This window comes from Notamacropus eugenii, chromosome X (assembly GCF_028372415.1).
Source record: "Notamacropus eugenii isolate mMacEug1 chromosome X, mMacEug1.pri_v2, whole genome shotgun sequence".
NCBI lineage: Eukaryota > Metazoa > Chordata > Mammalia > Diprotodontia > Macropodidae > Notamacropus > Notamacropus eugenii.
Window position 1 is genome coordinate 38,196,909 of NC_092879.1, and position 144,179 is coordinate 38,341,087.

Consider the following 144,179-nt stretch of genomic DNA (forward strand, 5'->3'; position numbering starts at 1 on the left):
ACAATCCATGTATCATCTCTCTTTTCCATAAAGACAGCATGAGACTTTAGTCAGTCAGCAAGCACTTAGCAAGCATTTACTACATGCCAAGCACTTTGCTGAAAGCTGAAGAGACAAAGAAAGGCAAAAACATAGTTACTACCCTCAAGAAGTTCACATTCTAATGAGGGAGACAACATGCAAATAACTACGTCCATAAAGGATATATACAGTGTAAAGGAAAAGTAATCTCAGAAGGAAGACATTGGGGGAGGGAGGAGAGAAGAGGGGACTGGTAGCTTCCTACAGAGCATGGGATTTGAGCTGAAGAATTCTAAAGGAAGTTTTTATTAAATTCTTTGCTAAAGTCAGCTATATCAACACATTTCTCTGATCTATAAGTTTAGTGACTGTCAAAAAAATACGTAATGTTAGCCTGGCATGATATTGGTGAGGCCATGACGATCCTTCATAATTATTACTTCTTTTCTTAGGGATGAGATTCAATTCACCATATGATGGATGGAATTAGTCACTTCCAGAAATCTTCAGTTTTAAAATATGATTTGTAGTGTACTACTGAAGAGATTAGGAGAAAAGGAAGTTTATATAGTTTGTTTTAGTCATGACACTCTGAGCTGCCACTGAGAGATTTAATTCCCATCCATTGTAGTAGGAAACTACCCTACACCAGTGAAGAAATCTAACTGAATGGATATCAGGCTGCTGTTTTGTACAGCATTTTTCTGTGTGTCTGTGTAGCTGTATCAGGCATGCCTTACAGTCAAGGTAATAAATGAATTTATAAAAAGTATGATATAATTGTAACTGAAATATGTTAGGAAGAGCTCCATGATTATCTGTATGCCCTTGAGAACAGGCACTTTATCTTCCTGGCTTTAATTTCCTTCTCTGTAAAAGGAGGAGGTAAATTAGATTTCAAAGTTCTTTACAGATCTAACAGAGCAGCTAGGGTGCTGCAGTAGATAGAGCACCTGCCCTAGAGTCAAGAGGACCCGAGTTCAAATTCTGCCTCAGACACATCCTAGCTGTATGATCCTGGGTAAGTCACTTAACCCTGTTTGCCTCAATTCCTTATTTGTAAAATGAGCTGGAGAAGGAATGGCAAACTACTATAGGATTCTGGCCATGAAAACTCCAAATGGGGTCATGGAGAGTTGGACATGACTGAAACTACTGGACACAGATCTAACGTTCTATGAGTCTGAACTCATAGAAGCCATTGAATCTTTTTGTAATCCATCCAAGAACAAAAATGAGCAAGAATGACCCACATATCCTAGAATATTGTCAGTAGCCCCCAAGGACATTTTATAGATACTGACATAATTTGTCTTCCGTGATGTCATCATGGAACATGGAACAGATGTTCAACCTCCCTAACTTGCCTTAAACAACTCATTATTTACCATTCATGAATTTATGACAACTGAGTTCTCCTATTATAAGTTTGTAACTTTCAAACTGGATGAAATTTTTGCATCCTGATATAGCCTCCTAATATATCAGCTATCTTCCCCAGCTTTATACAACCATGTAAACTTGATTAGAATGCCATCTACTTCATCCGAAACATTGACTAAAAGTATTCAAATCAGGGGCAGCTAGATGGCTCAATGGATACAGCACAAGGCCTGGAGTCAGGAAGATCTGAGTTCAAATCTGGCCTCAGATATTAGCTGTGTGACCCTGGGCAAGTCACTTAACCTGTTTGCCTTAATACTGGAGAAGGAAATGACAAACTACTCCAGTGTGTTTGCCAAGAAAACTCAATGGACAGTATGGTCCACGACACAACTAAATGACTGAACAAGGACAGATCTTTGGAGACATCTGTTCAGTTCATTCATTGCTCTTTGGGTCTGTTACTTAAGTAAATCTGAATCTACCTATCTGAAAGTCTGTGAAAATCCTGTAAGAAATCTAGGCATATTACTTCCATTCCCTTCATCTAGGTAATAATAAGCCTATTTAAAAAGAAATTGAGGTTAATCTGGAATGTAAACTCAATGTTACCTTTTCTTTCTTCCCCACTCAAATATGAATACTACCTAAAGGTCAGTCTTCAGTTATCTTATACACTTCAGTGATCACTTTTATGCATATAATTCACAAATCTCTTCAAAACCTTAGTTTCTCTCCTGAGTTCTATCCATGTATTTCCCTTTAATTACATATCTGTTGTTTCATTAAATCATAGTATCACATATTCAGGTGAAAGGGAACTCCAAAGGCCCCTATTTTACAGATAAGGAGATTGAGGCCCAGGGAGGTTAAGTGATTTGCTCAAGTTTATATAGATACTGTGAGAGGTAGAATTTGAACTCGGAGCCTCTGACTTCCCAGGACATTACTATTACTACTATCCAACAGCATCTCTTATGCATTAGTAATCAATAGGCTACTTGCTGCAGAAGTCTCTTTAGTCTTCACTTCAAAATTGAAACAATAATCCCAAACTTCTTGAAAATATCCAGTTTTTAATTGATTCATTTAGTCCTGAGGGAAAAGTATTTTTTATATTCTGATTCCAGGTAAGATGTCCAGAACTTGGTTTTGTTCCCTAAAACTCTTTCGAAATAATAACAATAAAATGTGTTGTGAATCTCCAAGGTAATTTAATACACTATTTATAATATTCTTTACAATTATTTACTGCTTAGGGAACCACTCAAGAACTTTTAACTTAAATCCCTTGGAGCATCAAGAGGTCCATGAACACAAATGGGAATGAATCTAGATGCCTCTACACCCTCATTCCCAACTCCCTATTCCTTTTCAATTTGCCTCTTATTCTAAGGTCACCAATTAGCCTTCTAATCACCAAATCTCATAGCTTTTTTTCAGTTTGTTTCTTCTTTGACCAAGGAATTTCTCAAGGCATTTCACAATGGTGAACCCCAGGCATTCTCTTCCCTCCAGCTTTTCATGATTCAAATGAAATAGTGTACATAAAGTGCTTTGCAAAAGCACTTGCACTTTGAAAGACAGATAAATTTCAGTTATTATGGCAACACACTCTTGGCTCCTTTGCTTCTGTGGGCTCTTCTTTCTACACCCTAATGAACAGAACACATTCAAAGCACTGCCCTCAGGTCACTTCCAACCTCTGGATTGGAATCTACTCCCTAAAATTTCAAAGACAACCAGTAGTCACCTCTAGGCAACTAATTCCCAATCTCCCAATCCAGTTCTAAATTCTCTTCAGAGTTGCTGAACTGCATTTCCAAATGCCTAAACTCCCTTTGGAAGTCAAAGGTAGACCTAAAAAGTAACATCCCAAACCAAACTCGTTATCTCTCCTCTAAAACCTGCCCTTCTAATTTCCTTATTTATACTCCCTATCATATGATTTAAACCACGACATGAGGACTCTCTCCTTTCATTCCACATGTAATGGGTTCTGCAATCCTAGTTCCAGCCTTTGTCACCTCACAAGGACTCCTTCAAGAGCCTTCTAATTAGCATTCCTGACTCAGGCCTCTTCCTTCTTTAACCCACCCTCTACACCCAGTTGTCAACATATTTTACCAAAATGCAGTTGACCATGCTGCTCCTTCCACTCAATAAAATTCACTGGTGCCCTGCTTCTTCTAGGATCAAATATAAACTCAGATTTGGCACTTAAAGCTTTTCACAACCTTTTACATCTCACACTCTCCTCACTGCAGTCATCCTGGCCTACTGGGTCTTTAACACAAAACATTATCTTTTGATAATATTTAATATAAATTTTAGACTTTAATAAGGTTCAAAGTCTGAATTAAGAAGAGCCTGAACCTAATAGTCCCCTTTGTTTAACTTAGAGGATGCCTTTTGATGTTAAGCAAATGGGACTTCCTCACCAGACCCTTCTTTTAGTATCCTAGTGATAAGAGAAAAACACAGATACCTTGGGTTGTAACTTCAGCTTTGTCAACTCTGTTAAGATAAACAACTTCAAAGGCGTGCTAGGGAAAGAAGATGCCCAGAGCTTGGGATCATAAAACCCAACTGATGCTACTTTGTTTTCAGTGTGTTTATCTAAGAGAACTCCTTTCTCACGGCAAAATGTATATAAGCCAGAAGATTTCTGTACTGGGTAGCCAGAACATTTCTGGCTCCATAATGCATTATGTTACCGTTTTCTTTAATAGGGAATTGATTAATTAATTAAATCATAAAATGTATGCATTTAGCCTGTTGCCTTTTTTTTTTAACCAAGTTTTCAGGTCAACAGTTATGGCGCCCAAACATGGATTGGAACTGAGGAAGTGAATGGACATTTCCTCATCTCGCCAACACCAGGACTCCGGCGCCAATAGGAACTATTTTTCCTAGAGTCCTGGACCTTGACGGGGTCGGGGTAAGTCCTTCCATTCCCAGCTTCCAAAGAACTCTCACTTTAAATTCCCTTCAAAGGAAACTCTGGGGATGTTACCGTTTTCTTTAATAGGGAATTGATTAAATTCCCTTTAAAGGAAACTCTGGGGACCGGAGACCAAGTCACGTTAAATCGCTGTGTTACTTAGGTCTCCTCTGGCGATCGATCTCAGGAAACTTAGTACAGGTATTGCTAGCACTAGTGTCAATCAACTAAAGATAGCCCTAAATTACGTTGGCCACCACAGGGCTCTTCTGGACCGGTCAAAGTTACTTTATCTTACAACCAAATTAAGAAAGGCCAACAAAACAACTAGCCAGCAGCGAGAACGTTTCATCTTGGGCTTGCTGACTTGGCTGAATGAGAACAAAAGACAGGTAGCCTCTTCCCTGTAGGGCTGGGAGCTGCTTCAGCACCTAGCCTATCCTGGCATAAATCCTTTCTTCTTCAAGGGCTCCTGTATGTCCTTCCCTTCACTCCCTCCGTCCTATTTCTCACCCGTTTCCTTCCTCCCCCTCCCCTTGAAGGCCTCTGATCTGGGGAAACTGACGGCACCTAGATGCAATCTTTCCCCCTGGCCTTCCCCTACCTTAGACCTGAGGAAGGCAGTCTCTGTTCAAGTCTCTGTTGCCTCCCTCCTCCCCATTCCCCCTCCCTGCTTTCCCGTAAGGGCTCTGGTCCTGAAGAGGACAGTTACAATCCACCTAAGAACTAAAGGCCTGAACCTATTTCCATGGGGCCTGTTACTTTAAGACAGTCAGAAACTTTGGACACCAAGACTCCCCACCCCTCCAAAGACCTCAGGGGTGCTCTGAGCAAAGGCTGCAGGATTCCCCTTTATTATCAGACCTTGGATTCTTGCAACCCCCTTTCCTCAGATGATAATAGCTAATTCATGATGGGGATTTCTAGCAAGTTTCTAATTGCCTTCTCTCTCTGGGTTGTTTTTTGTGAGCTATGTTTGTATTTGTCCCGTTGTCAGTTTGTCTGTTGGTGTATGTCCCTGTCTGTATCATGTGTGCTGTGAATGAGTGTGTTGTCTTGTAAGATTTAAATGCAAGCAGCTGGACTTCAGCGGCTGCAGCTAGGGAAATAAATAAACAAAACTTTGAGACTTTTCCTTGTCATTCTGGTCTGGCCAACCTGGAATTACAATGGAAAGTTAGATCATCTTAGGTAAAATCATTTTAGGAGATTTGTATGTTGTGAAATTAATCAGAAATATTTCGGGAACTGATCATTTGAAATTACTCCTAAGATTGTGAGTAGCCCACCTTTCTAGGTCCTAGACATTCCACCCACCCTGTCCCAGCACCTGCATATCGCCTTAGGGGCTCAGTAAATTCTGCTGCTTTGGGGGGGATTGGAAAATGTGAAAGAATCAGGCCTGTAGCGAGCATTCTCTACACTCTGCCTGCGAAAGTCACCACTGGGAAATCAGTTGCTCTGCTCTTGGTAAGCTTCACTTCTCTGTTCAGTTGCAAAAAGTATTTTATTTCCATTTGACCCATTTTCTGATTTGTAAAATAATTATGCTTGTTGTTATGGGATCAAAATGATGAAATCATTGTAAAATGCTTAACGTAATGACTGGTATATGTTACATACAACATTATTATCTCTCTCTAATGTAATTGTTAACTTTGAAGTGGTTTTAATTGCTAAAAGTAATAAGATCAATAATTTCTGGAAATGCAAATTATACCATCTGTAGTTATTGTTGTGTTAAAACTATTTCTAGGATTGTATTTCTGAATTTCTCTTAGATTGTGAAAATTGAGTGACCACTGTAATCTAGAAATAGCATTAGACAAAGCAATTTTTAATTTGAATTTTGCTGAAACTAAAAGATGTTGGGAAAATTGTGTAACACCAGTTATGTTACTTTATCAGTTCCTGCTAACTTTGTCTTATAATGTCTTGTAATTGTCATTTAGAAAATCAGGTATTTTCACCTTTATCTGTTAAAGAAAAAAAAAAGTTAAAGCTTAACAATTTGGCTATCTTCTATGAAGTTGTAGAATTGTTAACTAAGTTATTTGGGATTACTGTTTGAATGTTGAATTCTAACATTGTTAAGTGATTCCTGTGTATGGAAAGGAGGGAATGGAGTAAAAATTTTATTTAGATTCCCTCTGCCCATTCAGAACAGTCCCACAATGGAGTGAAAACTTTATTTAAATTCCTTCTATTCATTCAGAATAGTCCTCCCATTCCTGTGGGTAAGATCATCAGTCTTAGTAAAGGAATTTGGTTGGTTAATTCAGATTCTAAACAGTGAATGTTACTTGCACAGAAGTTGTAATAGATAGAGGGAATTTTTAATAATTGGCTTTTACATCAGGACAAGTTTTAAATTTGAGAAGGAAAGATGTTAAATGGAATCCCTTATGTGTGTGTGTCCTGGTAAATCTTTATTGTTTATTGTAACTCCAAGAGAGTGGAAATAACTGTTATCTGACTCTAAGTTGTGATTAGTGAAACTTGCTGTTTAAGGTAAAAGGCATTTGGGACCATAATTATTTTTGTTTTGAGTTTGAATTTGAGTATAGTTGTCTGCATTAAATCAGTATCTGAGACACATGCCACAAAGAAATATTTCTCACCTGACTAAACATCTAGGGAACAATTCTAGACTCAATCTAGGATGGGATCCCCCTGGCTCAGTTTCCCTATTCCTGAGTCTGGCTATGAAACAGATACTGCATGATTGGAGAAATTCACTCATATCTGAATTCAAACAGAGTAAAAGATGTTTTATCCTGTCATATTTGGTATGTCACACGTCCCTGCTTTTTCCTTCTATAGCAAATTTCTATGGTCAATAACAAGTGAGCAACAAAACATGTGAGCCTTTTGTGTAATCTTACTGGAAAATCTAATATTATTTTTATCTGAAATTAGAATATATGTAGGAATTTATGTAAACTACTTAAGACTCACCTTAAGATGTTCCCATTGTTTAAAAAGGATTTTAAAAGCAACAGTGTTTTTCTGTGAGTCAGTCTCTTATATCTAAGAATAATGCAATAATTAAGAATTCAGTTTGTTATAATACTTTGGAAATTCATATTACTTAAGAACATTTTTGTAACAACTCAGCTTTAATGATTTCCAGTTTTAAAGGTTTATTTTTGCTTAAGAATAAAAAGGAAAGAGATATCAAGCATTTTAAAAGTTTCCAACTAGTTTTCTTCATAAGAGTTTAGTGAACATTAGAATAAATTTTAAACTGTTTTTAAAGAAGAGAAATACTTTTAGAAGAAATGTTTTGAAAAATCATGTGTGATTCTTAGAAGGCCTACTAAAGCTTCAAAATGATATACTGTTAAATTAAGCTGTTTTGATCTGAATATGTAGTCATTCTATGACGTAAGTTAGAGTTAAAGTTTGCATTTGAATTTATTATGTAAAAGATTTAATTCCTGAAGTATCTCATTCTTCCAGAGTGAGTACAATTAGGGAAGAATAACAACTTGTGAAACAAAGACATAATTCCATCAGACTATAAATTTAGTCAGTAACCTCTTTGTTTTGTTTAACCTGGAATGAGATTCCAGTACAGTTATGCTAGTAAAAAGTAATAACTTATGAGCTATCTTGTCTTATGGTTAAAATGTAAAAGCAAGTGGAAGAACAGGATTGAGAGATTTGGGAAGACAAATTAAGTTCTGTTTGAAACTATGAAAGGTAGATAAGATTTGGGAATAAATATGGGTTATCCAACCCCTCTTGCTCCTAGATAGTTGTTCTGGATACTTTTGTGTCAGTTTCAGATGGTTTAAAGAGTGAGGAAGTATTTTATCTGAGGGATACCAGCCAATATTTATTTGCTATATAAGACTGGGACTGCAATTTACTATCATTTGAAGCTCTGATTACAGGAATACTTGTCTAAGTTATCATAAAGCCAACTGACATGTGCTGCAGGCTAATGGTGGATGCTTGGAAAGGTTTTGAAGACAACCTTGGACACAGCCTAGGTAGGATCTTCCTAACTTTATTTTCCAAATGTGCTATTTCCTTTCTGAGACAGGAAATCTCCCACCTGATTATTTCTAAGCCCTCCTTTCAGCACCTTGTAACCTCATGATTACATCAGATGACTTATTCCTGGAATCAACCAGAACTAAGGAGATCTTTTCCTTCTGTTAACATTGTCCCTCTTTTTCTTTTATAGCAAATCTTTATAATCAAGAAGTTCTGAAAGCACAATACTAAGTCTATTAAGTAATAAATGGAAATTGGAGCATCTCTGAGTTATTATAATGGGGTGCAGGAATGAATAGCTTACAACTTTAACCTATATTCCTGGCCAAATAAATAAATATAAAATAGAGATAACATCAAGGAAATGATTAGATCAGGTAATAAGACAAAGATGTAATGTGATAGATGTCTAATTAGAGTAGCAAATTTTGAGGAAAAAATATGCAAATGTATATCATTGACTTCTAAAATTTGTCATGCTTTGGATAATAAGATCTCAAATTTTGATTTCTGCATAAAATTTGTATAGGATAGTAGTAAAGTAAATGAAATTATATATTCTCCGTTAAAATATCTGTCCAATAATTTAACAGGCAGATGAGTTCATTATATAGTTGAACCCTCACATTTTAAAAGATTCTTATTCCAGGTAGAAGATTTAGGTAAAAACAGAAACAGCAAATAAGATAAACTGAAATTTTCTGAAATTTCAAAAATGGAGAACAAGTTTTAAGTAATTATACTAATTTATACTGTCAGAAGTATCTGGGAACTTCTAGATTTGAACCAGAAAGGCAGAATTTTCTTTTTGAACTATCCCAAGAAGAAAACCTATTGTCAAGGAAAAGATATCTAGGTATCAGATAACTACATGAGAAATCTGGGATTCAAAAAGTTTTGTTTAAATGAAAATTAAGAATTGGTTACTGGGATACAAGGAACTTAATGTTAGTTAACATTGGTAATTGTTTAGTTAGCACTGATTTGTATGGTTCATGTTTAAGCTTTCTTTTTTATCTTGATGACATGTAACTCTCCCTTTTTTTTTTCAAAACAAGCCTATTGTGAACCATCTAAGTTTAACTGTAACTGACAATGTAAAAATGCAATTTTGTGAACTGGGAAAAAAAAACCAAAAACTTCAATGTGTTGTTTGAGCCTAGCCCTGCGTGGCTGGGAAACTGAACTATTGCTAAGTGTCTTTAGCCATGTTAACTATGTTGTATTGTTTCATGTCAACTATCAAATCATATGTTTTCTGGGAGACTCTGTCAAGTTTTCTGTATAGACTCTTGGATCCATCTGCCACCTCCCTTGCTCCTGCTTCTGAGTGGATCATGCCCTCCAATTTTGAAGAGGCCTGAAGAAGATGCCATCAGACACAGCTTTCCCAAAATCTACATGAAGACTTAGTTTTTCATATCTTTGTTGGTCTACAGGCGAAGCCTTCGGCTTGCCTTTGACCAAAAGGAGGGAATGATAATATTTAATATAAATTTTAGACTTTAATAAGGTTCAAAGTTTGAATTAAGAAGAACCTGAACCTAATAGTCCCCTTTGTTTAACTTAGAGGATGCCTTTTGATGTTAAGCAAATGGGACTTCCTCACCAGACCCTTCTTTTAGTATCCTAGTGATAAGAGAAAAACACAGATACCTTGGGTTGTAACTTCAGCTTTGTCAACTCTGTTAAGATAAACAACTTCAAAGGCGTGCTAGGGAAAGAAGATGCCCAGAGCTTGGGATCATAAAACCCAACTGATGCTACTTTGTTTTCAGTGTGTTTATCTAAGAGAACTCCTTTCTCACGGCAAAATGTATATAAGCCAGAAGATTTCTGTACTGGGTAGCCAGAACATTTCTGGCTGCATAATGCATTATGTTACCGTTTTCTTTAATAGGGAATTGATTAATTAATTAAATCATAAAATGTATGCATTTAGCCTGTTGCCTTTTTTTTTTTAACCAAGTTTTCAGGTCAACACTTTCCATCTCTATGCCTCTGTACTAGCTTAGCAGTTGCTCCCCATCCTGTTACTTCTACCTCTTGAAATCCATGATGTTCTTCAAGATTCTGCTCAAGAATCATTCTCTTGGCCTACCTTGGCCACCCCAAGATTACCTTGTACAAGTTTTGTGTTGTGTATATACCTACGGATCTATGTATTAGCATTCTGTCTCCCTTCACAACTACAGAAAGCAAGCTTCTCAAGGGCAAGAACTATCTCACTTCAGATTTGGATCCTAGCACCTAACAAAACAGTAAGTGCTAATAAATGCTTGATTGATTCTACTTTCACAACTCTGTGACATCCCTCGCTTTATTTCCATTACCATTATCATCACCCTAGTTCTGACTGTCTCTTAGGAGGATCATTCCCCTCCACCTTTCCTAGTCCTTTAAATCTTTCCATTCTGATTTATCTTATATACCCCTGTCAGCCTAATTTTTCTAATGCATAGATCTTATGTCATTCCACTGTTCAATGGCTTTCTATTACTGAGTAAAGTTCAAATACCTTAGCCTGGAATTCAAGGCTCTCCACAATCTGACTCCAGTCTACCTTTTCTATTTTTTTTTCATATTACTCTTTGGCACATAATACCACACTAGAGTCAAAATGCACCAACGTTCCATAAACACTATATACTTTTTCATTTCCCTGCTTTTAGTACTGACTATCTCACTCAAATGCTACCTACTTGCTTCATGAAGTTTCTCCTAATCTCTCTCCCCCATCAGTCTGAGGTAATGGCATCACACTCCTCAAACTCTTATAGTACTATATACCTTTCCAGTAATTACTATATTCTATTTGCATTACAAAATTATAATGTATCCCTTATCTTCCCTACTAGATTCTAAACTCCTTAAAATGAGGAATCCAATCTTACAGCTCCCTCAGTGTAGAGCATAGGGTTTTGAACACAGCAGGTATTAAACAAATGCTTGAATTAAAATGTCTGGAAATGGACATTAACTGTAATTAGTTGGGGAGGGGAAAGAATTAAAGAGATAAGATGAGAGGAGCATAGTGTACCTATAATCCTTAGGAAAGGAACAAAAGAAGGTAGGGAAGAGGTGTTGAGGTCAAACAGCTCCCTGTCTTAGCTGCAGAATGGTCTGGCAATCGTCCAAAGTGAGCAGAGGAGTTAGACTGCAATTTGCAACTTGGGTTCAGCACATTCTTAGGTCACTTATTCAGAATATGGGGAGTGTCTATAAACCCCACAGTAGTGACACACACACACAACGCTGAACAATGAGATAAAAACAAATGAACTTGCCTAACATAGGGTAATTTTTACAAGTAGGAAAAATGTTGTAAAATGTGTGTGTTCATCCTTCCTTGCCAAAGAAGACCATGCCATCAGAGAAGTAATGACATGACTTGCACTAGACTGTGTTTTGAGTGAGGGACAGCTGTGCAGGTCACCAGCCTCACTTCTCCTCCAGAGCCATCTGAATCCAGTGACCATATATTCATCAGGTTTACTAGAGATGACCCAAGATGAGGCAAGTGGGGTTAAGTGACTTGCCCAAAGTCACACAGATAGTGAATGTCAAGTGTCTGAGGTGAGATTTGAACCCAGTTCCTCCTGACTCCTGCACTGGTGCTCTATCCACTGCACCACGTAGCTTCCCTGTTGTAAAATATTTAAGACAATGAACATATATAATCTTGTAATTCCATTATTTTCCATTTCAGTATGTTTTATGACAGAGTACTACAGGACAAATTCACACCTCAAAATTTTTTTCAATGGAGTGAGAAGTGGTTCCACTCTTACTTGAGCTCATCAGCTGTAGGTAACTGGTCAGTGAAGTTTATCTGTTTATTCAAATTATCTTACAACACTCTTCATACCTCTAAAAAAAACTCACAGTAATTATTTCATAGTGATTTGGTGTTCCTCCCAGTAAATTCACTTGAAACCTAAATAAGACCTCACTTCTAACAATTGTTTTCTATAAAAGTGTCAAAAAAGTGAAAAAGTATTTCTTTAATAAGCTTTTTTTCTCTGTCAACTGAACTATTCTAAATAAGAATTCTGATCATAAGAAATTACAAACAAAAAATAAAGCACATTCTAACCTTGGAACTGATAATGTTGAACATTATCACAGGAAATTGATACCCCATTATAGGAACCAGAAATTTCCAATGTAAACCCCCAAAAGATGTGGTATTATATGTTGTGTCATTATTCTGTCATTTAAACTAATCCTACATTGTTAGCCAATAAACACTAAAATGTTATCAAATACTATGTAGAGTTATATTTAGAAAGTTATAGAATTTTATTCTTAAGCATAGTCTGATTCACCTTTTTCAGAAACTACATTATAAATGAATGATTGTGCAAAGTCAACATAAAATCTGTCTTTCACCAGGAAAACCTTAAACAATTAATTTTCCAAATGGAGACAACTTCCTCCAGCTCTCCTCAAAGGATAAAGCAGAAAAGTTGATATAATTCTTGCTCCTCACCTATTATTTTACCAATATCTAAAAGTTTCTCCTTTTAAAACCTAGTGCATTCCCTTATATTATCTCCTCCCTCAACCTGGTCACCATCTTCTACCATACTCCACTGTTTGCCATCAACCTCGGTGACATTCATGTTGGTAATTTCTACTATTATCGTTTTACCTTATATTTACTTCATCTCTACTCCATTTTACCTAAACACAAGCAGACACACCATATCAGTAAGAGTGGCTCCACCTCCAAGATATCAAATACTGGAGATTGCCCAATGGGACCAAATCCTTACCATTCTTCCACCTCTCCCACTGTCTCACTTTTGTAGAATTTGCTCATCAACCTCAGTGTGACCTCCAGTCCTCTTTGGTCTCTGCTTAGTCTCTCAGTCCATTAGCTTGTTTCTGGTTTCATTCTTCTGCTTACACTCTTGCTAATATCCTAGAATTCCTCACCCTTTATAGCTGTGTATCCATAAATCTTGTTCCTAGATAAATTTCACTTTCCTATTCCAGGCTGGAGAAAAAAAAACAAACAAACAAGTCTCAAATTGTCTCTATCACCATTTGATGCTGGCTGCTAAAAAGAGCTCGAGGATAATCATTTTTGTTCCTCTTTAGTTAGGGCTCTGTATTACTCCCAAGGGGGGGTACTCTTTTACTCTTCCTCAAGCAAGCCCCTTTACATTACAAGTGACCACCTAATTAATAAGACAAACCATTAAACATTGAGTTTGCTTAAGTTCCTTCCTTTCCCCTTGAAAATAAAATGTTTTTGAAGGAAAGCTTGAACTCTAGTAATACAAATAAACAACTGTGAGATATTGTAACAGCTTGCAATCTAGTAACAGGGAGATAAGGCATACAAAAATGTCCTCATTCTTCCTCTTATTTCTATTCCCCCCTATCAAATCATAGATTATTCTCACTTTCTGATTGTGTATTTTCTAAACTTTCTTCTCTACTGGCTCCTTCTTTTGGCTACAAAATGTACTCAGGTCTCCTATACTTAAAAACAAAAAAATATAACCTCCTACCCGGTTACAAATATCCCTTTCCCTTAACAGACAAACTCCTTGAAAATAGTCTACACTAATTTTCCCTACATAACGCATGGCTCATTTACCCCTAATACTCTGGAAATCTGCTTCTGCCCTCAGGACTTTGCTGCTATTTTGTTAAAGTCACCAAATTCAAATAACTCAAACAGCAAATACAACAGCTTTGCATTTCCCCCCCCCCCCCTTTTACTCTCATGCTTTGACTACTATTAGTATTTTACTGCTGGTAAGGTATTCCTTCTTGTTCTTCTCTCCTCCCTTGACTTCTCTGCAATTTATCATTCTCCTCATCCTCTTCTTAACTCTATGGAAGAGTCTCTCTCTTTCTTTATTGGGTTTCTTTGGTCCTCCTATAGCTCTGTTGGTGATCCAAGGTTGTTCCCTGTACTTACTTTTTCCTCAGTCAGACTCATAATTTCAGAGGTTGTAGGGAGATCCTAGTAAAGAACTGTCACAAACAATGCAGATCAGTGATTGTTCTAAAACTTAGTCTTAGAAAGTCATCTGGGCAATTGATGTTAAGAGACTTGCCCAAGGTCAGGTTTTATCAGAGGTAGAATTTGAACACAGGTCCCCTAAGGTCAGCTTTCTATTCACTATGTTACACTGCCTGTCAAAATTAACCTTTCTCAAAATCAATTCATTTTGCTCCCAACCTCTTTCTAAATGCCCTATTTTTATTAATCTTCCAGTTGGGCTCTAAATCTCCCTCAGTGCTACCCTAACCTTCTCAAGCTTCTTAATCCAATCAGCTTAACTCAGGTGATTTTCTTATTGTTTTTCAGTTGTTTCAGGAGTGTCCAACTCTTCATATCCTCATTTGGGGTTTTCTTGGCAAAGATCCTGCAATGGTTTGCCATTTCTTTCTCCAGTTTATTTTATAGATGAGGAAACTGAGACAAACAGGGTTAAGTGACTTCCCCAGATTCACACAGCTAGTAAGTAAAATGTTTGAGGCCAGATTTGAATTCAGGAAGAGTCCCACTCTCCACTTCACCATTTAGTTATCTGGCCAATGCCTTTACAATTTATTTTTTATCCTTACTGCTACCACCCCAGTTCTGGTCCTAATTAACCTCTTTCCTAGATTGTTAGAATTGATCTATCTACTTTCTCTTCTTTTCAACCCACTCCACACCTGACCGGCAGATTGATCATCCTGAAGCATTTTGTTGAGTTGTTTTTCAGTTGTGTCTGACTTGTCATGATTCCTTTTGGAGTTTTCTTGGCATAGGTACTGGAGTGGTATGCCATTTCTTTCTTTAACTCATTTTATAGATGAGAAACAGAGGCAAAAAGGATTAAGTGACTTGGCTAGGATCATAGAGCTCGTGTCTGAGGCCAGATGAACTCATGAAGGGGAGTCTTCCTGACTGCGGGCCTGGCACTTTATCCACTATGTTACCTAGCTCCCACCTGAAGCTTAACTCTTGATTATATGATATCATACCTTCCTCAAAATAGTCACTAAAACTTATGATAATTCAGTGTTCATAAGATCTTTAAACCTGGTCTAGGGGTTCTTAATCCATTCCACCCCACCCCCACAGAGGGTCTGTGGATAGTAGATATGAGGGGGACTGTGAATTTGGATGGTGAAAAAAAAAACAACTTTATTTTCACTCACTTCTAACTGAAATTTAGCATTTCCTTCAATTATGTAAAACTAGAGAACAAATAAGACTTCCTCTCTTACCGTGTATTTTTCAACTCTGTGTTCTAGAATCCCAACTTTGGCATTTACAATCACCAGATTCAATTCAGAAGGTGTCTTAAAACAAAAGAAAAACAAAACAAAAAGAACAAAATTTCTCAGGTATCTGCATGCTTTCCTTATGCTGAAGCTTTTTAGCTGATGTTTTAAATTTGGCTGAAATCTTCAAAGTATATACACAGAAACTCAAAATTGGAACATGAGTGAATAGGGAAAAATTCTAAACAGGTAGATATTAAATATCAGCCAAGGGCTGGGCACTATGCTAAGCATTTTGTGAAAGATTTCTTTTTGTAGGAGAGGGGAGAATACAATTAGTGGTCAATCAATCCACAATATAACCAACTAAATTTTAAGAATATTTTAGTTTGGGAATTATTGTTCGGACGCTTCTCTCCCACCCACCCTCACCTCTCCCAGGTGCTGCCATTTGTTAGCAAGTGATCAAATGTGTTGGGAAAGGCCAATTTACAGTTAGAGAGCACATCTCAGAGTCAGGAAGATGTGGGATCAAGTCCTTCTATCAAGACCCTAAGCAAGTCATTTAACTTCTCAGGCCCCCAAGCAACTCTAAGACAGGGGCATAGGGGGTTTTTACTGTCATGTATCCCAGTGGCAGTTTGGTGAAGCTTGTGAGTCTTTTCTCAGAATAATATCTGAGGTGATAGACTATTGGAGATATAATTCCTGAGATAGTATTGTTTCTAGAAAGTGAACAGGTTGTAAACAAGCAAGGAAAACTACACACAAAAAATATATCTTTCTAGGGCATCCTGAGACAGATGGTACACTTTATTTTCCGCTGCTCAAGTCTGCTATTGTTGTCTTCAGGGGCCTTAAAGGAGAGATGGTTTCTCTAGACTAGGGGTGGGGAACACAAGACCTCCAGGGCCACATGTGGCCCTCTAAGTCCTCAGGTGAGGCCCTTGGATTGAATCCAAACTTCATATAACAAACCCTTTTATTAAGTCAGTCTAGACTCCTGACTCACCTAGGGGGCGTAGCTTATTCTGTATTCCCATAAATCACATTCTCATTGGTGAATGAGGCATTTCCCCTCCCGTTACAGTAATTCATGCATTTTTCTCATTCCTGTAATAATAGACCCTACACTCCCCAGGGGCAGGGACTATCTTACTCAAATTTAACTAACACAATGCATGATAAATAATAGGGACTCCCTATATACATACATATTTATGTATCCATGTGTATGTATCACTGTCTCCCAAAATGTGGATGACAGAGTAAAATAATAAAATAAAAGTAGTACGCCTAGTCACATGTTCATATGGCATTCTGAAATCAGGCTGTAGTTTACCCCTCTCCCCCCACTTCCGAAAGAAAAAAACAACGAAAAAAGGCAGGGGAAGAGAGGAAAACCGCCTCAGGCTAAGGATGTTCACTGTAGTAAACTGACCTGAGATCAATTAGAAAATATTTGTACTTTAGTAGATTGTACTTCCAGGGAAAACAGGTATTTCCGAACATTCACACAAAGTTGCTTTATCCTACCTCAGAATCACTTAAAAATGCTATAGTACAATACGTAACTGGCTGTTTATCTAATATTTTATCCTAAAATCATTGCTTATTTTCATACATTCATTTTTAAGCTGATTAATTACATTCCATTTTATCACTTTTAAACAGTGATTACATTCCATCTTATTGTACAGTTCTTGGCATACACTATTCTCCCCTACCAAACTGAAAACTTGAGGGAGATCACGCTGTGTGCATCTTCATATGCCTCTCCTTGCTCCTTCACACTATTTCTTGCAAGAGTAGGTACCCAATCAGTTTGTGACATGCGTGCTCAACTGTTAGCAAACCCTCAATAGAGTTTGACAAGTCAAAGACTGCAGAGGCGCTCTCCACAGGTTAAAAAGGTTTCTAAACCGCTACAGCCATTCTCCTCGTGATGCATCAACAAAATTCAGAAATGTCCAATGGGAATCTGGGCCTGCCTGCTGACTGTATAAAACTAATACAGGTTTTCCCAAGATCCCACGGGAGTCATTCATTTAGAGATGGCATCCTAAAAACAATGCCATCAAGAGAATTAAATTCCACAATTATCTCCTTTATAGTTGGAATTCAACTCGGTGGTCCCTCCCCTGCAGTCTCCCATCTGCTTTACTTGAATTTTACCCATGTGACGATGCCCAGAAAAATAAAGCCTGGCAAATGGCTATTCCTAATGTTTTACAACCACGGCTAACGTTTCCGCAGGTGCGGAAGGAAAGTCACGAAAAGCTGCAAAGAGCAGGTCAGCCGTTTCACACGACAGGGCAGACTGCTGCCCATTCAGTCTCCAAGTTTTCCGAACTTTAATTTCCCCCAAAGAAAAGCCGGCTGAAGATCTTAAACAAGACAGCTCCAGGTACTCTGCCCCACACGCGGCACACCTGAGCGCCGACTGACTCCTAGGCAGCAGGATCTCACCAAACGAAACGCTCTCCTACTGACCACTGAGTGAACAGCTCCCTGCTTGGGACCAAAGCACCCCTTCCATGCAGGAATGAGTGGCTTCCTGTGTGCTTGGGGTGAGAAATGAATTGGGGGGACATGGTGCGGAATGCGGGGGGCCATCTACACTGACACACAACTATCGTGCCCATCTCACGGGACCTAAAGCACTCCCCTCGACACAGTCCGGGAGTGCGACCGCGAGCTTTCTTTCTACCGTCGAGTAAAGTGGGGAAGGCGGCTTCCCCCGGTCTTGCCTGTCCGGCCTCAGTTTATCGGTCTGTCTCATGCACCGAGCGGTCACCAGCTCATTAAATCTCTCGGCCGCCCTCGGGTTCCAGAGACAGGAAGGCTACGGCATCCCCTCTTTGTCCCTTATTGGGAGGAAGGGCTTCCTGAACAACCTGACGCGGCCGAGAAGGGGGTGAAGAAGGCAAGGAACAACGCTTGCCCCGCCGCAGGATTCCCCCCAACCCCAGCTGAGCTGACAGCTCAAAAAAGCTCCGGATGCGGCGGAGGGGGCCAATAGCGTGCCCTGAAACGGAGGGGCGGGGCCGCTGGAGCAGCCAATCAGGGCGGCGCTGGTGACGTGACGAAAGGCGCACCTGGAGCCGCGGAGCAACCTGTCTGCAGGGGGCCGGGCTCACGGGAGGCTTCTCTCCCCGCCCCTGTCACCTTGATTACGGGGCGGCGAGTTTAGTCCGGTTTTTGCTAGCTATTGGTCGGGGGAGTTTGGGTTACCTGCGGCAATTTACCCCTCCCTCCCCTCCGCCAGCCTCTGGGGAAGCCCAAGCAAATCACCTTCGAATTTTATCGCCTTCCCTCCCGGAGGTAAACTCCTTATCTTAGTCCTGGGGCATAATCAAGGAATGAAAAAGAACGGCGAGTCAAACGCCCTTCTACTGGATACCTCCAAGCAATCCATTTAACTATCAGCGCCTTTCACTGAGGCTGACAGTGGAATGGAAGTGGAATTCCACACTCTTCAATAAACAACTGGGCCAAAAGTGTTTGGCAATTGAACATGACTTTTTGGTCGGAGGCGGGGTGGTGGAGGCGGTAGTGTTTGAGTGATAAATTGCATCAGAATATAAGTGAAGGCTTAATTTAGAAGAGTATCAATCCAAGACTTTGAATATAAAAACTAACTCCAAAGCAATACGCTTTATTGACTTCCTTTATCTAAGGGTAATAAAAACGTTGGTTCTTCTTTTTTCTCCGTTATTTTTTGTAGAAGAAAATGTAAAAGCAACAATCGGGGCACTGGGACAGAAAAAAAGGGATGTGCTCAGGTTTAGAAAGCAAGCAGATGAATAATTTGGAAAATACGGTATAGCATTGTTTGGAACGCAGTGGGTTGGGATCCCATCAAAGACAGTTTTCAGTTGTGTGACTGGTAGAATCCGTCCCACTCCCCTAGCCTCAGTTTCCTCATCTGTAAAATCAACCCGAAGCTCTTTGGCTAGCCGTCTTCAAAGGCAAATGGGATACGTAATGGAAGTTTGTTGCATTTGAAAACAAAGTAGCAATTCAAAAGAAATACTGAATAGTGTATAAAAGGTAATTTTTAAAAAATGACTAGCTGGAAAACATAATGAAACATTTTAAAGTATATATTTTATACATAAAAAAACTATTAGACTTCTTTTTCGTAATGTTTTCAACTCAGACGGGTTCCAAAGTCCCAAAGCTTACCAAGCTGGAGGCCTTCTAGAGGAACTACTTTCTTCGCTTTAAAAGCAGCGCTGGCGCACATGCGCAGCAGCTCCTTGCGGTTTGGCACACGCCACAGGGTGCACACGATCCAAGTGTGCACGTGCTGCCCCCTAACTTCCTTGCCAGCGCGTGCCTTCCTCACCCCGGGCTGCGCAGGCGCAGGGGCTCTAGCTCTGGGGCTGGAGGGTTCCCTATTGGGCGGTGGCGGAGTGCTTCGTTCCCGTTTGAGGCGCCTTCAGGAGTTACAGAGGAGTCGTTGGGGAACGGGACGCCAGGGGGCGCTGTGACCCGCTCTTAAACCCGTTTCCAGGTAAGGGAAGCTGTTGAGGAAGGCCAGGAGGTAGGTGTGGGGCTGGGCAGGGGAGCAGAGAGTCGGGGAGCTGGGGCCGAGCCGGGGGGTATAAGTTGGGCAGCGGGGCGTGGCTCCGGGGGCACGGGGCACCTGGCAGCTGGGGGGCCGGGACAGTCCCGGAGGCCGAGGGGGGAGGGGCCGGGGAAGGAAACGGACAGCTGTGGTAGAGGAGGCCTGGCTACGACCTGGCACCGACAGGGTGGGCTGGGGGACCATGGCCACCAGGGAGGCCCCGCCTGCAGAATGGGGCACCGGGACCTCGGCCACTTTCCCATTTGTTCCTTTCCCCGACCCCCTTGTCATTCGGTAAGAGAAATGACTTGTTTATGCCATTTGGACAAAATTAAATCACTCCCAAAGCTCAGCGTCCTACTCTCGTGCTAGAATAAAAATACAGAGGAGCAACCATTCAGCACCCACGTTAAACGGCCCTTCGTTGCACACTTGCACCGCCGTAAGTACAGTTTGCTTAGAGTGGGGGACGTTTTGATGTGGGGGATCTTTTAAGGGAGGCACACCAGAGCAGGCCTGGAGTTGACTTTTGTGGTAAAGGTTATTATTTGCCACTTCTAGTTAAAAGATTATCTTCTAAAAGAGTTTCTAGTTCGCATTTTTGACTTTTTTTCTAAAATTTCTGGGCCATCAACATCCCCATAATATTTTAAGAGGGGTGAGATTGTCTCCTTGTAAATGATATGTTTTGTGTAGAAAGTCAAAAAGTTTTCAAGTGAGCAATGGGATGCACTGGGGGGATGGGAGAGAGGAGCCCAGGAGAAATATAGAGAGCTGGAGCTCTCCACTACCAGTGACCTTTGGTGAGTAGCTTGGTCACCTGGCCCTCAATGATCCAGCCAATGAGGTCAGACTGGATCTAACTTGGGATGGTTTTGAGCTCCTGATTCTATCATTCTAAGTACCTTAACGCCCCTTTTAGCTCGATTTTCATCTGGAAAGACCCCCATGGGGCAGTAAAAAGCTTATTAGATTTGAAGTTAGAAGAGTTGTATTTGAATTCTGCCATATGGATGTGATCTTGGTTGTGAGCCTTGGTTCCTTATCTGTGTAAGTGAAGGAGCTAAGATAGGCTCTAAGGTCCCATACAACTTTAAATCTCTGATCCTAAGTAAAGCTACTGCGTAGCAGATATGGAAATTGTTCCCTAATGATTAGGGGGCAGGGGAGGGAAGAAAAAGAAGGGAAGAAGAGATATAATAAATTTTGGGACTTTGGGAAAGCAGTAAAAATGGGCCTTCGAATTAACTTTCTAATTGATAAAGTGAAATAATACAAGATGAGACAAATTGAACAAGAGGCAGGATCCTGGAATAGCATACCCTAGGAGAGAGCCTAGAAAACCATACCGCCTCATACTGAAAAGATTGGGAACGCTACAGTATTTCTTAGTCTGGGGGCTGAGAAACAGTGCTGATAGAGAGCAGGGCCTGGGAGAAGTTTACTTAGATTTGTGATAGCGGGAAGGTGTGGAGACATTTAATGTCTTTTGGGGGTTTTTCTGCTTTCTTTAAAATTTCGTATTGTTTTTTGTTCTGTTTTACGTCACCTAGATTTGCAGTATATTCCTACTATTGTAGCCCCCCACGGAGCTCTCATACAAAAAAGGGGAACAGACACTTAAGCAAAACTGGCCAAAACATCAATCAAGGCCCACATTAAGTGTATTATATAATGTTCACTCTCGGTAGCCCTCCACTTGGGTGTAGGGTGTGTTCAGGGAAGACCAGCACCTCTGGTAGGAGGGCAGCACTGGGGGACACTGATGAGGGGCCTCCCAATCATGCCTGCATCCAAGCAGTGCTGTGCTTTATGAGCACAGAATTGAAGTGGCTCAGAAGAAAGGTGAGATAAGCAAATTTAGAGACATCTCCACTGCAAATGTTCATGAGGACTACTTGTGCTCGATCTGTGATAGAGTCTTCCAAGCTTGTATTGGTCTGATCAGCCAGTCAGACACACTGTACTGTGACTACAATTTGGCCCTGTTCAAGAATGAAGGACAACAATCAGCGAGTCCCCCACTTCTGCAAAGCAGAGAGATGAATTCTCATAACTCTTCTTTGGGACCAATATCGCCACATTTGGTTTTGATTTCTTATTGTTCTTTCCCTTTACAGTGTTGTTGTATATTGTTTACCTGTTTTGTTTATTTCATTTAGTTCATATCAATCTAGAAGCATTTATTTAGTGTCTACTATGTGCCAGGAGCCATACTACAAAGAGACATATAAGGCTTTCTTTGCTTTTCCATAGTCCTAAATGGAATTCTGGTTAGTTAAGTCAGCAAGTCTTACCATGTGCCTACTATGTTCCAGGCGCTGAGACTACAAAGACAGAAATTAAACAGTCCTCATTTTCAAAGAACTTAAATTCTTTTCAGGGAGAAAACATGTATATAAATACAGACAGAATATGTGCAATATAGATACCAGGTAATTTGGGGGAGAGTGCATTAGGAACCAGGGATCAGGAAAGGTTTCAGGTGGAAGGTCTATCCTGTATATATTTTGTCTGGACGTACTTGTTGGCATGTTATCTCTCCTACTGAGCAGTGAGCTCCTTGAGATCAAGGCTTTTCTTTTGATCTCCAGAGCTCAGCACAGCGCCTAACACATAGCAGGTTCTTCATACTTGCTGACCAGATGAGCTGAGTCTCGAAGGAAACAAGGAATTCTAAGAAGTACAGGGGAGGAACAAGTGTACTTTACAAATAGGGAACAGCCAGTTCAAAAAGCAAAAACTTGGGAGATAATGCCTGGTATAAAGAATGGTAAGAATGCTCTTTGGGCTGGATTGGTGAGTCCAAGAAATGCTGCCAGCTTTTTGTCACTATAAAAAGTGTTGCTGTAAATAATTTGATGTATCTGGAAGTTTTTTGAAATCACTGACCTCTTTGGGACACATGTCTCACAGCAGAATTGCTGAATTAAAGGGCATGAAAATTGTAGTTATTTTTGTAGTATAATACCGAATTGGTTTCCAGAATGGTTGGACCAATTCATACCTCTATTAGCGCACCTGTATCTCCACAACCCTGACTGTTGAGTCAGTGAGCATTCATTTAGTAAAACATTTATTGTGCTGAATGCCTGACACTGTACCAAGTGCTTGGAAATGCAAGGAAAAGCAAAAACAGCCCCTGCACTCAAGGAGCTCACATCCTAATGAGGGAGACAATATGCAAGCCACTATGAACAAACAAGATATATTTAGGGTAAATTGGAGGTAATCTTGGAGGAAAGGTAGTAACATTGAGGGAGACAGGGAAAGGCTTCTTGCAGGATGTCAAATTATAGCTGAGACTTGAAGCTAAGGAAGCTAGGAGATAGAGATGAAGAGGGAGAGCATAGCAAACATAGGAGATAGCCAGTAAGACGTGTGGAGTTAGGAGAGATGGAGTATGAACATGCAAGAAACAACAAGCAGGCCAGTGTCAAAGTATTGTAGAGTACCTGGAAAAGGAAAAAAGGTATAAAAAGAAAAGTAGGAAAGGGCCAGATTACATAGGGCTTTAAAAGACAAAGTGAATTTTATATTTGATCCTGGAGGTAATAGAGATCCCCTGGAATTTATTGAAAAGAGGAATGACTTGGTCAGACAAGCTTTAGGAAGATGACCTTGACAGCTGAGTGGAGAGAGATTTGAAGCAGGGACACCAACCAAAACATTGTAACAGGAATCCAGATATTGAAGTGATGAAAACCTGCACCAGAACATTGGTAGTGTCAAAAAAAAGATACGGGAGAGGTTGGGAAAGTAGATTCCACAGGACTTGGCAACACATTGGATGTGGTAGGTAAGAGAGATTGAGAAGGGAAAGCTGATACCTAAGTGACTAGGAGCCGGGGGATGCCCTGAATAGTAATAAAAAGTTAGAAAGAAGAAAACGTTTTAGGAGAAAGATGAGTTCAGAGTTAAGCATATGTTTTATTGTCTATCAGTGCCGGCTAATTTGAGATATCTAACAGGTGGAATTGGGAGACTGGGGGTCCAGACAGAAGAAGTTATAGCTGGATAAATAGATCGCAGACTCATTTACATATCTCCCATAGTCCATGAGAGCTGATTAAATCAAACAAAATGGTATAGAAAAAAGAGGGTTCAGGAGAGAGCCACAGGGGACACCATGGGTCATGGAGGTTATTCGTGAAGATTCAGCAATGGACACTGATAAGATAAGGACACAGATAAGAGAAGAACTGAGAACTAGAAGAGAACATTGTTTTGAAAGCCTACAGAGAAGAGCATAAAGAAAAGAGGGATCTACAGTATTAAATGCTTCAGAGAGGTCAAAAAGTATGGAGTCTGAGAAAAAGCTATTAGATTTGGCCATCACAAAATCATTGGTAATTTTGGAGATGGCAGTTTGAGTTGAAAGATGAAGTCTAATGTCAGACACCAAAAATAAGAGAATGAGAGGAAAAGAAATGGAGGCACCAATTGTAGATGACTTTTTTAAGGAGTTTAGCTACAAAAGGGAGGAGAGATGTAGGAAGATAGCTATCGGGGCTGTTCTGATCAAGTGAGAGTTTTTTTGAGGATGGGGAAGAGAGACGTGGGGGTTTAGGAGCAAGGAAGCCAGTAGTAGAAAGGGAGAGATTGAAGATTATTGAGAAAAGTGGGGATGAAAAAGGGGCCAGTGGGCTGAAAATGATGGGATGGAATGTAATCACTTACATATATAGAGGGGCTTAGCCTTGGCAAGGAGAAGGGCCACCTTCATGTGAGGCAGGTGAGGGAGGAGATTGTGGGGAAGGAATCTGAGTGGTGTGAGATGAGAAGGAAGGGACAACAGGGAGTTCTCATCAAAAGGCTTCAGTTTGGGGGGGGGGGTCAGGGGGAGGCGTGGAAAGTTTGAGGAGGGATGAAAAAGATTATTTGAAAATCCATGGTAGTATGTGGGATAGTGAATCGATTGTAGTTTAGTTACTTGTTTGCAATTCTTTGTGGCCCCCATAGAGTGATTTCTTTAGCAAAGATACTGGAGTGATTTGCCATTTCTTTCTCTGGTGGATTAAGGCATATAGAGGTTAAGTGACTTAACCCAGGGTCACAAACTAGCGAGTGTCTGAGGCTGCATTTGATCTTGGGTCTTCCTGATTCCAGGCCCAGTGTGCTATCCTCTGAGCCTTCTAACTAGCTCCAGTGAATCAATTGGGGACCATCTCCAGTTGTCTCGATCTGTACCTTGCCACTGGTCCCAGAGGGCTCCAAGGAGAAAGTAAGGCTGGTGATCTTGCACAGCCCTCCCTCACTTAAATACAGTTCACTTTCAAGTCATGGCATCATCTTCCTGATGTCATGGTCCTCTTTGAGAATGAAAGACAAACGCAACAACAACAACAGATTAGAGAGGTATAAGAAGATTACCTTGCCTCAGTAAGGGGCTCAGTTGAATTATGTAGCAAAAGTGTCATTTTGTGATTTCCTCCAGCCTCTTTCAGCAGCACATGAATAAGAGTGAAGATAATAGATGGTGGAGTAATCCAAGACTGGGAAAAGATCAATATGAGGCAAAGGGGCAAGGGACTTGAGTGTAGAAGATGGAGTAGAGTTGAACTGGTTCATCATGGGGTCAAGGTGAAGAAAGTAGGAGAGTATAGTGAGTGCAGGAATGATGGCCTGAGTAAGAACTGAGGGGGAAGAGATTGGGGCAGTCACAGGATAGGGATAGGGTTGCAAGGCAGAGAGAAAGGCAAAATAACCACAGACTATGATCAGATAAAGGAATTTCAGAGTTCATGAACATGGCAGTGGAATCCTAGTGAGTGATGGCAAGATCAAGGGTATGAGCATCTCTGTATAGCTGAGGAAGGCTGGAGGAGTAGGTAAGTCATGGGCAAAGTATAGGGTTTAGGAACTGGGAAGGTAGGATGTTTGAGGGAGTTATCAATATGTGTGTTGAAGAACCCTAGAATGAGGCCAAAAGTTGGGGAGGAGAGAATGACTGTGATAAGCACTTAACTCATGTCCTGGAGGTGTGTAGATGCCATTACCAGCATCTTGATTGGGTAATTAGTATGAATTAATTGAACCTCAGTAGACATTTGTCAGGTGCCTGCTGTGTACCAGGCCCTTTACTAAGTGCTAGGGATGCAAAGAAAGACAATAAAAAGTTCCTGCTTTCAGGGAACTTACAATTTGTTGGAGAGACAATATATAAACACACACACATATGCTACATGCAAGATATATTGGAAATAATAGAGGGAAGGACTAGAGTTAAAGGAGATTGAAAAGACAGGTTACTGACTGATGGAGGCAGAGAAAGCTTGGCAGTGCCCAGGGTGAGTAGAAAGTGTTCAGACTCCCTGGCATCATCTCCAAGCAGGGTTGTGGGTCATAAGTGAAAATGCAACCAGTTCTGGAAAGGGTTGTTCCGGTGCATTGTGTCATCAGAATGGGTCCAGGTCTCAGTGAGTACAAGAACATGGAAGGAATGAGAAAGGACAAGGTTTGAGATAAAAGCAGATTTGTTCCTCATGGAAGAGGCATTCCAGAGAACATGATGAACAGGGTTGGATAGACCTGGAGTGGTACCTTGATGGTGAAGGGGATGGGAAAAGAAAGTGGGGCAGTTGATAACAAAGAATAGGGTTTGTACAGTGACACTCAGGTGTCAGTCATTACGATGACAGAGTGTGATGGGGGTGGGGAGGAATTCCTTCTGCTGGCTTATCTTAATGGAAGGAGGGGTGGAATAGACTGGAGAGTGAGCATATAGCAAAAACCAATCAGGCTGGGCATTGTTGGGATATGGAGGTTTCAGGCAGGGACTCAATAATCATTGAGTAGTGTTGGGGTAGTACGGAAGATAGCACAGTGAAAAGGGAGTGATCAGGGCTACCAGGTTCACCAGGTCCTACAGAAAAGTTTGGAGTAGGAACAGTTTGTAAATTTCCTTAGAGAACCCAGTTGATTTTCTTCTTGGAATTTAAGTTAGTTATAAACAGAGGAGCTTTTTTTTTTTTATTTTTTTTTTAGCAAATTCCCTTCATTCATGGCTGTAACCATGTTTCTGTAACTGCTTGTCACTTTTCTTAATGTGAGGTGAAATCTTTGAGTTTTGATTTCTTTTGCTTTTTTGGTCATTTGAAGCAGTCTTTAGAATAATTTTAATATTTGTTTAATAATTTGTCATTCTTTGAAGAACTGTTTGTATCATTTTGGCCACATATCAATTGGGGAATGACTGGGTTTTTTGTGTTTTTCATATATCTTGGATATTGAGATTCTCATTTTCATTTATTATTACTGCTTATTAGAGAAATTTGATGAAAAAATTTCTCTCCAGTTATCTTAGCCTACTTTCATTTATTTTGTTTGTGCAAAAGCAATACTAGAAAGCATACGATTTCATGTAATCAAAATGATCTATTTAATAATTTTGCTTCACTTTCTTCCTTTGGTTAAGAATCCCCCCCATAGTTGTGAAAAGATAGATAATCTTGGATTTTTTTAAAAAATGGTATTACTTCTAATTAAAGTACATATATCCATTTTGAGCTTTTTTGTTGTATATACTATAAGGTGATGGTCCAAATCCAATTTTTGTTAACCTATTTTTCTCTTTCTTCTTTTTTTATTATATTAATTTTATTTGTTTTCAGTGTTCTGTAGTCACTACCATATAACTTAGATTATTTTTCCCCTCCCTCCCTGAGACAGCATACAATTTTATACAGGTTCTACACATTCATTCCTATTAAATACATTTTCACTACAGTCATGTTGTATAGAAGAATTAAAATGAATGGGAGAAATCATATAACAAACCAAAACATAATACAAAAGTAACATTCTGCTATTGAATTCCAAAGTTCTTTCTCTGGGAATGGAAAGCATTTTGCCTTAAAAGAGTATTGGGAATTTTTTTTTAAATACTTGCATTGCAATGAAGTTGCAAGTCTGCCAGAAAAATCTCTCACATACTGTGGTTGTTGCTGTGCACAAAGTTCTCCTGGTTCTGCTCCTTTCACTCAGCATCAGATCATATAAGTCTTTCCAGGCCTCTGTGAAGTCATCCTGTTCATCATTTCTTATTGTGCAATAATATTCCATTACATTCATATACCATAATTTATTCAGCCATTCCCCAATTGATGGGCATCCCCTTGATTTCCAGTTTTTGGCCATCACAAAGAGGGCTGCTGTAAATATTTTTGTACATATGGGACCCTTTCCCACTTTTATGATCTCTTGGTGATACAGTCCTAGAAGCAGTATTGATGAGTCAAAGAGTATGCACATTTTTGTAGCTCCCTGGGCACAGTTCCAAATTGCTTTCCAGAATGGTTAGATCAGCTCACAGCTCCACCAATAGTGAACTAGTGTTCCAATTCTCCCACATCTTCTCCAACATTTATCATCTATGTGATGATGATATAATCTATGTGTGATGTGGTATCTCAGAGTTGTTTTGATTTGCATCTTTCTAGTCAGTAGTGATTTAGGGCATTTTTTCACGTCTATAGATATCTTTAATTTCTTCCTCCAAAAACTACCTGTTCCTATCCTTTGACCATTTATCAATTGGAGAATGACTTGTATTCTTGTATATTTGATTCAGTTCTCTATATATTTTATAAATGAGACCTTTATCGCAGACACTAGTTGCAAAAATTCTTTCCCAGTTTTCTGCTTCCCTCCTAATCTTGGTTGCATTGGATTTGATTGTGCAAAAACTTGTCAGTTTATTGTAATCAAAATTATCCATTTTGCACTTCATAATGCTTTCTATCTCTTTAGTCAAAAATTCTTCCCTTCTCCATAAATCTGATAAATACTCTATTCCTTGCTCCACTAATTTTTTTATAGTATCAATCTTTATACCCAGATCATGTACCCATTTGGACTTTATTCTTGTGTACTGTGTCAGGCATTGGTCTATGCCTAGTTTCCATCACGCTGTTATCCAGTTTTCCCAGCAATTTTTGTTGAATAGTGAGTTCTTATCCCAGAAGCTGAGTTCCTGGGGTTTATCAAACAGTAGATTGCTATATTCATTGACTACTGTGTCTTGAGTACCTAGCATATTCCACTTGTCTACCCTTCCGTTTCTTAGCCAGTACCAAGTGGTTTTGATAAGTGCTGCTTTATAATACAATTTGAGATGTGGTAGAGCTAGGCCACCTTCCCTAGCATTTCTTTTCATTAATTCCCTTGCTATTCTGGACCTTTTGTTCTTCCAGATGAAATTTGATATTATTTTTTCCAGTTCTAGAAAATAATTATCAGATAGTTTGGTATGGCACTAAATACGTAAATTAATTTAGGTACCATTGTCATATTTATTATATTGGCTCAGCCTACCCACGAGCAACTGATGTTTTTCCACTTACTTTGATCTGACTTTATTTGTGCAAAAAGTGTGTTCATATAGTCCCTGGATTTATTCTGGCAGGTAGACTCCCAAATATTTTATAGTGTCTACCCTAGCTTTAAATGGGATTTATCTTTCTATGTCTTGCTGTTGGGCTTAGTTAGTTAAGTATAGAAATGCATAAGATTTCTGTGGGTTTATTTTGTAACCTGCAACTTTGCCAAAGTTGTTTATTATTTCAAGTAGTTTTTTACTTGAATCTCTGGGATTCTCTAAGTATGTTATCATATAGTCTGCAAAGAGTGATAACTTAGTTTCTTCTTTGCCTATTCTAATTCCTTCAATTTCTTTCTCTTCTCTAATTCCTACAGTTAACATTTCTAGTACCATATTGAATACTAGTGGTGATAATGGTTATCCTATTCCCCACCTACTTAGCAGAGTGAATGTAATTACTAAATAGTATCTGTTTCTCTTTTACCCAGGAACCCTGAGAGTCTTCCCCTCCCAATTTGATTTTTTTCTTTTATTAAAAGGGGTCATCACTTGAGCAAGTACTTAAAGAAGCGTGTTCTTTGAATGGGTGTAGCTCACTCAAAGTGAGAATCTGATAAGATCTTAGCCTAAAATGTTCAGGGTCTCACATTGCATCCTGGGCCCTTTCCTGTCCTCCTGATGAATATCTGGCCTCTGGACCTAGATGGCTCTGGAGGAGAAAGTGAGGCTGGTGACCTTACATAGCCCTCCCTCACTAAAATCTGAGTCAAGTGCAAGTCATATGGTCTTGAAGTCAGGTTCCTCTTTGAGAACAAAGGACAAAATGCAAGTTACCTACAGTATAGAGTATAGAATTCTTTAGGTGGAGTCTACTTATCTTGCCTTAAACACTTATTAACTGTGTGACCCAAGGCAAATCACTTAACTTCTCCCAGCCTCAACTTTCCTTATCTATAAAATGCAAATAATAATGGTTTTAATTCACTTGGTTGCTGTGCGGATTGAATGAAATAATAAAATAATATTGGTAAAGAGCTATGTAAGTGTTAGCTCATGTTATTATCATAGTTACTGATTTCAATATTGAATGAGAAATAAAACAGGCAGTTGTGTGTTCTTCCAGTGTCCACATTCTTGGAATGTACTCCATACAATGTTCAAACAGAAGAGATTTTGTCCATTGACAAGCAGTTTCTTCAGGTAATCTTATTTGCCCTTGCTATTTATACCCTTGAAGACCACAGAGCCACCTCAGTGAGAGCCACACCTTTAGAAAGATGTTGAGTGAATGTGTCTTCCATTATGGCATATATGCATGGGAAGTATGTTAGTACATTTGTATTTTAGACAGGAACTGTGGATGAATTGTGAAGGAACTAGGGTTGGATTGCAATTGAGAAGTTACATAGCACTTTCTTTGAACACAATTGCTAACTACTGCAAAAGCCTATTGTTTTGTACCCCTATTGATATATTTTTGCTGCAGATTGTCAAACACTGTGATCTCAGAAGAATTAAAATTACACATGACCTAAAGAGCAATGGAAAGATACATAACAGGTAGCAAAGTGCTACTGCAAATTAACCATAATTCCTATGCCAGAAGTAGTATAAAACAGTCATCAAGGACAAATACAGAAGTAAAGGAGAAATAGGATATTCATAAAAGTGGGAAAAAAGTCTGTCAGTCTGAATGCTGCACGAGTGTCCATAAGACACTAAAGGTCCAGAAGTTGGTTTCCATACTTTGGGGAGATTCTCTATGGAGGATTTACAGAAAGGCATAATAGGAATCACACAGATTGCGACTTGTACCAGTAAAGAGAGAAGCTACTCTTAGGAAGTCACACATACATTGAAATAACTGAGGTTTCAATCTATAAAATGTTTTCCTTTGTATTTCTTTAGTAAGATCTTTTTTTGTTAGTGAAATAATTTTTTTTCAGAGACAGTTTCGCAAGTAACAATACTGTTAGACCATATTCATTCTATAGAAAATTGGGACCATTGCTTATTTTATACTTGCCACTTTATACCCACATTTACATACCTATTATGTATATGTACAGAATACTGCAGGTGGAGATGCAAAGATTAGATAAATACAGTTCCTGCTCTAGTGGAGCTTTTTATCTAAACATTTGTAATAAGTAATTGTTTCTTATATTTAAAAAGTCATGCATGCACTTAGATTGGGGGAGGGAATTATGTTTTTATTTCAGTATAATTGGTTTCATTGCTGTTCCTTTGTATTTTATTTTTTATGCTTAAAAACATTCTTAGAAGAGGTTCATAGGCTTCACCAAGTTGTTAAAGAGAATTTTGATTTAAAAAAGAAAAAAAGATCAGTGTGTACAAACTGCAGAGAAGACAAAGAGAGTTTCTTTATCTGGGAAGTCCCTCTACCACAGATCTGATCCTTATTTCCTTAACCTTTAAAAATTATCCAGACTTTAATACTACCATCTTTTCTTTTGTAGAAGCTTAGTACTCATTTGTCTCCTGCAAAACCAAAAATGCTACAGAAGTTGCATGAGAATCCTTTCTCTCTGTGCTATGATTCTAAACTATTTAATTCATTACAACCATCACCTTGGTCAACTACTTACCATCGATGTGGACTGTATGGTAAGTGTGTCATTTCGTTTAAGGACTCTTGATATGTTGAGTGTGTATATTTACATACTCCTGAAACTACATAAACAAGGCAACTCTAATCTCTTAGAAAAGAAAATAGGGAAAATTTAACTCAATGTGGGTTCTTATGTAAAGGCATAGCAAAAGTTTGTTTTTTTTCCTATTTTCTTTTTTTTTTTTTTTAATAAAAATGGATCTTTCTTGTGATGCATTTTAGGTAGAAATAGGATTGACAGAAAGAATGGAGTTTAACTGCTGTAATAGACAACATAATATCCAGACAGCTAGAAGTGGAATTAGAGGACCAGGCTTTGAATCCAGGTTATTCTAATTACATAGATTGTGCCTATAGGTTATCCTGGAGGACAATTTAATGGGCCAGCAGCCCTCTTTCTTAGTGCTTTGGGGATGCAGGGGTGACTCTTCCAATTTCTGTGTTATTTCTGGTTGCTGCAGCTGCAGCTACCACAACTACTCCTTACTTATTCAATAATAAAGGTGGGTTCATGGCTCTCATCCTTATCCTTTGTGGATGAGAGTTGGCTTAGCCAACTTTGTTATGTTGGAAGAAGCCTTTTCAGAACAAAGAAAAGTAGTAGATATGCTGATTTTCAAGCAGCCAGCCTCCCCCACTGCTCTCTCTGTAAGCAGTTTTGTCTCTGATATTAGCCATCAGTATGAACTATAATTTTATGACTTCTGTGGAAACAAAATTCAATCATACCTTACATTCCAATCCAAATTCTATGATTCTGTATGATCTTAAATGCTGAATATTGAACTTTAAGAGAGTCAGTATAGCAGAGTAAATAGAGGATTGTCTTTGGAATTAGGAACAAAGACTTGGATTTGAACGCAGAAGAGTTATGTGCCTATGGGCAGATTACCCAACCTCTCAGGATCTTGGGCAACTGTCTAAGCCACTTGAATTAGAAAGAAGTTGCCAGTCCACGTTGGCAGAGAGAATTTGTCGACCAGGAAGTTCTTCACAGAAATGATTTCATAGCTTCCTTGTTGCCTTAAAGGGAAACCAACCTTTGTAAAAGAGAATTTGCTGCTCCTACAGCAATATATTATCTCAGTTTTACTAATGAGAAAACAGACTTAAAAAATTTAGTGTTTTGACCATGGTTACATAAGTATTACTTATCTGAGGCAGGATTAAAGCTAGGTCTCTTCTGCTTCCAGGTCCCAAGATTCTTTCCATTAACAACATCAGAAGCAGTAGCAATTAACATTTAGATAGCACTTTAAAGTCTGCAACATACTTTACATATATTATCTCATTTGGTCCTTATAACAATCCTGTGAGGTACATACAGTCAGTGTAATCATTGCTGCTATGATGATTCTGTGCATTGACCTAGTATAGTAAGTAGGACCTTTTATTATGTTAAAAAGTATGCTTCAGACTTTGCTTAAAGCCTTAGAGAGAACTTTGAGGACAGATTAAGGGCATACTTTTATACATAAGATAATAAATTTATGGCATTTATTATCCCAGATTGAGGTACAAACTGACAATAACGCTTCAGAGAAAGTAAAACAATCTGCTGTGGACTTGTTACTCCTTAAATTCGTAAAAGAAACTAGGATGTTATCATCATCATCATTATCATATCACTGAAATTTTGAGGTTGGTGGCAGGAAAGATGATGGCATTTCACAACATGCCTCATTGCTAATGAAACAGAATACGAGGTTAGAGTAACCATATGGGTTTGAACTAGTATAATAATTCTGATGTTCTTAATGCATTTTTGAATTTTCCAATAGGGATCAGTCAGAACTATTGAAAAATAAACTTTGAAATTAGTACACTAATGAATTAAACTGTTACTTGTGTAGGAAACAGAGGAAGGAATTCTGTTTCCACAGGTTAATCAGAGTTGTGATCTGGTGTGGTCAGAGTAAAGGTCAGAAATTTGTGCTCACACTTGATGAGGTGTTTGAGGGAAAGCCTATCAGAGACGAGAACATGAAGTCATGTAGCAATAGATGGTATGGTGGGAGGTCCAAAACTCAGAATAGTATATGAAGCTTCCATTGTTCTGAAAAAATTGTACTCTTCCTGTAACCTTACTTGGGAAGCTACCTGTGCATTCAGAGGGAATGACCTAAAGATTAATAAAAGCTTTCCTGATTTCTCAACAGCTATTGTGCTTTGTTTAAGGTGAGCATGTTTGTCACAGTTGGGGGCTAGTTATTTGGGCTCACTTTTCACAATAGTTGTATTAATATTTAATCCTGACACAAATTGTAGACATAGGTAATATCATAGAATACCATTGTTCTCTTTAGACTTTCATCTTAGGAATTTGAGGACAGATTGTCTGACATATTACTGAAAAAATTGTAAATTGTAATTGATTAAAATTTTGGATTTTAATTTGGAACAAGGTAACAGTAAACTACTTATATATTGTTTAGGATCCCTGAGATGTTCACAGTGCAAGCAAACATACTATTGCTGTGTAGCATGCCAAAGAAGAGACTGATCTGCACACAGCATTGTGTGCAAACCTATTAACCAAAAGTGAGTATATGAGATTTTTAGAGTAAAAAACTGATCTGAAAGATCAATATATAGCTATTCATGGTATTTATAAGCACCAGTTTTATTAGAGTTTTACTGCTGAAGATATTAATATTTTGAAGTTCCAGGTACTATTTATCTTTTTCTTAGGGTTAATTGCCTTTTTTCCTTTTATTTTATTCCTTGTGACAGGTGATGTATATGCTGTGTCCATTTGGTGGTGCTGTTAAAACATAACCTAATCATTTCTAGCTGACTTCCATGCTTTCTGCCTTCTTCAGAGATTTTTATCAGTTAACTAGAATGGAATACATTTCCGTCAGGAGGTGGCATTGCCCTCAGGCCACCACCCCCTTGGCTACATCAGAGCCTGTCTTATTTAGGTGTGTTTGCACTGACTTTTCCCAAAGTTACAGTATCTCTCCTGCTTACTAAGAGGGTGCTTGCCTAGAAGTTCGTAGGCTGCTCTCCTTTCTCATTGGTCTTTCTCATAAGACTGTGATGCTGACCATGATTCAAAATTGAGCTAGAAAATGAAAATAGAATATCAGAATTATGGGAATCTCTGTAGGTCTTTGCCCCTACCCTGTATCTGAGAAATGCTTTTCAATCTGACCAACTTTCTGTATTTCATAGCATTCTACACTGTACTCACACACATGTTCATCATACCCAAAAAAGGATTCAGAAAAGAATTTTTAAGAACTACTCAGTATAGGACTATGACGGCTTCACCCTCTCCCTCAGTTCTTTCAAGCATTTCTTCAAGTAGAAAATTTTCTTCTGAACACTTTTTATTTTACTCAGGTGACGAAGGGATTAGGGGCAGGAGTTGTCAGTTCTAGGACCTCATTTTAGAGGGCTGAAGAGTCATTCAAGACATTCTCTACTTGGGAATTCCTTTGTCCCTGTCTCTATCTTTGTGATTTTACCTGTCCTTCAAAACCCAGATTTAATGCTACTTTTTCCAGGAAGCCTTTGAATTATTTCACTCTCCTCCCCTTCAGAAGTTATCTTTCCTTCTCACCTTGAAATTCTCTTGTATGCTTATTATAGTGTTCACTATGCTTATTGATTATGTATTATTCCTCTGCTTGTCATTCATTTCAACAAATGTGCAAGGCCCCTTCTGGATTAGAAACTCCATGAAAGAAGAGAATATGTCTTTCTTAGATTTTACTTTTCTTAGCACCTAGTATGGTTTATAGATATGACATAATAAATAGTACATAAATAAATCAATTAGAATATACCTTATTAGTTTTAATACAGTGTAATTTTCAACACCTCTTTAAGTAGTATTGAGGAGAACCATAATAATACCTTTATTATCACTCAGCTATCAGGGAAAATTTTGGATATCCAGCCGTGCCTCATTGTGTTCCTAACATAGGGCTAATGTTTTACTTTATGGTTGCTTTTTTCTGTAGAGAGATTAAGCTATTTTTGTTTTTAAGGATAATTGTGTTTTAATTGCTTATTTAATTCTGTAGTATTAATATTTTAACCTTTTGCTATTTTCCAGTTTCACTTACCTGAAGATACAAAATTATCTTGTGAAACAAAGAAAATGGAAGTAAATAAAGAGGTATAACACTTTTCTCTTCACCTTTAGATTTAGAAATTGGACCAAAATTTTACTGAATTAAGAGTAAGCACCTTTATTATCATCAATGTACTTTGCTTCTTTGGACTTTTTTAATGATTTTGTTGGAGCAGTGTTGCCAGAAATCATTTGTAAAATCTGAGGAATAGCACTGAGGTAGTAAAACATTAATGCAAACTCTTTGAAAAACCTCATTTTCTTTCCTATTTTTCCTTTCTTCCCTCTCCTTTCTTGCTCCCTTTTTTTCTCCCCACTTCCCCCATCCCTTTCTCTCACCTTAGGAGTAGGGATCAATGCATTATGTTTCTATCCCTTGAAACACAGTAAGTGCTTAATAAATATTTAATTGAATTTTTCCTTTTAAAAATATGTGTCTTTATTAAAGTTTTGTTCACAGATGAGGGATTATTTCCACTTCTTTTATATCATTTTGTTTTTTTAAAAATTAAATATAATTTTGTCATAGAAATTCTGAAATTGTTCATCTTTTCTACAAGTAGTCAGACTTAGTGTGATGAAGATGGGATATTATATGATGAAGCTGGAGAGGTTGTTAATGGCTTTAAAAGCCTAAAAGAGAAGTTTCACATGACTAGTATTAGAAATAAGTTTTACATGATTGCACATAAATAACCTTTATCAAATTATTTACTGTTTTAGGGAAGGGGGAATTGAGGAAGTGAGAAATTTGGAACTCAAAAAAACTTATAAATGAATGTCAAAAATTGCCTTTACAATGTAATTGGAAATAATAAAATGCTATTTAAAGGTGAATGGAAGTTTTATGTTTTATTTCAGAGGCCATAACTAGAGTCTGCAGTTAAAGTTGTTTCACATGACATAAAATAAAGGAATTTTAAAAAGATTTGCTTCTGTGATTTCTCTAAACCAAAACAACTCCAAATAAACAGACATGTAATACACCATGGTTGGAAATGAAAAATTGTTTTTTATGGAATTTTAAAGTTTTACTTAAAAATTTGAGGTTTCTGCATAAAGTTTCAATATAAAACATACATTTAAACGTCTTTTATAGGTTTTTAAAGAGGAAAATCAGTTGCTATTGCCCATTCTTTCAATGTAGAATACCTTTCATATCTTTCAGGCCATAAAATGCTTTGTTGCCAGTGTAATTCCAGCAGAAGGAAGTTGTGACAATGACTGTGCCAGTGCTATTAAACCCTTAAGAACAGTATTGTTCTTCTAAAATTGTTGATATATTACAAGAAGAAATGATTTCTTTTGCTGGTGATGTTTGGCTTCTGGGCCCTGGTAAAATCAAAAAATCATTTATTTCTCTATCCTTCTGTTGAATTTAAAGCATTTCAGTTTTCTCATTTATTTTCCAAGTATTCCTGAAAAGACAGTAAGGAAACATGAGACTCATTCCAGCCATTTTGAATAATTCATCTTTTTTTTTAAATTTGGTAAAGAGCTTCTTTCCTTCCCTTAAGTAATTGATGTTTAAGTCTGGTCAGTAAAGTCTCTTTGAGAAGTCTACACAAATTTGAATTTCATCACTGTATCAAGCAGGCATTGTAAGCACCTCAAAATAGTTGGGCTTTGTAATTTTTTAAGGACTTTGTATTCTAGACTTTTAGAATTTAAAATTAGTCTTCCTTGATTCAAGCCTAATGCAGTTGAATTGATGTATTTTAGTGAATTCAGTTAATATGATATACTTAGCACTGATCTCTCTTTCAGTTTCTGATACTGTATCATTGCTGATTTTGAATTTACATGGTATATGTTGAAATTACTGTAACTGAATAGAGCATGGGCTTTGAACTTAGGAAGACCTGAGTTCCAAGCTGGCCTCAGTCACTTACTAGCTGTGTGGAAATCACTTTACCCAAATTCCCTTCCAAAAAAACTCTAAGAAAAAAAATCATTCTTAACTCTTTTCAGGCCTTTTAGAAAACACACTTCTACAGAATTTTTTTCAACTATTTGTTAGTTAAGTGATTTACCACTATTTGACTGATATGTATGTATAATATATAATGACATCAATATTTGAATATCTTTTCAGAAAACTTTTGATAATCTTAATTTTACTGTATTTTCAGTAATTTTCACTGAGCATAAACTTTAAGTGTGTTAAGTGATTACTGTTTTAAGGTTCATTTTTTTGCATTATGCCACGTTTCCCATTTTTTAATTTTATTTTTTAAATAGCTAGCTAGCTCTCTCCCAAAACATAATGCCCTTAAGCTCAAAAGAGCTTCATTTACTAAATATTTCAAGTCTTGTTCTTTGTACCCAGTTTACTAATAAATAATATTTGGAGATATGTAATCTATGTTGTACTATTTGATTAAAAAGATAGCATACATTTTTAAAAGAAATAATCGCTTTCTTATATCATATAGGAAAATACTCAGATCATGTACTTTTGGAAATGGGGTATAGTTTGAGATCCATGGGACAAAATTCCAACATGCAAAGTTCAGATAAAAGCGAGTATTCATGTTGTTGAAATATTTTTGTCAATAATATTGACTTCAGATGGAGAAAATTAACTCAGTTTGAGATTGCGGAATAAAATGTCTCTTATTGCTTCCCCCCATATGCTTTTTATATAGTTTCATTTAATTGTGAAGAAATATTTTTCTCATTGTTTTAAATGAGGTCATACTTAATAATTTTGGGAAGAGGATAGACATTTTTGTTGGCATGAGGTTCAGAAACTTTTTGAAAGTTATGTCAACCTTGGACAGTTGGTCAGGAACGGAGAGGATGCTAAGTGACCTGAGGCAGGGCTTCAACAACTGATCTCCCTGAATTCCAAGGCCAGACTTCTTCAGTAGACCATATTATTTAAAATAAGAATAGACATTTCCATAGTGCTTTTAAGGTTTACAAAATGCTTTCTTCATCCCAGCCTTATGAAGGAAGTATTGAAAATAGAGTTAGTTCTACTTAAAAAATAAGATTCAAAGAGGTTGTTACCTTTCCTTGGTCATACATATCAAAACATGGATTTTTCAGTTCAATAAACTATTATTAAATACCTTCTATATGCCAGGCATGGTACTGGGCACTGGGGATATATATATAAGAAATACAGCCCTTGTCCTCAAGGAGCTTTGCTGTCTAATGGGGAAAGACAACACATAACAAGAAGGGAGAAAGAGGAGGGGGCTGATTGTGTTAGGTACATGGCACAGTGGAGTCATGTTCTTTGGACTTTAAACCAAGCAGAGTGGAAGATTGAATGTGGAGGATTGTAAATGAGTCTCCTGATTGATTTCCAGCACTGTCTTTCAGAAAAAATTTGTTTCTGGTTTACCAGTTTTGTATTGTAATTTTTAATCTGCACTTCACTGATTCAACTAAATATTTCCCTGATAGTGTGCTGATTCTATACAACAGATAAATATTATGGAGCATCAGGCTTAGGACTTTGATTTAATTTTTGTAGCTGTTAAAACTCATTTTAAAATAATTGATCCTAAATTTTTGTTATTTGAATTTTCTGGCAAGGTGATTTTGAAGATTCTGGAAGAAAAACAGGTGAACATACAACACTGTCTGAATATAAAAGTAATCTCATTCCAAAGGTGTTATCCCCAAATATTGGAGATGAATTTTGTGGTGTCGTTGCTCATATTGAAATTCCAGAAGACTTCTTTTGTCAACAGTGACTGTAAGTAAATTTCATTTTACCCACTACCTCATGAATGTCAGCCCCCTTCACATTGTATATTTCTTCATATATTTTCTTGCTAATTTACAAATAGATATTTGTATTTTTAAAAACATGCTTTCTGAGGGATAGTTAGGTGGTGCAGTGGATAGAGCACTGGCCGTGAAATTAGGAGGATCTGAGTTCAAATATGGTCTCAGGCACTTTATACTTACTAGCTGTGTGACCCGTGGCAAATCACTTAACCCCGATTGCCTTGAAAAAAAATTAAAACTTAACTTCTGTCTACAGGCCAGCTTGCTGAACTTCAGTTATCTCTCAGCAAGTACTGTAATAAACTATCTACCCAGTCTGACTTTTAACCAGCCATTGGAGGTATCTGGTGTGCACAGTTCTCAGAGAAGAGAAAATTATAGAGCCAATTGTTATGTTTGATCAAGGCTACATCAGACTGTCTCGACCCACTGAGGTTAAGGATTTTCAATAAAATTATCCATTTTCTCCTCTTTAAGTGATCTATTGCAGTTAGGACTAATTACTAACTAAGAGCAATAAAAATAAATTTTTCTAAATTTTCTCAATAATGTTTTCCTACAGCAAAAGCTAAATTATCAAAATAAGTCAATTCTTTAAAAAAAAGCAACTGAGGCAGAGCCAAGATGATAGAGTAAAGGTAGGAATCCACCTGAGCATTCTTAATTTACCCTCCAAATAACTTTAAAATTAAACACCTCAAATCTAATTCTGAAGTGGCAGAACTAACCAAAAGTTGGGTTGAAACATTTTTTCAGCCCAAGACAATGTAGATGATTGGAAGGAAAGTTCTGTTTGAGGTGGTGGTAGGGCCTAGAGCATAGTACAGTACAGGTTGTATGCTGGCAAACCAGCAGCAGGTTTTGGAGGCAGTTTAGCAGTGGCAATGGAAGGAGGTCTCATCCTGCAGACCGTGAGTGAGTCAGATAACTAATCAGAAAGAGATTACAGTGCATCCTTTGCTGGCACTGGATGTAGGACACTGTTGCATTGACAATGTGCAGTTCTTAGTTGCAGTCTTAGGGCAAAAAGGAACAAAAACCCACTAACATTTATTGCCATAGAGGAGCAGGGGCCCTGATTACAGTTTCAGAGTAGAGAATAGTGCTTATGGTTGCTCACAAGAGAATCAGGGTGCTGTTATCAAGTTTAAGGCTTCAAAGACTGTTTTGGCTGTCCACATAGCAGAGCATAGGCCAGGACAACAGTGACTGTACCTCTCTTTAAATACTACATCATTGGATGAACTGACAACTTATGGCTCCAGTAGAATTGAGTTTGAAAACAGAAGCACAAAAAAATCTGAAACTTGGGAACAGTGCCTCATACACCCCAGTATCAGAGCCCAACTTTAACATAAAGTAAAAAGTCAAGAAATAGGCTAGATAAAACAAGTATAAAGAACCTGACCATAGTGATTACTGACTGTGATAACAGGGAAGATCAAACTCTAATCTCAGAAGAAGACAAAAAAATCAAAACAGCTATGTGCAAAGACTCAAAAAAAAAAAAAAACAAAACCAAAACTATTGGTTGGACACAAGCCCAAAAAGAATTCCTGTAAGAGCTCAAAAAGGATTTTAAAAATCACATTAAAGAGGTGGAGAAAAAAATTGGGGATAAAAGAGAGCAATAGTAGAAAATCATGAAAAAAGAGTCAATAACTTGGTAAAGGAGGCACAAAAAAATGCTGAAGAAAATAACACCTTAAAAAAACGCAATATACCAAATGATAAAAGAGACACAAAAATCCACTGAAGAGAACTCCTTTACAAAGCAGAATTGGCCAAATGGAAAAAGTGATATGAAAGCTTCTTAAAGGAACTAATTCCTTAAAAATTTAAATTGGGCAAGTGGAAGCTAATCTAATGATTCCATGGGATATGAAGAAACAAAAGAAAATTGAAAGAATGAAAGAAATTAGAAAAAAATGTGAAATATATAATTGGAACAAACAACTGACCTGGAAAATATATCAAATAAGAGTAGGCTCAGAATTATTGGACTACCTGAAAGACGTGAACAAAAGAAGAGCCTAGACATCATTTTTCAAGAAATTATCATAGAAAACTGTCCCAATATCCTAGAAATAGAGAGTAAAATAGAAATTGAAAAAATCCCCTTTTAATATCCAGAGCTAAATAGAAAAATTTTACTTTAAAATTGAGGACTCACGGGAAGTGGAACAAGGTAAACATGAAAGAGAAATTATAAGGGATTCAATAAAGTTAAACTATATACATTCCATATGGAAAGATGATACTTGTAACTCCTAATAGCTTTATCATTATTAAGGAGACAAAAGGCACGAGTGTAAGTTGGCTATGATGGGATGATTTTTGAAAAATAAAATTAAGAAGTGAGAAAGTGATTCACTGGGAGAAGGTGGAAGGTTGAATATCAAAAATTATCTCCTGTAAAAAAGATGCTAAAGACAGAGCTTTTACATTAGAAGAGGAGTTGAGGGATGATAGACAATACTTGAAACTTATTCTCATCAGAATTGGTTCAAAGAGGGAATAATACACACTCAGTTGGGTATAGAAATCTGTTTTACCTAATAGAGAAGTAAAGGGATGAGAAAAGGGGGAGTGACAGAAGGGAGAGTGGATTAGAGGAAGCAGTAATCAAGAGTCAGATTGACTTTTGAGAAGGAACAGCTTTAAAAGAGAGCAAGAAAAGGATAAATGGGGAAAAATAGGATTAAAGAAAATTATAGTAATCATAATTGTGAATGGGATGAACTCACTCAAAAAACATAAGCAGATGGTGGAATGGAGTAAAAATCAGAATCCAATAACATGTTGTCACAAGAAACATACTTGAAACAAAGAGACACCCAGAGTATAAAAAAGGACTGTTGAAGCGGAATCTTTTATGCTAAAAAAGTAGGGCTAGCAATCCTGATCTCAGTCACAGAAAAAGCAAAATTAGACCTAATTAAGAGAGATAAGCAGGGATTACATTATGTTAAAGGTCCCATAGACAATAAAGTGTTACCAATACTAAACATTCTAAACTATCAATACTAAACTATATATACCATCAAATGATATAGCATCCAAATTTTTAAAGGAAAAATTTAATGAGTTTAAGGAGGAAGTAGACAAAAAAATATACTAGCAAAGTACCTCAACTTCCCCGTCTCAGAACTAAATAAATCTAACCAAAAATAAACAAAAGTTAAGGAGATGAACAGAGTCTTAGAAATGTTACATATGATAGACCTCTAGAGAAAATTGAATGGGACTAGAAAGGAGTATACCTTTTTTAACCTTCACAAAAATTGACCATTTTTAGCACATTTAATACCTCACAACCAAATGCAAAAAAGCAGAAATATTAAGTGCACCTGTTTTAGATCATAATGCAATGAAAATTATATACAGTAAAGAGCCATGGAAATAGCTGATACCTAAACGAGAAAGAGTGAACAGAGAAAGAAAACTATAGATCTTATTTCCCTAGTGAATATTGATACAAAAATTTAAATAAAATACTAGCAAGAAGAATACAGCTATGTATCACAAGGTTCATACGCTGTAACTAAGTGGGATTTATTTCAAGAATGTAAGACCTGTTCAGTGTTAGGAAAACTATCAGCATAATTGATCATATCAATAACAAAATCAATAAAAATCATGATTATCTGAATAGATACAGAAGCTTTTGACAAAATATAATACCCATTCCTATAAAAATACTAGAGCATAGGAATAAATGGAGCTTTCCTTAAAATAACTGTTATCTAAAACCATCAGCAAGAATTATCTGTAATGGAGATAAGCCAAGCAAGGATGTCCATGATCACTACTGTTATTCAATATCGTACTGGAAATATAGCTATAGCAATAAGAGAAGAAACAGAAAGTGAAGGAATTGCAATCGTCAATAAGGAAAGAAAACTATCACTTTTTGCAGATGTTATGATAGTATACTTGGAGAATTCTAGAGAATGAACTTAAAAAACTACTTGCAATAATTAACCACTTTAGCAAAGTTCCAGGATGTTAAACAAACCCACAGTAACTCTTGGCATTTCTGCGCATTGCCAACAAACTTGAGCAGCAAGAGATAGTAAAGTTCCATTAAAAATGTAGACTGTATAAAATATTTGGGAGTCTGTCTGCCAAGGCAGACCTGGGAACTAACATAATTACAAAACATTTTACACAAATAAAGTCAGGTAAAAAAAATTGGAAAAATATTAGTGTCTCATGGATAGGCCAAACCAATATGATAAAAATGAAAATTCCACCTAAATTAATTTACTTTTTCAGTGCCATACTAATCAAACTACCAAAAATTATTTAATAAAGTATAAAAAATAATCAAATTCCCCTGGAAGAAATAAAGGTCAAGAATATCAAAAGAATTAATGAAAAATGTGAGGGATGGTAGCCTTAGCAGTATCAGAAATCAAAATGTATTATACAATGGTAATCATCAAAACAATCTGGTACTGGCTAAGAAATAGATCAGTAGATCAGTGGAATAAATTAGGTATACAATACAAAGTGGTAAATTATCATAATAATCTAGTATTTGATAAACTCAACGATCTAAGCTTTTAGGACAAGAATTCACTATTTGACAAAAATTGATTGAAAAACTGGAAAAGTTTGGCAGAAGCAAGGTATAGACCAATATTTCACACCATATACCAACATAAGATCAATATTGAACATAAACAGTAATACCATGAGCAAATTAGAGAAACATGGAATATTTTACCTTTCAAATCTGGATAAGGGAAGAACTTATGACCAAATGACACCACATTGTGCAATGTAAAATGGATCATTTTTATTATATTGAATTAAAAAGGTTTGCACAAACAAAACCAGTGCTACCAAGATTAGAAGGAAAGCAGAAAATGTTGGTGGGGGGGGGGAAATATATAGCAAGCTTTTCTGATTAAAGCCTTATATCAGAAGTATATAGGGAGGTGAGTCTAATTTATAAGAATATGAGTCTTTATCCAATTGATAGTCAAAGGTTATTAACAGTTTTCTGATGAAAAACAGAACTATATGTAGTCATATAAAATGCTCTAACTTGTTATTGGTTAGAAAAATGCACATTAAAACAACACTGTGGTACATACCTCATACCTATTTAATAAGACAGAAAAGGAAAATGATAAATGATTGCAAGGATGTGGGAAAGCTGGTATGTCAGTGCACTGTTGGTAGAGTTGTGAACTGATCCAAATATTCTGAAGAGAAATTTGAAACTATGGCCAAAGGGCTATAAAACTATGAATACCCTTTGACCCAGCAATACCACTATTAGGTCTGTATCCCACAGAGATAAAATGAAAAGGACCTAGAGTGTGTAAAATATAGCAGCTCTTTATGTGGTGACAAAGAATTGGAAATTGAGGGGATACCTATCATTTGTAGAATGGCTGAACAAGTTGTGGTATGTAATTGTGACAAAACGGTATCATGCTTTAAAAAATAATGATTACATTGCTTTCAGAAAAACTTGAGAAAACTTGGCTGAATGAATATAGAATGAAGTAAGTAAATCTAGGAGAACATTGTACATAGTAACAGCATTGTTGTATGATGATCAATGTGAATGATTCAACTATTCCTAGCAATAAATGATTCAAGACAATTCTGAAGGACTTAGGATGAAAGATGCTGTCTACCCCCAGAGAAAGAATTGATGGAGCCTGAATGCAGATAAAAGCATACTTTTTTTACATTATTTTTCTTTTTTTTTGGCTCAGTTTTCTATTGCAACATGGCTAATATGGGAATGTTTACTGTACATGTATACTCTATATCAAATTGCTTGCCTTCTCAAGGAGGAGTTGAAGGGAGTTTTAAAGTTTTCAAAGTTTCAAAAAACATGTTAAAATTGTTTTACATGTAATTGAGAAAAATGAAAAAAGTTTGAATTTTCTAAAAAGTACTCAGTTTTGTATGAAGTAAAATTTTAACGTTTACAGAATTATGAACTTTTCTGAGACATCAAAAGATGAGTTAATAAGCCAAGTCTTTTCAGTATTGTACTATTGCACAATAGAAGTAGTGGAGTTGACTATAGAAAACTGGCTTCAGAGTTAGGAAAACTTGTGTCCCAAGTCTTGCTCTGAGTGACTATAACTCTAGGCAAATCACTCAACTTCAGTTGATCCAGGCAACTCTCCAAGTTGTACATCTGTATTGGTAAAAGCAGTTTCTTCTAACAGTGAACTCACAGTTTGGACTGGAATTGCTTTAGATAATTTATTGTATCATAGCCATATCTTGCATGTACCATTTATTTTGAACCTTTCTAAAATCGTTCAAGACAGCAGTTGTTATTAAGTGTCTACTCTGTGTATGGCACTGTGCTAAAACACTGGGGATGCAAAGGACAGAAAATAGTCCTTACTCTCATGGAACAAACAGCTTTACAAACAAGACAGATATTGGATGAATTGGGGATGATCTCATAGGGAAGGCTCCGAGGTAAAGACTTCTTGCTGAAAGTGCGAGTTGAGCAGAGACCAGAGGGAAGCCAGGAGTTGGAGTTGAGGAAGGAGAGAGATCCAGGCAAGGAGAATGGTCAGAGAGAATGCCAGGAGCAGAAAAATTTAGATATGGACTTGGGAATCAGAGCCATTCTTTTCTTGTGGAGATTTGGATAGAGGAAGACACATAATTTTTCTATTGCAGAATTCTTTATTTTTGTGACATAAATTGTTGTACACTTACCACCAAAATGAGGTTCTATTGGGCACATTGTGAGTATACAGTAAAGAATTTTTTATTAATTGAAGCTAAAGAAGTTTTACCTAACAGAGTTCACATTTCCTCTGAAATGGAAGTTCTTCAAGATATCTTGGCAAAATGCTACATTTGAGGAAGTGGTGCCTAAAGAAGAGATGTGCTACTCTTGTTAAAAGAGATTTCCAGATTGCTTAAAATACATTTAATATTAAATAGATGTGTTACTATAAATGTTAGAAAAGTATTTTGGTTCTAACACATATGTATACATATGCATACATATATACATATATATCTACACATATGTATATGTATATATGTCTGTATTTTTCAGAGGATAATCAGTGGTACCTTGCCTCAGTACTGGCATATGCTTCTGAAGTTTCTGCTTTAGTGGGCTACGTTGATTACGGAAACTTTGACATCCTTAAATTGAATAAACTTTTGCCCCATGGCACCAAGATTATTGGAATTGCCAGTGCAGGCCGTAAAGTGTATCTTGGCCTGTATGAAGTAGTTAAACATTTTTATATCATTTTAGGTTCACACTAAAAAATTATGGTATGGCAATTTATAGACTAAATCCCAAAGTAAAGGTGTCGCGTTGAGAGTGACAAGGGTATTGCTTTTTCTTGGAAGTTGAAAATATTAGAAGAGGGAATGTGAGGTTTGTACTCTAATTTCTATAAAAGGATGAATTTTACCCATAATTTAAAAGAAGGTGACATGAAAGGAATAATTGGGAATTCATACTATGATTTCCATACAAGTATTTTATTCATTATTGACTATATTTTATTTTGGTTCTGGGCCTCTATTGTTGAATTATTCCTTTGAAAAGGATAAGCAATGTTTTAAAAAGAACTGTTTTAAGGACTGAAGCCATCACCAGGAATCTGGTCACTGGAGGCAATTTGTGTCAGGAAGAAATTAATATGAAATAAGATCATTATGGTGAAAGTTGTAGACAAGAAGGAAAAGAGTTCTGTAGCGGAGCTTATAGATAAGTCATTTAAACTCTGCATCACGGTTTCTAAAATCCTCATCAAAGCCAGCTTTGCTGTAGGAGAGGGCAAGATATGGACAACAGATGCATCCAGTGACTTGAGAGAAATTAGTGGTAAGTAAATATTTGAGAAGTCACTCTTAATAGCATATATAGTGGAGTACTAAATGGGAAGTGGTCTAAGTTCAACAAAGACATGAATAAAACTATGAACATACCTGACTGATAACTTGATTCATTCACAGGATAGGTAGACTGTGATAAGAGGAATTCATTTAAATATCAAGGAGGAAGTCTTGTCATCTCCGATTCTATCCCTAACTGTGCTCTGATTCTAAAATGCCTCTGATTCTAACCCTAACCCAATTCTAACCCTAACCCTAATCCTAAATGCACTCTAATTCTAACCCTAAACCTAACAGTAACCCTAACCCTACCAGGCAAGAATAGACCAATCCTTGTCCTCAAGGAATTGATATTCTACTGAGAAAGACAAGAGCATTAAGAGTATAGACGGTATTAATACAAAGTAAGTAAAACATAATTTTGGGAGAGTACTAGTAGCTGCAGAGATCAGGAAAGGTTTCAAAAAGAAGTTGGTGCCCAATTTGAGTCTTCAAGGATGTGAGGGATTCTGCCAGCTGAAGGCCACAAAGAGAGAGTGTTCCGTGCACAAGGCACAGCCAGTGAAAAGAAGAGCAAGAAAGGAGTAATGTGTAATGAAGCTGGAAGGATTGATGGAGGCCAAGTTGTGTATTTTTTTAATTAATTAAATTTCCCCCAGTTAAAAAAATAATTTTTCACATTAGTTTACAAAATTTTGAGTTTCAAATTCTCTCCCTTACTCGCTCCTCAATCCTCCATTGAGAAGCCAAGTACTAAATGTAAGTTATACACATACAGCCATGCAAAATATATCCATAGTACTCTTGTTGTGAAAGAAAACATAGACAAAAAACATTTAGGAAAATAAAGTAAGAAAAAGTATTCTTCAATCTGTATTCAGACACTATTAGTTCTTTCTCTGGAGATGGATAGCATTTTTCATCATAAGTCCTTCAGAGCTGTCTTGGATCATTGTATTGCTAAGAATAGCATTCTCTGCTGATCATCTTACAGTATTGCTGTTACTTCATACACGGTATATTCAACCTTGCCTCAGCCCATGCAAGTCTTCCTAGATTTTTCTGAGACCATCCTGCTCATCATTTCTTATAGTACAATAGTATTCCATCAAAATCTCATACCACAGCTTGTTCAGCCATTCCCCAATTGATGGGCATCCCCTCAATTTCTACTTAGCTGCCCCTAGAAATGAGCTACTATAAATGTAGATCTATATAAACATAGGTCCTTTTCCATTTATTTTTTTAAACTCTTTTAGGATACAGCCATAATAGTGGTATTGCTAAGTCAAAGGGTGTGCATGATTTTGCAGCTCTTTGGGGTTCCAAATTGTTCTACAGAATAGTTGAATCAGTCACAATTCCAGCCACAGCTCATTGAAGTCTTGTTTTTCTCACATGCCCTCCAACATTTTCATTCAGCTTTTCAGTCCTACTAACCTATCAAATAAATATGAAGTAGTACCTCAGAAATGTTTTAATTTGTATTTCTCCAATCAGTAGTGAGTTAGAATGTTTTTTTCATATGGCTATAGATATACCACCTGGAAACTGATCATATCTTTTGACCATTTATCAGTTTGAAAATGGTTCTTATTTTTCTAAATTTGACTCAATTCTCTATATGTTTGAGAAATGAAACCTTTATCAGAGAAACATGCATCAAACATTTTTTTCATAATTCCTTTTACTCACTTTATTTCCCTCTATCCTGTCCCACCTCCTCCATTTATTCTGTTCTCTCTCTGCTTTCACCATTTCTCCTCAAAATATTGCTTCCAATTATGCCCTTCCTCAGTGTGCTTTCCCTATCATAACCCTGTCTCTTATCCCCTTCCCCTTTTACTTTCTTGGAGGGTAAGATGTCTATATATACTCAATTGCGTGTGTATGTTATTCCCTGTTTGAGTCAATTTTGATGAGAGTAAGGTTCACTCACTCCCCCTCACTTCACTTTTCTTCCTCTCCATTGTAAAAGCTTTTCCTTGCCTCTTTTATGTAAGATAAATTACCCCATTCTACCTCACCCTTTCAGAAGAGGCCAAGTTTTAAAGGGTTTAAATGACAGAGGAATTTATGTATTTGATATTAGTGTTAGTTACATGTTATGTTGCATGAATTATGTGAATTATAACTAGTTCTTCATTAGGGGTTCACTGGAGTTAGAGCAGGGAGTAACATGGTCTGACCCATAAGAAAAATTACTTTGGAAAAACTCTAGGAAGAATTATATTAAGTGATACATAGTGAAGTGAGCAGAACTGGGAGAACAGTTTTTACAGTAACAACAGTATTATAAAGATCATTAATTTGAAAAGATTGAATAGCTCATCAATATAATGACCAACCATAATTTCAAATAGTCAATAGACTTAGAGCACAGGTTGAAGTATAATTTCTTCTCTTTTTCTGTTTAATTTTGAACATGACAAATGCAGAAATTTGTTTTGTGTGACTACTCATATTTTTAGATGTTTTGTTTTCTTTGCTTTCTTGATGAGTGGGGAAGGGAGAAAGGAGAGACTTTGAAACTGAAAACATAATTGAGTTTTTTGAGAAAAATATAGTTAAAATAGGAATATCACTAGCAGCTGTGTGGAAGATGGATTGGAATGGGGAGAGATTTGAGTCAGGGAGGTGAATTAGGAAGCTTTTGCAATAGTTCAGACAGTATGTAATGCAAGTTTGAATAAAAGTGGTGGTTTTATGAATAATGAGAAGTATGAGGTAAAAACTTTTCTGGGGGTGGGGCATAGAAACAAGATTTGACAACCATTTGCGAATGTGGAGTGAGATACACGTAAGTTGAGCATAATACTGAAGTTGCAAATCTGGATGACTGGAAGAACGGTGGTACCCTTGACAGAAATAACGCAGGTCTAAGATGGTCGAGTTACTGAATTGGAGATAGCTATGCGCCATCTAATTTGACATATCTAATACACAGTTGAAGATGCAAGATCAAAGTCAGGAGCGAGGCTAGAGCTGAGTCTATGGGTCTAAGAGTTATCTCCATAGAAATGAGACAGATATTTAAAAACAAGAGGGAAGTGATGGAGAGAGCAGTCAGGAGGAGGGAAGGAATTGAGGTCAAGGGCCCATGTAGAAAACTGTCTTGTTAAAGAGAGGAGAGTCAGAGGTGATGTGGGTTTTGAAATGGAGTAAAAGGATAGGAACACATTTTTTGGACAGATCCTAAGTTACCATTAGAAGACTAAGGACTGAACTTAGTGTTAAAGGTGACATCCAACTGAAGCAGGTAGGTGGCAGTGCATAGAGCACTGGTCCTGGAGTCAGGAAGACCAGAATTTTATTTATTAATTTATTTATTTATTCAAAATTTTCAAGATTCATTTCCACAAGCTTTTGAGTTCCAAATTTTCTCCCCATATCTGCCCCCCCCAACCCCAAGAAACCAAGCTTTCTGATTATCCCTTTCCCCAATCTTCCTTCCTCTCTATCACACCTCTTCCTTCCCTTATCCCAATCTTCTCTCTTTTCTTGTATGGCAAGACAGATTTCTGTACACCATTACCTGTATTTCTTATTTCCCAGTTGCATGCAAAAACACTTCTCAACATTTGGTCCTAAAACTTTGAATTACAACTTCTCTCCCTTCTTCCCTCCCCACCCATCCTCACTGAGAAGGCAAGCATTCAATATAGGCTATGCATGTGTAGTTATGCAAAAGACTTCCATAATAGTCATGTTGTGAAAGATTAACTATATTTCCCTCCATTCTATCCTGCCCCCCATTTATTCTATTCTCTCTTTTGACCTTGCCTCTCCCCAAAAGTGTTTACTTTTACTTTTAATTACTCCCTCCTCCCATTTGCCCTCCCATTCCCTCACCCCACTTATCCCTTTCTCCCCTAATTTCCTGTAGTGTAAGATAGATTTTAAAACCAGATTCAGTGTGCATGTTATTCCCTCCGTAAGCCAAATGTGATGAGAGTAAGCGTCACTTTTCCCCTCTTACCTCCCCCCTTATTCTCTCCATCAAAAAAGCTTTTTCTTGTCTCTTTTATGAGAGATAATATGCCCTGTTCCATTTCTCCCTTTCTCCCAATATATTCCTCTCTTACCCCTTAATTTTATTTTTCTGGATATCATCTCTTCCTATGCAGATCACCCTGAGCCCTCTGTCTATATGTATGTGTATAATCCCTCCAACTACTCAATACTGAGAAAAGTTTCAGGAGTTACAAATATTGTATTTCCATGTAGGAATGTAAACAGTTCAACTTCAGTAAGTCCTTTATGATTTCTCTTTCCTGTTTACCTTTTCATGCTTCTCTTCATTCTTGTATTTGAAAGTCAAGTTTTCTATTCAGCTCTGGTCTTTTCATCAAGAATGCTTGAAAGTCCTCTATTTCATTGAAATATAATTTTTCCCCCTGAAGTATTGTACTCAGTTTTGCTGGGTAGGTGATTCTTGGTTTTAATCCTAGTTCCTTTGACTTCTGGAATATCCTATTCCAAGCCCTTCGATTCCTTAATGTAGAAGCTGCTGGATCTTGTGTTATCATGATTGTATTTCCACAATACTTGAATTCTTTCTTTATGACTGCTTGCAATATTTTCTGCTTCACCTGGGAACTCTGAAATTTGGCTATAACATTACTAAGAGTTTTTCTGTTCGGATCTCATTTAGGAGGTGAAAGGTGGATTCTTTCAATATTTATTTTACCCTCTGGTTCTAGAATATCAGGACAGTTTTCCTTGATAGTTTCCTGAAAGGGCAGTTTTCCTTGATAATTTCATGAAAGATGATGTCTGGGCTCTTTTTTTGATCATGGCTTTCAGGTAATCCCATATATTTTAAATTGTCTCTCCTGGATCTGTTTTTCAGGTCAGTTGTTTTTCCAATAGATATTTCACATTGTCTTCTACTTTTTCATTCTTTTGAAAAGGGAGTCAAGAGCTTGTGAAGGAGACTCAAAAAAAATGCTGAAGAAAATAACAGCTTTAAAAATAGACTAAATCAAATGGGAAAATAGACCCAAAAAGCAAATGAGGAGAAAAATGCTTTAAAAAGCAGAATTAGGTAAGTGAAAAAGGAGGTTCAAAAGCTCAATGAATACAGACCCAGGAAAAAGTGAAGCTTACTCTTATCACATTTGGCTTAAGGAGGGAATAACGTGCACACTCAATTTTGTATGATAATCTATCTTACACTACAGGAAAGTAGAGGAGAAGGGGATAAGTGGGGTGGAGGGAAAAATAGAAGGGAGGGCAAATGGGAGGAGGGAGTAATTAGAAATAAATATTTTAGGGGAGGAAGAGGATCCAAAGAGAGAATAGAATAAATGGGGGCAGGATAGGATGGAGGGAAATATAGTTAGTCTTTCACACCATGACTATTTTGGAAGTCTGTTGTGAAACTACACATATATAGCCTATATTGAATTGCTTGCCTTCTCAATGGTGATGGGTGGGGAAGGAGGAAGGCAGAAGAAGTTGGAACACAAAAGTTTTAGGAATTAATGTGCTTTTTTATTTTTTATTTTATTTTTAATTGATTTTTAAAATTTATTTTGAGTGCTCTGCAATCATTACCATACAACTTAGATTTTTTCCCTCTCTCCCCCTCCTTTCCCCCTTCCTCTTCACTCCCTCCCCGAGACAGCATACAATTTTATATAGGTTCTACACATATTAAATATGTTTTCACTGTAGTCTATTCTGTAGTATAGAAGAATTAAAATGATTGGGAGACATCAAATAAGAAACCAAAATGTAATACAAAAGAAAATGATCTGCTACATTCTGTGATTGAATTCCACATTCTTTCTCTGGATGTGGAAGGCATTTTGCCTTAAATGACCACTGGGAATTTTTTAAGTCCTTGCATTGCAATGAAGTTCTAAATCTACCAGAAAAAAATTCTCACACTGTGGTTGTTGCTGTGTACAAAGTCCTCCTGGTTCTGCTCCTTTTGCTCAGCATCAGATCATATAAGTCTTTCCGGGCCTCTCTGATGTCTTCTTGTTTATTCTTTCTTATAGGACAATAGTATTCCATTACATTCATATACCATAATTTATTCAGCCATCCCCTAATTGATGGGCATCCTCTTGATTTCCAGTTTTTGGCTACCACAGAGAGTGCTGCTATAAATATTTTAGTACATGTGGGACCATTTCCCATTTTTATGATCTCTTTGGGACACAGTCCTAGAAGCAGTATTGCTGGGTCAAAGGGTATGCATATTTTTGTAGCCCTTTGGGCATAGTTTCAAATTGCTATCCAGGATAGTTGGATCAGCTCACAGCTCCACCAACAATGAATTAGTGTTTCATCCTTCCCACATCTTCTCCAACGTTTATCATCTTCCTGTTTTGTCATGTCAGCCAATCTGATTGGTAGAATGTGATATCTCAGAGTTGTTTTGATTTGCATATCTGTAATCAATAGTGATTTAGAGCATTTTCATATGGCTATAGATATCTTTAATTTCTTCCTCTGAAAACTGCCTGTTCATATCCTTTGACCATTTATCAATTGGGGAATGACATGGATTCTTGTACATTTGCCTTAGTTCTCTATGTATTTTAGAAATTGAGGCCTTTATCACAGACACTAGCTCCAAAAATTCTTTCCCAGTTTTCTGCTTCCCTCCTAATCTTGGTTGCATTGGGTTTGGTTGTGCAAAAACTTGTCAGTTTAATGTAATCAGAATTATCCATTTTTTACTTCATAATGCTTTCTAGCTCCTGTTTAGTCAAAAATTCTTCCCTTCTCCATAAATCTGATAAATACAGTATTCCTTGCTCCACTAATTTTGTTTATAATATTAATCTTTATACCTAGATCATGTACCCATTTGGACTTTATTCTTGTGTACTGTGTCAGGCATTGATCTGTGCTTAGTTTCTGCCACGCTGTTATCCAGGTTTCCCAGCAATTTTTGTTGAACAGTGAGTTCTTATCCCAGAAGCTGGAGTCCTTGGGTTTATCAAACAGCAGATTGCCATATTTATTGCTTATTGTGTCTTGAGTACCTAGCATATTCCACTTGTCTACCCTTCTGTTTCTTAGCCAGTACCAAGTGGTTTTGAAAATTGCTGCTTTATAATACAATTTGAGATTTGGTAGAGCTATGCCAGCTTCCCTAGCTTTTCTTTTCATTAGTTCTCTGAGTTGGACCTTTTGTTTTTCCAGATGAATTTTGATATTATTTTTTCTAGCTCTAGAAAGTAATTATCTGATAGTTTAATTGGTATGGCACTAAATAAGTAAATTAAATTATGTAGAATTGTCATTTTTATTATATTGACTCAGCCTACCCACGAGCAAGTGATGTTTTTCCACTTATTTAGATCTGACTTTATTTGTACGAAAAGTGTCTTATAATTGTGTTCATATAGTCTCTGGATTTGTTTTTGGCAGGTAGACTCCCAAATATTTTATAGGGTCTACCCTAGCTTTAAATGGGATTCATCTTTCTATGTCTTGCTGTTGGACTTTGTTAGTAATATGTAGAAATGCAGAAGATTTCTGTGGGTTTATTTTGTAACCTGCAACTTTGCCAAAGTTATTATTATTTCAAGTAGTTTTTTTACTTGAAACTCTGGGATTCTCTCAGCATATCATTGTATCATCTGCATAGAGTGATAACTTTATTCTTTGCGTGTTCTTATTCCTTCAATTTCTTTATCTTCTCTAATTGCTGCAGCTAACATTTCTAGTACCATATTGAATAATAGTGGTGAAAATGGACTTTCTTGTTTTGTCCCTGATCTTATTGGAAAGTCATCTAGCTTATCTCCATTGTATATAATGCTCCAATGTGTATAATGCTGAAGGTTTTAGGTAGATACTGCTTATTGTTTTATGGAAAGTTCCCTTTATTCCTATGCTTGCCAGTGTTTTTAATAGGAATGGGTATTGTATTTTGTCAGAAACTTTTTCTGCATCTATTGAGGTAATCATAGGGTTTCTTTTAGCTTTGTTGTTGATGTTATCAATAGTGCTAATAGTTTTGCTAGTATTGAACCAGCCCAGCATTCCTGTTTTGAATCCTACCTGATTATATTGTATTATTCTCGTGATAAGTTGCTGTATTCATTTTGCTAAAATCTTATTTAAAATTTTTGCATCTATGTTCATTAGAGAAGTTGGTCTATAATTTTCTTTCTCTGTTTTGGCTCTTCATGATTTAGGTTTTAAAAACCATATTTGTACCATAAAAACAATTTCAGAGGGCTCCTTCTTCCCCAATTTTCCCAAATAGTCTATATAGTATTAGAATTAACTGTTCTTTAAATGTCTGATAGAATTCACTTGTAAATCCATCTGGCCCTGGAGATGTTTTTCCTAGAGAATTCATTGATGACTTGTTCAGTTTCTTTTTTTGAGATGGAGCTGTTTAAGTATTCAACATCCTCTTTTGTTAATCTGAGCATTTTATATTTTTTAAAATAATCATCCATCTCTTTTAGATTGTCAAATTTATGGGCATAATGATGGGCAAAATAATTTCTGATTATTATTTTAACTTCTTCCTCATTGGAGGTGAGTTCATCCCTTTCATTTTTGATAGTGGTAATTTGGTTTTCTTCTTTCTTTTTTTGTAATCAAAGTGACCAAAGGTTTATCAATTTTATTGTTTTTTTTTCATAAAACCAAACCTTAGGTTTTATTTATTAGTTCAATAGTTTTCTTAATTTCAGTTTTATTAATCTCTCCTTTGGTTTTCAGTATTTCTGATTTGGTATTTACTTGGCTATTTTCTATTTGTTTTTTTTCGAGCTTTTTCAGCTGCATCCCCAATTTATTGATCTCCTCTTTCTCTATTTTCTTCATGTAGGCATTCAGACATATAAAGCTTCCCATAAGAGAATTGTTTTTCCATGCAACAGGGAAATAAGAAATACAGGTAATGGGGTGTAGAAATATTATCTTGCTCTACAAGGAAAGAGAGAAGATGGAGATAAGGGATGGAAGAATGTAATAGAAGGGAGGGTAGATTGGAGGTAGGGATATTCAGAATGCATGGTGTTTGGTGGTGGGAAAGGGGAGAGATGGGAGATGGAGAGAAAATTTGGAACTGAAAATCTTATGGAAATGGAGGTTAAAAAGTAAAAATAAATAAGTAAATACTTTTAAAAAATTTTGCCAGATGGCAAGAGATCCAAAAAGTAAATGAGGAGAAGAATGCTTTACAAAGCAGAATTAGCCAAATGGAAAAGGAGGTTCAAAGGGTCACTGAAGAAAATAGTTCTTTATAAATTAGAATGGAGCAGATGGGAACTAATGACTTTATGAGAAAACCAATAAATTACAAAACAAAACCAAAGGAATGAGAAAACAGAAGGCTGTGAAATATCTCATAGGAAAAACAGCTGACCTGGAGTATAGATCCAGGAGAGACAATTTAAAAATTATGGGACTACCTGAAATCTATGCTCAGAAAAAGAGCCTAGACATCATCTTTCATGAAGTTATCGAGGAAGTCTGTCTTGATATTCTAGGATCAGAGGGTACAATAAATAATGAAAGAATCCACCAATCACCTCCTGAAAGAAATCCAAAAAGAAAAACTCCTAGGAATATTGGAGCCAGATTCCAGAGTTCCCAGGTCAAAAATAAATATTGCAATCAGCTCAAAAGAAATACTTCATGTTTTGTGGAAAGTGAGATTGTCCTTTGTTGCTGAAGAAGACCATGACATCAGAGAAATGATGACATGACTTGTATTTGACTTTGTTTTGAGTGGGGGGGGGGGCTGTGCAGGTCACCGATCTCACTTCTCCTCCAGAGCCATCTGAATCCAGTGACCAGATATTCATCAGGATGACTGGAGATGACCCAGGATGAAGCAGTTGGGCTTAAGTGACTTGCCCAAGGACACACAAGTGTCAAGTGTCTGAGGTGAGATTTGAATTCAGGCCCTCCTGACTCCTGCACTTGTACTGTACCCACTGCACCACCTATGTAACTCTATGTTTTGTGGAAATACTATTAGGATAACACAAGATTTAGTAGTTTCTTTATCGAAGGAATGGAGGACCTGGAATATGATATTCCAGAAGTCAAGAGATCTAGGATTAAAACTGGCAAAACTGAGTATAATGCTTCAAGGGGAAAAAAGTAGTTATTCAGTGAAATAGAGGACTTTCAAGCATTTTTGGAGAAACGACCAGAGCTGAATAGAAAATAGAAAAAAAAACAGAAAAAGAAGCCATAAGAGACTTCTTAAAGTTGAGGGATTTACTATCCTTTATGGAAAGATGATATTTGTGACTCATGAGACCTTTCTCAGAATTAGGGTCATTGGAGGGAATATATATACACACACAGACACACACACATATACATATACATAATAGTATACATATATACATATTTACACAGATGGGGGGATGATAGAAAAGAGGGCTATTTGGTGGAGGGGTAATTAGAAGCAAACACTTTTGAGGTGGGGTCAAAGGAGATAATAGAATAAATGGGTAGCAGGACAGGATGGAGGGAAATATAGTTAGTCTTTCCCAACATGACTATCATGGAAGTGTTTTGCATGACTACACATATATAACCTACCTCAAATTACTTGCCTTCTCAATGAGGGTAGGTGGGGAGGGGGGAAGGGAGAGAATATGGAACTCAGAATTTTTCAGAGGAATGGTAATAATTGTTTTTACATGCAACTGGGAAATAAGATATATAGGCAATGGGGTATAGAAATCTATCTTGCTCTACATTTAAATAGAAGGGGAAGGGGATAAGAGAAGGGAAGGCAGATTGGGGGAAGGGGTAATCAGAATGCATGCTGCCTTTAGGTGGGAGGAAGGGAGAGATGGGGTTAAAATTGGGAACTCTAAATCTTGTGGAAGTGAATGTTGAAAACTAAAAATTAATTAACTAATGTGAAAAAAAAATTCCTGTGGTGAATTCATAGCTGGACATGTACAAATGTAATATAGGTTCAGTAGGCATGGGCAGGTTGTAGTCTGCATCACTGTAAGAAATATTCGTGTTGGCTTTATTATATTGAAATGAGACCAGTTTAGGTGATTAAGGGAGTTTGAGTTGATGAGTATTCAGTGATATGTGTAGAAAGACAGATTAATTGGCTTAAGGACTTTCATGAGAAAGACTTAAATGCCATGCTAAGGGGTTAGGTTTTTTCTTGTGTACAATAAATGACATTTTGATACATTGGAAAATTTTACCCAGAATGTGACATAGAACAAAACAATTTAGAGTTAGAAGCACCTTTGACTTCTGTCAAGTCATCCTTCTCCTATTTTATATTTGTGATGTTGGTTTTTAAAAAATCTTAATTATACTATTTTATTTGACTTTATTGATTTTCACCTTCATTGAACCCAATCTTCTCCCTTCTTCAAAAATGTTTTTGATTTCATTGCTCAGCTCATTATAGGTTACCTCTCTTTAGTAGCTTTGGATCACTTGTAGATGTGATAAACATGATAGGTATACTCTTATCCAGGATACATTTTAAAATTTTAAACAGCACAAGATCAATCACTGATTTCCTAAGATTCTCCCATAGATCTTTTTCCAAATTGAACAATAAACGACGCTTCTTTGTAGCTTTTTGAATTTTTTGAATCCATCTAATTGCATTATATAATCTACATCTCTTCACTTATTGGACAAGCGTGAGAAAACTTTTATTCAAAGCTTTGGTAAAATCTGGATAAACAGTGTTTGCAGCATTCTACTTTACCTCATAACCTTGTTAAAAAAAACAACTAGATTTAGTTTGGTTCTAGCTATGCTTGATGAAGTCAAGCTGAGTGTGATCCCTGTTTACATGATCCTTAATTGCCTGGTTAGTTTGATGAATATTTGATAAGTACCTACTGTGTGTCAGGCACTGTGCTAAGTGTTGAGAATACAACAAGAATGAAAAGATAATTCCTGACCTTAAATATTTCACAATCTAATGGGAAAGACATCTTGCAAATAAATATAAACAAACAAACTGCATACAGGATTAATTGGAAATGATTAAAGAGGAAAGGATTGAGATTTAGAGCTGTTGGGAGCAACTCTGTGGAAAATAGGATTTTAGTTGTGAATTAAAGGATGGTCGGTGAATCAGTATGCAGAAGTGAGAAGGGAGAGAGCATTCCAGGGATGGGGAACAGCAAGAGAAAATGCTTAGAAGCAAGAAATGAAGTGCCTTGTTTATGGAACATCTAGGAGGCCAGTGTCACTGGTTCAAAGAGTAGTGCTGGGGAGTAAGGTGTAAAAAAAGTAGAAAGGTAGAAGAGGACTAGGTTACAAAGGACTTCAAATGCTAAACAGAGGAATTTGTATTTGGTCCTAGAGGTTATAGGGAATCCATTGGAGTTTATTGAATGAGAAGGAGTGAATTAATCAGACTTACAGTTTGGAAAAATCACTTTGGTGGCTGATTGGAGGCTGTACTGGAGTAAGGACAAACTTGACGCAGGTAGACCTACCAGCAAGCTGTTTCAGTAATCTCGGCATGAGAGGATGAGGGCTTGCCCCAGAGTTTCAAAAATATCAGAAGAGAGAGAGAATGGATTTGAATCCCATATTCAAGAGATGTTGCAAAGGTGAAATGAAGTGCCTGGAGAACAGATTGGATATGAGGGTGACAGATAGTGAGGAGTCAAGGATGACACCTAAGTTTCAAGCCAATAGAACTGGGAAGATGGTGTTGCCCTCTACATTAATAGGGGAGGCCTATTTATTAATGTATTCTAGAATTTTTCTTGAAATTGAAATCAAACTCATTGGCTGCCATTATCCTTTTTTGACCATCAAGACATTTGCACTTCTCCAATCTCACAGATCTCTTCCTTTCTCCATAATCTTTTAGATATCCCCAACATGATAAAACAAAGGTGCTGCCTCTGTTTACTCTCTCGTGGCTATAATGACCATTTTAGCTTAATATTGTAATTCTCTAGTTGTTTCAGTACCATAACATGTAGATATCTATGGTAGGGACTTAAACGCATCAGGGACAATTAGGTGTTTTATGATTTTCTCCCTATATACCTTGGAAACTGATTCCCTATTCATCATTTTCATTCTGTTCTTTCCAGGCCAAATTCCTTATTAGAGAAATGAAGCTAAGTAAGTTTTCTTTATTAGTAATCATCCTTTCTACCCCATCAGCAGTCCTATTCCTCCTTTTGCCCTCTATGTAGCTTTAAAAAACATCACTTTTTATTGCCCTTAACTTCCCTCACTGGCCTCAGCTAATTCTAAGCTACAACAACACTAACATTCTATTAGGAATCTTTTGTAATCATCCTCTTACTTCTGGTTTCTGACATGACTTAAAAATGTAGGTTGATTAAGTGAGTTCCTTGTTCAAGTCTTTTTGGAGAACCCTTCAAGATCTAAACCCTTCAGGATAGGAACGATGAGGGCAAATGTTGAGAATGTTGACCTTTCCTTTCAGTTTTCTTGGAGTTAATCCCTTTCTGTACCTTATCCCCATACTTACTGTTGACTGTTGATTGTTAGAGGTTGTTGAATAGAGTGGGGTGTCCTAACTTGTCTTTGCTTGGCTTATGCCCTGAGTTGGCATTCTCCAGCCTGAACAACTGTTTGGATCCTATTTACTTTCCTCTCTGTGTTACCTCAAAAATGATACTGTCGGGCATGATTTCCAAAAGGTTGTAAGGAGGAAAGGAGAAGATACAGAAGGAATACAATAATAAAGGAATTTGTTAATGCTTCCTTAAGTTTACATAACAATATCTATATGTCTGTAGATCCCTGTGTGTATACATATATGCACACACACACACACAAACACACACATACACATGTGTCTCCTGGGCCTGATGTAAAAGTATAAGCATTTGGAGAAAGAAGGAGGACAATCCAACTGTGCTATTACTGTCCTTTTATATTTTTCTTCTGAAGCATTATCTCTACTTCTTCTGTGTGTGTGCACACACACGCATGTGAATGTGTGTCTGAGTGAACCATTGTATGTGTGATCAGATCATAATTTGTTTTATGGTTCTGTTTCATATTGTGTTTGAGATGTTTGTAATGGTTAATAATTATTGGTTTCACAGACATACACTTGTAGTTCTTTCTAGGTATTGCTCAAGTCATTATTGTCTGGCATATAGACAGCTAATGAATGCTTGACCTCGTCCCCAATGTATTAATTCCACCAAAGTTACCATCTTGTTTTAAAATAGTCTTATTATTAGCATCTGGCTAGTGATAAGCACTGCCTCCACTAAGATGAAGAGGGTAATCACTGTTACTTTTGAAATCTATACCATAGCTAGATATTATTCTTTCTGAGCATTTTAGTTTTCCGTATAAACAGAAGAGGTGATTGTCAGGACATGAAACCAAGCTCTGTGTTATGAAATATATTTACCAAGCTCTGTGTTATGAAATATGCTTACTTGGTTGCTCAAATACACTTTCTCCTTTCTATATCATTTAGGATATTTTTCAATCTTCCAAAGCATACCTTCAGGGAGTATGACTGAGAGGTTTAAAACATATTATGAAAACTTTCTAACCATTGGAGAAATTTGTGAATTTGTGTCACAGTGTATTCTATATTTTGGGGTAGAGGGTGATAAAGAATTTCACTAATAATATGCACTTCAATTGAGAATAACTTTTATAAATATTTCATTTTTGTTTCACCCTTTTTATTCAAATAATTAACCAAAACAAGAGAGTGCTGGGGTGATTAGGACACAGATGGTACTGAAACCTGGCTGTCATCTCTTAGAACTGATGGAACTATGACTGCGAATATGCATACCAATATAAAATATATTTTCTTTTGTTTAATCATGTGGAAAGTGGAAACTTCTATTGCATATCAAATATAAAGCCATAGTGATGGTATAATGGAATTATTTTCTGACTGCATGACAGACTTGTCAAATGATATAAGCTGCTTCACTTAGACAAAACTGATTTCTGTTCACGGATATTTGTGTACGCTCAAAATATGGAGGAAATTAGAATTCGAATTCATCTTACAAGACAGAATTAGAATTATCCGTAAAGACAGAATTAGAATTAAAGTCTCAGAGCACAGAATTAGAATAAAAGATATAGGGAACAAAATTAGAAATAAAATCTTAGAATGCAGAATTAGAATTAAAATCCTTGAAAGCAGATTTAGAATTGAAGCTTTAGAATACAGAATTGGAATTAAGATCTATAAACACAGAATTAGAATTGAAATCTTGGAAAACAGATTTAGAACTAGTCTTAAGATACAGAATTTGAATTAGTCTTAGAACACGGAAATAGGATTAAAGTTTTAAAACACAGATTTAGAATTGAAATCTTGGAACACAGAATTAGAACTAGTCTTAGAACACAGAATTAGAATGAAAGTCTTAGAACACAGAATTTGAATTAAAGTCTTAGAACATAGAATTACAATTAAAATATTAGAACACAGAATTAGAATTAAAGCCTTAGAACACAGAATTATATTTAAAATCTTAAAACACAGAATTAAAAATAGTCTAAAAACACAGAATTAAGATTAAAGTCTTAGAATACAGAATTCGAATTTAAGTGTTGTAACACAGAATTAGAATTAGTCATAGAATGCAGAACTAAAGTTAATGTCTGAAAGCAGAATTAGGATTAAAGTCTTAAGAGACAATTAGAGTTAAAATCTTAGGGCTTAGAATTAGTCTTACAACACAGAATTAGAATTAAAGTCTTAGAACACAGAATTAGAATTAAAATATTAGAGGATAGAATTAGAATTAAAGCCTTAAAATACAGAATTAGGTTTAAAATCTTAGAACACGGAATTAAAAGTAATCTAAAAAAGCAGGATTAGGATTAAAGTCTTACCACACAGAATTCTAATTAAAGTGTTGGAAAACAGAATTAGAGTTAATCATGGAATGCAGAATTAGAATTAATATCTTCGAACACAGAAGTAGGATTAAAGTTTTAAGAGACAATTAGAATTAAAATCTTAGAATTAGACTTCAAGATTTGGAACACAGATTTGAAATTAGTCTTCAAACACATATTAAGAATTAGTCTGAGAACACAGAATTACAATTAAATTCATAGAATACAGAATTAGAAATGGTCTTAGAACACAGAATTAGATTTAGCCTTCGAATTTAGAATTAGAATTAAAGTTGTGGAACAAGCCAATAGAATTAGTCCTAGAACACAGAACTGGAATTAAAGTCTTAGTCACAGAATTAGAATTAGTCTCAGATCTCAAAATCAGTATTAAAATCTCAGAACAAACAATTAGAATTGAAGTCTTAGAACAAAGTCAACTCTTATGTCTCTATTATTATAAAATCAAATTTGGAGACTTTGAGGCCAGGGAGCTTAAGTTTTTATATTGGCCAATTGTCATGTTGATATATCTAAGAAACTCAAATAGAAACAGAAAAATTAGAACCCAGTTTTTGTCCTTAGCATTATTCATTCCCCCACTAGCATGATGAGATTTCAGTATAAAACTTTTTATATGAAGGTGGACTCCAGTATATAAACGAATTCATTTAAAAGTTTCCCGATTACACAAACAGATACACATACACAAACATGATCTGCTACATTATGTGAGTGACTTCCATATTTCTCTCTCTGAGTGTGGAAGGCTTTTTGCCTTGAGGTCCACCATTGGGATTTTTTTTTTTTTTTCAGAAGTTCTTGTGTTATTACAAAAATCTAAGTCTACCAGAAAAAACTCTCACACACTGTGGTTGTTGCTGTGCATAAAGTTCTCCTGGTTCTGCTCCTTTCACTCAGCATCAGGTCATATAAGTCCTTCCAGGCCTCTCTGAAGTCTTCTTGTTCATCATTTCTTATGGCACAATAGTACTCCATTACATTCATATACCATAATTTATTCAGCCATTCCCCAATTGACTCGAGTGTTGCAAAAGAATCAGCAGTGGTATACATAAATATGTTGAAAAATCAGTTTTAAAACAGTGCATATCAAGTAAGTTATTTCCAATAAAATACTGCCAAGTTCTAGCCATATTCAAATAAATAGCCTTTAATTAAGGTGAATGCTTCTTTTAAGGCACTTACAAGATAGGCCACAACCCATTCTTTCTCTAAGACAGCTAATTGTAATACAACTGAGAGGGACATGACATTAACTAAATTAACAGAATCATATCTTGGTTTCACAAGGTGTTGGCGTCCCCTAGACCATTTACGGGAACCCCTGAGCCCGACCCAAGGCTCTTGTCTGGCAAGAGGCCTTGATCTCGTGAGTAATGAAATGGGGCGGGAGACAAAGGTGGTGAAGACTCCGTTTTATTCATCTAATTCACATGCATATATAGTTTAACCTACGTACATTCCTAATTACGTAGGACCTATCACCTATCACCTTTCACATTGAACCTATCACCTATCACCTTTCCTTATATGGGTGTCTTCTCCACTGGACATCCGGAGCCAGGACAAAGAACTTCCACGTTGCAAACAAGGACGAGACCCTTCCTCCTGAATCCATCTAGTTCCACCCCTACTGACAAGCCCCTAGGTTATCTAGGCAGGCTTTCAGTGTGGCGTCCTGAAATGGATAGGGGTCGGCTCTAACTCATCCCGTTATAACAAGGCTTTGAAATAATAATCTCCACACTATTATGATTAATTAAACCACCTTAACTTATGGAGAAATATATAACTAGGCTTAATATAGTAACTCAGAGATGCTCCACTATCAATCTCTTATTTAATAGATTTAATACTGTAGGTGCTCATCATTTCTAATTACACAGTAACATTCCATTACAGTCATAAATCACAACTTGACCTGCCATTCCCCAAATGGTGTGTAATGCCTCAATTTCCAGTTCTTTGCCACCATAAAAGAGCTGTTACAAGTATTTTTGTACAATTAAGTCCTTTGCTGGTTTATTTTTTGTGATCTCCTTTGGATATGGTCTTAGGGGTGGTATTGCTGAATTGAAGGGTATGTACAGTTTTATACCTTTTTGGGCATATTCCCAAATTGCTCTCCAGAATGGTTGGATTAGCTCACAGCTCCACTAGCAATGAATTAGTGTTCCAACTCCCCCACATCTTCTCCAACATTTATCATCTTCCTGTTTTGTCATGTTAGCCAATCTGATAGATGTGATGTGTTTTGATTTGCATCTCTAATCAATAGTAATTTAGAGCATTTATTCATATGACAATAGATATCTTTAATTTCTTCAACTGGTCCTGAGAGTAGCGGAGCACCCGATTCTGGGGGATCCACTCGTACTCCCAGCCGCCGAGCGGCTCTTGGGGGGCTTCTTCGGGAGCAGAGGATAGTGGGTCACTGGTGCTGGCTCCCCCCGCTCCCTGGGGAATGGGCCCACTGCTCTGGCTTCTCCCACAGGGGGCATCGTGAGCCATGGCACCCCCTAGGGGACTGGTATTGGTGCTGGTGCTGTTGCTGGTGCTGGTGCTGGTCCTGGTGCTGGTGCTATAATTCAAAATTAAGTATTAAGTATTAAGTTTAAGTATTTCATTTCCTCTTCTGGTAATCAGCTAATTTATATTTTTGTAAAAACTCATCCATTGCACTTGGATTGTTAGATTGATTGTTATATAATTGGACAAAATAACAATAATTGATTTAATTTCATTTTCACTCATGGTTCATTCACCCTTTTAATTTTTTAATATATTAATTTGAATTTCTTTTTTTATATCAAATTACCAATGACTTATCTATTTTATTGTCTTTCCACAAAAAAAACTCAGCTTCTAGTTTTGTTAGTTTAAAGGTTTTCTTACTTTCAATTTTACCAGTCTCTCTTCTGATTTTCAGGATTTCCAATTTGGTATTTAATCAGGATTGTTAATTCATTCTTTTTCTAGTTTATTTAGCTGTATGCCCAATTCATTTATCTATTCTTTCTCTATTTTATTGATGTAAGTGTTAAGAAATATATATTTCCACCCTAAGTACTGCTTTGTCTGCATCACATAAATTTGGGTATGCTTCCTAATTGTCATTCTCTTTAATGATCTTCCCTTTTACCATGTGGTTGGATTTGTTGTTTTTGTTTCCTCCTTTTTCAACCGATTTCTTGACTTTTAACTTTATGTTATGTTATAGGGCTCTGTTCCCAAGGGGAAGGAAATATTGTCCCAAGCATCAGCCCTTTCTCTGCTGCTGTTTTCAGAGCTACCTCTGGGAGTCTTTAAGTCTTTGGTGCTTCCAGGGTGGTATGATCCAAGCAGAGATCATTGCTCTCCTGGCCTGTTCTCTGATCTTTATCCAAGAAAGAATCTTGTTCCCCCTCTAGCCACGAATGTTGGCATTCCTGTTAGCCTGGAACTGTTAGCCAGGAGAGCCAGTGTTCCTTTCTGCCTTGGAACTGAGCTCCCCACCTATACAAGTGATAGTGTTCTTCTCTGTTCTGGGACCGCATTGGAGTTAAGCATGGGCAATGCCACAGGGTCCCAAACCCAGTGCCAACAAACAGTCCTTTGGAGTCTCTCTCTGACCAAATGTCTGGCTCCCTTACCATCTGCTGGCTGATGGCTCCTGATGTTGCTGCTGCTTCTGATGCAGCTGCATATAAGACTTGCTGCTGGTCTTGCTGGGGTTCAGCCTGTGCTGTGCTCCAAGGCCGATTAACACACTGGTGCAACAGATCTTTCCTGCAGACTTCCTACATTGTCTCGGGCTGGCAAAGCTTTTGTTGGCTCTGCCACTCCAGCATTCTATTTGAGGTATTGTTTTAAGGTTATTTGGAGAATACTTTGCAAGAGTTTAGGTGAGTCCCTGCCTCTATTCTGCCACCTTGGCTCTGCCTCCACTAATTTCCACATTTGCCTTTAGGTAAAACAATCCCCAAAGGATCAGTGTATGGTTTAATTGTGTATGTTTCAGACTGCACTACTGTTTTTGAAGACTCAAAGAATTTTCTACAGTAGATATGTCTTTATAGCCATATAGTGAAGTGAAAGAAATACAGAATTTAAGATTTTGGCAGTTGCTAATGCCCTTGCCCCCAATAATTATTTTTATTGACAAGATATATAATTTTATTGGTATAATGAATGACCACTATGAGCCAGATGTGCATTTTTATTGATATAAGCCTGTCCTGATGAGGAACATCCCTCTACCAAAACAGATCTGCAAGGGTTTGCAGCTCACAGTCTGGCCTACATTAGCAACTGGACTTAGTCCCAGGTTCCAAGGTTTGCTTTTTATCTAGTCTTTATGCTACACTGAATTTTACTTTGTTATATATAGATATGTGCGTGTGTGTATATATATATACATATATATACATATATATATGTGTGTGTATCTATATATATATCTATGTGTATATATACATATGTATATGTATACACACATATATAGTTATGTATGCAGGCACACACTTACATGTACATATGTTATTTTTATCAATAGAAAGTAAGGTCCTTGAAGGTAGTGGCTTTTTGTGTCCTCTGTAAAGAAGACAGAATTTGAATAGATATATATTTATATGCATATGCACATGTACATATGTGCTTGTGTGTGTATATACATATATAAGCGCATATATATACACATATGATGTATGAAAGATCCTGCTGCATTTTTTTGGTGGATTAATCCCTCACCTGAATACCTCTTTTGACTTGATAAAAGTAAAATAGAGCTTCAAAGACTCCCAACAGGGAAACTCTCATACTCACATAAGTATGTGCACATTAAGAACATACATGATTCCTTGATTAATTCAAGAACAGAAATAAGTTGGTCAGTTAATCTCTATGATTGGCTTTAAGTAAGTCACAAAATATGAAGTTAGATGCTCAGTAAAGGTATAGCATGCTTTTAAGAAAGATGTTTTCTTCAATGTTCAAATGGAAGAGGAATACCTAATAGTTGAGGAGATGGAGATGCTCCATATGTTTCTGTCTGTGGATGAGATAGTCCTGAATTCATCCAACCTCAGAACTTTACAGGGCCTCCTCAGTGAAGTACATAATTAATTAAAAGATTTATTTAGACATCCATACAGGAAAAGCTAAGTGGATGAAAAATTCAGTCTAGACCTATGACACTAAGGTCACAATGCATTTGTATGACCATTCTATTTATTTAATCCACCACCTGGGTCATAAAATTGCAGATAGACAACAACTTGAGCCCAGAGGTAAATAAGCAAAAAAAAGGGATGAATGGTCTTCATTTGGGAAATAACTATTAATGATGCCAATCTGCTCCATGGAACAAATACCCATTTTGTTCATAGAAATGTTTCCCCAGAAATACTGGATGGTTGTCAGTCTTGGAATACCAAATTCTGTTCAAAATTGGTTGGTTGCTATCTTTCATGTTGGAAGAGGATCATCTTGCCCAAAGAATAATGAGTACCAACTCACAGGACCAAGATTTCAACCCAGATCCTTTCATTCCAAATCCAATAGTTTATCCAACCCACCATAGTGACCTGAATGTAAGAAATGATATAAAGGCTGTTAACAAGGAAAAGTATGATTGGAAAGGGGCAGAGCAGGCTGGTCATGTGGTGACAACAAGCCATAAAAGATGGATACTCTCAAGTATTCCACTATTAACATGTTATTTTTATATTGTTGTAACTTGCCTTTTTTAATGTAGAAACAAAAGATGTTCTCCAGTATGTTGAATAGATCCAGTATTGAAGATCTATGAAGAGGATGGACAAGAATAGCCAAGAATGAAAAGGTATGGTTGTATTATGATGTGTACGATGGAGAAACACCTCCATTAACAAGATCAGAAATCCATCAAAGGAGAAATTAGTTAAAGAATTTTCAAAGAAGGGCCTGGATTGTTAGGTACAATATACCAAGATGAAATACTGCAAAATTTAAAAGATCCTAAGCTCCAGAGAGTCTTGGAAATGTGTAAAACATTTGAAAATGTGTAAAATCTAATAGGAATGTGTGCATAGAACCTATGTAAGATTGTACACCATCTCAGGGAGGGAATGAGGAGGGAAGGGGGATGAAGGGAGAGGGAGGGGAAAAAATCTAAGATATGTGGAAATGATCGTTGAACACTAAAAACAAATAAAATAATTTATTTTTTTGAAAAGGATACGTAAGGAAAGCAAATTATTTCTTCAAGAAAGCAGAGCAACTGAGTCATTTGTAACTAGACTAAGAATTCCAAGATGCTGTCTTCCAGTCCAGTGATTTTTCCATTAGAACTTCTTTGGTTTCTGAAACTTCACTCTTTTTTCCCCATGTAAATTCTTGTGAAAATGAACTGCTTTACCCTAACCATTCCCCTTTCTGCTTTTCATCCTGTTGGAATTGTCATTAGGATTTAGCACTCATCAACATGAATCACTAGTAACAGTGCAGTTTTAGAGACTATTATCTGTAGCTTCTCTCTCCCCGCCATATGCATATCTGTATGCAAATTATACATTCATACATATATGTGTATATATACACACATACACATGCATACATATGCACACATATAAATATACACATACACACATACATATAGTCAGTGATCCCTGCAGTCTTACAGTTCTTACCCATTTTCATCGACTTTCTATCAGTCCCTCAGTCTGAGTTAATCAAACCCTTTGCTAAACACTGAGAATGCAAAGTAATGCAGAAAACACTCCCTGTTCTCAGACAGATCACAGTATAAGAGAGAGGACAACACAAAAACAATTACCAAGAAACAAGCTCTTTATAGGTTACAATGGGGATTATCAGTAGAGGGCAGGTACTAGTACCAAGAGGGACTGGGCAAACCTTTTTACAGATGGCACCATTTTAGTTGGGACTTTCTAGGAGGAAGCCAGAGAAGCCACAAGGCAGAGATGAGAAGTGAGAGAATGCCAGGTATGGGGGACTGCCCTTAAAAATGTCAAGATTCTAGAAATGGAATGTTTTAGGAACAGCAAAGAAGCCAATATCACTGGATCAAAGATCAGGTAGGGGAAAGGTGTAAGAAGACTTGAATTCAAGGATGGGGCCAGGCTGTGAAGTACTTTGAATGACAGAGGGTTTTATACCTGGCACTGGAGATTTTAGAGAACTACTGGCATTTATTGAACAGAGGGTGATGTAGTAACCTTCCACTTTTGACAGCTGAGTGGAGGACAGATTACAGTGGGGAGAGACTTGTGGCATCAAGACAAACCAGCAGGACATAGTCTAGGTGTGAGATGATGGGTACCTCTGTTAGGGTGATGACAGTGTAGGGCATGTAAGAGAGTTCTTTCTTCCTCTGTATCTCTCTCTCTTCACATACTCACAGACTACTTGAAATAGAAGGAAATTGAGAAGTCCTGTTGCTTCATCCTTCCATTTTATAGCTAACAAAAATGAGTTCCAAAGATGTATGGTCCCTTGCCTGAGATCACAAGGCAAGTGAGTGGTGGAGGCAAGGCTTGAACTGAGGTTTCTTGACTCCATGTCCCCCAACCCTATCTCTCTCTAAACAAGTTTTTTTACATCTCATATTTTTTTCCAGCTACATTTTTTAATTTTTTGAATAAAGAGAAAACAAGAGGTAAGCAAGCCTGAAGGCAAAAATATATGCATCCCTCTCAGCACTGAGTAAATAGCTCATGACATTTTAATAATACTCCTTAATTAAACCTTTTAAACTTCATTTAGTGGCTTCATTTAGATGTTACAAATGCCATGTAGTCACTAGATTATCAGGCACACCTATTAATTGCCTGAAAAAATTCAGCTCTTCATGATCTGTCTTCATCTGCACTGATTGCCAGGAAACATAGTAGTTTACAAAGGATATATTGATTCCAAGATAATAACAGGTGGTAGGCCTATGATATTGGCAGTTTTCCTTCTGAAAAAAGATCACATCGTGAAATGATGCTAGGACTCTTAAGAGTCCATTGTTTAGATGCTCAAAAGAATCTATTTTTTAGTTCTATCTCTGGATGTGGGTTATCTAAAACTTCTTTTAATATACCAGTTCCTCTTACTATGGAGCTTAACTAGGAAGTAATAAAGTGTTCTTAAAGGCCAAGAATCTAACATCAAATTAATCACTCTCCTCTTTCAAGGAGTCCTCTGAAAGGTCACATACTTATTCCAACAAAGCTTTCATTGCTCAAAACAATTTGGAAGTTCTATAGGAATTGCTTTCATTATCTCTGGCATCTTCTCTAGTTCTTCTGAATATCCATGATGGTAGCAAATTTTCATCCTGTGAAAGTAGATTGGAATAAATGCAGTCTCTCCCAAGAGCTGATTTTATATTCAGTATTTATTTGGATGCATAAATACTGAAGAGTTTGTTAAAAATAAGTCTTGTTGCTTTATAGTCATATCTTGCATATCCCTTTTTTCAAAAAGTAAAGTGATGACGGCCTGTAATTGACAAATTTCAGTGATTCCACTTTTAGGAAATATTGCTTGCCAGGTTGGCCATTATTTTAATTATAAAATGTCTAGTGTAGAAAGTAGGGTTTAAGCTGAATATTTAAGGCAAATTGGGGTTTCAGAAAGCACAGGTGAGAGAACAACTCAGAGATGAAGAAAACATTGAGGCCAGAGGTGGGATGCTGTTTATGAAGAATAACAAACAGGTTGGTTTGGCTGCAGTGCAGCATACATGAGGACAGGCTGATGGGCTATGCGAAATCAAATTGGAGGGAGAAGTTGGAGTCAGATTGCTAATGGCTTGAAAGGGCAAAAAGAGGTGTTTGCATGCTATCTTAGAGGCAATGAGAAGCGCTTGAAGTTTCTTAGGCAGAAGAGTGGTGTTGTCAGACCTGTGCTTTAGGAATATTAATTTGATCACTGCATGGGAGGATGGATAGGAGAGGTAAGAGGCTGAATTGAAGGAGACCAAAGGGGAAAATTGCAGCAGTTGAGATACCAGATGATGAGGCTTTCCGAGAGGGTGGTGGCTACATGATTGGAGGCAAAGGGATAGTTGCAAGATACACTGTGGAAGAAATAATGACATGGTGAGGGAGAGGAAAGAAGGTCATTTAGGACGGAACTGATGTTACAATCCTTGGTGACTAGAATATAGGCATAGGAAAGTTAGGAAGAGAGGTGGATGTAGGGAGGAACATGATGAGTTTGGCACATTTTGGACACTGTGAGTTAGAGATATCTAATAGGAAAACCAGCTGATGATATCGATTGGGCATTGAGTGATGTAGGAAAAGAGCTCAGGAGAAGTGAGGTACATAAACTTGGAAGTCATCTGGGGAGATCCTAATTAAACCCATGAGAGCTGATGAGGTCACTGAGAGAAAGCAACTAGAAAAGAGAGCTTAGGATGGATCCAACAATTATTAAATCTAATGATGGGAGGGCTTCTGAGCCTGTTTCATCCAACCCCCTCCATTTCCAGTGAAGGAAACTAAGGCTTAAGGTGGTCTAAGTTAATAGAATAAAAACAAGGGCCATAAAACTATACATAAGGATTCATAAAGGGGACGGTTTTTTTGCCTTAATAGGGTTTTAGCTTATTTTCCAACTACATGTAAAGATAGCTCTTTCAATATTCATTTTTGCAAAATTTTGAGTTCCAGTTTTTCTTCCTTCTTCCTTTCGCTCCCTCTTCTTTAAAACAGCAAGCAATCTGATATAAGTTATACACATACAATCATACTAAATATATTCCCACGTTAGTCATGTTGTGAAAGAAAAATCAGAACAAAAGGGAAACTCAGCGAGAAAGAAAAAACAAAACAACTGTATGCTTCAATCTGCATTCAGACTCCATGTGATATGGATAGCATTTTCTATCATGAGTTTTTTGAATCTTTGTATTGCGGAGAAGAGCTAGGTCTATCATGCTAATCATCACGCAAAGTTGCTGTTGTGTGTCCATTGTTCTCCTGGTTCTGATCAGTTCAATCTGGTTTGGGCCACACTTGGGAGTGCTGTGGACTACAAGTAGCCAGGGGGTCATGTCTGGCACCTCTGATTTAAGTGACTTGCCCGATGTCACAAAGGTATACCATTTCATTTTATCATTTCAGTGATAGATAAACCAGATCTACCCTCATACTTGATGTGTGATATGTTTGAGGACCCAGCAAAGCCAACGTGAGATAGAACAGCCAGATAGGTGTGAGGGGACTCAGGTAAGAGCAGTATCCAGTAAGGTCAGAAAAGGGAGCACAGCTAGGAGGAGGGAGGCATCTACAGTGTCGGAAACTGTAGATGAGGTGAGACAAAAAGTCATGGTCTTTGGCAATTTAGAAATCACTAGTAACCTTGCAGAAAGCAGTGTCAGTTAAGCTGATGTAACTGAAATATGATTACAAAGGAATGAGGAGTGAGTGGGAGTGGAGGCAACAAAAGGTGGTGCATATAGATGTTTATTTCTCAAGACTGGCCTTAAAAGGGAGGAAAGATATAGGAATACAGCATGAAGGAAAAGCAAACTAAGTGAAGATTTTTTTTTCAAGATGGGGGACATCTGGGCATCTACTCTTTAGGTACCACTTCTCTGCTCTTTCAATTTATCTGTAAAAGGAGGGGATGAGTAGTGGCAATGCTCATAAAAGTACCTTGCAAACTTTAAAACTTTTGAGTTAGGTTTAGTAAAAAGTAAATTTATTTTAGTTTTCAAATTGCTGCAAGTTTAAGTCAACATCCTTATTTGTCTCTTTTTAAAAATCAATTAATCATTTATTTATTTTGGAGGCAATCTGAGTTAGGTGACTTGGCCAGAGCTGATTTGCCTCTTTCTAAAGCAAAGACTCCAATGAACCATGTTATTATTTAGACATAACCAATACTTATTACAAATAGAATATGTGAAAGAATAACTCATCACTTCAGCAAAACAAAGCAAATTTATCATTAGATTAATAATTTCAATTAACTTAATATTCTGATTTTTAAAAGATGATTTTTTACAGATCAGGGTATAGGTGAAAGGATAGAAAGAAAAAAAAGCAGAAAGGTAAAATCTGTCCCAAAACTTACCTAATTTAACAATCTTGACATTCTTGGGAAGCAAACTCATTATATCATGTTAAAATTCTGCCTGTATGACACAATTTTCTTCCCTCTGTCTTCTACATTGGTCCAATTTATTTGCCAACAGTGGGAAAGAAAAGAAAGGAAATTTTTATAAAAAATGTTTTGCTTCTCTAATGGAATTTTCTTGAGCTGAAAAGTAATTCTTAGAGGAGTCCTGAAAAGGAACTATGGAAAAATAGGCCTTGTTGACAGGCTTTCTTTACCTTAGCTGAGACTCAGTTTTTCCCAGTCACCTTGTACACACAAGGTATCATGAGTAAGTCTTCAACTAGTACTTTACGCTTTTTCCATATCCGTCTGCTACCATAGGGCTAAGTAGTGCTGTGAATATATCCAAAAGACATTCTAAGCCAGTTATCTATGGAAAATATCTAATTACTAAAATATGGTACTGGATTTTTTCTTTGTTATTTTGATATGGTAAGAGGGGAAAGGGGATGGATAACCAGAGCTCCATAAGAAAATTCTAGGGGCCAGGTGTGGTAGTGCATGTTTGTAGAATCTTCTACTGGTGAGGATGAGGTTGGTGGACCCTGGAGTTCAGGAGTTCTGAGCTATGATAGGACAAAAGCCAATGTGGTGTCCACACTAAATCTGGTGTCTAAATCTCTAAAGTTTCAATGGATTTTTAACCTTTGATGGCTTATAGTTTTAATAGCTTTAATATCTGAACACTGCAGTAAGATCTTGGGGATACCCTATATATTGAAGCAGAGAGTCTGAAAAGGAGCAAATCAGTCCAGGATGGAAAACCAGAGCCAGTTAAATCTTGCTTGCCAATGAGTATTGGGCTCCAGTAGTTAAATGTGCACCATACTTCTGGCATGGATGTCATAAGGACAACCAGTCCCAAAAAGCAAAGAAAAAAGAAAAAGGAAAACATCTAGAAAATGAAATTTTCAACCCAAATGTGAGATCTCTTCACACTTAGGTTCTAAGAGTTGGTGAAGGCATCTCTAAACAAAGAAAGCTTAGTTCCCTACAGGCTGATTTAGATGTAATGAATGCATATGAGAGAATGGAAGAAGGTTGCTTTATGTAAGAAATGTACCCCTGAAATCCCTACATTAGTTTAATAGGTAGGTATTGTATAGTCTTTTGCAATAAGCTTTTGTAATACTGTTGTAAAATTCAAAGATTGGATTCTTGTGCTGTGACTAAAGCCTATAGAATCTACTATAACTACAAGTAACAAGCCTGAACTGAGAAAGTAAGCAATTAAAATATTATATTCTGGCTACTTACATAACAATACCTATGTCTTTGAGTTGCAAATTATCCCTTGGCTGGTATCTGAGTTCACTATAGCTTTTGGATTTCAGAGTAAAAGAATGTGTTGCAATAAAAGGCTTTCCTTAAAACACTGAGCATTTCAAAGTACGTGGTCATTAGGTGCCAACTTGAAAAATTTAGTTTGCATTATATTAAAAACTAGAATTAAATTATGTAGTAAGGCATGAAGGCTAAATCTATTTTTTCCATGTGAACATATCTTTTGGAAATATAGAATTAATAGAGAATCATGTCTCTAAAGCTGGGAGGGACTTCCATTTAGTTTGACCTCTTCATTATGATGAGAAAACTGAAGCACACAAAAGATGACTTTTCCCAAATCACATACATTGTTAGCAGCATACCAAAGTATGGGGCAGCAAGGTGGTGCAGTGGATAGAGCTCTGAGCCTAGAGTAAGGAGTTCAAATCCAGCCTCAGACACATCCTGGCTGGGTAATCTTGGGCAACCCACTTAACCTTATTTGCATCAGTTTCTTCATCTGTAAACTGATCTGGAGAAGGAAATGGCAAATCACTCCAGCATCTTCCTTAAGAAAATCTCAAATGGGGCCACAAAGAGTCGAATGTGACTGAACAACAACCAAAAAGCATCTAAAGTGGGCAGAATACTACCTGAGTTCAAACCCTGCCTCTGATTTTATTATCTGCGTGACTTTGGGTTACTCACATAACCTTCATGGATCTTAGTTTCCTCCTCTTTAGAATGAGGTGGGGTGTGTGGGATGAGGGGAGGTGAGAAGTGAATTAGATGTGCTTTGAGGTCACTTCTTGAACTATATCTGTGAACCTAAGTAGCTGGGGTTAGGTTAGAACCCAGAATCTCTGACTTCAAAACTAGTAATCCGTTCACTCAACCACACAACCTAGTTAAGTCACACCAGGTAACAAGACAGAGAAAGTCTATTCCGAATATCATGAGGATGGGTGAACATATGAATGCCCTTTGTAAAGGACACTTTATGTTTGTTTTCTGACTAGTTAGCTGAGTTCACTGGAAGCACATCGCTAAGCCCTCCATCAAATACCCCTGCTCTGATATTTCCTAAAGGATTCTCCAAACACTTATGTTCCTGATGTCAGAGATTCTATACCGTAACTCTTGACCACGTTCCCTTCCTATTAATGTCCTTTCACAGTGGACTGACTTTTCCAGAGATCCAGAAGGACTCTCAGTACTTCTTAAGGCCTGATTGGCCATTATAACCCCTTCTTTGGACTTCTCAAATACTGCACTGTCACAATGGGCAGACACACCAAATATATTATTAGGCTCATATGCTGAGTACTAATGACCAAACACCTACGTACCTGTGAAAAGCAGTGTCTACCAACCACATTTTATCCTTTAGATCCAGAAGAATACCTAGAGTCATTTTTAAAACTACTCTGACTACAAGGGAGCTTGGTGTGAAGGCCAGGATAATAAACAACAGTGAGTAGTAACATGTGCACGATTATTGTAAAGGAATATTTAAAAAGGAGAAAAGTAAATTAAAAATAATAATATAATTTAGACAACTATTCTCATTTAAATAGTCATGCACACTGAAATTTATAACAAATGGCAGTGCCCTCAAAGAATTGAATCTTTCCCAACATGGGAACAAAGATTGTGCAATTCATAGATACTCATAAGCAAAATCCTAACGAGAATCTAAAACCTTAATGGTAGGTGTATTTTTTTTCCCAATGTATTTTTCTAGCTGTGTCTACCATAAGATCAAATACTGCCCAGAAAACTTTTTGATTGTTGATTTACATAGTTTGGAATGTGATGTTCAATATCAAAATACAACTGGGTCTTTCTGTTATTTCTAGACAGATCTTTGGACAATTTGATTTTCGCCCTGAGATGGAATAGATTTAAATGGATGCACTAGCTATGGCCATTTCAATCAATAAACATTTATTAAGAGCCTCCCTGGGTAAGTCACTTAACCCTGTTTGCCTGTGTTTTCTCATCTGTAAAATGAGCTAGAGAAGGAAATGGCAAACTACTCCAGTATTTCTGCCAAGAAAACCCCAAATGAGGTCAAGGAGAGTTGGATGTTAAAATTGAAACAACTTTGAGAAAAAACAACAAAATAATCCATTCAGTTTGCTGAGCGCTAAGGATACAAAAAGAGGCCAAAATAGTCACTACCCTCAATGAGTTTACAAACTAATGGGTAAACAAATATATTCAAAATAAGTTATATAAAGGATGAATAAATAATTTAAAGAGGAAAAACGTTGGATTTAAGAGGCTTTAGGAGAGATTTCCTGTAGAAGGTGGGATTTTGGCTGAGTCTTAAAAGAAGCCAGGGAGGTCAGTAGATTGAGAAAGGAAGAAAGCATTCCAAGGAAAGGTGACAGTCAGAGAAAATACCTGGAGCAGAGAGATGGAGTGTCTTGTGTCTGAAATAGCCAAGAGGTCAAGTAAATTGCTCACTGTCACACTGCTTACTTAGTAATTAGAACTCAGCCAATCTTCAAACTCAGGTCTGCTGTCTTTGGGACCAGGACTCCTCTTTCTGCTGTAATTCATCTACTCTTTGCCATATTGCAGAGCTATCCATGGTGCCTATTTCTTGATACTGGCTAGTGTTTACCTAAACTCACCAGATGTTCATTTCTCAAAAATCATCATGCATTTATTTTTGTATATAGTTATATATGTATAAAAAATGTGAGCTCCTTCAGGGCAGAGGGTTGTTTCTTTTGTGTTTGTAGTCTCTAGCAACCCAAAATGATGTCAAACAGGTGGCTGTGGACCTGGAGTTAGGAAGACTTGAATTCAAATCTAGCCTCAGATACTTACTTAGGTGTGCAACTCTGGATTTAAATTCTCTGAGTCTCAGTTTTCTCATCTGTAAAATGGGAATAATATTACTTACCTCCCAGGGATATGACAAAGACAAACTGAGATAATATTTTAAAAACACTTAGCCAAACACTGAAGTTCCATAGAAGGGCTAATTATTCTTGTTGTTAGCTTAATAAGTGTTTATTGACTGATGACTGATTGATCTATATCTTCCAATGCAATAAATTAGAAGGGAATGAGGTGTCAGCAGAACAAAAGGGAATGGAATGGCAGAACATAAGGAGGTGAGTCACACATACTAGAGGCTAGGACTTCAAAGCCAATTTGGTCATGAATATACTATATGACTAGGAAACTTACAACCTTCTGGTACCTCAGTTTCTGAGTACCTCCAAAAGAAAATAGTAATATCAGCAAGATAATTTTCAGAATAAATATTAATCAGCCTTTTCTGTCCCAATTCAAATTTATCAGGTTCTTTCTTGGTCTTATGGATAGGAAAAATGATCCTTGATTATTTCTATATGACAGTGAATATATTTCCCGTCCCTTCACAAAAACCTGAAAGGTCTCCTTCTGAGAAATTATATCAGCTCAACTTTTGATTCCTGGGTCAGAAAACAAGGGTATCAGACAGGAAAACAGTTTGCAGAACACAAATTGAGCACTTGTAGGGCTGGGCTTGAGTTGGCAGCATCAAGAGAGAGGTTGCCTTGAAAGGTCAAGATGAAAAGATGCACAATGTATTACTTGTTTTTTAGCCTACCTGAATTTCAATTTCTTCTTCAACTCAATGGCAGGTGTGCTGTCCATAGAGGGCAAAGCTCAACTAACAGAACAATCTAATTCCTCCTTCGAGTTCCTCTCTAGCTACCTCCTGCATAGACACAGCCTAATTTCTTATCATTTGAAAATGTTTGTGAGCCCTCTGATTTGGAGTAGATTATGAATGAATAAGTTCTCAGGAGTCTCAAGACCCAAATTATCTTCAGAAAATTCTTTGGGTGGAGAGACAAATTGAAATGAAAAACGTATACCCTTCTCATCTTGGCACAATAAAAATCTCATTGGGCACGTTAGTTTGAGTCCTGACTCTGATAGTAAATCATGCTGCCTGCATGATCTTGGAAACATCCCTCAACTTTCTCTGGCCTTATTTTCCTTGTATACAAAATAAGGGTGTTGGATCAGATGTCCTCTAAGATCCCTGCCAACTCTGGAGCTATGATGCTGGCAGAAATGTGGGGGAGTATGGACATGGTTTCTTGGTTAACTGCCATTTTTCTTTCTTACAAGGGGAGTGGAGGGTCCAGTTTGTGGTAGGTAGTGATACTGAGAAATGATTGCAGTACCAAAAAATAACACCACTCAAAAGGTATCCACTTTTAAAACAGGGCTTGTGAGAGAGGGAGGAGAGGTAGCGGAAACAACAACAACAAAAAAGACAAAAAGAATGTCTAGAACTGAAGAGGGTCCCAGGAGCACAACAGTACCGTCAAATAGTATGGCCCAAACTGGGCCATAAAGCCAAGGAATCATAGCCATCTTCAGCATCAATTGCTTGTTTTAGAAGAAAAAAGAAAACAATACCTTAAACAAGTCAGGATGATGGTTCAGGGGACATCATACCCAAGCTACTTTTTCTGTGGTTTATTGTGAGTCCATTCCACATAGATTTATTCAGAATATATTATCCATTCATTCACTAAATATAATATATATATATATATATAAAACATCATTTTTCACATATGCACACAAGATTTATAAAAATCCAGAGTATAAACTCATGGCTTTGTAAATGCCCAACTCTGATTTTGTCAAAGAAATAAACTTGAGTTAATTCATCAAGGGTATGATTTCTCAAGTGCTAGATGCCTCAGTTGTATGTCTCTATTAATGCCAAAGCACAGCACACACACAAAAGGTCATGATGAGAGTAAAAACCCTAAAAGTTAAAGAAAAGAGGAGATACTAACCCCAAAGATAAAAAGGCCCTTTTATGCATACTTCTAAACTCCTTCAGCTTTTATTTTTAAAATATGTTTAAACTTTAAAAAAATTAGCACTTCAGAAGCATTACTAGTTACAATGTAACATCTACCTAAGCAAGGGAGTTTCTGCACTGTTAACCAAAGCTTTCTCCTGCTTATAAAGAACTGAAAGGATAAGCAATATTCTAGCCCATCCTCAAGGCATCCATACTTTAACAATGCTAAATACTAGAAGAATGAATGTTCAAATTCATTTTCTCAAGCTGTTTGATATTCTGGTGCAATAAATAGCTTTATCTTCTCTTTTAAAATTTTTCCAAAGGGGATTCCTTCACCCTCCGCTCTCCTTCCCTATTCATACTATATTTTAACATTTATTCTTTGCAAAAGGAGAAGGTGTCTAGGGGACAGGGAAGGGATGGATAAGGTTTTGTCTAGGGGCCATAATTATAGTGGGTTCTGGTTGTAAAAAATGTGCCAAAATCTATGTGAGGTACGGTATGAGGAAGAGGATCTGATCTGTAATATAAGGTTATTTGAAAGGTGATTGCTATGTTATCATATTTTACATACACACATGCATATATGTGAATATACATGTGCACACACATATGTGTTTATGCACATATGTATATATACATACACAAATGTGTGTGTTGTGTGTATATATGCACACATAAATATATGGAAGTTTCTAAGACCTGAGCAAAATTTTCCTCTATGAAGTGAATTCAAACTCCATACTAGATCTAAATTCAGAAAGGGTAAAGTAATTTTAAATTCACTATCATGAGCAACCATATTTCAGTAGGGGGAATTAGTGTCGACTTCAATCCAATATTCCAAAAGCATTTTTTCCATATAAAACTAGAATTAGAGATGGATGGTCCAAGAAAAATATATTTTTATAAAAATGATTTTTAAAATGCATTTTATTTTTTTCTACTTATAGGAGAAATAAATTTAAGAATGAACCCAATACCCTTCTTAAAAGATGAAGGTCAGGTTTCAATTAAATAGTTTAACTCAGTTAAAGGTCCTATGAATGAAATGTTCGTAAAATGTCAATATAAATTAAATTTGCTACACAATATGCACATATTTACCTATCTATATGTTATATATTGCCATTTTTAAGTGAAATGAAATTAATGTTGTAATTACAAGTTTTTACTTTCAAAAAGGTTCTATTGGAAGCTGTATTAAAAAATAACCCACTGGCTTTATGAGACCCATTATCTCAGTGTAAAGAAAGATATCAGTTTATCTTTATATTATCTTTAATCTCCATCGGTACTATGAGCTTTGTTTTAACTAAGTAAGCTGGCATGACAGAATAACGAGTCATCTTAAAATAAATTGGACGAGTTTCCTTAAATCTGCAATAATAGCACCATTTAATTAACAAGCAGCCTGATGATTTTTTTTATTACTCAAGTTTACTTGTACTACCAAAACAAACATTACAAAGTGTCTGACTTCTTGTTTTTGATATCTGTATACCTAGAGAGAAAAGAATTCTGAGTTACGTATATTTAATTACCCATAGTGGAGACATCTGTGTCATCCCTGTGATTTAAATGTTGGAAGGATCATTCTGAAAGTTGTAAAAACCAGGTGTAAAACCAGCAGTAACTTCTCCATAATTCATTTTGGAGAGGATGGTAAAGTGATAAGGAAATTATTTCTGACTAGTTTAGGGGTCTGTAGATAGCTCCAAATGTTAAAATATGGTGAAAGATCTCCTAGGAGCAGGGAAAATAAAAAAACAATTTGTTTTTTCCTTGATTACTTTTTCTTATTCCACCTGAATACTAAAATAATTTTTATCAGTTTTTTTAATTTAAATTTTCTGAAACAACAGACCAAAAGTTCTCCCAGAGTTACTATTTTTATGTAAATATGCAGGTGATTTCTATGAGTAGCTGAAATTCCTGTGTCTCAGTAAGTCACGGACACAATGTTTAAAAATCATCTAGCTACAGCTACACTTTTCGTAGATGAGGAAATGTTAAGAGTAAAAAGTTGAAATGATTTACCCAAGAACACACTGCTAATTAGTGATAAAACTGGGAGTAAAAAAAAAAAAAGGTCTCACTCATTAAATCTCCACTCCAGCATGCTTCATTCTCAAAGGGTGCAAAGAAAATTCCAGGGAGGATGTGGGAGGGGCATATCTTATTTAAAAGTCAAATTGCTCAATAAATAGCAAGTCTATAGCAATGTTGATTATGTACTTTATTTTTAATATCTGTAAATTTTAGCATGTTGCTTAGCCAACTGAATGATAAATCCCACAGTTGTTTCATGTCTTTTTCTTCCCTCCCAAATCTGCATGAAAGCAATTTATTCTTTCACAGCAGTACACATCTGATGGAGAGGTTTTATAGGTCTTAAAAGCTTTGCACCTCATATTTATTTAACTTAAAAAGAGCATAAGAAAAGAAATGTGTAGCTCTACTCATATACAATGGGGTTGGCACAAAGCATGGGCACATATTACTTGTCTGTTTTTTGCTGATCACATGTGTGACTCAGCATTTGGGTACAATATTGGTGAAAAACTCCCTGGCTGCTTCTCGATACATACAGAAAAGGCATGGTGTTTTGGGGACAACATGGCAAACAATGAATGACACTTCAGTCCTCTCTGTTCTTTTACAAGGGTGTTCTGGCTCTCTCTCTCCTTTGACCTTCCAAAGGGGCATCATAGAGATCTATGACTCCCAGGGAAGAGTAGGATATGACCTGGCTCCTGTCTATCTTAGCATTATGGTAGCTGTTCTTAGGTGGCAGCCAGAATAAGAGAATTCCTCATGTGTCCCCTCCTGGCTTGTCATTTCTGAGAAAGTAACCAAGCATCAAGCTCAAGGTAAATGTGTTCAGGATTGGAGATGACCTTGGTTCAAAAGGCCTCTGGATTCTGGAATCATTGAGTGAACTGACTAGTGGCAAAGGGAGTTTCTTCAGTGGAAATGACCACTGACAAGAAAAGAACAAACCTCTGGTGCATTTTACCAGAAAATGTGAATTTGGGGATAGATAGTGGACAATGAAAATGAAGTGTGAAAGGCCTCATCCACAATTCTTCAAAATGCTTTATATTCTGAAGTTGATTATGTATCCATCTCCTACCATATTCTAAGAGTGGTTATAAAGAAAGTTACTGGGAGCTTGGTGGAGCAGGGGATAGAGATCTGTGCCCACAGTCAAGAAGACCTGACTTCAATGACAGCCTCAGTCTGCCTCAGATGCTTAGCTGTGTGAGACTTTGAGTAAGTCATTTAACCTGTTTACCTCAGTTTCCTCAACTGTAAAATATAAAACTGTGAAACTTCCCAGGATTGTTTTAAAGATCACATGAGATATTCATAAACCACAATGCCTGGAACATAATAGGTGCAATATAAAATGTTAGTGTTTATGATGAATATTATTTTAAGTTGTTCTATAAACATGAATTACAAGTCTTTAATATTCAGCATTTCTTTTGCATGTAGAAAATAAATACCTGTTTCATAAATTGAGTTCCTTACTCTGTCTTTCTGTGGAGGAGCTATAAATGAGCCAAAATCTAAACTTTGAATATTTTGATCCTAGGGTAGTAGGGTGATAGCTTAATGAGCCAAAAAGCTTAGCCCCCTTCTCATTAACAGAAAAGCTGTTAATGTATGTATTATTGTATTATGAATTATGTAACTGGGTCTCATGGTAGAGAAAGGAGAGGGGTAAGTGTCCCAGCCCCTTGGGCTCAGTAATTGCTTAGAGTTAGATTTAAATAAACTGCACAGAATAAAATAGCCAGAGTTTTTGAAAATATTACCAACTACATGTATTTGCTTTCCTCTGAGATACTCTAAAAAGTAAAACTTTTTATTTTAATTTCTCAACCTTAGTATTTTCTGGGTTTTATTTGGTCAAAAAGCATGTAGCAGGGAATTTTGAAGATGCCTTTGAAGAAATGCTTGATTAAAATAGAAGATGGGTGAATCATGTGATGAGAGAGGCAGCAAGAGGATTTCCCACATGGTTCACTGGTAGCTTCACCAAGTGAGGAGAAAATAAGGCAGCTCCCAGGCATCTTGCATCAGCCACTTAGAATGAGCATATGGGTGGACACAGCCAAGAGAAGTACAAGTTGGGCAACCATGGACTAATTGTGTTCCCCAGAACTGGAGGGGAGGGAACATCCAGCTTCATGAGATTCCAGATATCTTTTTTATAGAGATCTGAGTGTTTGAACCTGGAGTCAGGAAGACTCCTCTTCCTGAGTTCAAATCTGACCTCAGACACGTACTAGCTACATAACCCTGAGCAAGTCACTTAATCCTGTTGGCCTCAGTTTCCTCATCTGTAAAATGAGCTGGAGAAGGAAAAGGAAAAACACTCTAGTGCCTCTGCCAAGAAAACCCCGATTGTGATCATGAACAGTTGGACACAAATGAAAATACTAAACTTGTTAACCTCAAAATGTCATCATAAAATAATGTACATCAAAGCACTGTAGTGTCTTTATAATCTTAAAAGTAGTGAATAAATATCTGGAGATGAGAGGGACTGAATGACTTACCCAAGGTTAGAAAGGCAGTAAATGGCAAAGACAAAGTTCTTTTCTAGGTTACTTGGACTTACCAGAGCTTATGAGAGTCTAGAGACTATGATGAGGAACAATCAAACACTCAGGTAACTGATCAACAAGCACCTACTATGTGCTAGGTGCTTATGATTGGGGCTGAGAATACAAAGACAAGAAACAGTCTCTGTCATTGAAGAACTCATTTGTTATTGAGTTATATGTACACATATACAAGTATTTACAAACTACTAAATGCAACATAATTGGAAAAGGTGAGGCAATTGTACCTAACAGGAAAGGTGTCATGTAAGGGGCCGGGCTTGAGTTAAGCTTCAAAGGAAGCTAAGAATCTTAAAAGCTATTCCGGAGAGGAGGAGACAGCTAGTGCAAAGTAAGGAGGAAGGAAATGAAGCACTGTGTGCAAAGGACTTTAAAAAAGGAAACATTCCACCTTGAAAAAAAATAATATTAATAAAAAAAGTATAGAAGGAAGACTTGGGGGAAACCAACCCAACTACAATCCAGAGTCCCAAGAAGTACTAAAGAAGAAAACCCAATTTCCTCTAATTATATCTGAGAATATAATTTGAACAAAAATTTCTTAAAAGTTGCCCAAATGATGACAAAGATACAACCCTAGTCTCAAAAGACAATAGTGATAGCCCTGCTCTCCCATCCATGTTAGAGTCTTGACAAGAGGGGTTAGCTTTCCTCAAATGACTCCAGAATCAACAAGAGAGCTTTCAGGTATCTGTTTAGACATTCAATATGACTTTGGCTGCAACCTAGATTTCAGAATGCAAGAAAGGATTTCTTTAGGAGTTTTAGCAGGCTCTCAACTCCATATACTCATAATACCATTGTCACTATGGACACAGAGATGATTCTAAATGATTATGGCACAAAAGTTTAGCATGTTTCTTTGCAAACCCTATTTTAGGTATATCAATATGTAAAAAAATGCAATTAGATGTGAATATAAATTTAACAAAACAATAGTAAAATAAAAAAAATGAAAAGCAATATTAAAGACAGTAGTCATACTTCATCAATTCATAACATAACTATGCAACTAATTGACCTAAGAACACATCCAAGAATCGAGAAGGAAGCAAAGATCTTTGAGTAGCATCTGTACATGCATTTTACTCATAAGACAGTGCCTTGGACTATATTTACTCTTATTTTTCACATGATTCTTACTTTTGCATAGTTTTACAAAACACTTTCTACCAACCTCATAAAGAGAATACAAATATTATTACTTTGCTTCATCATTACTTTGCTTTATAGATGCTCCACCTAAGGCTCAAAGAGTTTGTCACTTAGCCAAGGTTATTTTGCTATTAAGTGCTGTAGGCAGAACTCAAGCTCACGTGAGGATTACATGTCCAGTGTTCTTACCTCTTTCCCAAATCAGAATAAATGCTGAAAATGAGAAGGTGAAAATGATTCATAGACACAATGACAGAAAAGCAAATGACTTCAAGGGAGAATAATTTAATATTACCCGTTAGAACTAAAAAATCACAGTGGTCTTTGGCCATTTGGCATAAGGACAAATAGCTTTCCAGGCTTCAGCTAGCATCATTCTTCTATCACAGGTAAATAGCCAAGAGACTTACTATCCTGAAATCAAAGCTGAAATGGGAGAATGCACTTACAGCACTTAACACCCTTACACTATTGGTCTTAATATAAACTTTTGGGATTGTAAAATGGACCATACACTATTTGGCAAATATCCTGACAAAGAGCCCCTACAATATTAATGAAGCAATGGGCCCCATCACCCTAAGGCAGTGATGAAAAGGTTGATACTTTCTTGTCCAAAAGGAGGAAGGGTACTGATAACCATTTTCAGAGGGCATGAAACAGGTTGAAAACTTTCATTGGTAATTTTGAAGTACGCAGACATCACTTCACTGCACAAAAATAAAGTGGCCATAAGTACATCCCAATGGATTTGTCAGATATTAATGGAAAGTGGTTTGCCTCTGGACAGAATCTGTGAAACAGCCAAGATCCAAAGGTGGAATCAAATGGTCCTCAATGGGGGCCATTCATATGAACTCAATATAATAGAGGGTTTCAACCCCATTCCCAATTAATGTAATCCCATAGGGCACAAATAACTCTATTACATCTTTCAAAATTGTCAACTACATCTGATTAATGCTGTAAGCAATCTGAGAGGAATAAAGTGCTTTGATCATTAGATAAAGACAGATGATGCCACACAGGAAATACCTTGTGATGAGGTGAAAGAAACAGATATGTATGTTTAATGTATGTTTAAAACAGCAACCAATTCAATTTAGTGCTGGGAGAGCTAGTGTTCAGCCCTCTGAAGTGCAAATCCCAGGATGCCAGTCAATAATCAAGTCCCTCTTCTATCAGCCAATAATATATTGACAAAGAATAATTGAACAATTGGTTAAGTCATCTATATTTGTTTCAAGAAATTGAGGGCTTTATGGTGACAACTTAGGATCAGGTCATCAATAGCCAATAAACATTTATTAAATGCCTATCACACTATGCTAAGTGCTAGGAACACAAAGAAAGACAGTCCCTGCTTTCAAGGAGCTCACGGTCTCACAAGTGAGACAACAATAAGCTATACACAGGATAAACTAGAAATCACAAAAACTCTAGAAAAGTGCTAACATTAAGAGAGATCAAGAAAGGCTTCCTATAGAAGGCAGGATTTTAAGCTAGGACTTGGAGGAAGTCAGGAAATCCACTGGAAATAATAGCCAGGTTATTCTTAGGGAGTTGACTTATTGATTAATGCAAATTACACAAAGATACAGTGGGTCACTTCAATAGGACATCATCACAAACCACTCAAATTCATCAACTACTGCATATCTAGCAAAAATAACCTGATGGCTAGACTTATATACCAGAAACTCAATATTTATTAATTAATAGATAATTTATTCCTGTTACAACAACAGCAGTGACAACAAAAAACATAGACCTCACATATCCTGGAGCACTCCACATATCCATTGTCCTGATATTGGACCATTTATCATGGGCAGAATTGTTACTTGCAATGATCTGGATATAACATTCATCCATAAAAATAAAAAAAAACTGTTTTGATAGATGTTGTCATAACCCATACTCATAATATCTTGCTGTATGTAATGAAGACCTTTTAAAATATAAAGAAGATATCAAAATCATATGGGAAAAGGTTGTGGTATATATCGTGCCCATCATCCTCTCTGTCAATGGAATTTTCCCCATGACACTTTCACTGAGTCTAGAGGAGATGAGCTTACATGTCAATATTTTTATTTGTCTATAAAAAGCAGTCATTTTAATCATCTGCACCCCAGTCCAGAAAACATGAAACACAGAAGAGCTATACGTAAGAGATCAGCTTTAACTAGGACTACTTCTAAATCAATTCTATTGAATATGAATATGACAATGAATTTTTAATTACAATAATACCACGAAATACTGAATCAAATATGTTCTACGTTGACAGAAAACATTTAGATGAAAACTTTCCATAAAACATTCCTTGTTATATCAGTGACAGGAAACAATCCACTCTTTTACTACATTATTTGTAATTTAACAGTTAAGACAAAAATCAGAGTCTGCTAGATAATGCAGTTAATGGAGATGCTATTTTATTTATTTATTTTTGTTTTGTTTTTAATTAATTTATTTATTTCACTTTTAACATTCATTTTCACAGAATTTTTGGGCTCCAAATTTTCTCCCCCCTTGTTCCCTCCCCCCATCCCAAAACACCGAGCATTCCAATTGCTCCCATCACCAATCTGCTCTCTCCTCCATCATTCCTCTCTGCCCTTGTCTCCATCCTCTCCTCTGTCCTGTTGGGCCAAATAACTTTCTATACCTCTTTACCTGTATTTCTTATTTCCTAGTGGCAAGAACAGTACTTGGCAGTTATTCCTAAAACTTTGAGTTCCAACTTCTTTTCCTCCCTCCCTCCCCACCCCCTCCCTTTGGAAGGCAAGCAATTCAATATAGGCCAAATCTGTGTAGTTTTGCAAATGACTTCCATAATAGTCGTGTTGTATAAGACTAACTATATTTCCCTCCATCCTATCCTGCCTCCAACTACTTCTATTCTCTCTTTTGATCCTGTCCCTCTCTGTGAGTGTCGACCTCAAATTGTACCCTCCTCCCCATGCCCTCCCTTCCATCGCCCCCCCCACCCTGTTTATCCCCTAGTCCCCCACCTTCCTGTATTGTAAGATAGGTTTTCATACCAAAATGAGTGTGCCTTTTATTCCTTCCTTTAGTGGAATGTGATGAGAGTAAACTTCATGTTTTTCTCTCACCTCCCCTCTTTTTCCCCAAACTAAAAAAAATCTTTTGCTTGCCTCTTTTATGAGAGATAATTTGCCCCATTCCATTTCTCCCTTTTTCCTCCCATATATTTCTCTCTCATTGCTTGATTTCATTTTTTTTAAGATATGATCCCATCCTATTCAATTCACTCTGCGCACTCTGTCTGTATGAGTGTGTGCATGTGCATGTGTGTGTGTGTAATCCCACCAAGTACCCAGATACTGAATAGTTTCAAGAGTTACTAATATTGTCTTTCCATGTAGGGATGTAAACAGTTCAACTTTTATAAGTCCCTTATGAGTTCTCTTTGCTGTTTACCTTTTCATGCTTCTCTTCATTCTTGTGTTTGAAAGTCAAATTTTCTTTTTAGCTCTGGTCTTTTCATCAAGAATGCTTGAAAGTCCTCTATTTCATTGAAAGACCAATTTTTCCCCTGAAGTATTATACTCAGTTTTGCTGGGTAGGTGATTCTTGGTTTTAGTCCTAGTTCCTTTGACTTCTGGAATATCCTATTCCATGCCCTTCGATCCCTTAATGTAGAAGCTGCTAGATCTTGTGTTATCCTGATTGTATTTCCACAGTACTTGAATTGTTTCTTTCTAGCTGCTTGCAATATTTTCCCCTTGACCTGGGAATTCTGGAATTTGGCCACAATATTCCTAGGAGTTTCTCTTTTTGGATCTTTTTCAGGTGGTGATCGGTGGATTCTTTCAATATTTATTTTGCCCTCTGGTTCTAGAATATCAGGGCAGTTTTCCTTGATAATTTCCTGAATGATGATGTCTAGGCTCTTTTTTTGATCATGGCTTTCAGGTAGTCCCATAAATTTTAAATTGTCTCTCCTGGATCTATTTTCCAGGTCAGTTGTTTTTCCAATGAGATATTTCACATTCTCTTCCATTTTTTCATTCTTTTCGTTTTGTTTTGTGATTTCTTAGTTTCTCATAAAGTCATTAGCCTCCATCTGTTACATTCTAATTTTGAAAGAACTATTTTCTTCAGTGAGCTTTTGAATCTCCTTTTCCATTTGGCTAATTCTGCTTTTGAAAGCATTCTTCTCGTCATTGGTTTCTTGAACCTCCTTTGCCAATTGAGTTAGCCTATTTTTCAGGGTGTTATTTTCTTCAGCATTTTTTTGGGTCTCCTTTAGCAGGGTGCTGATCTGTTGTTCATACTTTGCTTGAAAGTCTTTTAGTGTTCTTCCCAGTTTTTCCTCCACCACTCTAACATAACTTTGAAAACTTTTTGAGCTCTTTATGAGCTTTTCCCAGGTCTGATCCCATTGAGTGGGCTGGAATGTAGAAGCACTAACTTCCATGTCTTCCCCTTATGGTGAGCACCGCTCTTCCTCATCAGAAAGGAGGGGAGGAGAAACCTGCTCACCAAGAAAGTAACCCTCTATAGTCTTGGTTTTTTTTCCCTTTTCTGGACATTTTCCCAGCCAGTGACTTGACCTCTGAATATTCTCCTCACACTCACCTCGCCTCTGGATCCTCCCAACCTGAGCTTGGGGTCTGAGACTCAAATGCTGCTTCCCAGCCTCAGGGCTTTGGGTGGGGGCAGGGCTGCTATTCAGTGTGAGATTAAGTTCAGCTGCCCGGGTGGGGGCAGGGCCACCTCTAGGGCTCAGTTCCCTCAGGGGGTTTATGCAGACACCTTCAACAATGGATCCAGGCTCCTGCCTGCTTGGGGAGCCCCAGTCTGCTGCCACCTCCGCTGCTGCCTCCCGAGGGAGCCTGAGTCATGGGGGCTCCCCACTCCCCTCTCGACTCGCCAAAAAGACCCTCTCACCAACCCTTGTCACCTGTGGGTGGAGGGACCCGTGCGGCTGCTGGAGATTCTGTCCCTGAAGCCTGCTTGGATCTGCTCCCCATTCGGATCTGTTCCTCTCAGCCCCGGGCCACCATGGCAGGGCTGTTCTTGTCTCCCAGTCCGCTGTGCAAAGAACCTTTTGCGAGAGGTTTTCAGGCTCTCAGGAACAGAAATCTTATCCGCTCCACTGTTATGTGGCTTCTCCTGCTCCCGAATTTATCGGCAGCTCTTTACTACAGATATTTCATGGGCTGTGGGTTCAGAGCTAGCGTATTTGTGTGTTTCTACTCTGCCACCTTGGCTCCGCCCTGGAGATGCTATTTTAGAATGATGTTCTCACTGATTGAAACTCAGTCAGTTTTACAAATCAAAGCTTCATATATGCAAGCTTATTTCAGGTGCTGGGTATATTTAACCGTCTATTTAAATTATCCAACTTTCTAGATCTACGTTAAATAAAAATACCACATGTCAACCCTTCTCAGCAGAAGTCAGAATAATTGGGAATGAACATTAAAATAATCATCCCAAATTAAAGAGCATACAATAATAATGCCTTTGATCAGTGTACAATAGAGTATGTCAACATTTTTTATTCTCTAAATTATGAAGCTAGGTTAAGAAGCTCAGCCTTTTTTCCCCCTTTCACACCAAGGATAAATCCATGGAAGTTAATATTTTTTAAAATAATGCGACAAATATATTAATTTTTAAAAACTTATTCAAAGATAAGAAAAGGATAAAATATAAGGAAGGACCTTTCATCTTGGGCTTTATTTTATTTTTTAAGCAAGAAGGTTGACTTTTTTCTTTCTTACTGGTAGCCTACCCCTATCATTGGAAAAAAGATAAATTTTGGTTAAGCTTTTTCATAATTTTCAGTCTGGAAGAATGAAAGCCAAATAATTTCATAATTACCTCTGAGTTAAATAATCCTTTATATATGTTCTGCCTGAAAACCTTTCTCTTTTCATGTGAAATGAAATGTTATCATCAATCTTCTTTTTATAATGCTCAATAACATAACTGGCGTTTTCCCTGAATGGATTTGTTCATTTGGCTATTGTAAGGATAAAAATGCATTTACTACAGTATATGTGGTTCTCAGGGCAAATACCTGAAAGTTACAATTGCCTCTTTTCAAATGGAATTATTTTTCAGGTCGAATTAGATATTGAGAACTAATTCGGAATTAAGGTAAAATCTACTACATTTCCAGTTACTTTCATCTGGTCCACTATTTTAGAAACTATTTTATTATTTTGATAGCATATACTGATTTGAGGTTTACCATATCCAAAATGTTCTTCTCATATATTAAGGGAAGGGGAGGAAGCCTTGAATATAAGCCAGGGCAATTTATCACTCCCTTTATTTTCTTTCCCTTTCTCATTTTGCTTCACACTTCTTTCCTCTTTCCTCTTTCTTTTTTCCTTCCTTCTACACTTGTACCTTATGACTGTCAGTGACATTATTAATAACATTAATCTCTGGCACTCTTAGGTACTAAAGGCTAGGGACTTTTCCTCTTAATTAATATTATTTAAAGCAAACAAAACAATAAGATCTGCACTATCATACTGACAAACTTTTCATTAAACAGTTTTAATGGAAAAATAGCTTATTTCTTATGACTATTTTTATATTTTAAAATAGAAAAATACACAAAATACCTCATAGTGAATGAGGAAATACAGCAGATGTCCCTTTTTTGCATTTCTAATTCATAACATCATAAATTTAAAAATGGAAAAGAACTCTGATATTACCTAGTTTAATCCCCTCATGTTGCAGATGAGAAAACTGAGGATGGTTCGTAGACTTGCCCAAGGTCACAAGGGAAGTAGCAAAGATATAATTAAATCTATGTTTACTCATTGCAAATTTAGGGCACCTTCTCAGTCATCACACAACCTCTCTACACAGACATATGCAGTCACCATACCCTTTGTCATTTCCCTACCAAGTCTGATTCCTAAAGGAAAAGGCCCTTGTCTATCTTAGCACCATGATCCCTCAGTAGTTAGTAGAATCTTCCATAAGGCTCAGAGTGGCACCATATTGATTCCACTTAACATGACCAGGAAGAGAAATTCCAATTAGGTTAAAAAAAAAAAGTTACTTGATTCTAGAGAAAAGGAATTTGAGCTAAACCCCCTGTTTTCATTGACCTTGAGGGCCCTTTAGCATTGCTTAAGATAAACATGGAACAATACAGACCTGATTATTAATAACAATAAAACTTTGTAGAGTGATTTGCGTAAGATGTTTTTCTCACTCCTAACTGCTATCTCAAGAATCACTGTCACTGATCAAATGGACATTCTCTATCTTCAAATTACTGTTAACAGTTCCATGTTGTTGTTTTTTTTTAATCAGGAATAGGAGATCAAGTTATTTTCTTCACGGGGAAGAGATGAACCCAGAAGCAATGGACAGAAATGGACATGATGTTGAGTAGCTGTAGATATTTACCCTCATATCATGAAAGGAAAACTGTTACTAAACATATCATGTTTGCAACTGGTATCTAATTTAAGGCTTGTGTTCTTCACTTATCCTTTAAAACAGTTCTGGGTGCAAGCCATCATATGAATGATCAGCTGATCTTATCAAAGAATGCTTTAGGATTTTTGCCATCATGGCTCTTGTGGTTACTATGTTGGTACTGAAAATAAAACCAAATCATTATTTCAAATCATTTTCTTAACTGTATGCTTGTTTAGTACAAGCTTTTGCAAACACTAAACAATTAAATACTTGCTGAATTTAATTAAGTTGAATTTAGGGCATCCTAGACCCCCAGAATCAGGCAACACATTGCAGGTTTGAAAAAAATATATGTTTAACTGATGTCTTTAAGTTAGTCATTTTTTTTCTGCCACCCATGCATTGAAAATATATTCTTGTAACAAAGGAAAAACCAACTAAGCTGAAAATATCTACTACAAGGCCTGCATCTGACAGTGTATACACTGTCATTGTGGTCCTTGTCTCCCAAATGAAGAAGTTTTTCATTACCCATTCTCAGCATCCTTAATTATTTTTTCAAGTAAGCCAAAATCCAATAATCATAGATGTATGTATTGAAAGCATTTTAGAAATCATTTAGTCCAACCCATAAAGATGGCACAGTGGATAGAATGTTGGGCCTGGAGTCAGGAGGACTCATCTTTCTGAGTTCAAAGCCGGTCTCAGACACTTACTTGCTGTGTGACCCTGAGGCAAGTTACTTAACCCTGTTTGCCTCAGTTTCCTCATCTGTAAAATGAGCTGGAGAAGGAGATGGCAAACCACTCTAGTATCTCTACCAAGAAAACCTCAAATGGGATCATGAGGAGTCAGATGTGATTGAACAATTCATTTTACAAATGAGGAAAATGGTTCCTGGAGAAATTAGATGACTTAACTTGCCAGAAGTCCCAGGCAAGATGGGGCAGAGCTGGGATTCAAACTTAAGTCTTGTGATTCAAGTTTGGTGCTCATCCTGCGGTGCCACACTGCTTCTTAAGTATTTCACAATAAATTAAATGTGCTATAGACAAACTTAACCATTTACTCCATGTTAAAGAATGAAAAAAACTTAGTGCTTTTGTCTTCATGCAAAGTTGAGTGAAGGTGGTACAAATATAAAAGTGCTAAGCAAAAGTTTTTTTTAAAGAACTTTTAGGTTTTTTTTTTCTGAAAAAAAATTATTGATAAAATCTCTACTGGAGCAATGATTAAGAGTACCAGTCTTGCTAGAATTTGATATAAAGCAGATGTTTTCACTAGTTTTTCTTTTCTTTGAAAAAATAAATCAATAAATGTTTTTGATTACTTCAATAAAAAATGAATAAAATTGGTTTAAGCTTTACTATAAAAGACCTATCTCCAACACTGACGTTAAAAAGTAAAATGTAGTTTGTCAGGTCCTAAGACAAGAAGGACTTAATATAAATTTAATCATCAGGCTCCAGGGACTTTGTTGTTGTTTTGTCCTTTCAGCTGCATTTGACTCTACATGTGACCCCATTTGGGGGGTTTCTTGGCAGAGATACTGGAGTGGTTTGCCATTTCCTTCTCCAGCTCATTTTACTGATGAGGAAACTGAGATAAACAGGGCTAAGTGACTTGCCCAGGATCACACAACTAGTAAGTGTCTGAGGTGAGACTTGAAGTCAGGAGGATGAGCCTTCCTGACTCCAGGCCTGGATGAGGTTTACCACAGTGATGTCAAACTTAAATAAAAATGAGGTCCAATAATCAGTACATAAGGATGCCTGCAGGTTGAATAGTTTTAAAAAGTAGCATTACTGTGGCAGTAAAATGGTACAGTGGATAGAGCTCCAGTCATAGAGTCAGGAGGACCTGAGTTCAAAACTGGCCTCAGTTTTTAACTGAGCAAGTCACTTAACCCAAATTGCCTCCAAAAAAAACAAAGTAGCACTTCCTATGTTTTTTTTTCTATGTTTATTTTTTGTGTTAAATATTTCCCAATTACATTTTCATCTGGTTCAGGCCACACACCAGTGTTGTGGGACACATATTTGAAACCTGCAGTCGATTCTCTCAAGGATTAAATTTCTAGGGGACTAATTTCAGACCATTTATGGCAAACAGATACTTAGAATTTCCCTTTTGCCATAGTTGACATTTCTTTAGCTGGGCTCCATTTGAGGGAAATTTAAAGAATGGTGCCTGTAAATGCTTCTTGGGGAGGAAAAGAATAGTGAGGTTGGGGAGCAGAGTAGAAGCCTGAGGCAGCATCCTTTAATAACTGCAGCCTGGAATAATGATGAGGGTGCTAAATTTGGAGGCAGGAAGACACAGATACAAATCCTACCACAGGTGCCTACTCATTGTGGGACCCCAAGCAAGTCAGTGAACGGATGTCTATGAACCTCAGTTTTCTTATGCATAGCAAAAGGACTTGATAGCTTTCCAGATCTAAATCTCTGAGCCTGGGCTGGACTTTTAAACCACTTGATCAACAGCCCTATGAAACCAGGGATAGCAGGTATTTTATTCCCATTCTGTGAGTAAGGTCACTGAGGTATAGAGTTGTGAGGAGATTTGCCGAGAATCATGTAGCAGATTGGTGAGATGGCTGAGGCTTGACTCCAGGTCTTGGGAGGGGCTTCCAGGGTAGTACAAAGCACTGACCATCCATCCTAGGAATGAGACCAATCATCAGAAAAGTCACCTCTTTACTTATATTCCAGGACTGCTCTTAATCAGTTCAAATACATTTTCAATCTTTTTCTGCTTCCCATGTAGTCAGGAGGCCTACAAGCCTAGCTCCATGGTTTTTAATGGCACCCTAGGGTTCCAACAGCACACCCACAGCTTGCTTCATTATTGGGGCTTAAAGGCATCTCACTGACATCCCAGGTGGTCATTTCCAGGAAAAAAAAATGCAACTGCTAAACAGTGAAATAAATAGAATCTGTATATTTGTTTCATTAGCAGACTTTTAAGAAGACACTGTATGCAGTATAACATCTGAGATGAGATAAGAAATCAGAAGGAATTTACAGCTTCAGTAGGAATGTAGGATTTACTTTCTGTATCACCTAAAAGTCAATACAGAAGATGAAGAACTGAAAGCCTGATAGATTAAAAAAAAATCTACTCAAGTTGGAGGTTCCTACACTGAGACACATGGAACCTAGGAACCCTGGAAATGGTTGGCTTTCCCACAGAGAACATTGTTTTTGAAAACGATTGTATCTGTCTCCTGAAAGTCTTTATAAACCAAGACCACACAAACTAACTGATGTTTCCCGATGACTCGCTTCTACTTAAAGAAAGAATGATTTTAAAAAGGCACCAAGCATCAATATCCACAGAACCACTCACCTCTGCTCATTACCTGAACAAAGCTTACCAGTCAATCAGCTGCTGCCTTTGTACGCTTTGGGTTTCACAGGATACCAGTAATGCCCCAGCTCCTCTCTCTTTGGCAGATACTTGAATGTATCATGTAATTTGAGTCATGCCAGGATTTTGGAGCATAGAATGCAGGTATTACAGACAAAACAGATATGTTCCAAAAATTTAATTTCAAGCAAGAAATGCTAGGTACACACTAATTTAATTGACTATGTAAATAAGCTTAAGTATGCTTAAGAAAATCCTATACACTTTGCACGGCCCTCTGCAAATATGCAAATATACTAGGTGAAGCAGCATGCCGAATTTAAAAGAAAATAATGAAGCAGGAGAAGCTTTGTAAAACATTTCTGGACTAAGAGGGGCAGAAACTGATTTTCTCTGACTTCACCAGGACTTCAAACAGTTACAAAACCACCACAAAGCATCACCAGCACAAAGGATTTCCAAATCCGACATTAAACCAGGTGAGCTGTTTGTGAAACCTTAGGATGTCAGGTTATCATGAAGGAGAAGTTTCCTTTCCATGACATATCCTTCTATCAGCCTTGAAGTCAAGAAGCCAGTGACAGCTTCTATATTTCACATTGACAAAAGGGGAGGACGGATGAGATCTCTTGCAATCTGAAAACTATTCATATCTACCTGCTTCTATGCAGGTGGCCTGCTGGTGTTTCCTGAATCCAATGGATTTGGTGACTTTGCAAATCTTTACTGTATTTGCTGCATTTCGTTTCAATCAAAAAGTTCATAAACTATCTACTAGTTTCTAGGGCAGAAATGTGTTCTTTCTCTCCAAATCTTCAGAAAGGAAACAAATATTTTTCAATCAGTTCATATTTCAAATGTGTTTTCATAATAAGGATGACTGACATATTTTGTGCAGCAGGACTTAATGCTATGAGAAGGTTAAACATTTATATCATAGTGCATTCATCTGAGTTCTCCATTTCATTCTTTGTTAACAAGAGCATAAATAGTCAGCAAAAACAGGGATTTCCATATTGGGGATAGAAAAAGAAATAAATGATTATTGGTACTATTTTACTGATGTTTACTAGACCTTCTTGTGCTGCTAGTAGTATCACAGGATCATAGATTTAGAATTGAGAAGAACCTCAGAGGGCATCTAGTCTTGCCCTACAGAGATACTAGTACAAAGATATGAGTCTTTGTTCTCCCATCCTTACTGGGACACAAAAATCCAGAGTAGAGAATAGAGAGTTTGCCCTCAAGGATCACACTTACTATATGCAAAGTATTCTGCCAAGTCCTGGAGTTACAAATAGAAAAGTGAGATCCTTCTTGGAGGTCACATGTTCTCATGGAGGCAGAGTGGGGAGGGGGATAACATATATGAAAGGTTTTAGCTGCAAGTAAGATGGAAAGGTCCCATGGTTATTAGGGTAGAGAGGCCAAGCAGATGTTAATACTCCTTCAAAGTCATTTCCGCTGACAAAAAGAATTGTTAGTTTGTAATGTTTAGCCATCTGACAGTGCCAAGGATTTTAAGCAAGGTTCCAAATGAATTACAAAAATTTCTAGGGAATTGTGTTAAAAAGATCTATTAAGGAATTCCACTACATTAAAAAAATGTCTTTTTATTGTGGGTCACAGATTTGGAACTGGAAGGAATCTCAGAGAGGTTGTATTCACTATATCACCTACCTGCCTAGTTACATCTGCTATGCCCAGGTTATGTTCAACTATTCCACAGAAAGCAATATTTGTTTACCTCATTTTGAGAAAACTCACAAGGGACCTTTATTGTTGGGCATATAAATCCCAAATTTGTTTTTAAGCTTAAGACCAGATGAAAATGAACTACTTTTGTTATTAGGACTTCTTTTATTTTGGACTCTTCCCCATCAAATTTTTTTATTAAACCTTAATTGAAGATCATTTAAAAAATGTTTGGAATCCCAATTAGAATATGCAAAACAACTAAGTGTGTGAGAACAATGAAACCATTGAAATGAATAGAAAAAAATTAAACGTGATATACCATAATAATAAAGCAATAACCATTTGGAAACTCAAGGAAGTTGACCAGACTCTGAGTAACCCATTTAGTCTCCTGAAAATTGCCTAGCCTAATAGCTATATCTAGAAGCAAGAACAAATTTGTTACAGGAACTAAGGAGGTTTCCTTCGCTGTATCTTGAGGCCCGACTATGGTTCCATATCTATGCCTAGAGGGACACACAAACCAGTAAGAGCTCACTAGAATATAAAGGAGGAATTATATAAATAAGAAATATAAGTGCCTTCTCCATCTATCTCTTTTAAGTGCATTTCTCAGCGGTGTCATCATTTAAGAATGTAAATTATCTGTTGAATAGAAGACCCACAGAGCCAAATATATAGATTCAATTCAAACCAGTAAGCATTCACTAAGTGTCAATGCCAGACTCTTCACTGGGCACTAGAGAGACAACATCAAGAATGAAAACAGTCCGTTTGGGGAGGTCGCAAGAGGGGAGAAGTAACATACACAGGTCTATATGAATAAATACAAATATGAATATATATATATGTATATACAATATATACATATACATACATAGATACAAATGCACATACATGCACACACACCCATCCTATCCCCACTTATATATATATGTATATACATATACATATAGACATATACATATATACATGTGTGTATATATATATATATATATGTATATATATATATATATATATATATATATATATATATATATATGTGAAATAGATATAAAGCAATTTCAGGGGAAGTTCCAAAATTGGAAGAATTGTGGCAAATTCACTTGTAAGAATTGCATCTTGAGCTGATTACCTGAATGCAAATGCAATATAACAGGGAGGATTAGAATAAGACACAGACTCCAGCTCTTCACCCCAAACTCAGAGTAACTCCAGAAAAACCTCTAAGACAAAGTTTAAGCTTGACTTGTGTCTAGACAAACCTCCAAACCTCTGGGTAAGGAGGACCCTTCTAGAAAAGGTACTTAGTGTATAATACAGATATCACCTGAAGGACAGAGTTTCATTTCCCTTACCACTGAAAATATTTATATAATTTCAAAATAATAACAATACCATATGTTTATGTATATATGTTTAATTGGTTCTTGTGACAGTCTTATATGCCAGTTTTTATTCTCATTTTAATTTCACAGATGCAGAAACTGAGGCTCAGAGTGACCTACCAAAGTCATGCAGATATTAAGTGTCTGAAGCAGAACTCAAACTCAGTTCTTTCTGACTCCAAACCTGGCACTATGTTCATTAGGCTAACATAAATACAGAGGCATAAGCTGATAATTTAGTCTCCTGAAAAGTAAAAATAATCTTGTGAGACTCTTGAAATAGATATTTCACATCCCTCTTAGACTTGACCTACTTGAGCAATTCACAAGGAGCAGATATCCTGGCCAGTCAGGCATGGTTTAGGTTTCTTCACTACCCATAGTTATATTGTCCTCCAGGCAACTGGTCAGAGAGTATTTGACTCAGAAACTCTTGAACTCATATGCTTATAACTAAGGTTGGAAACATCTATTTCTTGGGATTGCTGGTAACTGGAAGGAGGGTTGTACTCAGAGAAGAAAGCAGGAATGAACTCATATTCAACTAAGCAAGCATTATCTCTGTCATTTGCCGCTGATCCTGCATTGAGGTGGGGGAGGAGTAGGGGAGATCTATCCCTTCTCCCTGGAATCCCATCAGTGTGATTGTGCTACAAAGTGAGAAAATGGTGGAAGAGCCCCAGAAAAGAGAGGAGAATGGGGTTTTCCACATTCCCTCTTCTAGTGTACCATGTAGGCAACTTGTGACCAATCATCTTTGATTCATCCCACTGGTAACTCATCAGAAGTTGCTATGGTATTTTAACAAGGCACAAATCTCTTAGCAAAGAGCCAGAGACTATGCTCCCATTCAATATACAATGCTCCCTGCAATGGCTATGCATTCTAAGAGATGGAAGTGAGGAGAAGAGGCATTTAGAGCTTGAGGAACCAGCCTATGCAAAGGTGGGACATTCCAAATGGGGAATAGTAATAGGCCAGTTTAGTTGGGGAGAATGTGAAACAAGGTTCATAGACCATAGTTCTAAAGTTAGAAGATATTTAAGAAATTATCTGATCTAACCCTTCATTTAACAATGAGGAAGCAGGTTCATGTAAATGGCTTACTGATGGTCACAGAGGACAAGTAGGACAGGTAAGTTTTAAGCCATATCCTCTACTACATACTACCTCCAGGACACACTGGGCTTTGTAACTTTCATGCAATAAAGTCTGTATGTTTTAACAAACAGATGGTGAGCTAAAGTAAGCCTCCATCATTCCCTGATCTCATGATGGCAAGAGGAGTCATTTCACAGGGATGTCACAAGGATCTTTATTAATCAGTCCACCTGTTCAGTGTGTGTCTAAGACAGCTTGAAGAAATACTGGGGCATTTTGATCTACAAGCTGAACAGTATGATGATGATACACAGGTTACTACATCTTCTTTTCATCTGTAATCCTGACACTGCAGTTTCCAGGGTGTGTGAGGGGCAAAGCTGGGGACTGGGATCAAAGGGAACTAGCTAAGGAGTAACCCAGTTAAGACAGAGGTTATGTTGATAGACAGGGGAAGGCATTTGGAGAATGTGGTGAGAGCTGTTTGGGCTTTCTCAGATGGATTTCTCCTACCTCCACAGCTGTTTCTGGAGTCTCTGGTGACAGCTGTGACATGGAGATTCTGGTCTCTTCCAGTCATTTACGTTTTCCAAATTTGCAGTCTGGGTAGCAGGGACATGAGTGTGTTCTGCAAAGGGCCCTCATCTCTGGAATTCCCTGAGACTACAGGTCAAGGGAAACTTACTTGATAATGAGTTCAGGGCAAGAGGCTATATCCATCTTTCTAAAGCAACACCTCCCTTCACTGCTGTTTCTTAACAAAAGGATACTATTATTTTCTTGCTATTTTATACTATACTATTGTGTTATTCTCCTTACAGTACTATAGGGAAGAGATTTTTTTTCCCCATGTATTTTAATTAATGTTTCATGGTACTTGTTCGCTAGAGCTATTTCATTGAGTTCAATTTTAAAAATCCAAAACATAAGTGTCAAGTATTATTCCAGAGTTAACCTATTTTTGTGTTTTGAAATAGCCAGTTTTCAAATTTGTTTTTTTTTTTTACATTCAGATATGCCTGTTTTTCCCATTAAAAAAAAATACCAGTTGGATGGCCATTTCTATAACATCACCATAAGCAACAAACATTTACATATCACTACAATTCGCCTCTAAATTTTGTTTCATTTAAAGTATAACATTATTTTCTCCTCCCACTGTCTCCATTTCTATTTGATCTGATTTTTTTCCATGCAATATTTGAAACAGTTTCTTTTAAAGGGGAAAACAAGCAGGCTAAATTATTACTTTTTTTAAAGGAAAATTTTTCCTCTTTGTGCAAACTACTGACCCATGTGACATAAAATCTAAATAAATTTGAATACAGATTTAGTTCTGACCTTAGAGTTCATCAAATCCAACCCTTTCATTTTTACAAAGGAAGATACTGAGGCTTGGAAAGGTTAAATGATTTGAAATAGTAAGAGGTAAAATCAAGATTTGGACACATGTTCCAATTCTAGATTCAATGCTTCCCCTACCCCCATACTATACTACCTCTTGTTGCAGGGCATTTTTAAGGATGGTGAATATTAGTTTATGATGGGACATAGTTAAAATTCTTACCAGTTTTGAAATTTGATCACATATAATAACTTAGTAATAAGACATTCATAGCAGTTATAATATTAACATAACAAAATCACAATTAAAAACTTCTCATTCATCTGAATATTTTCAGACAAAAATTAGATTTCTTTCAAATATTTTTTTCTTCTAGACCATTCGCGAAAATTGCTAACTAATCTCTTTTCTCTCCTTTTTCCTCTTTCCTTTTCTCTTTACATATTTCTGGATCTAGGGGATCTGAGTCTTTGTAATAGGTGGATGAGACATGAGTGACTTGTACCTGCATAAAACTTTCACTCTTCAAAGGCCTTTCACCCAAACCATCTAATTGTAAGAAATGTAGCAATAACTTGAGGACTGCATGAAAAGAAGACCCAATAAATGCCCATGGGCCATACATTTTGGCAGCAGATTTGTGTTTTCATTGTTGTGCACTAGGGGAGATTTCCTTCCACGCATTTAGAAAACTATTCCCTTTGCAACTCATTGTTATTGAGTTGCCAAGATGGTACTGACACATTGTGACTTGCCTTGCCTACACTTATGTAAATGGTAGGTGCCAAAAATGAGGTTGAAAGTAGGTCTTCCTGAACCTATGAACATTTGCCTCTTGATATCGTACTTTGGTTTCTCATCTCATCATTCAACTGAAAGTGCTCTTTCCAAAATAAACAATGATCTTCTAATTTGCAATTTTCATGACTTTTTCTCTGTCTTTATCCTTCTTGAGAGTCTTTGCAGCATTTGACACAATCACCTACTCCACATTACTCTTTCCTCTCATTGTTTTCTTGACATTTCTTTCTCCTGGTTCTTCTACCTGCCTTGATCAGTCCATAGTTTAGTTTGTTGATTCTTCATCAGTATGATGTCCACTAATTATGGGAATCCCCCATACCTCAGTCACATGCCTCTTTTCCATATAATACTCTCCAACTTGCTGATCTCATCAGCTCTCCATGGTTTAAGTATCGTCAATATCCAAATGATACTTAGATTTATGTAACCAGTTCTAGACTGTACCCTGAGCTATCGTCCCACATTACCAACTACCTTTTGGATGACTCAGACAGGATATCTTGTAGGCATTGCAAGCTCAATGTATCCAAAACAGAATTCACTAAACCCTCTCCTTTTTCTAACTTCTATTACTGTCAAGATTACTACCCTCCTCACAATCTTAGTGCCATAAAGTTCTGCAACACAGGTGTCATCATTAATTCCTCATTCTCACCACACATATCCAATCCTGTATCCTTTCTCCCTTCAGAACATCTCTTATCCATGTCATCATATTTTCTACTTACTGAGTCTCCTGATACATTGAGAATTTGTGTCCCTTACCTGGGGTCACCCAGCCAAAGTTGGCTACCATCAAACAACCACTACCTTTTTGCTCACCTTGATTCTAAATTTGCCCAGGTCACTCCCCTTAAGTGCTAAGCTCCTATAGTCTCCTATAACTTCCAGGATCAAATATAAAATATTGATTGGCATTCAAAGACCTTTATCACATGGACTGTTCTTGTATTTCTAGTCTAGTTTTTTTTCTAGTTGTTGCTCATCATACAAAGTACAACACAGTTATAATGGCCCGTCCCTTGAACATTCTACCTCCTCTTTCCATGTCTTTGTACTGACTGTCCCCCAGGTTGGGAATGCCCTCCCTTCTTGTCTCTTCCTCTCATTTCCCTTGGATTCCTTCAAGCCATATTTACAATTATACCTTCTGGAGGAGGCTTTTCCTGGTTCTTTCCTTCTTTCTCCCTCCTCAGCTGGTAGTACCTTCCCCACAGAAGGTCAACATACACTGTGGTCAATACCTTATCCTTCAGAAAACACAAAATATTAGCTACTCATGACCTAAGAAAGGTATTTTGTCAGAGGCATATCTGTTTAGTCACTGAAGTTACTTTGGTTACCAGCTGATCTGGTATATACTAAACTAATTGCATGTTATCTCCATATTAGTCATGAAAGTATGTGAAAGGCAGGAAGTTTTGAACAGAAGTCTGGTCATGCCAGTCAGGTCTCTAAAGATATTTCATAGGTGCTAAATGCCTTTTTATGTTACCACTAGCACCACTACCACCACCAGCACCACCACCATCACAATGACGACAACCATCATTGCTAATACTGAGAAGGAATTTAGCGTAGTGGATGTAGAACTGAGTTGAGTTGAATTCAATTCTTCCCCTGACATACACTGGCTAAGCAATCCTAGGTTATCCTAGAGTATCCAGAGACTCAGTAAGACCCCCTAAGTTTCAGACTTGCATTACTAGAGGGCTCTTGCTTGCTGAGGGCTCTCTACATCACTGAAATCAGTGGTTCTGATAATTTAATAGTATTACTGAGTGGCAACGTATTTCAAGGATTAAACAAGGAAGCAGGAAAATGGCGGTTTAAATTCAACTATAAGTTACTTACAAATTGTGTTTTCATGGACAAATTATTTGATATTTCTGAGCACCAGCTTCATCTATAAAATGGGGAGGGGAAATAATTGTATGCATCTCACAGTTAGAAGTCTTCAGAGTCCTTTATATACCTTAAAGCACAATATAATATAAGCTATTACCATGATTATGGTTATTAATGCCCAAGGTCATACACTAATTGGTAGACCCAGGCACTAAATCTAAGTCTTCCAGATCCAAGCTATGTGCCTTTCCAATTATATGACTTTATATAAGATAGGGAAGTCTATGTGAAGTCCTGTCTGAATGGGTTTCTGACATTGGAAGTACCAAAATGACCTCATTAAACACTGTCACATATGACACAGTTCCACAGCATGGATCCTTCAGACATGTAGTATGAGACTCCAGTGTATTATTTCCAGCAGTGGAAAAATACTGTAACTTCTATTTGAATAACACATGAAAGGAATGTTCCCTTACACATGGATAAGCAAAGCATGAAAGAACAGATCATTATCAGGCATTTCACATCACTAAAATAATTGTTTATGAGAATTAATGTCCACATTATGGAATAGGCAGATGGTATATTTAACCAAACATATAGTCTGTCGCTTCTGATCAACTGCACTGATTCAGTACTAATGAAAACAAATGCAGACAGATTTTCAGAAGCCCATCAGTAAGCATTCCTTAAGAATTTTATTCTTGAAGTATTAATTCCAGAAACATAAATTTTAGCCAGTGGGAAGTCCAAGGCATTAGTTAATTATATATCACTTGTTTGGCGTCTATAAATAGTCACTAACTTAGGAACAACAAACTCCTGGAAATCTTATTTCTTTACAAAAAGGAAAAAGAAAGAAAAAAAGAAAAGGAGGGAAAAAAGAAAGGAAAGAAAGGAGGAAAGAAAATAGATAAGGAGAGAGAGAAGAAAGGAAGGAGATTGGAAGAAAAAGTATAACAGGTAAGAGCTTATATGATGGTCAAATTAATGAGCTAAAATAATTCTTCCAGCTTTCTTTCCTGGCTATGGTCTTCAACAAAAGAAATTTATTTCAAATTTGTTATCATAGCAAAGTCAGTCCTCAAGGTTGGGGCTAGAGTTCAAGTAAAATATTTTTCTCTTTTTAGAGGCATGTGTGTGTGCATGTGTGTGCGTATGTATGTGTGTGAGCATCTGTGATGTCTATGTCTTACACAGTTGTAGAATAAGTCTTGGGCAATCATTTTCCATCTACCATGGTTGAACACACTCTGGTGTATTCTACTTTGTCCCTAGAAAAACACTGCAGTCAATATTTTACTCTTCAATAAACACAAAATGTCATCCACTCATGATCTAAGAAAGGCACTTTGTCAGAGTCATATCTATTTAGTCAGTGAAGATATAGGAAAAGGTCCACAAAAATGACAGCCATCTTGGTAAAGCAAGTAATACCACTCTATGGGGCCATGTGGTCTACCACATACTACTATAGTAGTCTCTTTGTAGTCAGGGATCTGTCATTTTTTTCTCCATATTCCCAGCACCTTACATATAGTAGGTTCTTAATAAATGAATCTGCTGACTTATTCACTTACAATTGGGGTTGTGCCTTCAAGTTAAAAAGCAAGCCAACAAACATTTATTAAGCTCTTAGCATATGCCAGGCCCTGAGTGTCAGAATGGGTTTCTAAATCTGGAATGAAACAATTTCTTTCTGGAGAGCAAATTTGTATTCTATACTCACTGCCTCCATCTGTAGTTTGGTGTCTGTTATTCTCAGTCAAAAACCAGTGAATTAACTGTACATGGCAAAAGCAGACACCAAACTTGATCTAATTCAAGTAAGGAGAAAAGAAAACATTTGTGAATACTAATAAAGGAAAGTATTATTCAAGATTAATATAAAAGCTTTTGAGTTTTTAGGAAACTTCCTGTCTTTGATCCCAGAGTCATTTATAACAGGTAAGATAATCATCACTTGGGTTTACTGTTGTCTTGGCTTTTTAGACTGGTATACAATAAATGTTAAGACAAGTGCTAGTGAACAAAGAAACATACAGGGAGATCTGCCATGATAGGAAGAGATAATGGAAAGCCAATGCACATATTTCTGCATATTAATATCGGCTAGGGGCAGAGCCAAGATGGCAGAGTAAAAGACGCACATACACATAGCTCCAAACCCACAACCCATAGAACATATGTAAATAGCAACTCACTGCGAGTTCTGCAGGACCAGAGGCCACAGAACATTGGAGCGAAGGAGATTTCTGTTCCAGAGAGACCTGCAAACCTCTCGCAAAAGGTCCTTTTGCACCGCAGACTGGGAGCCAAGTACAGCCCTGCTGCAGCCGCGGCACCAAGAGGAGCAGATCCAAGCAGGCTTCAGGGACAGAATCTCCAGCAGCCGCGCGGGTCCCTCCACCCACAGGTGACAAGGGTTGGTGAGAGGGTCTCTTTGGCGGGTCGAGAGGGGAGTGGGGTGCCCCCATAACTCAGGCCCCCTCGGGAGGCAGAAGCGGAGGTGGGAGCAGACAGGGGCTCCCAAAGTAGGCAGGATCCTGGATCCATTGTTGAAGGTCTCTGCATAAACCCCCTGAGGGAACGGAGCCTGTGAGGTGGCCCTGCCCTGACCTGAGCACCTGAACTTAATCTCACACTGAATAGCAGCCCTGCCCCCGCCAAAAGCCCTGAGGCTGGAAGCAGCATTTGAATCTCAGACCCCAAGTGCTGGCTAGGAGGATCAGGAGGGGAGGTGGGTGTGAGGAGAATATTCAGAGGTCAAGTCACTGGCTGGAAAAATGCCCAGAAAAGGAAAAAGAAATAAGACTATAGAAGGTTACTTTCTTGGTGAACAGGCATTTCCTCCCTTCCTTTCTGATGGGGAAGAACAATGCTTACCATCAGGCAAAGACACAGAAGTCAAGGCTTCTATATCCCAGCCCACTCAATAGGCTCAGGCCATGGAAGAGCTCAAAAAGGATTTTGAAAATCAAGTTAGAGAGGTGGAGAAAAAACTGGGAAGAGAAATGAGAGACATGCAGTCAAAGCATGAACAGCAGGTCAGCACGCTGCTAAAGGAGACACAAAAAATGCTGAAGAAAATAACACCTTGAAAAATAGGCTAACTCAATTGGCAAAAGAGGTTCAAAAAGCCAATGAGGAGAAGAATGCTTTCAAAAGCAGAATTAGCTAAATGGAAAAGGAGATTCAAAAGCTCACTGAAGAAAATAGTTCTTTCAAAATTAGAATGGAACAGATGGAGGCTAATGACTTTATGAGAAACCAAGAAATCACAAAACAAAACCAAAAGAATGAAAAAATGGAAGAGAATGTGAAATATCTCATTGGAAAAACAACTGACCTGGAAAATAGATCCAGGAGAGACAATTTAAAAATTATGGGACTACCTGAAAGCCATGATCAAAAAAAGAGCCTAGACATCATCTTTCATGAAATTATCAAGGAAAACTGCCCTGAGATTCTAGAACCAGAGGGCAAAATAAATATTCAAGGAATCCACAGAACACCGCCTGAAAGAGATCCAAAAAGAGAAACTCCTAGGAACTTCGTGGCCAAATTCCAGAGTTCCCAGGTCAAGGAGAAAATATTTCAAGCAGCTAGAAACAATTCAAGTATTGTGGAAATACAATCAGGATAACACAAGATCTAGCAGCTTCTACATTAAGGGATCGAAGGGCATGGAATAGGATATTCCAGAAGTCAAAGGAACTAGGACTAAAACCAAGAATCACCTACCCAGCAAAACTGAGTATAATACTTCAGGGGAAAAATTGGTCTTTCAATGAAATAGAGGACTTTCAAGCATTCTTGATGAAAAGACCAGAGCTGAAAAGAAAATTTGACTTTCAAACACAAGAATGAATAGAAGCATGAAAAGGTGAACAGCAAAGAGAAGTCATAAAGTTGAACTGCTTACATTCCTACATGGAAAGACAATATTTGTAACTCTTGAAACTTTTCAGTATCTGGGTACTTGGTGGGATTACACACACACACATGCACACACGCACACACACATAGAGACAGAGTGCACAGAGGGAACTGAAGAGGATGGGCTCATATCTTAAAAAAATGAAATCAAGCAGTGAGAGAGAAATATATTGGGAGGAGAAAGGGAGAAATGGAATGGGGCAAATTATCTCTCACAAAAGAGGCAAGCAAAAGACTTTTTAGTGGAGGGATAAAGAGAGGAGGTAAGAGAAAAACATGAAGCTTACTCTCATCACATTCCACTAAAGGAAGGAATAAAATGCACACTCATTTTGGTATGAAAAAAAATATTGGCTAAAACTATAATTTTAAAAATTGAGACTGCTGCTAATACTCCAATTTGTAAACAGTTTTTTTTTAATTATTTATTTTCAGTTTTCAAAATTCACTTCCACAAAATTTTAAATTTTCTCCTGATCTCTCCTCTCCTCCTATCCCTGGATGGCATGATTACCATTTTCTCCAATCCACCCTCCTTTCTATCACTCCCTCTCATTTCCTTCCCTTCTATTTTCCTGTAGGGCAAGATAGATTTCTGTACCCCATTGCCTATATATCTTGTTTCCTAGTTGCATGTAAAAATGATTTTGACATTCATTTTTAAATCTTTAAGTTCCACATTCTCTCCCTTCCTCCCTTCCCCACCCACCCTCTTTGAGAAGGCAAGCAATTTGATATAGGTTATACATATGTATAACATATGTAGTCATGCAAACACTTCCATCACAGTCATATTGTAAAAGATTAACTGTATTTCTCTCTATCTTTTCCTGCCCTCCATTTATTCTATTCTCTCCTTTGACCTATCCTTCTACCAAAGTGTTTGCTCCCCATTACTGCATTGATAATGCCTTTTTGCTTATTGTTAATATAATTTTGCTTCTCAATAGAAAGTTCTTCCCCAACCAATAATGAGCCTGCCCATTAACGGGAGTTTCATTAGGGAAGATTTGTAGGAAGGTTCACACCTTTTGTTGGTTTTCTAATGAGGCACTGGGTCACCAGGGGTCATGCCTTAGGGTTTTGAAGAGTATATATATACACAGTCTGAAGGGAGGTTTTGATTTGGGGCTTAGTTTTAGAAGAAGGTTTGTGTGCCAGATGAGACTCTAGAAAGCTGCTAAGCAGTCCTACTGGCTTTGAAAACACAGATGTTGGTGCTTCCCTCTCTGGTAACTATGTATATATGGTCAGATAGTTATCTGTCAATCTGTGATGTATGCTAGACAGTTTGGAAGTGCTGTCTATTGATTTAGATTTCTCTGTATTTTTTATGATATATGTGCTTGACTAAAGGAGATTGTTAACCCCTCAAAAGTTGCCTTTCCTTATATGAATGCAGATCTAAGAACCTGTGATAGCAGACTCCCCGTGTATGTTGGGGTGCTTAATGTTGCAATGACCCCTTCTCCCAATCTGTCATTCATTCTATTATCCACTGTCTCTTATCCCCTTCTCCTCTGCTTTCCTGTAGAGTAAGATAAACTTTCATACCTAATTGAGTATGTTATTCTCTCCTGAAACTAAATCCAATGAAAAGAATGTTCACTTATTCCCTTTCATCTTCCCCTTCTTCCCCTCCATTGTAAAAGCTCTTTCTTGGCTCATTTTACTATATTCTTTCCCTTTCTCTTTCTTCTAGTACAATCCTCTCAACACTTACTTTTGTTTTTAGATATCATCCCTTTATATTTAGCTTGCCCTCTGTCTCCTTCCCTATACATGCATACATACATACAAATATATATATGTATCTATCCATCTATATCTATCTATATCTACATTACCCTCTGTCTCTCTGTGTGTATATATACACATAGATATACACACATTGGCATATCTATATATCTATATTCATATTCCCTCCAACTATCCTAATATTGAGAAAGGTCTCATGAGTTACAAATATCCTCTTTCCATGTAGGAATGTAAATGATTTAACTTTAATAAGTCCCTTATGGTTCTTCTTCCTGTTTACCTCTTCATACTTCTGATTCTTGTATTTGAAAATCAAATTTCTATTCAGCTCTGTTCTTTTCAATAAGAATGCTTGGAATTCCTCTATTTCACTGAAGTTCCATTTTTTCCCCTGGAATATTATACTCAGTTTTGCTGGGTAGGTGATTTTTTGTTTAAATCTTATCTCCTTTGACCTCTGGAAGATCATATTCCAATTTCTCTGATCCCTTAGTGTAGAAGCTGCTAAATCTTGTGTTATCCTGAGTGTTTCCACAATACTTGAATTGTTTCTTTCTGACTGACTGTAATCTTCTCCCTGACCTAGAAACTCTGGAATTTGGCTATCATATTCCTAGAAGTTTTCCTTTTGGGATCTCTTTCAGGAGGTGATTGGTGGATTCTTTTAATTTATATTTTAGTTCTAGAATATCAGGGCAGCTTTTCTTGAGAATTTGTTGACAAATGGTGTCTAGGCTTTTTTTTTTTGATCATGGCTTTCAGGTAGTCCAATAATTTTTAAATTATCTCTCCTGGATCCATTTTCCAGGTCAGTTATTTTTCCAATGAGATATTTTACATTGTCTTCTATTTTTTTTTTATTCTTTTAGTTTTGTTTTATAATTTCTTGACTTCTCATAAGGTCATTAGCTTCCATTTGCACCATTCTAATTTTGAAGGAATTATTTTCTTCAGTGAGTTTTTGGACTTCTTTTTCCATTTGACCCATTCTGCTTCTTAAGGCATTCTTCCCCTCACTGGATTTTTGGACCTTTTTTATCATTTGACTTAGTCTAATTTTAAAGGTGTTATTTAATGCAGCATTTTTTGGGGGTTTCCTTTAGCAAGCTGAAACTCATTTTCCATGCATGATTTTGTTGCATAACTCTCATTTCTTTTCCCAGTTTTTCTTCTACTTCTTTTATGTGATTCTCAGAATTCTTTTTGAGCACATTCATGGCCTGAGACCAATTCAAATTTTTCTTGGAGGCTTTGGATGCAAGAGATTTGGCATTGTAGTCTTGTATGTTTTGATCTTCCTTGTCACAAATCACATAAGAAAATACCTCTTCACTGAGGAAGTAAGAATCTATAGTCTGTTTCTTTTCCTCCTGTTTGCTCATTTTCCCAGTCAATTACTTATCTTTTGAGTTCTTTGTTAAGTGGAGAGCTTCAGAAGCAGGCTCCACCACTTCAACAGTGACTGCTGCCACCTTGGAGCTGGAGCTGGGGCTTGTGCTGGACCACACTCCCCTCTCAGCTAGGTGAAAGACCTTTACCACTGACCTTTGAAGCTGTCTTTGGCATTTGTGGGTTGAGAAGTCTGCAAACTACAGCAACTGCCAGCAATTCAGTGCTCTTAGGCCTGCTCCAGCTCTGGCCATGACAACATGGTCCATTCATAGCCCTTTGTGATAGACACTTCCTGTCTGCCTTTCAGATTGTCTTGGGCTGGAAATTTGCTTCAATCTATCATTTTGTGGCTTCTACTGCTCTAGACTTTATTAGAGTCATTTTTACAGGTTTTTTGAGGGGTTTGGGGGGAGAGCTTGTGCAGGTCCCTGCTTCTACTCCACCAGCTTGGCTCTACCCAATTTTTAAACAATTTTACACTGATATTTTGTACCATTTATTATGAATACTTTCCTGGGAAAGGATGTGGGGGACTCATTTGATCCTCTTCCCTAGTCAATATGTCTCAGGATCTTTTAGCAGGTAGACAATAGAGTGCTTGGTTAGCTAAATTTTACTCAGTAAAATACACTTAGCTTTTTGTGAAAGGTGAGGAACAGAAGAGTGGTATTTAATAAGAACTTTCAATCACATGGACTTCCGGGGGAATTTCCAGGTCAATATGAATCTATCAAAATTAATTATATAAATTGAGAATAGAATTCTCAATGATATTCTTAAAGACACAGGCCCACAAACATATATTTAAATAGAATGGGATAGAAAAAAAATAATCGTTCCTTTTGTGAAAGAATTTCTCTTTTATTCTTCAATTAACAAGTACCTACTTTCTCCCCCTCCTACCTACCCCTCACTTTAAAAAGACAAAAAAAAAACCCACAACAAAACTCTTGCAACAAATCTCCATAGTAGAATAAAAGTTCTCTAAGGAGCCCTGTTGGATTTTCTTATTTATCATGTCTTCATGATGTTCTGATTGAGTGAACAGAAAGAAAAAAAACTGAAAGGTGAAAAATAGTTGAATTTTCCATTAAGGAAGAATTGGGTAGAGAAAGATAGCTACTGGATCTTCCTGTTGACCAGGAGAGACCTCACTCCTCCCAGAGAGCAAAAGTGTTATGTGATTATTTTATCTTCCCATTTAGATCATGAGCATATCTATCCGCCAACATAGAAACAAAACCAGTTTCACAAAAATGGTCTGCAGGGGAAAAATATCCCCATCATGAAAACCCTAATTCCTCCTTGTTCTGCTAGTTGGAAAAATTTGCTGTAATTTTAAGGGAATTTGAAGATCTTCTCTGCCCCTTAATAGGCTCATGTGACCTGTTTTGAGCTCTGGCCCAACCCATGACTTGAGTCCCATGAAGCCCATGGTGGGAGGAGTTTGCCTAAAGGGTGGAGCAGCAAGGGTACAGCAGGAAGAGAGGATGAGGTGGAGCTGAGGGAGAGAGCAGGCAGAGCCTAGCAGAGCAGCTAGCATGAGGGAGAGAGGGAGGGATTTCACCTAAGGGAACTTGTTTGTGGGGAGGCATGCTGGAGGCTTGGGGATGGTTGTGCTCCCTGCGTGGATAATGTGCATAGATTTCTTTGTTATTATGATGTATTTGGCTTTCTGGTGTTTAAATAAATGCCTTGATTTCATCTTTGAGGAAGCGAGTTTATATTTTGTGAATTTACCCAGAAAATACACATGCATATCTATAGTGGCTGCTGTGGGTATTGCATTGGCATTACATTTATGTACGATGGTGAAGAGTGGTTCAGATAGTGAAGAATGGGTGCTTATACATTACTACTATTCATTAAAGGTCAAATTCATAAAGTAAATGTTCATATTATCAAGGAATGCGTATCATTCCCTTTGCTCTTGCTAGAATCCTTCATTGTCTTCATCCTCTAGCGTTAGGGTATTTATTTATTATATAATATTATATTACTATATTACATAATATTAGTAATAATTATTGTATTTATATTATGTTAGTAATGCAATTTCACTGGAGAACCAGTTGTTAAACATTTACCATCACACACCTGGAGTCAAGCCATACTAACTGCATTTTAAACTTGATGCCTTATTTGATGGTTATTGTGAATTCTGTGCCAATGTCAGTCAGTCAGCAAGCATTAATCAATCACCTACCATGTGCCTGGCAACATACAAAGTATTGGTGACAAAACATCAGCAAATAACCAGACAAATCAAATGATAACAACACCACCTCAGGTTGAGCTCGAGGAGTTCATAACCTAGGTCAGTTCTGAACCCCTAATGTCCTACCCTGCTCATAAAAAAGCTTCATTCTCAGTCCAGTCACAACTTCCATTGCTGACCAATGTTAACAAGGCATTTTTCTGGCTGAAATTGATTGACATTTACTTAATGAAATATCCGTATATTTGCAGATGTTTAATAAAATTTTAATGTCATCAACGTACAGCTAAGAAGGAAGAATCCTGACATTCTTTAATGAAATGTGTGATATATATACCTTGAAGGTGTGTTGCCTAGTGGAAAGAGCTAGTCCCTTTGAAACCATGAAGATATGAGTTCAAGTTCTACAACTGATACAAACTGCCTGTTTTCCTGGGCAAATCACTTAACCTTTCAATGCTCTAGGCAATTAAGACTATAACTTCAATAGAAATTGAGGTGGTTTCCTTATCTGAGAGTTCAAGTCAATCCAGTCCTTTTTCCAGTCCTATTACAGACAAAGAAGTTAACTAACTTTATCCCAAGGTCATTTTTTTAAGGTACAGATGTAAAACAGTCTGGTAGAATGGACAAAGCTCTGTGTCAAAAGCCAGAAAAATAGAATTCTATTTAAAGTCACAATAAGAGCGAGTTTTACAATGGTTGAACTATAACATCAGTAACAAATGTAATGCTGGTTAGGTGGAATAGAAGTTTTGAGAGTTTACCTTTCTGGTATGGTAAGAGAGTCCAAAGTATCTTAAATTTACTCTGAAAGGGGCCCTAGAGGCAATCTAATTCAACCCTCTCATTTTATAGATCAGGAAACTGAAGCAATTGAAAGTAGGCTCTCCTCAAGGAAGACCTGTTTTGGTCCCAATGTGTCTACTATGTCTGTCGCTGCCCAGTGCTTAACATGAACAATGTTACTAATTGGGCTAATTCAGATAATAGGATTTATATATAAAAGGGATCTTTCATTATTTAGTTCAATTCTTTTACTTTTACAGAAAAGGAAAATGGGTCTCAGGTGGCAATTTGACTTGCCCATAGCCATCCAATCTGTATACAACTAGAGGGGAAAGGACATCTAAAATCTAAATTTTGGACACAAAGTCTGTTTGAGTTGTACTAACCATAACATTTACTAGGTGCCAATTACCAGGCACTGTTTTAACTCCTGAGGAGACAAAGAAAGGCAAAAGTATAATCCATGCTCTCAGGGAGCTTACAGACATGCAAACATTCATGTACAAATAAGATATGTACAGAATAAATTGGAGATAATTACCCAAGAGAAATCATTACCATGTTCACTCTACTTGAGAAAGGAGTTTGTGTCAGTGACCTGATTAAAATTAAGGCAGGACTTCCAAAGGAGAGAAAATGTGTCACTCTTTGACTGTGTGATTATCCTCTGAGCATTCAGAGGTTGAAAGGAATCAGGGGAATAAAACCTTCTTATCTGACTTTTCTTTGTTAGAGCTATGCCCTTCAGGCTAGGTCAGGAGGAAAACTCCCAGATGAACCCTTCCAACAGCCTGAGGGTCCAGGTAGAGCTGGAGACTGCAAGGGATGGCTTACAGTAATAATCAGATAGATGACTTCATAGGCAAAGGATGGTGTGAGACTAGTTGTATCAATTAAGGCTAGCACAGAAGACACTATAGGAGCAGAAGATCTTGCTTTAAGTCCTGTGAATTCTTGCTAGCAGAAAACTAAAACAGGGCAGAAAATATGAAGACAAGTGCATTGCAGTCCTTGGATTTAATTTTTTTCTTTTCCCCTAAGAGATATGACATGAAAGAATAAACAGCATGGGATATGTGATGTTATGCCCCTCCTGACAGATGTTATTTACTTTCCATATAATATTCAGATCATCAACATGAATTTATGAAATACCTATGATATGCAAGGCATTGTGCTGGTATATGAAGAGAAAAGTAAAATGGACAAACATTCCCTGTCCTCAGGCATACTGCTCTGGCGTACAATGTATAAACAGGTGAATCATTTCAGAAGCACACGATCACTAATAAATGAACAATCAGGAAAGGTTTTCTTAGGAGGTTCTAGCCGAGATGAGCCTAATTTACAGAAGTTAAGGATGATCGAATATCTTATTGCCTCTAGAAGCAACTATGTGTTCTATTTTCAGTGTTCAGTCATGTCCAACTCCTCGAGACCTCTTTTGTAGATTTCTTAATAGAAATATTGAAGTGGTTTTCCATTTCCTTCTCCAGCTCATTTGACAGATGAGGAAACTGAGACAAACTGAGTTAAGTGACTTGCACAGGGTCACATAGCTAGTAAGTGTCTGAGACCAGATATGAAAGGAGGGAGATGAGTCTTACTGAATTCAGGCCTGGCGCCCTATCTATTGGGCCACCTAGTTGTCCAGCCATCATTTATTCTATAGTATATCTTATATTGCCTTCCTTCTTATTCATCACTTAGTACAGTCTATCTCTCCCTGCATCTCTGACACTTTGAATTCCACCTTTCTTTCATAATTCAGCTTAAGCGCCACTTTCTATATAAAATGTTATTGATTATCTTCCACATCTCCCCATCTCTCCACTCCCCAACCAACTTCTAATTCTTTCCCCTGTAGGTGGCTAGGTGGCACAGTGATCACTGGCCCTGTAGTCAGGAAGACCCAAGTTCAAATCTGGTCTCAGACACATACTAGTTGTGTGACCTTGGGCAAGTTGCCACTTAACTTTTTGCCTCAGTTTCCTCATCTATCAGATGAGCTAGAGAAGGAAATGGCAAACCACTCCATTTTCTCTGTCAAGAAAATCCCAAATGAGGTCAGAAAGAGTTGGAAGGATTGAAGAACAACAAATACTGATGTGTAATTAGGTTGGAAAGGTAAGTTAGGGACAGGTTGTGAAGGGTTTTTCCACAACAAATAGAAGAATTTATAATTGCTACTAGAGGACTTTTTAATCCTTACCTTCTTTAAAGACTCATCTCAGGTACTATCTCCTACAGAAAACTGTTCACTTAACCTCTATTTGCCTCATTTTCCTAATCTATAAAATGGACGTACTAATAGCACCTTCCTCTCATAGTTGTTATGAAGATTAAATAAGGCAATAATTGAAAACCACTTAGCACAATGCCTGGCACTAGGTCGGTATTATATAAATGATGAAGATATTGACATTAATTACTTTCCATTTATTTTGTATATATCTTGATGGTGCAGATACTGTCATTTTTCTTAGTCTCTGTTTCCCCAGTCTCTGGCTACAAATATTTAAATACTTGTAAGATAACTGATTCAATACATGAAGAATTAGAATATGAAATGAGTATGTAAAGGTAGACTGGAACAAGACTGTAATATCCTGAATAATTACAGGGTCAAAACATTGCCTGTGATTTTTAAATTCAAGAAATTGTTTCTATTTTTTTCCCTTTTAAGTTGTTTCCTACTGTGGCCAGGATGCTCACAAATGGAAGGACATGATGTTACTTTACTGTGCTGTCCTCTAGGGAAGATTTCTCCAATTTTCTGGATAATGCATCAAGCTACAGTAATTACGACTCTCCTAAAAGATAATCTAGGTTTTTGGGTTTTTTTGCAAAAGTCTTCTCTGATACAAATATTCGGTATAATTTACCTGTGTGATTTCATAACTAGATTAATGCTAATTTAAAATAATATCAGTATCCTTTGAATTTTCAACATGTCCCAGGATAGAATTTTTCTTTCCTATCAAGGGAATATTCAAATTTGTAAATATTACAATTACCTCAAAGCATAGGTTAAATATAAATGTTAAAATATGGACATGAGAATTAGGAATTGAATTTCATCTGCACCCTGGTGCAGTTTCATGACCCCACACCTGAACTACTGTAACTGTCTGCTGGTTGGTCTCCCTGCCTGAAGTCGCTTTTCTCCAGTCCTTCTTCTACTCAGTTGTGAAAAGGATCTTACTAAAGTACAGAGCTGACTACATCATACCTGTAATAATCCATCCGTTCTAGTAGCTCCTGATCACCTCTGGGATAAAACAGAAAATCCTGTTTGGCTATTACAGCTCTTCATAACCTAGCCTTTTTCTACCTTTCTAGTCTTTGTAGACTTGGTCACCTCAATGTACTTTATAATCCATTGACACTGGCTTCCTTGCTGTTTCTCACATACAATACTCCATCTCTAGAATTTGGACATTTCCCCCATTTATCCCCCTTGTTTATAACTTTCTTCCCTCCTCATTTCCACTTCCCAGCTTCCTTCATTTCCATCAAGTCTCAGCTAAAGTCTCATCTGCTTAGTCCTCCCTTAATCTTAGTGCCTTCCCTTTGCTAATCATCTCCAATTTATATCATATATATCTTGTTTGTTTATCATTGTTTCCATGTTGATCTTCTGATCTCAAGAACTAGAGGGGGTTTTTCTTTTTCTTTTTATATCCTCAGCTTTTAGCAGAGGGCCAGGCACACAGAAGGTGATTAATTAATGCCTGCTGACTCAACTAGCATCTGGGCTATCACTAGTTACCTGAAATGTAGGGCTACTGACTTCATATCTATTCAGGCAACCAGGTGGGGCAGTGGGTAAAGTTCTGGGCTTGGAGTTAGGAAGAGCCAGACAAGCTCAGATTTGACCTTGGATATTTTCTAGCTGCATGACCCTGGGCAAGTCACTTAACCCCACCTTGCCATGGGGGAATAAAAAGACACTGTAGTAAAAACATGCAAATTAGGTAAGTCATTCTATTTATCTAGGCCTCAGAGCCCTTATCTTTAAAATTAGGAGTTTACTTTAAATGATCTTCAAAGTCCTTTTCAGCTCCACCCTTAGGGTTTGGGATTGTTTTTTCTTTTTCCCCTGTTATCCATCTTTATGTGGGAAAACAGAAAGTAAGCCTTATTTCTACACGTTGATGGAGGGTGTGATTTAGGACAGTGAGGCGAAAGTCAGAAAACTGCTGCCAGGCTCAATAAATTGATTGACAGAAAGCCTATCAGAGGAGAACCTGAAGTCATGTGACCAGGGGATGGTATCATGGCAAATCCAAAGTTCAGAATTCTATAATTGTCCTGCCTCATCCTGACCTGGTCATAGTCCTTCCATTGTCGAAGCTGGATGCTACCCATCCCTTCAGGGGAAGTGATATAGAAGGCCTTCCCTACTCTGAATTCCATTTTTAATAAATTTTTCTTGATGTGAAGTTCGTCTCTAGCATTTATTAGTTTGGTTATTGGCCAAACTCATTAAGAACTGGTAGTTGGGAGATGGAAGAAGTAGGGATAGTTTATACCAGTGCACACATGTGAATTCTTTTGGTGTAAAGCAATGTTCACCCTTTAAGTACACAGCAGCTGTTCTATAACCCCAGATTTGAGTACATAGAAGGAAGGGTTTCTGGCAGCTCCCAGCCACACTCTGTTCTAGGAGGAGTGCCACTCCTTAAATAGCTGAAAGGCCTTCATGGGCCCCTAAGAGCTAGAGCCAGCAGCATTCTCAAACAAGGTTCTCCTCCCTTGGCAGTACTTCTCTCCACCCCAGCCAGGATTTGAGCCTAGGTCTTAATGGAGATCTTGTGTTCTTCAGATTGCCTCACAAAGTTGCTACATTATACCCTGTCATATGTACGAAATTTAGGGGTCATCTAAAGGAACAGGAGGACATGTCTAAGATGATCAGGAAACTGTTCTGAAGATACTTGGATCTGTAGCCTAAGACCACAAAGGAGGGCAGTCTGTTACATCACCAGGTGTTGGCTGTGGAACTGGGGCTCTCCTCCTTCTCTAGACAAGATTTTTGGAGCTGGGACAAGACAAAGGCTATTTGATTCGTTTTGTTTAAGAAAAGGCAACACCCACCACCTCTCATGATAGTTTAGTCCACTTCTCATTGTTCAGTCATTTCAGATGAAGCTCCATTGACTTCCTGTTACTTGTCATGTCTGACTCTCTGTGATCCCATTTGGGGTTTTCTTGGCACAGATAGTGGAATGGTTTGCCATTTCCTATTTTACAGAGAGGGAAACTGAAGCAATGTGAAGTGACTTGTCCAGGGTCACACAGTATCTGAGGCCAAATTTGAACTCAGGAAGGTGAGTCTTCCTGACTCCAGGCCCAGATCTCTATCCACTGAACCACTTAGCTGCCATGATTTTACCCATGTGAAAAATGAAGCCCAGAGTAATGAAATTACTTTTTGAAGGTCACACATCTAGTAAGTACTATATTTTTGATGCCAAATTCAATGTTTTTATGCTACTCCACAGCTGCTTCTACTTAGACAATCATTTGGGTTAATAAACAATAAGGGGGAGAGGAGGTGTCCATTTTTCACATCTGAATGTGAATTATCTTAGTCATGTTTTCTCATGCTGAGAAAACACACTGAGACAATTGGAGTGTTAATTTAAAGTAGTGTGTGAGAAAGAGTATGGACAAGGGGGAATTCTGGCTCACTCAGGATTTTGTGGGGGGGCAGATGTAGGCAGTATGTCAGTGGAATCCTTTAAGCAGACAACGGGAAGTTTTGGACAGTGCTACTGTATTCATGGGGAATGAAGAAGAAAGACAAGGAAAAGGAAGAGGGGGGACACTAAAGATGGATTTCAATTTGAAAAGGAGGCAGAGGAACCATTACCTAATTAGATTTTTTTTAAAAAAGAAAACCAAATTATTAAATAAAAAAAGTGAATAAGTTCAATTCACAACCAAAAGGGTAGGAAGGCAAAGAATGATGAGTAACTCTTACTCAAAATTATATATCCACAAAAACAAAATAGGAATTGAAAAGTAGATCATTTTGTACAAAAATATAAAAGAATCAATATAAAATAAGTAAAGATCTCTCACATTCTACTCTAAGAAAGAGACAGAGTAAGACATGTCAACTATCAAAGATAAAAATCCTGGTCCAAAAAAATTTAGAAGTTAATTCTATCAAGTGTTCAAAGAACAAATAATACTTATGTTATTACTCTCAAAAAATGAAAGAAAAAAGTTTGATTGCCTTTAGTTTTCTTTCTGTATTCTTCCCTAGCTAAAGCATCAGGACAACATTTATCTCATAAAGAGTCTTTGTTGTCTTTTTTCTTTCATTTATTGAGAGTAATTTAATAACTTAAGAATTATTTCTAGTCCCTTTGCTAATACTGTATTTTAAAATTTACAGTATTAACAAAGGGACTAGAAATAATTCCCCCCAAATATTTACTATGTTGCACAAGCATGCACACTCACATACATGTCCATAATTTCCTTGGTTTAGGGAATTTCCAGTGAAAAAAAGTCCTAACCTGTAAATCATCAACTGTTCTCCAATTTATAGTCCTAGAAAGTTGTCTATATAGTGGTATCAAACTCAAATACAAACCAACATTGACTTAGAAAACCACAAACTAACATTTTCTATGTTGTGTTTTTCTTCTTTTGTTACAAATTTCAGATTTACTTTTTCATCTGATTCTAGCAGCACTCCTGAGTTTTGCTGGCTAGGGGTTTGACACCTCTGGTTACGGCAATGAGAAGCTGTGATGTGCCAAGGTCATATAACCAATATGTTTCAGAGAATGGACATAAACCCATGTCTTTCTGATTCTGAGGCCACTTTTCTCTTCACTATACAACAGTATCACTACATCAACAAATCTTCCCTGCTACAGTGAAAGACTGGGAAGCTTCCTGATAGGGATAGCAACTAAGGAAAAACCCTCCTTTTCCCAACTACTGTGTCATATGGTTCTAGAAATACTAGATGTATTAACTAATAAGGCAAGAGTAAGAAGTTAAAGAGATAAACCTTAGAATAGAGAAGGCACAATTATCCTTACATGCAAAGTTCACCCAGAAAACTCTAGAGAATCAGCAAATCAATCCATCACTTAGTAGATTCATTATGTAAACAGGACAAAAAAATTTACACAGATTATTATAAGTTTTATATGGGGTTAGCAAAAAACCACATTATAGGGAAATTCCATTCAAAATAATTAACAACTTTATAAATAACTGAAAATTAATCTGTCAAGATACACTGAATCATAGATCATAAGATTCTACATTTAGAACTTGAAGAGACTTTGGAAGATATTGAGTAACCTAATTTTTGTAATGAGGAAACTGAGACATAGAGTTTAAGTGAATTGCCTTAGGTCATAGAGCTAATGTTTGAGTTAGGATATGAATCTGGATCTTCCTGACTCCAAGGCCATTGCCACTTCCAGTTACACAACAATGCCTCAAACGTTTAGAGATTACTTCATAAAACTAGACAACTTAAGAAGAAAATGCATTTGAAGGAACAAAACATCTAGAACATGGTGGGAAAGGAGGGTTATGTCTTTGTGTCAAATAGGTTTATTAAGAATCTAATATTCAAAATATATGGATTTGAAACACGTAAGACAAGCAGCCATTCTCTTATAAATAAGTAGTCAAAGGATATGAATAGCTTTTATACATATATACACACATACATACATGTATACATACATACACACACATACATACATACATGCATACGTAGGTACACACATGAAAGATTGTTTAAGAAAGAGAAATGGAAATTAAAACAACTCTGAGGTTTTACTTCATACAGGGCAAAGTACATAAAAGATGGAAATAAACAGTGTTGAGGGGCTATGGCAATGTAGGCACACTAAATCATCCTTGATGGAGCTGTGAATTTTACAAACATTCTAGAAAACAATTTGGAATTATGTGAGAAAAGGTACTTAACTATTCATAGCCTTTAACTCACTGATCCAACTACTGGTTATATATTTTAAGGAGGGCAAAGACAAAAAGAAAGGCCCCATACATAACAAAATATTTATAGTAGCACTTTTTCTGGTAGCAAAAAAAATGTAGAAGTGCTTTTTAATTGGGGACTGGCTGAACAAATTGTGGTATGTGAATGCAATAGACTAGTATTGCACCATTAGAAATAATGAGTATGAGGAACTCTGAAAAACCTGGAAAGATTTTTATGAGTCGATGCTGGACAAAGTACAGGGAACTAGGGCAACCAAACAATCAATGACTATTCTAATAGAACTACAAGCAAAACTGAAAGATATTCATGCTTCAAATAACTGTTCTGAACAACCTTGGTCTCAGAGAACTAATTACAGTCTCATCTCCATAGAGATGAGGGGTTTTATGGATGTAGTATATACTGTCAGAATGGGTACCATGTCTGTTGCTTGTGCTTAAACATTGTCTTTGTTACAAGGGAGAACTGGGCAGAAGGAGACTTAGTGGAAAATGATTGCTATAAAAACAAAAAGATTTTTTTAATAACTTTTTTTAAAGTCAATCAGGGTTAGGTAACTTGTCTCAGGTCATAAAGTTAGTAAGTATCTGAGGAGGAATTAGAACTCAGGTCCTTCTGACTTGAGGGTGGTGCTCTATCTACTGCACCACCCAACTGCCTTTCAATTTTTTAAAAAAGAAAAAGCAACTGAGTAAATTCACACATAGACTTTGCCATACCCTGACTGAATGGGCAGAGAGGAGAGGAGACACAAGAGAATCCCAGTGATTTGACTTTCTAGATGCACATGGAAACCTTGGGTAGATTTTGAAAGGCCACATAAAAGAAGGCATAGTGGTGGTGTTGTACTGACTGTATTGGTGAGCACTTTAGCAGGACTTATGTATGTCTCTGGCCACAAGTTATCTTAGGATCTGGAGCACATTTCCCGCCCCCTCTCCTTCATCCTAGTTACTGGACATATTTTTCAGTGGTGCAAAGTGAGAATGGGACCATAAATTTCTATGTCTGTTTACAACTAATTGATGCACAGTGAGTCTCCGGCTATTTAAAATAGGGAAAATAGTGCATATTTATTCACACATGCTTTGAGATCTGTGTATAAAAATGTTATATTACCACCAACTACAAAGAATGCACATACTAAAATACAAGTATCAATTACCAGCTACCACCTGTTGAGATAATGAATTAGAGTCTTTTAACATTACACTTCTAAATTTTGGAATCTAAAAATTTCTTCTGTATTACATACAATGACACTGTATTGAACCAATACATCAAGGATATTCTGTGTTTCTGTTTCTTACTACTTTTATAGTAGCAAAAGAAATGGAAATTATCCTACAAGAATTACTAAAATGCCTGAAGACCTATAACACAGAACTGATCTTACAAAGTCATTTTTGAAAACTCTTAAAATGCACTTAATGGTATACGTCTGTTGTTGAAGACCTGATTGCCACATTTTAAAGCCAAAATTTGCAAATAGCTTTTCCCTCTCTGCAAATCAAGTATGAAATGGTTAAAATATATACAAAAGAAAAATGTGTTTTTATAAATACAAAGCCCCTTGTGCAAATTAGTTCATAAACTATGCATAAATAGAAGGTATTATGATACTCTTTCACCACTTGGGACCATAGATTGCAGCTAAAACAATAAGACGCTGCTTATAGATGGGCAATTATTATGGGGTTTTATTCTTGAAAAGCTATTAACATTTTTATAGCATAAACAAAGTTATTACAAACAACTTCTACTACGTGAAGAATGATTTTTCCTGAAACTCTTTCCCAAATTCTCTCAAAATATTTCTCTATATTAATTTACTGCGGGAAAAAAAATGGAAGTAGTTAAGACTGAAATAAAAATGCCACTTGTACCAAGTCAAGAAAGTCTATGTGGCAAATGAAAATAAGCTTTACTACCTCATTTTACTCAGCAGTAGAGCAGTTAAAAAAAAAAAGAAACAAAAATTAACTATGTTGTTAAGCAATCTTCAAAACCGTTAAAAGCTGTTCTTAAATGAAATACACCTGAGAGCCTTCACTCCCCAAAGGCAGACAGTGTGACACTGTTAAAATATATTATAAGTTAGGAGTTCTAAACCTGGGGTCTTGGAACTTAAAAAAAAATATTATGGGAACTGTATTTCAATATAGTTGCTTTCCTTTGTAAACCTATATTTTTTAAAAATTTTATGCATCTAAAAACATTTTCCCCCAGAGGAGGTCCCATACATTTCACCAGTCTTTCAAAGGGTGCAATATGCAAAAAAAGAAAAAAAGAAAAAAGAAGAAAAAAAGAAAATGTTAACAATCTCTTCTCTGAGTGATGGCATTTGGAAATTTGAGTTTGAAAATTAAAGTCTTTGTACCAAAAGTTTTCAAACTGAAAAAAAAAATGATCATAAAGAATCTAAGATGTATGAGAACAGGGGCCATATCTAATCTAGCACCAAGAATAGGCATTTAATAAAACACGTTTAATTTAATTGAATAGAACGAAAGTGGTAGCAAATAGTCAACAATGATTCTTTTAAAAATCATCTACTGTGCAACTAAAAAAGGTGAACTAGTTACGTCTTTGCTTTGAGTTGAAATCATGGGTGGTATGAACTTTGGTGAGGACCTTCAATGTATAATTTTATGATACTCTCCAGTCACTTAAAAAGTTATAGATCATTTCAATGCTTGATTTTATTTTTAAAAAAGCAGTTCTCTAATAGAACACTATTTCAAGATGTAGCTTTAAGTCAAAGATGACACTGAGTTTCTAAATATAATGACAGGAGAACAAATATTCTAGCAGGTTCTACCAGACATGAAAGGCTTCAGAGCATGGGTCAAGAGATAAAGATCCAAGAACCCATTCAGAAAGAATAGGAGAGTGCCAAAGAGGTGATAGGGTTTTGTTTTTGTTCTTTAGATTTGTTTTTTCACAATTTAGGAAACTGCCTATAAATGTGTGCTCAGGGTATTGGCACAGCGAGAACCCACACTGATAAACTCACGATTTCTGAAGTTTTAAAGATATAATGAGAGGAGGGTCTTTTGCCTCTTCGTGATATGTTTCTCAAAGGCTCACCCCAGCAAAGTTAAATGTTCTGGAAATTGACATTCTTCCACATATGAAAAAAGATAGAATGTTATCAACCTTCCTTTGTTACAGCTAAGAGCCAAGAAGAGTGAGGGTCCCCATTTGCTTTAGATTTACCATAAGTGGTAAGACTGCTGACCCGACCAGAGAGGGAAGGATTCTCCAAGCAGCATGGGGCAGAGGAAAGGGTAATGGATTTGAAGTCTGAAGGTTCATATCCTATCTTTGACACACCTGTGTGATCTTAGGCTAATAATTTAACTTCTTTGAGCTTCAGTATTCTCACCTGTAAAATGACATGGTTCAACTAAATGACCTCTAAAGTCCTTATTTACTCTAAATCCAACTTCTCATGATTTTATCATCCCATGAATTTAAGTCAAAGACAGAATGAATAGAGATGTGGTCAGACTATTCCAGGCATTGCAGTGTTGCCCTCCTTGTCTTAGACATTTTGCTTCTAGTAATGCAGGAAAGGAGTACATTAGTATTTTAGAAAGATATGTCACTGATACCTAATAATGAGTTATGATGTCAATGAAAAGTCCCAATTATTTTTTGCATGAACTAAGACATATCTCCCTCATCCTGTATGTGTATGGTTAATGTTTTTCATATAACTTGCATTTAAATCAATTAAATTTCATCTTCCAAGTTCTGGTCCATTTTCTAACTTGATAAGATCTTTGTAATTCCTGATTTCAACATATTTTAGCTCTCTCTTCCAGATTGCCGTTATTTACCAATTTCATATTCATAGATCCTAGTTCATCATTCAAATCTTTGATACAAATTTTGAAAGAATAGAGCTGAAGGCAAAGCCCTATGGCACACAACTAATGATATGCTTTAGATTGACATTAATTTATTAATTAACACTTTTTGGCCTTTCAACCAGCTGTGAATAAACCTAATTTTCTAGCCTACATTTTATGTATATTTATTTGTTCATAGGGATATCATGGAAGACTATCAAATGATTTGATTGAATCCAGATTAAGCTTTCACGAAAGGAAATTGGTTTACTTGTGTATTGTTCTTATCGAACTGAATTTATTTCCTTGCTGCTTGGTGAGTAACTTATTTCTCCTCTCTTGCCCTTTTCTTCTGTTTTCTCTTTTAGCTCTAAATCCTATGATGCTTTCTAAGTGTCATCAACTACTAGTTAAATAATTTCTTTCTAAGCTCACAAACCACTGGTTAAATAATCTCTTACAGAATCTCATCACAGATTAGAATACAGTCTCTAGGCTCCCTGCCTCTAAGCTGCCATACTTGCTAGCTAGGATTGGAATACTGCTGTTAGCTCAGTACTGAAAATAATCATCTCCATATCACATGATATTTTTAGCATCTTTTTTTCCCTCTCTTCTTGCTTCAGTCAAGTCAAGCTCAACAGCTCACTTTAATTGGGTTGAAAAGATCAATTGGACATTCTAGTGCGTGTGGGTGTGTGTACGTATACATACATATGTATATACACACCAAGAGCAAATTCTTAGTGTTTCAGTGTTAAACATAAGGACTATTGTCCATACTTTTGTTCCATTTTTTTTTGGGGGGGGGGTATTATTAGCACACTTGTCTGTGCCAAAGTACCCTGATGAAAAAGGAAAATGATGCTCCTTATTTTGAACTCATAAAAAAGATCAGTTTTCTGGGATGAGAAGGATTTTTCAAATATAATAATGCAAAATAATATGGGGAATTTAAAGAAAGAAATCTTGAAAACATTATCAATTAGAAACTTTCACCTTGACTATAACAGCGGTACCTCCTAGTCACCCCCCCTCAAATATCATCTTGGCAATCCACAATAAAAATAAATGGGTTTTTAATATACACACTGTCCTAAGTATTCCATTCATGCAGTTTGGAACAACACTAAAGTTGAGCAGTTATATACATACAGAGTTAAAAAGCAGAGATCCATTCGAAATGCATTGTGGAAACTGCAAACAACTTCTTTTTCAAAGATTTACAACTGTACTCCGAGATAAAGCTTTTTTTTAAAGTGTTCCCTCAATAAGACTATATTACTGTATTTATTGGTTATTTCATGTTATATTGTTATGTCTCATTTGTATTTATTATATTGAGTTATACCATTTTATTTATGAGTTATTATTGTTATATTATACATGCATCATATTTTTGTTTTATGTTCTGTTTACATTTTATTGCATTATAATATAATAAATATTATTTATACAACATGCTATCTCATTTTATATTATATTGCTACATTACATTTGTTATGTTGTTATATTTATTATATATGTTCTATATTAAACAATTCATGTACTACAGTACAGAACATTAATGACACAATGTTATACATATATTAATTTTTGTGACCTCAGAAGAATCACATTTGCAGATGATCAATGGACAATTTGACTATTATAAATACACAAATTAAAAATAAGACATATGAAGATGCTGTATGTATCCAAAGAAAGAACTGATGAAAAGAAGTATGTATAGAATAATTTCACACATATATACACACATATATAAAAATGATATACATATATGAACATATTTATCTATTTGTGTCTAATGTAGCCATCTCTAGGTTAGGGGTGGGGAAAGGAAGAAAAAAAGAAATTGACATGGTAACTTTGTTGTATATTTGGAGGAAACAGCAAGTTTTACATTGCAGATTTGCAGTTTCATGTGCAATCATCTTTTTTTTTATTGTACTATCATAGGGAAATGCTTATTTTATTCTGTGAATTGAAAATAAAATAAAATTTTAAAAATAAAGTTCAAAAAATAGACCATGGAAAAAGACATATGATAGGTATAAGTAGCTTAAAGCATATTGTCAATTACGGTTTTTTGTTCAAGAAATGGTGGGGAAAGCATTATCAAGGACATGTGTGGATAAGGAGGTTGGCTCATCAAGCACCAAGAATAAGAGTTATCAATAGACAGAATACGAGGGGTTCTAAGATCCCTGAAATCTTAAAAGGAAATAACTCTGGGCAAATCCTCTATGAGGAAGATTTAGTAAGACACAGACAAGAAAGATTCAGAATTAGAAAGCTTGATTCCAGGGATGGAATACGCCCATTGATGAGATCACATTAAAGACAATTGAGAAATTTGCTCAAGGGCATAGTGCTTTAAAAAATATTTTTTAAATAATAAACTTTTTTTTTCCTTAAGAAAACTGGGGAAGTAATTAGGTTGCTGAAATTTCTACTTTCCCTCTCTTCCCTTACCCCCGCTGTATTTTCTAATAAAGTAGTAAAGTGTTGTATGCAACAGAAAGAATACCCTATTAAATATATCCTAGAACACAAATGGTGGAGGATGCATGTTTAGGAGAGAATTCACATTATTACAGAAACTCCTCAGCTGCAGAGGATCTTTGTTGAACTGTAAAATTTATTTAGTTGAACTCCATAAAAGAAATGAGATTCATTGGGGCAGGTCCTGGATGACTCTGTAGACTACGCAGTGTTTACATTTTCCTAGTAGCAATTCTGAACATTCATATTTAGAGAAGTCTGCCTGGGAATTCACATTACTGCAGCACTCCCCTTGTGGTTGAAGGGGTGATGAGTAATGGAATGGCCAAATTTAGACAGTGATTTTTTCTAGTTCTAAAATTTTATGATGGGAAAAAGAGAAGAGAGAAAAAAAAGGGAGAGAGGGGAGAGAGGAGAAAAGGAGAGGGGAGACAGAAATGGGAGAGGGAGAGGAAGAGAAAGGGGGGAGAGAGGGAGAGGGAGAGAGAGAGAGAAGAGAGCACATGTCCATTACTCTGGAGCACAATATAATCTTCATATATTCGGTGATAGAAGATCTTTTCCTCCCTCCCTCTTCTCCCAAATCCTACCCCACATTGTTCATGGCTTAAATTGAAGCAAAAATAAACCAAACCAAAAAAAAAATCGTTTCTTTTCAGGATTCAAATATAGCTATTGATTGGAAAATGAGGGAGGGTGAGAAGGAAGAGGAAGAGAAGTTTGTTGATGCAAGATGGCAATATATAAAGATAATTTTCTCAGTTTCAGTAAATTCTAAAAGACCACCATGCTTCACTGACAAATGTAGGAAACATGGTGAATTGGTTATGACAACCCGTGGGTTAGTTTATACCGCAGTCTAAAAGTTGGGAGACTTAGTTTGGAAACTTGATCAATATTCATGCCATCTCACATCATAATTCAATTGGCAAAAATGCAGTAGAAGACTCCCCAAGGCAATACTGAGGAACAACTTACATTTTGGTGGTTTAACATGTGTAAACCTCCTACTTAGAATTACTGATGGGGTTAATAGAAGGCTTGAACTTCAACAAGGACTTCCAAGTGATTTGATTGATTGGTTAACTGTGATAAGAACAGAAATGATTGAATTAAAATGAATAAGCTAAAGCAAAATTTCAAGATGCTTCACCACCACCCTCCATGAGAAATTTTCCCCAAAACATGTAAAAAACTGTCAAAACCAGAATCTTGATTAAAATGCAAAAGGTACTTTCAAATCTAGTACAATATTAGCATACAACATGTGCGGAAAACTGGTCTTCAATTTTCAGCTGTTGAAAATGTTGCACATATAGGCTGTATCTATGGGACAACAAATAAGTGGATAAAAAAATTTTAAATGAGAAAAATGAATGTTTTATCTATATTTTCTTCTACTGTCTCAACATGAATAGGGGATGGGGTGGGGTGGGGGAGGTCAGCCCTCGGGTTGTGGAAAAAGACTTTGAGTGGAAAAAACAGTACCTGTCCTCAAGGAGTTTATATGTTAGGTCATGACTACTCGGTAAAGAGGATGAAGAGGAGAATAAGGTGAAATAAGCCTGGAAAAGTATAAAATAAACCTATGAAGGTTGAAACCAAACTCTGGAGGGTCTTTTTTTCTTTGTAACCTCAGTGTTTAGTAGTGCGTGGCACATGAGTGATTGATGTTCTTCATCTGGGCATTCATTCAGGTTATCTCCAACACCTTCAGTGAATTCCTTCCTCTTCCCTACCTTTCACAATGCCCATCCTTTAAATCAGGTCAACAAGCATTTATTAACTCCACCTGTGTACCAAACGCTGTGTTAAGCACTTCAAGGTTCAGTGATGTCAATGATTCCTCCAGTTCAAAGCAGAGGAATCTCTCTCAACTCAAATATTCTTAGAGTTCTTTGGCTAGGTCTTCTTTTTTGACCATTCCTTACCCCATCACTTGGCACCATCTTTACCTATGAATCCATAATATCCTTTTTTTGCAAATATAAGTTTCCTAATGACACAGACTGTCATTTTTGATGTTTTACACCCAGGATCTAGCACAATGCCTTGCACAATTAAAAACTATAATTAAGACATGGTAATTTTATTCATATAGCTAACTTTCAATGTGAAAACTTCCTCTATCAACACAGACCAGTAGAGCTCATTTGTAAATCATAATCTTTGAGAGTCATTTAGAATAACAGAAAGTGCAGTGACTTGTTCAGGGCATCAGAAAGGGTCTGAACCAAGCTCTTTCTGAATCCAAAGTCTTGTTCATAATAATTGTTTAATATCTCTTTACTGACTTGCCTTTTAAAGTGAACTAATAGCACTGAACTGGTATCAGAAATCTTTATCAGGCTAGGTTTACAGCACAGCAAGTTAACATAGCCTAAAAGTACTGGGCTGTCAGTTCTCTGATTTCTAAGACCCCATGTCGTTCTCACATTCTATAATTTGATTCAGTGATTTTAGTTCCACTAAATCCTACTGTCTCAATTCTTTTATTCTCCTTCTTGCATAAAAGAATAGAAACAGTAGAACTAATCACTGAATCATAATAAAAAATCTCTCAAGTCTTTTTCTTTTTTTCTCTGTCAACCTCTGCTACAAGACTTTTGGTGGTGGTTCGCTATATGGATTCCTGGATTGTTCCTTCATCCTTGGGGTGTAACAAAGAACCAAGGGTATTTCTGGAATTATGACATGAAGAATATTGACCTGGAAGGAACCTAAGATGCTGTCTTGTTCAATCCCTTCATTTTATGAGAAAACGGAAACTTGGGGAAAGATTAAAGAACCTACTCAAGATCTTATGAGGCTGAATATAAATCAAGATATTACCGTGGCAAAAAAGAAATTTCATGGAAAAATGAAGAAGACCCCTTAAAAATATATTGATTGCCACCCCAGGTAAATTTGCCAATTTCTCACTGCTAAGCATCCTAACACAATGTTACCGTGCTTAAGTAGTTAACTTTAGCTTAAGAGTCTTATGGAAAACTGCTCATGTGCTAACAAGGAACAAAAACTACACTGTCCATTTGTTCTTAGTCAGATAAGATCAGTACAAATGAAATAAAGAACTGTTTCTAAATGTTAATAGTTTTTTACAGGCATAACTGGATTTGGGCTAAAACATTTAGATGCAAGCTGGAACAACCATCCCTTTCATTCAGAGTTCTAAGCAACATGACTTCTATAAATCTTTCTTATTTTTGATTAGTGTAAGAGTAAAACAAAATTCTACCCAAAGATATAGAGATAGAGAGACTTCTTTAGAAACATTCAAGTTACAGGTGAGATACTTTCCAGTGGTTATGTACTTGATTCTCCAAAAGTCACCCCTACTAATAACCATCGGAGGCACATGAAAATATTTGATTACTTCTAAAGAATAAAGCTGTCTTTACTATACTATTAGGTTTCATGCAGACTCACCTCACTGTTCCAAATTATAATGATCCACTACCAGCTATCAGATGAAAATTACACAAAAGAAATTTTTTTCAATATCTGTCATCCATCATCTTAGTAAACAAGTGGAATATATATATACTCTCCCATCTGCTAGTTATTAGCTAGGGCAATCATAAAATATCATGTAATGTAATCATGGAAACACTATTATTACCTACTCTTTCAATTTATAAGCAAATATTTCTACTTGTCAAATGATCTCATGCTAAGATGTGGCTTAAACCTTCTGGGCAGCTCAGAATCAATCTCATCGTCAATCTAAGATAAGGCTGTCTCCAGTTCAGTCCTTATACATTTGGAAAATGCACTGTTTGATCCCAGAAGAGATTGTATGAGGAAAAGGGTCAGTAAATGATCTGGCTGTCAGGGCCCTGAACAGTTCAACACTCCAGAGCTATGAGACAGCCTCTTCTTTTGTTCATCAAATAGACTTCTTATATGCCACCAAGGTGGAAATGCTCCTAGGGTCCAAAGGAAATTTATGCATGGTTGTTATTTTATTTTTAGTTGAAACAGCCTCAAAAGTTAGAAGTTACTTGTGCAAAATGCTCAATAGGAAAGAAAAAAACAATACATACAGACCTATTAAAAGTTTGTGTTAAAGTAAATCTTGATAATTGATAACAAAGACTTTTCTCTATGGAAACATTCCCCTGCTTTTGTTAAAAAAAAAATAAACAGCTTTTTAAGAAAGTGAGCATTAGATTGATTGACAGCCAAGCTTGGAGTATGGAAAAGATATTCAGTAAGGATACAATACTGATTCCTTTGAGTGCATTTTCCCTGGTGACCATCATGGTGCATTGGTCAAGTAGGAGAGAGATTAACTTAGGTGACTATAAAGCAGCCCCAACAGTCTGGGTCTTAGTTCCCTGAGTTAAGTAAATCTCAAGAATCAACTTGATTCTTTTAGGGAAAAATTATTCCATTTTTGATGGCAGTTATTGTTCCTGCCCTATTACAACTGATCCTTAAGTTTGTCCTGCTGGACTCCTATGATAAATACATAGCAATTAAATAGATATCAAAAGAATGATGGTGAGGTGGACTGAGTAAATCAGTTTCTAAGATTTTCATTTACACAGTATAAATGATGAAGAAACACATATGAATTTGGGTATAAAATTAATAGTGAACATTTTATGGGGAAAAAGAGAATTTTTAATCTTAGAAAATGTAGAGAAAATACATGTTATAAGACACCATTACATCTGTGATTTTAAATGAATTAAAATCATAAATGACAACTCTTGGTGATGGCTAGCTAATGAATGTAGCTCAGCTCTCTCCATACAGCAGGCTTCAGACCCCAGCAGACCCGTGTGTGGAGAAGTAGGACTTAGAAGGATAGAAGATGGCACTCCTTAATGATCCTGTTCTTCCCTAGGGCTAGCATTTGGGCACACTAAGTGCTTTGCTTAGACTTATCTTTACTAAGTTTTATGGCTTTTAGAAATGCTCATCTAAAAAGTCAAGGCACATCAGCGATAAACAAAATGGCTCAATGCTCAATCACACAAATTAGAAACAATGAAAACTCCCAGAAATCTATGAGGCAAAACGATCCAGGGAATCCAAGACTATTTCTTGCTTTTCCAGAATGAAAGAAGATCTGCACATCTACTGACCAAAGCTATCCATCTAGTGTACTCTTGAAGAATGACAGACAGCTAAAGCTTGTGGACAACAAAATAAATTGAGCCATTTACACCCTGCAGATTAAATATCAGTTTTTCTGGGAGTCTGAAAAAAAGTGTCTTCCTCAAGAGAAGTTGATCAATTTAAATAAATAATCTTCAGAAGCTTCCATCAGTTCCTAGCACAGTACTAGAACTATCATAAGTGCTCAGCAAATGACTGAATGATGGATCCAAGGAAAACATATAATCCATCCATAATGAATTCTCTTCTGCTATCCACTAAAAGAATGTAATACAAGGCACAAAAATCCCTTTATTCACCACTAAAAGGTTCTATGTACGTAATGCACAGATAATCTTTCTTGAAGAGGAAGACCAGCAATCATCAACAAGGTTGTACATTGGGCAACATTTAACTTTAGCAACTGTCCATCTCTTCCTTACAGAATGTTCTCTTTCCTCCTAGTCTTTCCACTCTGTGGAATATGGTAACTTTTTTTTATCAATTCCTTCCTCAGCAAGGTACCAACAGTAATGGCTGCTAATGTTATCCAATAATGGTTCACTAAGAAAATCAGAGATTTAGAGCTACAATAATAACGACAAAGAATAACTATTATTTATACAGCACTTAACAAGCTAACTCATTTGATGCTCTGGAAAGGATTTGATAGGTCACGTAGTTTTATAGGTGAGAAAACTAAAATTCATTGAGGTTAGAGGACTTGTATACAATGACAAAAGTAACAAGCATCCAGAGGCAATATCTGAATTCAGGTCGACCGAATCAAGAATCAATGTAAGCCCAATGACAGTAGGAATTGTTTAATTTTACATACACACATACATATCCAGCATGGTGACTGGCTCATAGCATGCTTGTTGAGTGATTAATTACTAGTTCTACCAGGGTGTTTGCAATTTAAAAGGGAATTGTAAGTCAGAAGACTTGGGACCTCCCTTTGTAATTTATTACCTGTGTGACCTTGATTAAGTTTCTTAATCTCCCTAGACCTCAGTTTCTTTATCTGTAAAATGAGGGGACAAGCTATGTGGTCTCTAAAGTCCTTTGTAGTTCTAAATCTATGATCCAAATAGCTCTTAAATATTGGAAAACCTTTAAAGCTTAAAGGAATTTCCAGTATCAGAACTGTTGGTGGGGTGGGGGAAGAAGTAGGAGACAAAATTATATTGAAGTTTTTTTTTTCTTTCAAGAGTAGATTTTATCCACTCTGCTATTCATAAAGCCAACCAAATCTACAGGGGCTATCAGAGTTGGAAAGTCAAGAAAGACTTATTAAGTGCCTACTTTGTACAAGTGTAGTGCAGCTAGGTGGCCCATCGTATAGAGCACTGAACCTGGAATCAAGAAGACTCATCTTCCTGAGTTCAAATGTGGCTTCAGACACTTCCTAACTGTGTGACCCTGGGCAAATCATTTTAACCCTGCTTGCCTCCATTTTCTCATGTGTAAAAAGAACTGGAGAATGAAATGACAAACCATTCTGGTATCTCTGTCAACAAAACCCCAAATAGGATTTGAAGGTCTGAAGTCAAACACAAGTGAAATTAATGGACAACAGTGTAGAACGTGTACTATAGGAGCTAGCTATGTAAATAGTGTAGTGGCTTGCCCTTTATTTATTTATGTTATATCATTTATTATTATTTAATAAGTGTAAGCACTTAATAAATACTCTATGAATTAATCTATTTATCAACTGATATATCTAAGTATAACATAAAAAAAAGATGAAAACTGGCCCTTATCCCTCAAGAAGCTTATATACTATATTTCTATTGGAAAGCTCCTTAGAAGTCATGATGAACCCTTACCTGAAATGAGAATTACTCTTATAACATGCTTAAGAAAATGGTTATATAGCCCCTACCTAGGAAATATCCAGTGACTGAAAACTCATTTTAGCTCATTTTACTGGAGGTTTCTTCAAGGGTATGATAAAGTTTCTCCTTTTATCATGAATTTCAGTCTTTCCTTCCTGAAATGTCTTGTGATATCCAGCCCTTATTTCTGTCATCTGGGGACTAATAGATCTATTCCCCTGAATAAGCTTGAGCGACCACTTCAATATTTTTTTTAAATTAAGTTTGTATAAAAAAGGAAAATCCAGCAAGATCAGGAAAATATAAATGACTATGGAGCAGAGCTAGCCCAAGATTTTATGTGACAAGTACTGAGAATCAAAGGATTCTTTTTTTATGGAGCAAGAACAATGGCTTTTCTAGATTATCAGTAAAGGAAATTTAGGCACCAGAACTTGTGGAGGCATTGGAGAGGAAATAGGGCATAAGATTTCACCCTTGTGAAATTTTCACTTGTACTTCAATACTCTATAAATGTTGTATATGATATCAATGGAGACACATTGAAAATCAAAAGATTCAAATTGTATGGAGTTTTGTTTTTTGTTTTTTGGCTAAAAAATAGAGTTGCTAACTGGTTGATATTTGATCACCTTGGCTGGCATTTCATCCTAGAAACCGGGGGCGCTCTGACTGATATGTTCTGATATGGACAGGTTTTTTTGGTTTGATTTTGGTAACTCTGTCTGCAAATGCTCACTATAACTGTTCCATCCCTCAGCTGAAACTTTCTTTTATTTATTGACTATACAGTGTGACTCAAAGTCAGGGAAACTTTTTAGAAGTACATCAAAATAATAAAGGTAGGGTTATGGAATGAAACGTTGATGTACTGGACTATTTTGGACACTACCACAATTTTTTTAGGGGGGGGGGTTATTATTTTTGTCTTTCCTCCTTCATTTGTATGTCAGATCCAAATGATTGGGTAGGGCAGACAAAAGTATCATAATTCCTCAGAGTCAGAAATTCCTCTTTCTGTTTTTCTTTTTATTTTGGAAGGCTTCCCCTAAAATAATTTAAGGGAGGGAGTAAAAACATTGACAATAAGTAACTCAATAGAAGGTAAAAAGACTTTCTAATCCTAAATCAGACAGAAGCCTGAGATGAAGACATTGAACTTGGTGATCAAAGGAGGAATATTCAGACATTTGCTAAATGTTTTGGGGCTCTTCTTGCTAACTGGCTTTTTCTGTCAGGTTGATATTGTTTGTTTAGTTGTTTTCAGTCATGTCAAATTCTTTGTGACCTCCATCTGGGGCTTTCTTGGCAAAGATACTGGAGTGGTTTGCCATGTCCTTCTCCAGCTTATTTTTACAAATGAAGAAACAGAGGGAAAGAGGGTTAAGTGACTCGCCCAGGATCATACTGTTAGCATCTGAGGCTGGATTTGAACTCAGGGCTTCCTGTCAGCCTAGCACTCCATTCACTAAGCTGCTCTTGTGAGCTTGATTCAGGGAAGCAAGCATCTTTCAGCTTTGTCCATGGAGCTAAAAACTGGGATTTCACAGATTCCATTCTTTGTTGAAAAATGAGCTCAGAACATTTTTCTAGTTTCATCATTTAGTGTGCAAAGGGTCAGATTTTCTCCTTGCAAGATCTGAAGCAAGATGGTACAGTGAATACAGCTCTGAGCCTTTAGTCAGCAAGATCTGAGTTCAAATCCAGCTTCAGACACTTACAGGTTGTGAGATCCTGGGCAAGTCACTCCGTCTGCATCAGTTTCCTCAACTGTAAAATAGATCAAGTTGTTCATATAGTTGTTGTGAAGATCAAATGAGATATTATTTGTAAAGCACTTGTTACAGTACTCTGGCACACAGATTGTATATAAAAAATGCTTATTTCTTTCTTTTCCTTCCCTAAACCTCTGGACTCTAAGCTAAAAGACTTATGACAGATCCCATTCTCCCTCTTATAAGGAAGAGACTCAGCTGAGGAGAACTCATGTTGAAAATCCATAAGCTGGAAAGAGAGTGAAATCTTGCAATCAATGCCAAGAAGAGACTATATACTCTTAACACCAATGACAAGACCAGCTGGAGAAGTCCAATAACATTATCTTATGACATCAGAAACATGAATTGCTCCTGTACATTTGCACCCTTGCAGTCTGTACTTCCTATGTATGCCTTTAATGTAGATGATGTGAATACCTCTCCTAGGTACTCTTCCCTAAAATTTTTCTTTTAATTGTAAACTTGTCCTTAACAAACCCAAGCATTTCACTATACATAAAGTAAGACTGTATAAGAAACTGTGAACTTCTATTATATACATGTTCTCCTCATCCCTCCCTCACTCAAAACAAAGTCAAGTGCAAGTCATGTCATTATTTCTCTGATAGCATGGTCTTCTTCGGCAACGAAGGATGAACACGCATATATTCTCCTAGCAGGGGGAGCTATAGGTTAGTGGAGAGGTATCACTATCCAAAAAACAACAGCAACAAAAAGATCATTCTTCCCAAAGATAGCATGTGAATATGTTTAAAAATAATAGACTGTATTTAAGAAGGTGCATTCTGTGTGTATATATATTGAAAGACTGAGCCCTGGAGTTATGAGGACAAATTCCATTGCTACTTTTTTTTTTTTTTACTATAGTATTTTCTTAAAAGCCTTTGCTTTGAACTGTGTCCTCACTCTGACTATAATTAGTGTTGTACAATAGAGAAGACTTGTGATCTGTGATTGTGAATGGATGTAGATCCACTGAAACCAGTTTTCTAAGGGGGCCATTATGTAAGTAAGTATGGCCACTGGTACTACAACTAAATTGGCTTATCTATGCATCTTTTTGAGTAGCCTCAAAATCAAATCAGAAATAATGGACTGAATAATGACTAAGAAAACCATGTTAGTATAGTTTTAATAATAGATAATTATCTGTCTTCTATTGTGTTTCCATTTATTTAAAAAAATATTTTCCAATTACATTTTAATCTGGTTCCAGTTGCACTCTGGAGTAGTGCTGCCACTTTGCATTTGAAACCTCTGTTCTAGATTCATTAAGAGAAGAATGAGACATTCTATAACTGGTATATTATATTTTACCTTTTAAATATGCATTGGTTATTTTTCAGTTAAGCAGTCATATGTTTATCTATTTCACATTATAGATGAAGATATTTTAAGACAATAAAAGTGTATCTGCAGGGTTCTATTAAAACCAGATTTGAAGTATCATAGAGAAAGCACATAGATCTCCACTGAGAAAGTGCCAAGTTTCTAGGAGAAAACCCTCCACAGGGGAAAGATAGCAGTTGAGAGTGCGAAGATATATTTGTAAATAAAATAAATAAAAACATACACGGAGGTGCCTACTGGAACCCAATGTGCCAAGGGTTCAATGAACCAAAGCTGTAGTGTTAAAATCAGTTAAGTTGCCAGATGTAGCATGATTATTTGGAAGGGCCCCAGGGAGTGCCAAATGAAGGAAAAGTACTCTGTGTAAATCAGCACAAGAAATGCATCACTGCATCTGGAAGGACCCTAAGGAAACACATCTATGGCAGATCAAGAGAAATTCACCAAGCCATGGGGACAAGAGTCCATGCTGAGAGGGGTATGTCAGCAGTGCCTGTGAAAGGTGGAACTTCAAATGCCTCTGAAGAGAAGAAGCCCTGGATGTTTGGGAAGTATCTTTATTGAAGCTAACCCTTCTAAACCATGATAGAAAAAAATCACTTTCTGTAAAAGTAGGTGAACTTCAAAACTGCAGACTTGCAAATTGTGTCATTAAGAAGATGAATCTACCACAAAGGATTTTTGTGAGGAAAGGAGCATTGCAAAATTTAAACAAAATGAGCCAACATACAAAAGCAAGTTATAATTTTTCCACAGTGACTCTAGGACCTTCCACTAAATTTTAGATTAGAGTCTTAGATCAAGGGTCTGTGAACTATATAAAAAATATTTTGATAATTATATATCAATGTAATTGGTTTCCTTCGGTAATCTTCTGCCTTTTATTTTATGCATGTAAAAATATGATTCTGCAAAGAGGTCTGCTCATAAACATCACCAGATTACCGAAGTTTCCAGAATCCAAAGTTAAGAAACTTTGTCCTCAACTCATGAGGAAAGATGCTATCCATTTCCAGAGAGAAAAGTAATAAACTCTGTATACAGAATGAAGCATATCTTTTACCACTTTTTCTTTTCCTTTTATTTTTTACATGGCTAATGTGAAAATATTTTTTGTGTTACTTCATATGTATAATGCATATCATATTTCTTGCCTTCTCAATGAGTAAAGGAGAGGGTGAAGGGAAAGAGAGAATTTGGGACTGAAAATAAAAATTAAAATAAATTAAAAACAAAACAGACAAGAACCCTAGCCTTTAGTATTGAAAGATTCAAAAGAAGGTACTAGAAGGGCACAAATAAAAAACATCATATCCAATTGAGGGCACCAGGAATGTCTTCATTAAAGAGCTGGGCAGGCTTTGTGTTTTGGAACTGAAGCAACTGCCATCTATCCTTGATTAATTTCTTCAGCATTTACCATGTGCTCTGTGCTAAAGAACAGACATTAGCAGACAAATGTAAAACAGTCCTTTCCCTCAAGGAACTTCTGATGGAGAAGAGGCTGAAAAAACATGATGATGTGAAAACATAATGTGTTTAGGGCACTGGTGCCCCACTGAAATAAATAGAAATGGATCCCTGCAGACTGCATTTTGACTTACAAAACCACAAACGAACATTATCTTTATTGTACTGTATTTTTATTTATTTTCTTAAACGTTTTCCAACTAAATTTTCATCTGGTCCAGGCAGCATTCTAGAGTTTTGTGTGAATTTATCACTTCTGGTTTATAGATGGTATCAGAGATGACTGACAAGGTAGGTTCACTTATTTAGGCACAAGGAACCATCATTTTGATGAGCCTATTTTCAGGGTAGGCACCCCTTCCAATGTTTGTTCTGCTAAGATATTTATGAGAAAATATTTACAAGTTTATTCAGAGAAATGTTTGCATGCTTTTCTAAGGGGGCTCTGAAAGTCATGGGAGGAAATATCTGACTATCATATGAATCTCAAATCAAACTAATTAAGAGTCAGTGTGTTCCAGTAGAAAGATGTAGATCTGATGGTCGAAAATCTGAGATTGTACATTGAGTCTGCTGCTTACGATGCATGACCTTGAAAAAGTCTCTTCTCTGCCTCAGTTTTCTTATCTGCAAAATGAGGGTGTTGGACTAAATCATCTCTAATCTTCCTCCTATCTCATAATCCTATATAATAATTTACTTTGTTCACAGTTCCAGTAATTGTTTCTTATCTCAAACCATTTACTAGAAGCATAAGTGGGCTTTTTCTTTAGGTTTTATTTTTTGCTCCAAAAGGGTTCATATATGATTTCTCCCACCTCCCCCTCCCCATATATATATATATATATATATATATATATATATATATATATATATATATATATATATATATATATATATAAAACATGTGAAATAGCTTTGAAAATGCTTGGGTACATAAGCACAGTTATTTCAGCATAACCTTTCTGCCAAACTACCTTATTTTTCTTGGTTTTACACATTTAATAAAGGGGTACATTGAAACATGCAATTAAGCATATAGACTTAGTGAATGCTGACCTAGTTAACATTACACACAGTTGCAGGATGTGCTTACAATCCATTAGAAGACTTTTTTCCTCTGTTGCCATCATTAATGTACCTATTTGTGGCTGTTCATATACAAATGATTAAAGAAGGACCATATACCTACTGAAATTAATCAGACTTGGTTCTCCTATTATAGCTCAGGGTTCTCAGAGTGCTCCAATCCTCCTTAGCCCAGAATACACAATAGTCACTGACAGGTTCTAGCTTCTGAAATAGATTATAGGTGCCAGAGATGGGGGAGAGAGAGGAAAGTTAACAGCAACATTCCTTCTTCGGGATGCTCGGGTTTTACAGCCAGCCTCATTTTCAAATGGAGGCGGAATTAGTCCTCAGTCTCCCTCTTGCCCTTTCCCTGTAACTATAAAATGGAATCTTTAAGAAGAGCCGATTGCTTAGCCTAGTCTTAGCTGGATTTCCTTGGGTTCTTTTCCCTTCCAAAGTCAAACAGGAGCCTTCCCCAAACTCCTCAATCTGCCTGTACAAACAGTTATTGGTTATACACTGTCTGCTTCTCTCCCTTCCCCCCAAACCCAAGGCTGCTTCCCTCTCAGCAACTAGGTGTATGTATGTTCGTCCTTCGTTGCCAAAGAAGACCATACCATCGGAGAAATAATGACATGACTTGCACTTGACTTTGTTTTGAGTGAGGCAGGGCTGTGCGGATCGCCAGCCTCACTTCTCCTCTAGAGCCATCTGAATCCAGGATGAGGCAATTGGGGTTAAGTGACTTGCCCAAGGTCACACAGCTACTGAGTGTCAAGTGTCTGAGGTGAGATTTGAACTCAGGTCCTCCTGACTCCTGCACTGGTGCTCTATCCACTGCACCACCTAGCTGCCCCTATATATATATATATATATATATACACACACACACACATATATATATAGTGTTCTAGTAAATGTGTAACAACCAGTACGAGGGAAAAAACAAAAAGTATGCATGACTCCCTTTTAGAGTGAATCTGTCACCATCACTTCCCTAAAATCTAACCAATTAACAAAACACTAAATCAAAGCCTGATTTGTCAGTTTCAGATTTCCAAAGTGTGAATGCTCACAGTGAACATTAAACAATGAACAGAGGAGCTAGCTCCAGCACAGCCCTGCATGTTGCCCTTTTTTAGGCAGCAAAAGAGAGTTCTGGGAGCAGAATTCAGACAATTTAATTGCTTCCAGGATTCAGGATTTTTCTCTTCATGAACCCATTACTTTATTTTCTCTTCCTATTACTCTCTTTAAAAATTCAACAATATTTTAAAAGTTAAAACAAGTTGATGCATTTTTCACACCCATATTATAGATGTATACAAGTCAAATCAAGAGGGAAAAAAAATCATTCCTCTCCGGTTAGTTACATTTTTTAAAATTTTAGAGTATCATACATGTTCTTTTTTATTACACAGTTTACATTGGACAGGAATAAGAC

General features: G+C 36.9%; 1 long non-coding RNA gene across 5 annotated transcripts; it reads left to right on the forward strand.

The window, feature by feature from the left end:
* The first annotated feature begins 19,986 nt into the window (after positions 1-19,986).
* LOC140515406 (uncharacterized) lies at positions 19,987-94,293 on the forward strand. 5 transcript variants are annotated; one of them, XR_011971009.1, is made up of 10 exons: positions 19,987-20,111; positions 31,968-32,115; positions 34,555-34,660; positions 36,186-36,248; positions 39,753-39,915; positions 52,721-52,854; positions 56,620-56,688; positions 57,571-57,683; positions 69,391-69,477; positions 77,879-94,293. It is a non-coding gene; the product is annotated as an uncharacterized lncRNA (long non-coding RNA). The 5 variants fall into 5 exon arrangements; XR_011971008.1 differs by having other exon boundaries at positions 20,101-20,141; XR_011971007.1 differs by lacking the exon at positions 19,987-20,111 and adding an exon at positions 20,278-20,607.
* Positions 94,294-144,179: the final 49,886 nt, after the last annotated feature.